At 42.5% G+C, this 144,179-nt stretch overlaps 2 protein-coding genes and 1 pseudogene across 8 annotated transcripts in view; 2 read left to right on the top strand and 1 right to left on the bottom strand.

Annotated features, from left to right (window-relative positions):
* The first annotated feature begins 24,289 nt into the window (after window positions 1-24,289).
* Window positions 24,290-134,718, top strand: LOC110523834 (liprin-beta-2). 7 transcript variants are annotated; one of them, XM_036978445.1, is made up of 32 exons: window positions 24,290-24,493; window positions 53,215-53,316; window positions 60,609-60,832; window positions 78,223-78,309; window positions 80,613-80,726; window positions 96,424-96,564; window positions 105,259-105,456; window positions 106,370-106,462; window positions 108,465-108,593; window positions 114,500-114,611; window positions 114,922-114,957; window positions 116,138-116,199; window positions 116,282-116,357; window positions 116,554-116,660; window positions 116,826-116,893; window positions 117,158-117,241; window positions 117,583-117,643; window positions 120,451-120,489; window positions 120,874-121,012; window positions 122,111-122,246; window positions 122,421-122,549; window positions 122,716-122,866; window positions 123,443-123,554; window positions 123,673-123,761; window positions 124,146-124,268; window positions 124,359-124,484; window positions 126,939-127,127; window positions 127,654-127,851; window positions 130,794-130,859; window positions 133,095-133,154; window positions 133,332-133,404; window positions 133,582-134,718. In XM_036978445.1, exons 2-31 carry the CDS (start codon window positions 53,253-53,255, stop codon window positions 133,353-133,355), a joined length of 3,237 nt encoding a protein of 1,078 aa, XP_036834340.1. In that variant the 5' UTR covers window positions 24,290-24,493; window positions 53,215-53,252; the 3' UTR covers window positions 133,356-133,404; window positions 133,582-134,718. The 7 variants fall into 7 exon arrangements, 1 of the variants encoding a protein (XP_036834340.1); XR_002473493.2 differs by lacking the exon at window positions 114,922-114,957 and adding an exon at window positions 129,968-130,085 and having other exon boundaries at window positions 24,291-24,493; window positions 131,342-133,154; window positions 133,332-134,718; XR_005051864.1 differs by lacking the exons at window positions 108,465-108,593; window positions 114,922-114,957 and adding an exon at window positions 129,968-130,085 and having other exon boundaries at window positions 24,292-24,493; window positions 131,342-133,154; window positions 133,332-134,718.
* LOC118964648 lies at window positions 133,530-134,718 on the top strand (annotated as a pseudogene).
* A 5,139-nt stretch (window positions 134,719-139,857) lies between these two features.
* The window catches only part of LOC110523825 (NADH-cytochrome b5 reductase 2), a 5,018-nt gene continuing 696 nt past the window's right edge, over window positions 139,858-144,179 (bottom strand). The window contains exons 3-9 of the mRNA XM_021602882.2: window positions 143,972-144,044; window positions 143,679-143,785; window positions 143,353-143,482; window positions 143,105-143,188; window positions 142,820-142,905; window positions 142,477-142,576; window positions 139,858-140,549 (exon numbers count right to left, since the gene is read on the bottom strand). Of these exons, the coding sequence (XP_021458557.1) occupies window positions 140,377-140,549; window positions 142,477-142,576; window positions 142,820-142,905; window positions 143,105-143,188; window positions 143,353-143,482; window positions 143,679-143,785; window positions 143,972-144,044 (753 nt within the window). The 3' untranslated portion in view covers window positions 139,858-140,376. The remainder of the gene's footprint in view (window positions 140,550-142,476; window positions 142,577-142,819; window positions 142,906-143,104; window positions 143,189-143,352; window positions 143,483-143,678; window positions 143,786-143,971; window positions 144,045-144,179) is intronic.

Genomic DNA, 144,179 nt, shown 5'->3' with positions numbered 1-144,179 from the left:
ATTTTTTTGGTAACCTTCCCCAGATCTGAGCCTTGACACAATCCTGGATTGGAGCTCCTCCTTCGACCGCATGGCTTGGATTTTGCTCTGACATGCACGGTAAACTGTGGGACCTTATATAGACAGGTGTATGCCTTTCCAAATAATTTCCAATCAATTGAATTGACCACAGGTGGACTCCAATCAAGTTGCAGAAACATCTCAAGGATGACCAATAGAAAGAAGAGTCATAGCAAAGGGTCTGAATACTTCTGTATTTCTGTTTTTTATTTTTAATGCATGTGCAAAAACCTGTTTTGGCTTTGTCATTATGGGGTATTGTGTGTAGATTAATGAGGAACAAATCTGGTTTAATCTACTTTAGAATAAGGCGTAACAAAGTGTGGAAAAAGTCATAAGGTCTGACTATTTTCCGAATGCAATGTATTTACACCTGTTGTGACATATATTGTGTTATTTTATGACTGGTTATGACACCTACAGTACATAAGTGTCAAAGCCCACATTTATTCAAATTCGTTTTTTCCCAGCCAAGAAGTTTCCTTTTGTTTGAAAGTTTTTTTCTGAAATCCTTGGTTGTTCTTTACAGTTATGTTTGTTTCATCTAATTTTAAATAACTTGTAGAAAATACAATTTGACACTGCCAAGAAGAATTATGACCATCCTGTGTCACTTTACTTGGACTAAGAAAACACACTTTATGACACTGTCAAGAAGCATCATGACCTTTATAATCATATAAGCCAAATAGACCTATTAAGTGTATGCCCTTATGTCAGTCATCAGTCAAAAAGAGGGTGTCAAATCTGCTCCTGCATTCATCCCAGTCTTCAGCAACAACCAAGCGTTGGGGTAGGAGCTAAAAAAAAAACGCTGAAGACGTCTATATCGGTCCGCTAATACAGGACTAGTAAAGGCCCAGTGTTCTTTTAATTAATATATTTTTTTATGATTTTTCAGGGGGTGCAGCACCCTCAGCACCCCTACTTCCACAGCAATGTACAGTATAAGCCCAGACATTTCTATATGCAATCTCATGTGAAAGCAGCTTTGATGGTTGCCACTAAAAAGAGGAGGATCCCAGCTGCTGCTATATTTACTTCTCAGCTGCTAATATTAAGCAAATGCTCCGCCAAAAAAACTGAGAAATTAAGCAACATGTTTGAAAATCTAACTAAGGGAAAGCGGCCTCTGTTCGCTATTCGAGTGCATACGGAGGACATGTATTTTTCCCCTGCCCCTGTTCCTGCCCATTTGATAATGGACCATTCACAAATTTGACATAATAGTAAAAACTAAATCAGGTTGAGTATGATCACTTGATGAGAGAAGAGTGTGTGCAGCCTGAGGTAACTTTTTCAAATAGTCAATAGCCTATAGTCGCATCATGCAGCCCATATATTTTTGGATTTCTTAGACATTCTAAGGTTTGTATCATTCACAACAACATTTGCCAAATAACTCTAAATCTAGCGCATAGGGCCAGTTTCAAATGATCCCTTTTAGGCTCAACATAGCCACACCATGTGCGCACTTGTCCTTTCTATTTTATTCAGCTAAGTTCAATTATATTCTTCTTACTATAAAATGATATAATATAAAATATTGGCACAGGACTATTAAGCATATATTGTCTGCTAAATGAAGAAGCCTACAACCTACGGCATGGTTCATAGCCAGATAACATACAGTAGGCTGACTCATATTTGGTTATTCTGAAATACATTTTCTTTATATCATAATGTTTCTGAAACCTGCTTGTAAAAAAAACATGATTTATTGCGATGGTGTATATTAAATGGATTTAGACTTTTTAAAATGTAGGGGCCTAGATGTTTCAAAGGCATGCATCAGCGGCTTGTATGCCGTGGAGGTCTGGAGATGTTCATTTGTGGTAAATTACCGTGAGACCAGCAGTTATTTGCAAGACATTAACAGGCACAATGGGGTCAGCCGGTTCAGGTGTACATACAGTACAGTATGTAGAGAATGTAGAGTACATGTAGAGTACAGGGTGGCAGGTAGCCTAGTGGTTAGAGTGTTGGACTAGCAACCGAAAGGTTATAAGATCAAATCCCTGAGCTGACAAAATAAAATTCTGTCATTCTGCCCCTGAGGCTTCATTGAAAATAAACATTTGTTCTTAACTAGTTAAATAAATTAAAGAAAACAGGTAGACTACAGATTTTAGGACTGCAGAAACATATCAGATAACACTGCATCAAATTAACTAACCATGTTTTTTCAGAGATCTAATTGGGTTGCCATGTTCTATTGTAGATTGTGTATACAGACAAATGGGAGAATATAGGCTGCATATGCAGGTATATTTCTTTAGGCACAAGCACTGTCCATGACAGAAACTATTCACACCCCTCTTGTTGATGGAGAGAAAATTCTATAGTTTTAAAACGTATTTCCTGCAATATACAGGACATAGACATACACACACACACTCACTATCCACGCTGTTACATGTCCGTCTCTCCCACTCAAAGTTTGTCTAACAAAGTACTGAGCAAAGGGGCATCTCTCCATAGGGAATTTGGGATAATGTCCTTTAAAGTTCCAGAAAATGTCAGCATTTTCTATTTCGATCCACACTGATGGGAGATAGTGGTGGAAGCGTGAAAAACAAAGATGTGAGGGAATTATGGAAATGGAAGAGGGTTGTGCTGGTTCAGAGGACTTAGTGGGGAATTGCTAGTGCCTTCACTTGGTAGCGGAAGGACACCTTGCTCGCTCGCCTTCACTGTTGCAGCCAATTTCACAACACTTGAGGGCTGAGTAAAAGTACAGATACCTGAATAGAAAATTACTCAAGTAAAAGTCACTCAGTAAAATACTACTTGAGTAAAAGTCTAAAAGTATTTGGTTTTAAATATACTTCAGTATCAAAAGTACAATTCCTTATATTAAGCCAACCATTTTCTTGTTTTTATAATGTACAGACATCCAGGAGCACACTCTAACACCCAGACATTATTTACAAACGGAGCACGTGTGTTTAGTGAGTCCGACAGATCATAGGCAGTAGGAATGACCAGGCATGTTCTCTTGATAAGTATGTGAATGTCCTGCTAAGAATTCAAAATGTAACAGTAAGAATAAAAAATAGTGTTAATATAACTCCCATCGAGTTGAATTCAACACTGTTTCAGATAACACTATGTAGACTGGGACCAAATGTTAAAGTTACTCTACAGGTTGTGTCACATTTTCAGAGTTCATTTGACTCAATGGTGTTCAAATTCACACATAAATGTGTCAAAAGATTTAATACTGGTTTAGTTACACACTTTTCCGAGTCTAGTATACTCAAAGTTGTGTTAAAATACACTTGTTTCTTTCCTCTATTGTTATCCAGAAAGCTCCACTGCACAGTAGTGCTACCCAATTACTTAACTTGGTGTATGTGAATAAACACAATTACACATGAGAAAAGTCCTGACTCTCTGAGGTTGTTAAAGATCCCATGGCAGTTATTGTAAGAGTAGGGGTGTTAACCCTGGTGTCCTGGCTAAATTCCCAATCTGGCCCTCAAACCATCACGGTCACCTAATAATCCCCAGTTTACAATTGGCTCATCCCCCTCCTCTCCTCTGTAACTATTCCCCAGGTCGTTACAGCAAATGAGAATGTGTTCTCAGTCAACTTACCTGGTAAAATAATGGATTTAAAAATAAAAAATGGAACCATTTACACATCAATGTGAACATAACAAGTGACATGCTCACCAGTGAAAGCAATATCGGACAACAATTAGAGATGTCATTCAATCCATACGACATTTGTATATCAAATGGTAATGATGATAATGCAGGTTGTAGACATGAAAGAAAACAAAACCATGTTTTGACTTGGTTACTTTGTACGCACGGAAATGTTCTTGAAAAGCATGAGTAATTAAAGGCACAGTGAGCAGCAACACTTTGCCATTTATTATCAAAACAGAATTAATTTTACCACAGATAACCAGGAGTGGGCGGTAAACAAAGCCATGGTATTTAATCCAGTGCACTTTCACAACCTGAGTGCTAATGGACACTTGCATTGCCATAACAATCATATAACCATCCTTTACCATATTCAAGACACCATTTTCCCAGGACCAATGTCTAATTAACTAAAAAGTGTGGAGGATTGCCAATTGTACACCACATAGTTTGTGTTTTTTTGCCAAAGTTTTGGTAAGATTTTGTAAAGATTTTGAAAACAATTATGTGTACTTTCATACCGCATACACCAACTATGCATTACAGGTCAAATGTTGATGCAGCAGGGATATTGGCTTAGAGAATGGTGCTTTAGTTTTTTTTTTATCTGGGGAAACAACTGTTTAAATAGTTTGTGGTGCTCACAAACAAATGATTTAAATAAACATAGGAGAAAATATTATATTAAGTATTTGAAGTAATAAAAGGAGTAGGCCTCAGTGCTGGTCAGTAGAAGTTACCAAGTCCTCCAAAATAAGAGCAATGTTTCTCAGCAGGCACCATGACTGAATTGCATTATTAAGTTCCAAATCATTTGATACTTCTGATAAATTCACAGCCACTGGTTTATTGTTTCTTTCCATGAATCCATAATCAAAACTTTGTATTCTTAAATCTAATTCTGATGATGTTACATGTTTTTCTTTCAGATAAAGACATAACTTCAACTCGCACTCGGCCACACCCTCGATGTCACAGGTTACTAGGAGTGGTGGGTAGGAGTCAGGCGCAGAGAGCAGAGGGTTCGGTGATTTGTAGCATTTATTCTCCGGCACAAAAAGGTCACGCCAAATACAGGGTACATAACACTGACCAGCCCAAACACAGGACAAACGGTCTGGAGAAAACGAGAATACATCCACAACCGACAGAGAACAAAATTAATCCCGCACAAACCTAAGCGGCCTAACGGGCTTAAATAGACCAAAAATCAAGAAACACAAATAGGAACAGGTGCAACTAAGAAGACTAAACTAACAGAAAAGGAAAAAGGGATCGGTGGCGGCTAGTAGTCGTGACACTCGAACACATCATGCACATCAACTGAGCATTTCTCAGTTGAGTATTTTTCACAAGAGTTTAATAAACACGAATGCTTCACACCAAAAATGTAAGGAAGAGATGGATTCCTATTCATTTCCTGACGGTGAGTGTGCATTTCTTTAGTTCGCAACACTATCTTGGGACAATCTTCAGAGAATTCTGTCTGGAAAGTCATATTTTTCTGCAAGACAGAACCTACAGCAATACCTTGCTCTGAAAGACTCCACCAGGTCAAACAGACTATGTAGGCCCAGATTATCGCCACTGGACCACACTGCCACGAATACTGTATAAAGGAACCGCAATGCCATCACTCGCTAACACTTTAAAGTCTTGAACAATAGGAGCAAGGCTTGCACTAAATCCATACCGTTTAGGAGAGAAGTCCCTTAAAATAAAATATTACTTGGAACCCAGAGGGTTTGAAAACTCAAAATCATCATAGAACAATGGAATCTGTACGGCGTGCCTTTCTGTTGAGATAAATATACACAAATATCACAGTCTTGTGTCACTGATATCGCATTTTTGCAACATCTCTGAAACATGAAACATGGCTTTTGAATATTGACTGAAAGGTAGACAATATTGGAACATACATGCATTTGTCTTGAACTACAATCTGTCCATTTGTTCCAGTCTTTTTGTTTCGTCTTGTGTCAAATCTTGAGCCAGTTCAACTGGTTCTACAGTTTCCCACTTCTCTGTGAAAAATGTGGACCTCTTTGTATTCAGAATTTAGCACAGTCGCTGACTCACTCTCTATATTTTCAGTCGACACTTCTCCAACACCACTACCCTTAAGCGTTAAAGGTGCTTTGAGGGTTTGAAAAATCAACATCACCGACTGAACCAAATGAACTGAATATGTGGCAATTATTTACATTTAAAAAGCAGAAAAGCTACCAAAGGAATGTGAACATCCCCCTTGACCACATTTTAGATGAATAGTTTTCTCTGGAAAGAGTCCATGAATTACTTTACTTTAAGGTGCTTGACAAGGGTGTTTGAACTTTTATGCTCAGTCTTGCATTGAAAACACTTCATCATTTCACCTCAGCCAGATCTACACCAATGAAACATTCTTGCTCTCAACTCAGCAACTTGGGGAGTCTCCTTTGTTTCCCCCATGTCAATGTTATAGATGGTTGTTTGCACAAAAATGAAGGAGTTACTCAGACAATAACTTATTAACGTACCAAAGACGAAGTGAGCTTTAAAGAGTTCCTCAAAGGCTCCCACTGAGGCCGTTGCCTTTGCATGGAACCGCATGCTTGTCGATCACAACGAAGTTGGAGTGAATGCTGCTGTTTGTGGATCACAAGGCAAGAAGGTAGGGCTGACTGCTGTGGGTGACACTATCCAGATGCTGCTGCACACTGGTTCCAACTTAAAACAAGAGATATTGGTAGGAGCATTTAGTGACTAACTTCTGACAAACTTTATAGGAACATCAGCTCACTTCACACTATGCATAGGGGCTTGAGGTAGGGACAGATGTATTAAACTTGAGCCATTTCTGGTGTCTGGTGTATACATTTCAGACAATTTTTCAACACACCTTATGAAATTTGATAAGCTGATCTACTGCTTGACATGCAGACATCTTTCCTGGCTTCCTCCATCCTTGCACAGTTGGTGGTAGCTGGTGTAGCAGCAGCAAGATAGCAGCCATGTGATTAGTAAATCAATGTCAAGTTGACATTTGCATTCAATACTGGTTGTGTTGGATTCGGGGTAAACTTTGAACATTGATATACTAGAGATATGATAGATCAGAAGCATAGTATGTAAAGGTGTGAAAGAGACTGGTTTTTACATCAGAAGTTAATGGTTCTCGGGAGAAAGACAGATGGCTTTGGAATGCGTTGGGTGGATGGGAGGAAGTCACAGGATTGCTATAGGGGAAGCGATGAGACATCTGTGGATTAGGTGAAGGAGGGGTTGAGGTCAGGTCAGATCCCCTGAAGGAAGAAATTATGGTTCATTACCCTCTTCCTGTCAAACCATAAGATGTAAGGATTGGAGATAAGGAGGAGTGCCTAAAGTGGAGTATATACATTTGTGGTGGGGGAAACGTTTTTGTCGGAATACAGCTGTGTCGACCCTTTGGGAAGAATTAAACTTGGTTAAGCTTCTCTAGTATCCGTGAGTTCTTTACTCTGAAAAATAAGAACGTAACAGTTGTCACAAACTTACAGTTGAAGTCGTAGGTTTACATACACCTCAGTCAGTTTCACAATTCCTGACATTTAATCCTAGTCAAATTTAATCTGTTAGGATCACCACTTTATTTTAAGAATTTGAAATGTCAGAAAAATAGTAGAGAGAATGATTTATTTCAGCTTTTATTTCTTTCATCACATTCCCAGTGGGTCAGAACTTTACATACACACAATTAGTATTTGGTAGCATTGCCTTTAAATTGTTTAACTTGGGTCAAATGTGTCAGGTAGCCTTCCACAAGCGTCCCACAATAATCTGGGTGAATTTTGGCCCATTCCTCCTGACAGAGCTGGTGTAACTGAGTCAGGTTTGTAGGCCTCCTTGCTCGCACATGCTTTTTCAGTTCAGCCCACTAATCTTCTATGGGATTGAGGTCAGGGCTTTGTGATGGCCACTCCAATACCTTGACTTTGTTGTCCTTAAGCCATTTTGCCACAACTTTGGAACTATGCTTGGGGTCATTGTTCATTTGGAAGACCCATTTACGACCAAGCAATATATCCACATAATTTTTCTTCCTCATGATGCCATCCATTTTGTGAAGTGCACCAGTCCCTCCTGCAGCAAAGCACCCCCACAACATGATGCTGCCACCCCCACAACATGATGCAGGCAACCCCCGTGATTCACGGTTGGGATGGTGTTCTTCGGCTTACAAGCCTCCCCATTTTTCCTCCAAACATAACAACGGCCATTATGGCCAAACAGTTCCATTTTTGTTTCATCAGACCAGAGGGCATTTCTCCAAAAAGTATGATCTTTGTCCCCAAGTGCAGTTGCAAACCGTAGTCTGGCTTTTTTATGGCGGTTTTGGAGAAGTGGCTTCTTCCTTGCTGAGCAGCCTTTCAGGTTATGTCGATATACGACTCGTTTTACTGAGGATATAGATACTTTTGTACCTGTTTCCTCCAGAATATTCTCAATGTCCTTTGCTGTTGTTCTTGGATTGATTTGCACTTTCCGCACCACAGTACATTCATCTCTAGGAGACAGAACGCATATCCTTCCTGAGTGGTATGACGGCTGCGTGGTCCCATGGTGTTTATACTTGCGTACTATTTTTTGTACAGATGAACGTGGTACCTTCAGGCGTTTGGAAATTGCTCCCAAGGATGAACCAGACTTGTGGAGGTCCTGGCTGATTTCTTTTGATTTTCCCATGATGCCAAGCAAAGAGGCACTGAGTTTGAAGGTAGGCCTTGAAATAGATCCACAGGTACACCTCCAATTAACTCAAATGATGTCAATGACCCACTGGAATTGTGATACAATAAGTGAAATAATCTGTCTGTAAACAATTGCTTGTGTCATTGTCACACCCTGACCTTAGAGCTTTTTATGTCTCTATTTTGGTTTGGTCAGGGTGTGATTTGGGTGGGCATTATATGTTGTTTTTTCTATGTTTTTGTATTTCTTTGTTTTGGCCGGGTATGGTTCTCAATCAGGGACAGCTGTCTATCGTTGTCTCTGATTGGGAACCATACTTAGGTAGCTTTTTCCCACATGACTCCAACCTTAGTGTATGTAAACTTCCGACTTCAACTGTATATGTTCTCATCCTATTCCTTAACTAGATTGTATGTATTAGGTTTTGCTGTGGAATTTGTTAAATATTAGGTTTTGTTGTGGAATTGTTAGATATTACCTGTTAGATACTGCTGCACTGTCAGATCTAGAAGCATTTCCCTACACTTGGGTGTTGTTAGGCCCGAGACAAAGTTGAGTGCTGGCAAACCGTGGCAACAAATCATCCAAACACCAGCTTCGAGGGCATTATCACTTTTATACAATGGGTTATCAACATATTCCTATAATGATTTACATATTTTCATTAACTTCATTTTTATGAATTTATTCATCCTATTTCATCCTTCACCAAGATATAGTCCCGACACAAATCTAGGATTGCTACCCAAGCCGGCTGGTCATTCATTTTATCGGTTGGGTTGCCAAAGATGCGATCCAGTTGTTCAGGCTTTTTGTTCTGTATCTGTCTACGCGACTCAGTCGTTCCATCTAAATGTTCCATGGCCATACTTGCTGGCAACGTTCTCATCCCTTGCTTGTTAGTTAGCCAACTCCGGCTAACCCACAGTCACATCAAAAAGTGCATCCAGATTAACAGCAAAGTAGCTGCATTTGCATTTGTTTAAGCTGTTTTCTTGTGACATTTATTTGTATGCATCCATAGCAATGAGCTAATGTGGCGCGATTTCGCCTGGCATAGAAAATGTGCTCTCTCGTCAGGACACTGTTGTTCAGAGGAGCTAGCCAACAACACAGCTAACACAATCACTTCAAACTGAAGCTGTAAAGACTGCAAATGTACACTTTGCATTTATTTGTTTAAATTCATAAAAATATTGAAAGGTGATTCATGATTTTGATTGGATGAGAAACGCAGCCTGCCTGTCTGTCTCGTCACCACTCATGACACGTTCATTACTATGGGGCAGCTGAGGATCAAATTTGAATATTGAAACAATGTTGCAAGTGCCATAGAGACAGACTGCAAGGTTTATACAAATCTCCGCTGTTGAAAACAAAATGTTAGTCTAAAGCACCTTATACCACCCACCACTGCGACCTGTATGCTCTAGTCGGCTGGCCCTTGCTACATATTCGTTGCCAGACCCACTGGCTCCAGGTCATCTACAAGTCCATGCTAGGTAAAGCTCCGCCTTATCTCAGTTCACTGGTCACGATGGCAACACCCACCCGTAACACGCGCTCCAGCAGGTGTATCTCACTGATCATCCCTAAAGCCAACACCTCATTTGGCCGCCTTTCGTTCCAGTTCTCTGCTGCCTGTGACTGGAACGAATTGCAAAAATCGCTGAAGTTGGAGACTTTTATCTCCCTCACCAACTTCAAACATCTGCTATCTGAGCAGCTAACCGATCGCTGCAGCTGTACATAGTCTATCGGTAAATAGCCCACCCATTTTTACCTACCTCATCCCCATACTGTTTTTATTTATTTACTTTTCTGCTCTTTTGCACACCAATATCTCTACCTGTACATGACCATCTGATCATTTATCACTCCAGTGTTAATCTGCAAAATTGTAATTATTCGCCTACCTCCTCATGCCTTTTGCACACAATGTATATAGACTCTCCTTTTTTTTCTACTGTGTTATTGACTTGTTAATTGTTTACTCCATGTGTAACTCTGTGTTGTCTGTTCACACTGCTATGCTTTATCTTGGCCAGGTCGCAGTTGCAAATGAGAACTTGTTCTCAACTAGCCTACCTGGTTAAATAAAGGTGAAATAAAAAATAAAGAAAAAGAAAAAGATAATGTCTCAATGCTTTTTATAGTGGAGATCAAGTTTACAAATTGCCTGGCTGGGCTGATGAGACATTGGATTGTGCAGTCAGATGGAACAGGGTAAATAAGCATTTATGTCATAGATTTAGCCAGTGGTAAATTATGGAATAGACACCGTCTGGAACACGGTTTTAACCAATCAGCATTCAGGATTAGACCCACCAGTTGTATAATACCTCATAAAACAAGTTCTATGCAATTCACCTTTTGAGGGGTTGTTTACCATATCACACACAGACAAACAGATGATACTGTTCCTCATTCACAACAGACAGACAGGCACAAGGGCAAACACACATTCAAACAGATGCAACCTGATCTCCACTCCAGACATAAAGTGCTTCCGCCTTACATGAAGGTTAATGTAGAAACCCATGTCTAGTTATTACTATTCAAGTTAAAACCCACATCTCACCAATTGCATTATACAACAGCATACATAATTGATCATTAGGATTTGAAATGCAATTATGCCTTTTGCATTCATAATGCACACTGTATCTATCACTACATTAACTGTTAAGTGGGACTGATCAGCGGTGCGATCTGGATGAATTATCTGGATGAAGAGTTTGCTAACAGTTGTAGCCTATATCAAATTCTCAATAGCAAACTATTAAAGTAGCAAAACAAACTGGCAATGATACATATCGTATTACAGGAAGTGGTGATTGCTGAAAGTGCACAAACTCTATTAATCTACCAAAATCACATGGATTTACTGCACTGGATACAGCTAGAATGCATGTCCTCAGGAGGAAATGTAAACATCAGTCTTCTTCGGATAATGTGGCACCACCTGCTGGTAGGAGCAAGGTCACTATGCTGGAATCACTGAAATCAACCCTACTGGAAGAGGTCTAGCTACAGTGCCTTGCGAAAGTATTCGGCCCCCTTGAACTTTGCGACCTTTTGCCACATTTCAGGCTTCAAACATAAAGATATAAAACTGTATTTTTTGTGAAGAATCAACAACAAGTGGTACACAATCATGAAGTGGAACGACATTTATTGGATATTTCAAACTTTTTTAACAAATCAAAAACTGAAAAATTGGTCATGCAAAATTATTCAGCCCCTTTACTTTCAGTGCAGCAAACTCTCTCCAGAAGTTCAGTGAGGATCTCTGAATGATCCAATGTTGACCTAAATGACTAATGATGGATGATAAATACAATCCACATGTGTGTAATCAAGTCTCCGTATAAATGCACCTGCACTGTGATAGTCTCAGAGGTCCGTTAAAAGAGCAGAGAGCATCATGAAGAACAAGGAACACACCAGGCAGGTCCGAGATACTGTTGTGAAGAAGTTTAAAGCCGGATTTGGATACAAAAAGATTTCCCAAGCTTTAAACATCCCAAGGAGCACTGTGCAAGCGATAATATTGAAATGGAAGGAGTATCAGACCACTGCAAATCTACCAAGACCTGGCCGTCCCTCTAAACTTTCAGCTCATACAAGGAGAAGACTGATCAGAGATGCAGCCAAGAGGCCCATGATCACTCTGGATGAACTGCAGAGATCTACAGCTGAGGTGGGAGACTCTGTCCATAGGACAACAATCAGTTGTATATTGCACAAATCTGGCCTTTATGGAAGAGTGGCAAGAAGAAAGCCATTTCTTAAAGATATCCATAAAAAGTGTCGTTTAAAGTTTGCCACAAGCCACCTGGGAGACACACCAAACATGTGGAAGAAGGTGCTCTGGTCAGATGAAACCAAAATTGAACTTTTTGGCAACAATGCAAAACGTTATGTTTGGCGTAAAAGCAACACAGCTGAATACACCATACCCAATGTCAAACATGGTGGTGGCAGCATCATGGTTTGGGCCTGCTTTTCTTCAGCATGGACAGGGAAGATGGTTAAAATTGATGGGAAGATGGATGGAGTCAAATACAGGACCATTCTGGAAGAAAACCTGATGGAGTCTGCAAAAGTCCTGAGACTGGGACGGAGATTTGTCTTCCAACAAGACAATGATCCAAAACATAAAGCAAAATCTACAATGGAATGGTTCAAAAATGAACATATCTAGGTGTTAGAATGGCCAAGTCAAAGTCCAGACCTGAATCCAATTGAGAATCTGTGGAAAGAACTGAAAACTGCTGTTCACAAATGCTCTCCATCCAACCTCACTGAGCTCGAGCTGTTTTGCAAGGAGGAATGGGAAAAAAATTCAGTCTCTCGATGTGCAAAACTGATAGAGACATACCCCAAGCGACTTACAGCTGTAATCGCAGCAAAAGGTGGCGCTACAAAGTATTAACTTAAGGGGGCTGAATAATTTTGCACGCCCAATTTTTCAGTTTTTGATTTGTTAAAAAAGTTTGAAATATCCAATAAATGTCGTTCCACTTCATGATTGTGTCCCACTTGTTGTTGATTCTTCACAAAAAAAATACAGTTTTATATCTTTATGTTTGAAGCCTGAAATGTGGCAAAAGGTCGCAAAGTTCAAGGGGGCCGAATACTTTCGAAAGGCACTGTATATTGATAGATGTGTGAATTGGACCATATTGCTGTCCTGCCTGAGCAGTAATAAGTACTTTTGGGTGCCAGGGAAAATGTGTGGGAATAAAAAATCCATATTTTCTTTGGGAATCCAGTAGAGTAAAAGTAAAAGTTGTCCCAAAATATAAATAATAAAGTAAAGTACAGATACCCCAAAAGACTGGTTTCAGTCGTACTTCATAAACACTACATAAATGTGTCACAAATCATCTAGAACTATGTCATGCTCCGTAAAGGGTTGATAAATGTTGCATAACTGTGTGACATAACCACCAAGATCAAATATGGCATAAACCTGTGCTTTATAAAGAGTGGCATGAGCACCGCTTAATAAAGGCTTTATAAATCATATTAAATTGAGGCTTCACAAAGTATTTACAACCTTGTCATGCATCTAGGCAGAGCATTGCAACGTCAGGATAGTGGGTTCCATTGCCGGGACTACCCATACGTAGAAATGGATGCACGTAAGTCGCTTTGGATGAAAGCGTCTGCTAAATTGTATATATTGTATTATATCAAATCAAAATCAAATCAAATTTATTTATATAGCCCTTCGTACATCAGCTGATATCTCAAAGTGCTGTACATAAACCCAGCCTAAATCCCCAAACAGCAAGCAATGCAGGTGTAGAAGCATATTATATTATATTACTCTAAAACATTTCTAGGATGGCCCAACCTCTTTCCCTCTTGGGTGCATAGCCCAAAAAAATAATCCCCAAAATGCTGTGCTGCAGGATGACACACATAAGAAATAAAAAATCTAAAACCTGGCAAAAAGGAACCAGATAAAATCATTTAGAGTGTTCACAACAAATCACAACGATTTTTGAGTGTAATTTAATTCTGTGTGAATGCCCTGAACTGTTGTTTGGATAGCGATGTTTATGTAGCGCAACAAGTGCATATGTGACGAGTTCGCAGATCAAATGCCCTCTTGTGGTGCCAGCGGACAGCGGGAAACCAGTAAGTTAACCTTCATTTATTGTAATTTAAATTATATTTGTAGTAGTTAAGTGAGGAGTTATATCACAGAGCTACCTAAATCGTTATTTCAAATACGTTTGGTGACTTCACAGCACTAACTAGCTAGCAAATTAAATGGAGCTAGCTAGCAGGCTCAGCTAAATAATAATCCCCCTAGATACAGCCATGTTTCATAGTCACGTCATGAGATTTGTAAACAAAAGAGGAATAGAATAATATGAATAGAATTCCTCATCTCCCCATTTAGAGTATTTCTGGCACAGCACAGAAATTCCCTTTTCCAGATGGTGTAAAATGGCATTTTCTAACTGACCAGCTAACTTTCTTTGTTGTTATCTTTAAGGTTGGAACCAACGTGCAGTACCATCTGCAGGCAGAGAGGCAAGAATCATTCGTCTGTCAGCTCAAGGACAAACTACACTATTCACAGGCCTGTGTAATGTTCAATGTAATTCATTGCATTGCTGGACTTTTTGAAACTTAATGTATTTGTATTGTATTAAACATGTCAAAATAAAAGGAAATGTAGGGTTTAAACATGTCTATAATGTTAATTTGTTTTTGCTGTTAGTGATAATTCCCTAAGTGTTAATACATGTGTTTACATCCTTACGCCTTTATGTATGTGTTATGAAAGGTGTCTGACTTTATAGTAAGTACAGCGTCATACAGTGCATTCGGAAAGAATTCAGACCATTTGACTTTTTCCACATTTTGTTACATTACAGACTTTTTCTAAAATGGATTAAATTGTTTGTTTTTCCCTCATCAACCTACACGCAATACCCCATGATGACAATGCAAAAACAGGTTTTTAAATATTTTAGAACATTTCTTACGAATACAAAACTGATTTATCACACTTACATAAGTATTCAGACCCTTTACTCAGTACTTTGTTGAAGCACCTGTGGCAGCAGTTACAGCCTCAAGTCTTCTTGGGTACGACGCTACAAGCTTGGCACACCTGTATTTGGGGAGTTTCTCCCATTCTTGCACTTGGGAGCCCTTTGATAGGCAGCACGTGACATGTTATTATATATGATAGCTAGTAACCTCTTCACCAGGCTAATTGTGCATGGGCAGAAGTGTAGGTGAAAGGGATTAGGAAGACACGAGCCCTTAATGTAACCCAATATATTTTGGATGAGTTTCTGATGTAACTATGCTTGTCTCACTAATAACCACCAGATGACACTGTTGTCAAGAACTTCAGCAGATTGAGCCTGCTGCTGGCTTTTCACTCCGCCCCCTCCATAGCCCCCAGTGCAGTACACTGTGATAAGACTGTACATGGCATACATATTGACTTGTACAATGATAACTTTTCTACCTGTCTCAGCTAAAGTCTGGTGGAAAATAATCAGTAGAGTCTCTACTTACCAAATATTGTTAGTTGTGGAGGGGTCTGTGTTGTACAAACCCAGCAGGACTTTGTTCTTTGTTCTCCACCCCCTCCAAAGCAATACATTGTAATAGAACATACGTGGGCAACATACTGGCTTGTAGAGAGAAAACTGTTCTACTTCTCAGCTAAAGTGGGATGGTAAATACTCAGCAGGGTCTCTACTAACCAAATATGTTTAGTTTTGAAGGGACACTGTGTTATAGACATATGCATTTAGTCCTGTGTGTTATATTCATTCCAAAACAATAAATGCATGTACTGTTGTGTTGAATATCAGTTGTAAAGACCAAACACACCAAACAAAACACGAATAGCTGAACCAAGTCATATTTCAGAAAGAGGCACTTAAGAATGCCTTTAAGAACAACTTTCAACGATCAAACTTTAAGGTAATCTATGCTTTAAAGACATTACTAATGAAGGTAGAAAGGCCAGAAAAGAGCTGGTTACCCAAGAGCTTGAATCCATCCTGCATATTCAACAGTATAACATACACTTCTTTGAATGATCTATTATTTACCCATTTGTGAAGTCGTACACACTACATGGCAAGCTCTGGTATATCGACTGCGCTCAGGTATCAAAATCAAGTGCGGGCTTTACCTTAGAGAAGGTACAAGAATTAATGAAGCAAGCTGTGTTCTATCTGTTATCATACAAAAAGAAGCACACTACATTTTCTTCAAGAAATACAAAAGTCATCTGTGCTCTGACAAAATGCACAAAGAATGACTCGTCTGTGTCTAAACTTCTAATTCCAAAGACAACCAAAACTCTTCCATCTCCAGTTACTAAAGATGCTTATAAAGTATTAAGCAATGACAACAAGGGGTTCAATTAGCAAATAATTGACGTGTACAATTGTCTTTTGAAGTCACATCTGAAAGAATTACGGAGTCTGTTTTGTGACAGCAAAGAGGTTTTGTCAAATGTGCCTGGAACGGTGCACAATTGGTGACGTTTTGAGCTTGTCATTGTGCCTGTGAACTTAAAGTCACATTGGACAGTTGTAGCCACATATAAGCAACATACAGTGCCTTGCGAAAGTATTCGGCCCCCTTGAACTTTGCGACCTTTTGCCTCATTTCAGGCTTCAAACATAAAGATATAAAACTGTATTTTTTTGTGAAGAATCAACAACAAGTGGGACACAATTATGAAGTGTAACGACATTTATTGGATATTTCAAACTTTTTTAACAAATCAAAAACTGAAAAATTGGGCGTGCAAAATTATTCCGCCCCTTTACTTTCAGTGCAGCAAACTCTCTCCAGAAGTTCAGTGAGGATCTCTGAATGATCCAATGTTGACCTAAATGACTAATGATGATAAATACAATCCACCTGTGTGTAATCATGTCTCCGTATAAATGCACCTGCACTGTGATAGTCTCAGAGGTCCGTTAAAAGCGCAGAGAGCATCATGAAGAACAAGGAACACACCATGCAGGTCCGAGATACTGTTGTGAAGAAGTTTAAAGCCGGATTTGGATACAAAAAGATTTCCCAAGCTTTAAACATCCCAAGGAGCACTGTGCAAGCGATAATATTGAAATGGAAGGAGTATCAGACCACTGCAAATCTACCAAGACCTGGCCGTCCCTCTAAACTTTCAGCTCATACAAGGAGAAGACTGATCAGAGATGCAGCCAAGAGGCCCATGATCACTCTGGATGAACTGCAGAGATCTACAGCTGAGGTGGGAGACTCTGTCCATAGGACAACAATCAGTCGTATATTGCACAATTCTGGCCTTTATGGAAGAGTGGCAAGAAGAAAGCCATTTCTTAAAGATATCCATAAAAAGTGTTGTTTAAAATTTGCCACAAGCCACCTGGGAGACACACCAAACATGTGGAAGAAGGTGCTCTGGTCAGATGAAACCAAAATTGAAATTTTGGCAACAATGCAAAACGTTATGTTTGGCGTAAAAGCAACACAGCTGAACACACCATCCCCACTGTCAAACATGGTGGTGGCAGCATCATGGTTTGGGCCTGCTTTTCTTCAGCAGGGACAGGGAAGATGGTTAAAATTGATGGGAAGATGGATGGAGCCAAATACAGGACCATTCTGGAAGAAAACCTGATGGTGTCTGCAAAAGACCTGAGACTGGGACGGAGATTTGTCTTCCAACAAGACAATGATCCAGAACATAAAGAAAAATCTACAATGGAATGGTTTAAAAATACCCCAAGCGACTTACAGCTGTAATCGCAGCAAAAGGTGGCTCTACAAAGTATTAACTTAAGGGGGCTGAATAATTTTGCACGCCCAATTTTTCAGTTTTTGATTTGTTAAAAAAGTTTGAAATATCCAATAAATGTCGTTCCACTTCATGATTGTGTCCCACTTGTTGTTGATTCTTCACAAAAAAATACAGTTTTATATCTTTATGTTTGAAGCCTGAAATGTGGCAAAAGGTCGCAAAGTTCAAAGGGGCCGAATACTTTCGCAAGGCACTGTATATACTGAACAAAACTATAAAAGTAACATGCAACAATTTCAAAGATTTTACTGAGTTACAGTTCATATAAGGAAATAAACTCATTAGGCCCTAATCTATGGATTTCACACAGCCTGGGCATGGCAGGGGCGCAGACATGGGTGGGCCTAGGAGTGCATAGAGGCCCACCCACTGGGAAGCCAGGCCCACCCACAGGGAAGCATGGCCCAGCCAACCGGAATGGGTTTTTCCCCACAAAAGGGCTTTATTACAGACGTAAATACCCCCCCCCCTCTTCAGATTATTCTGCAGGTGAAGAAGCCAGATGTGGAAGTCCTGGCTGGCATGGTTACACGTGGTCTGCGGTTGTAAAGGCTGGTTGGATGTATGGCCAAATTCTCTAAAATGACATTGGAGGCGACTTATGGTAGAGGAAAGAACATTCAAGTCTCTGGCAACAGCCCTATTGGACATTTCTACAGACAGAATGTCAATTGCACGCTCCCTCAAAACTTGAGACATTTGTGGCATTGTGTTGTGTGACAAAACTGTACATTTTAGAGTGGCCTTTCATTGTCCAAAGCACAAGGTGCACCTATTTAATGACCATGCTGTTCAATCAATTGAAACAATGTTACAAATGTCGTAGAGACAGACATGCTTGATGCTTGATGAAAACCAGTCAATGTTCTGCTCCCCAAGGAAGTAGACCTCTCTGTTCACATCACATACACTAGAGAGATTGTAGAGAGAACTTTTCTACCTGTCTACTAACCAAATATGGTTTGTTTTGGAGGGGAACTATGTTGCATTGCCTGCTGCTGGCTTTTCACTCCGCCCCCTCTATAATGCCCAATGCAATACACTGTAATAGACTGTACATGGGATACATGTTAATTTGTAGAGAGAAAAATGTTCTACCTGTCTCCGCTAAAGGGGGGTGAAAAATACTCAGTAGGTTCTCTGCTAACCAAATATGTGTAGTTCTGGTGGGGGACTGTGTCGTACATATCCATTAACAAAGCTTTAAATGACCTGGAACTATCCACAACCCTGAAATCAATACACACTCAACAACAACAAAAAATAAATACAAAAGCTTTTTTATCAAAATGAAATCTAATTTATTTTCAAGATAAATGTAAGGAATATTAACCAGGCTATTAGGACACAATATAATCACACTTTCTGAACAGCAACAGAGGAAATTATTTTGATGTTGTTGGACTATATGTGCTTCTTACCTACAAAGGTTTGCAGTAAAAGGCCCAGTAAAAGTCCATTACCTAAAAAGTATTATAACAGAGACAAGATTATTTGCAAGCTATATTGGCATGATTATTGATCAAGGTCAGCAAAGGCACTTTTTGTAGAGTTTAAGATGTATTACAAGAGACAACGAGGCTACAAGGCTAGCAGTACACAGTGTAATCAAGCTTTCAGAACAACAATGGAGAACATTATTTACAAGTTATAGGCTTTTTAAGTTATGTGTTGCTTTTCCATCAAGGTTAGCAGTATACTGTAAAGTCATGTTAACCAAGTTTTCAAAACCAATAACAGTGACAAGATTAAAAAGTAATACATAATAGAGACACATGTTGATTATCAATCAAAGGCACTTTCTGTAGAGTTTAAAATCTATTATAAACTGGGTGGTTGAGCCCTGAATGCTGATTGGCTGGCAGACCGTATACCATGAGTATGACAAAACATTTATTTTTACTGATTTAATTTTGTTGGTAACCAGTTTATAATAGAAATAAGGCACCTCGGGGGTTTGTGCTATATGGCTAATATACCACGGCCAAGGGCTGTTCTAATGCATGATGCAACGCAGAGTGCCTGGACACAGCCCTTAGCCGTGGTATATTGGCTATACAGCACAACCCCCTGATATACCACACCTCCTCTGGCCTTATTGCTTAATTATACAACTGGTGGGTCTAATCCTGAATGCTGTTTGGTTAAAACCACATTCCATCCGGTGTCTAATCTACAAGTTACCACAGGCTAAATCTATTACGTTAAAATTCCTATTTACTCTGTTCCATCTGACTGCGCAATCCACTGTGTTATCGGTCCAGCCAGGCAATTTATGAACTTGATATCCGCTATAAAAAGCATCTAGACATTATCTGACATTTCTTTTGGGCTAACGTTTCATTTTCAAAAGCGGAGATTTGCTGTCCGCTTAAGAGGAAGCTCCTCACTGTAACCATTTCCTGTAATCTGGTTCAGGTTATTAATCAACCTACCAGAGTGCTTAAAAACACTACAGGAACAAGATGATCCTCATATATTTATGACATTTTTACTAATACTTTGTTCTACAGCTGTATCCATGCCCATAGGATGCTGTGATCACAATATAGTGGCTCTATCCAGGAAAGTCAAAGTTCCAAAATCTGGGCCTGAAATAGTGTATAAGAGATCATACAAAAGATTTTGCTGTGACTCTTCTGTGGATGATGTTAAAAAAATATTTGTTTGTCTGATGTGATTAATAAGGATCATCCAGACACTGCACTTGATGACTAACGGCTTTCCTCCTGGGAAGGAGAGGCGGACCAAAATGCAGTGTGGTTATAGTTCATGTTTTTTTAATACGAAAACTCAACATGAACATAATACAAAACAATAAACGTGGCAAAACCGAAACAGCCCTATCTGGTGCAACAAACTCAAAGACAGCGACAATGACTAACACCTGCCTCTGATTGAGATCCATACCAGGCCCAAACACAGAAACAGACAATCTAGACATCCATTGAACTAGACATCCATAGAATGCCCACTCAGATCACACCCTGACCAAACAAAACATACAAAGCAAACTATGTTCAGGGTGTGACAGTACCCCCCCCCCCCCAAGGTGCGGACTCCGGCCGCAAAACCTGAACTTATTGGGGAGGGTCTGGGTGGGCATCTGTCCGCGGTGGCGGCTCTGGTGCTGGACGTGGCCCCCACTTCACCATAGTCTTAGTCCGCCTCATTGTCCGCTTCCGTGGCCTCCTAACCACGGCGACCCTTCTAAATGACCCCACTGGACAGAGGGGCAGCTCGGGACAGAGGGGAAGCTCGGAACAGAGGGGCAGCTCGGGGCAGAGGGGCAGCTCGGGGCAGCTCCGTACTGGCTGACGATTCTGGCGGATCGTGGCAGACTGACGGCTCTGGCGGATCCTGGCAGACTGACGGCTCTGGCGGATCCTGGCAGACTGGCGGCTCTGGCGGATCCTGGCAGACTCCGGCTGGTCCTGGCAGACTCCGGCGGGTCCTGGCAGACTCCGGCGGGTCCTGGCAGACTCCGGCGGGTCCTGGGAGACTCCGGCGGGTCCTGGGAGACTCCGGCGGATCATGGGAGACTCCGGCGGATTATGGAAGACTCCGGCGGATCATGGGAGACTCCGGCGGATCATGGGAGGCAGATCCTGGCAGACGGGAGACTCTGGCGGCTCTGGACAGACGGGCAGCTCAGGCCATGCTGGGCAGACGGACAGCTCCGGCAACGCTGGAGAGGGGGAAGGCTCTGGCAGCGCCAGACAGAGGAGCTCTGGCGCCTCTGGACTGAGGGGCTCTGGCACCTCTGGACTGAGGGGCGGAAGCTCTGGCAGCGCCGGACAGGCGGGAGACTCCGGCAGCGCTCGACTGGCGGGAGACTCCGGCAGCGCTGGACAGGTGGGAGCACCTGTAGGGATGAAACGAAGAGACAGCCTGGTGCCACCGGAGGGCTGGTGCATGGAGGTGGTACTGGATAGACCGGACCGTGCAGGCGCACTGGAGCTCTTGAGCACCGAGCCTGCCCAACCTTACCTGGTTGAATGCTCCCGGTCGCCCTGCCAGTGCGGCGAGGTGGAATAGCCCGCACTGGGCTATGCAGGCGAACCGGGGACACCATGCGTAAGGCTGGTGCCATGTATACCGGCCCAAGGAGACGCACTGGAGACCAGATGGGTAGAGCCGGCTTCATGGCACCTGGCTCGATGCCCACTCTAGCCCGGCCGATACGAGGAGCTGGTATGTACCGCACCGGGCTATGCACCCGCACTGGGGAAACCGTTCGCTCCATAGCATAACACGGTGCCTGCCCGGTCTCTCTCGCCCCCCGGTAAGCACAGGAAGTTGGCGCAGGTCTCCTACCTGGCTTCGCCATACTCCCTGTGTGCCCCCCCCGAGAAATGTTTGGGGCTGGCTGACTCTCGGGCTTCCATCCACGCCGCCGTGCTGCCTCCTCATACCAGCGCCTCTCCGCCTTCGCTGCCTCCAGCTCTTCTTTGGGGCGCCAATAATCTCCTGGCTTTGCCCAGGGTTTCTCCCAAGTCCATTTCTCCAAATATTTCTGCCTCACTTGCTGTTGCTGCTGCTGCTGTTGCTGCTTTTCACCACGCCGCTTGGTCCTGTTGTGGTGGGTGATTCTGTAACGGCTTTCCTCCTGGGAAGGAGAGGCGGACCAAAATGCAGAGGGTTTATAGTTCATGTTTTTTAATAGGAAAACTCAACATGAGCATAATACAAAACCATAAACGTGGCAAAACCGAAACAGCCCTATCTGGTGCAACAAAGACAAAGACAGGAAACAACCACCCACAAAACCCAACACAAAACAGGCTACCTAAATATGATTCCCAATCAGAGACAATGACTAACAACTGCCTCTGATAGGGAACCATATCAGGCCCAAACACAGAAACAGACAAACTAGACATCCAACATAGAATGCCCACTCAGATCACACCCTGACCAAACAAAACACAGAAACATACAAAGCAAACTATGCTCAGGGTGTGACAATGACTTTATGAAATTGCTTCTTCCAAATATTTATAAACATGTACCTTTTGAGAAACGGACTGTTAAGGCTCCTTGGATTGATGAGGAATTTGAAAACTGTATGGTTGAAAGAGATGGGGCAAAAGGAGGGGCTAATAAGTCTGGCTGCACATCTGACTGGCTGAAATACTGAAAATTGAGAAAGTATGTGACTCAACTCAACAAAAAGAAGAAGAAACTGTATTATGAAACCACTTTAAATGGAGTACTTTGAACAGATTTGTTTTCGTTTTTTTTTACCTTTATTTAACTAGGCAAGTCATCAGTTAAGAACAAATTCTTATTTTCAATGACAGACCTTGTCAGGTCAGGGATTTGAACTTGCAACCTTCCGGTTACTAGTCCAACACTCTAACCACTAGGCTACCCTGCCGCCAGAGTCTCACATCTGCCCAATTAAAGGCAGAAAGACAAATTCAACTCCATCTTTCATTGAATCAGATGGCTTATTCATCACAAAACCATTTCATGTTGCCAATTATTTTTATAATTTTAGATTTTTATGATTACTTAATTGGCAAAGTAATAGGCCAACAACAAACAGTGAGCCATCGTATTCATGCATATTAAAAACAAATAATGATAGAAAAGCATTGTAAGTGTGAATTTTGTCAAGTTAGTGTCGTAGAGGTGGAAAAATGATTGTTATCGATCAATAAGGACAAACCTCCTCGCATTGACAACTTAAATGGAAAGCTACTGAGGATGGTAGCTGACTCTCTGTCAATGAGTATCCCATATACAGTGTGTTGCACTGCAGTGAATGGAGTGGGTGGAGTAAGGAATCACCAGTATTCTGTATTAAGCCCATAGCCAGCACAAGAGACCCATTTAAGTTTTGCGTTTTGCAGGCTCTTGAGTAATTCCAAACACATATTTGTATTTTTTCAAATATAGTCTACCTACGCCATAGCTTTCAACATACCAGTACTTGTGTAAAACTTTCAAAATAATCGCTGGTATAAATAATAAAATATATAAAAAATAAAATAGGTCAAATTATCGATATATTTTTTCAAAGATGGTTGCAATACTGGAAAAACTGTTTTACCGCACTAGAGTGCAAAAATAAACGATATTCACAAAGCTTAGCATGTCTTTGCAGTGGGACTCTTATTTTATTTTAATTATCCGCGATTGTGCTACCTATTCTGCTACTAGGAGAACGGAAATCCTGAAGTCACAGCTCTTCTCGCAGGCTCTTTGTACGTGGGAGCGTTGCGAACCGATGGTCTTGATTCTTTACCTGGTTACATGCACATTGGACAACACCGCAGCTTTTCGGCATTATTTGTTATTTCTGTATAACAAAAAATCTGCAACGAGGTTGGCTCTTACAATTGGTTGCAATATGAAGGAATGTTAATTTCCCCCCAATTTTCCTGTGTGGTCAATGGGATTTCCTTATTATTACATGATAATCGAGTCGGAGTAAACGGTAGGCTAGAGCACGTGGACTGTGTAGTTTGATGGGATGGCACGCCCCTAGAATACCATGACAGATGATTGGTGGAGCGTCTTTACGATGAACGCAGCAATGACACCCGGAGCGCACAGTCCGGCAAGGCGCGGAGCATCCCATCGGAAAAGATACCACTGTCCGTGTCAAGGACATTTTTAATCCAAAGTGGTCAAAATAGTATTTTCAAAGGGTGCAGGGGAATAATTCGCGTTGGAGAGCAAGTCTCCGAAGTCCAGCATATAGTAAGTAATGCCAGAGACGCACTTGTTTTCATATCGTTTACATGTTCTATCCCATTCGCAGGTAGTCATAAACAGAAGTAGATCGATGCAAAGTCTACATATTGCCTAATGTACTTCGACTTTGCCAATAAACCATATTTTGCCAGTCATATACAGATTTTGTTCAGTATATGTTCAATATACCGATTTACATACCTGTAGATGTCCACCTGTGGATGAGCACTGTGTCACACAGACTACAGAATAAAACCTGTCTGAACATGACACGTACTATAGCTTTCACCACTGTTTCTCAGCATTCCATAGGCTACTGTAGCATCGTATAGCACTTTGCATGTACTGTAGCGTTATTCAAATAAATACGTCGTTTTTTTCCCCTCACTTTGTTTAAAATGGTAATCTGCTGTTGCTACATATATTTTTGGACTTGTAAATGATATGTACCCAATGATTATTTAAGAATATAACTTATAAATGCCCCATGAGCTTAGTTCAACTGCCGTACCCCATCAGAACCCAAAATATAAGCTTGTTTTACTCCAATGTTTGTAAACAAAGTAAACGTAACAAGCACTATATAGCTTCAAAACATGCTTGAAATGATAATGTTGATATCATGGATGGTCAGTCCTTGCGTCCATAGGTCTGTCTATGCATTTGAGCGTGGTTACATGTCTTCAACCCCATTGCTCAGCGTTTTACCAAAAACAGAAGCAGGGAGCACACTTTGTTATTGTTTCAACCAGTGATTTCCACTTTAAGTTGCAGTTGCTTTTTGATGTTTAAAGGTGTAAGAATTATGAGGAGCAAATACATTTGATCCACACAAAAGCAATTCCCCATGTACATTGGTTTGAGTGGTATGGCTTCTGTTGATGAAATGCAATTTTGTTGTTTTCCTTATGCTATAGAAGCCTATGTTGCGTTAAATGATATTGCAGCCCCACTCACCAGAGTTTAATTGCAGACTATCCATTATGGAATACATGACAAGCAGCTAAATATCTCTTGCTGTGAATGATATGGTCATTTCTGAATATCATGGCTGCAGTACACCCAGCTGTCTGTGCTTGTCATCAAACAACAAAGATGATTCATAGACCAGAAAATGCTTGAGTGTCTTGAATATGGACAAAGAGTTGGAGGGGACTTGCACTCAGGACACAATGTATTCTGTTGCCATGCTCATCTGAAGTGGCACAGGTGGCATAAATTTGACTAGAATTCACCTAAACACCAGTGGTTCTTTGGCCTCCTAAATAATTCACAATGCTGTTGGTATCACAGAGATTGCCTGTTACATTCTGTTGAAGATACCCTTGATTGATCAAGAACTAATTTGATGCATGGTGAAACCATGGTCTGTCTCGGATTTTGTATTATCAATTTGGAATTAAATTTCAAATGAGGAAAAACTCATTCTTCCAACATACGAACAGCATGCAAAAGAGAGTTTGCACGTGCAGTATAAGCTCATGTCCTGCACTAAGTCATAGAATGAGGAAGATGATACCTAAGGGCAATTCCATGGTAAACGGAGTGACACTGAGACACACAAAAAATGTATGTCAAACAAAAACCAATGATTGCAAAGTTAAATGAATGATACAACTCTATGCACAAGACTTATTTTAATCATTTCCACTGAAAACTTCTTCTTTTTTTTAAAACACGTTTGCTTGAAGAACAGTGCAGATGCAAAGTTTAGTAACAAAATTATGTTTTGTGCTGTTTGTGCCATCATTCTCTTACCAAACTTTGCATCTGCACTGTTCTTCAAATAAATGTGTTTTTCATTCAGTTACTGTGGAATTGCCCATAACCATAGCAGCAGATCAGGGCATTATATTCTGATGATCAAAGAGTGTGGTTAATACCAATGGGAGTAGTCCTCCTCCAACCTTAGGTTTGGATAATTATTATGTCAACTCACACAGCTATGGCTCTGTCAGTCATCTACAGGAGGTAATCTTTAGTCAGATATTGGATGTCGGAGAGAGGAGAGCGCTTACTACTCCCAGGAGGACTTAACAAATCCGAGGGAATAACGTTTCTTTACTTCTTTCGTGTTGATTTAGCACCACATAATTAAGTTATTATATATTATTTTCATACTTCTAGCAGAGAAAAGCTGTTATTATTGCTGCTCTGTTTATGTCTCCTTTAAAGGTTCAACGTAGCCTTTTTCTAACAAGTCGATATCAAATTATTTCTGGGTAACAATTAAGTACCTCACTGTGATTGTTTTCAATTAAAGAAACAAAAATAGGTTCTTAGCAAAGGGACATTTCTCAGGCATGAATTTTGGACTGTCTGGGAGTGGTCTGAGTGGGGAGGGGAAAACTAAACGTTAGCCGTTATTGGCAGAGAGGTTTGGAAGTATTTTTTATTCTTATTGAATATTTAAAACATACACTATACTTGCAGTGAAGCCACTCAACAACTACATCACATTAGTCATCTAACAGACTCCCATCCGGAGCGACACACAGAAGGAACCAGGGTCAACGCCCTGCTCAAGGGCACGTCGACAGATCTCCCGCAAGGTAAAAAAAAAAAACGGGGACGAAAACCAGCGATCCATCATCCACCGGCCCAAACTCCCAACCGCCAGGCCACTAGCCCTCCAAAGTCTTGAATCTTGCGTTGTTTTATATATCAACTCATACACCCTGTTCCAAAACTATTTTGCAATCTGTATGGCACAGCTGTCAACATCCTGGTCCTCAAATGAAACTGATATACTTAATTTACTTGTATACCTATTTATGCTTTTTGTATTCCTTTGATCCTTTATATTGGGCAGACAGACCAGTTCCCTACTTCCTCCCGCTTCCACCTGCCTCCTCCATGTTTGGGGTAATGGTTTAATCAATTGGTTGCAATCTTGGATTGAGCAGACCTTCCCGTACAATTCAGATAACTTCATGAAAGACATCTCTACCATTCCAATTTACAATATAATTTAAAAACAAAATACAATTTTCAAACATCTTTCCCTTAAATACAGGTCTTTTATCAACCAGTACATTTGAGTTCAGCCGTAATATTTGTTGTGATATTTGTTCTATCTTTTCAGGGGGGTGAAATTGAAATTGTAGCTAGCTCCGCAATGCTTGTTTGAAAAAGGGAGATACTTTGAATTTATCGCAAATGAGACATGGCAATCTGCACAAAGGCAAAATGGCAATTTTTAAACAATGGATGAGCTTTTCTTAGTCATCTACTTGAGAATCATCTAGGGTTCAAGTAAAACTTTTGAATAAGTGAAGCTTTTACAGAGGTTTAGTACATTTAATAATCTCAATCCACCCAATACATATTCATTATATAGATAGGCATGATTTATCTTGTCTGGTTTAGCTTCCCAGATTAAGTGAAATATGTTTTGCTTATATGATTTGAAAAACGAATCATCAGGAGTAGGCAGTAAGTGAGTGAGTAAACTGAGATATGACTAAGGAGTTAATCAGGGCAATTTTTTTCCATAAATAGACAGGTATTTACCTCTCCAAGGTTGCAGGATCTTGGCTATTTTGTAAGTCACTTTGTTATTGGTCTATTAAATAATTTACCACGTGGTGATGTCACCATGGAAGGCCACAACTCAATCCCACTAAAACAGGCTAAAATTTCACTGTATTATTTCAACCTAATAGTATGGTAATACATTGACTGCACCGGGCCTTTAAGGAATGTTCTACCAGAGTTCACTCAGTGAATAATACTCATGGACAGACCCCTGGGTTGGCTATGGATGGTGCTGGACACCTCTGTTTTGAGGTGGTGAAGATAACTAAGATAAAGACAAGCCTGTGATGGGGATCCGCGGTGTTATTACATATAAAAAAAACTAACTTATATCATTTAAAACTCATATATCTGGAAAAAGTCAAGACAACACGTTGGTGATCCCACAGCTCCAGGGTGTAAATTTCCCTCGGTAATGAGTGTGTTGGGCGGCAGGCTGCGGGGTTGTGCGCCGAGGATCATGTGCTCAGACAAAATGGATAAAGCACATTATTTGTCCTCAGCTCTGCTTTGTCCCGCTCCCCAGCCCATAGGAAACAGTATGCGATTGTATGCCTTTGAGATGACATTCCATCCCAGGACTCAGGCCGAATGCAACAGATATTGCGATTGTTTAGCAACTTCCCCCACAGGATGACTGGATTTATTTTTTGTATTTTTTTTAAATAAGCAGGATTTTATGTTTGCATGGTATTTGGACTGCTATCCATGCTTTGTTGAAATGACTCATTTTGTAAATAAAATACATTTTTACCTAAGTTATTGATCATGGGTTCCACCAGTGACATTCTTCAACCTGTGTGCTACCCCTTTAACTGTAATGAGAATTTAGGAGACATTGGTGAGCCACCTCCACCAGGCCATGAACTCTTTCCCTGCTTGACAAAAGGTTTATAGCTCCATGGGTCATTTCCATGTAAGAGGATGACAAGCAACCCATCCACATCAATCTGGCAACGATTTCTACGATTTCCAGAATGCCAACATTGATTGGTTAGATTTGTTAGAGATGATCCAATCGCTGATTAGAAGGCAGATTAGGACGGAATGTATATACCGATCGATAGAGCAGAGAGTTTCAATTGGTGTTGCATACTCTTATAGGGTAATTTCCATCTAAAAGGACCCATCAGCACCAACATGTGAAGCTCATAGGGGCATGTCAAATCTGGTTTCAAATGAAAGTTAAAGAGTCTATATTTTGGAGAAATTAAGGCATATATACATTTATAACCTTTTTCTATACTGAATATAAGGAATAAGCAAATTATTTGATTCCTGGTCAAAGATATGGAGATGGCGTCTTAGAAAACATCTACCAGAAAAAGTCTTAAAAGGAATAAAAAATTCATCAAAACACAATTTTGTTGGACTAAAGACCCCTGCCAACTAATATCAATACTTATTATTATTATTATTATTATTATTATTATTATTTGCCTTGTGTAAGTTTAAGAAACATTGCCCTGTGCCTTTAAATTCCATTACCAAAAACCCACATACAGTGCATTCGCGAAGTATTCAGACCCCCTGATTTTTTCCACATTTTGTTAAGTTACAGCCTTATTCTAAAAAGTACTATTTTTTTTTTTTTTCTGATCAATCTACACAAGTACCCCATAATGAAAAGCAAAAACAGGTTTTTAGATTTTTTTTTGCAAATGTATAAAAAAAAACGTATATTACATTTACATAAGTATTCAGACCCTTTACTCAGTACTTTGTTGAAGCACCTTTGGCAGCTATTACGGCCTTGAGTCTTCTTGGGTATGATGCTACAAGCTTTGCACACCTGTAGTTGGGGAGTTTCTCCCATTCTTGTCTGCAGATGCTCTCAAGCTCTGTCAGTTTGGATGGGGAGCGTCACCGATGTTCGATCGGGTTCAAGTCCGGGCTCTGTTTGGGCCACTCAAGGACATTCAGGGACTTGTCCCGAAACCACTCCTGTGTTGTCTTGGTTGTGTGCTTAGGGTTGTTGTCCTGTTGGAAGGTGAACCTTCGCCACATTCTGAGGTCCTGAGCGCTTTGGAGCAGGTTTTCATCAAGGGATCTCGGTGTACTTTGCTCCGTTCATCTTTGCCTCGATCCTGACTAGTCTCCCAGTCCCTGCCGCTGAAAAACATCCCCACAGCATGATGCTGCCACCACCATGCTTCAACGTAGGGATGGTGCCAGGTTTTCTCCAGATGTGACACTTGCCATTCAGACAAAAGAGTTCAATCTTGGTTAAATCAGACTAGAGAATCTTGTTTCTCATGGTCTGATAGGCCTTTAGGTGCCTTTTGGCAAACTCCAAGCAGGCTGTCATGTGCCTTTTACTGAGGAGTGGCTTCCATATGGCCACTTTACCATAAAGGCCTGATTAGTGGAGTGCTGCAGAGATGGTTGTCTTTCCTGGAAGGTTCTCCCATCTCCACAGAGGAACTCTGGAGCTCTGTCAGAGTAACTTCCCAGACCACGACCCTATGGACAATTCCTTCGACCTCATGGCTTGGTTTTTGCTCATGCACTGTCAACATGCACTGTCAACTGTGGGACCTTATACTGTAAACAGGTGTGTGCCTTTCGAAATCATGTCCAATCAATTGCATTTACCACAGGTGGACTCCAATGAAGTTGTAAAAACGTCTCAAGGTTGATCAATGGAAACAGGATGCGGAAACAGGATGCCCTTGAGCTCAATTTCAAGTCTCATAGCAAATGTTCTGAATGCTTATGTAAATAAAGAATTTCTATTTTTATGTTTTATACATTTGTTAACATCGCTAAAATCCTGTTTTCGCTTCGTCATTATGGGCTATTGTGTGTAGATTGATGAGGGAAAAAATGTAATACAATCCATTTTAGAGTACGGCTCTAATGTAACAAAATTTGGAAAAAGTTAAGGGGTCTGAATGCTTTCCGAATGCACTGTATCTTTAAGATATTTTCACATTTCTCTCCCTCATGAGGAGGGAGAATAATGAAAGTTCACAGAAGGAACATGTAAAAAAGATCTATTTTGTTTCTGAGTTATTAAGTGATTAAAACTCAAAATTCTGTTACGTAATTGGTAACAGAATTTCAGAAAAATCTGTAACGGAATTACTGCAATTGACTTCTATGTGAAATCATAGTAGTCACAAACCACATTTGGGTCACCTGCTATTGTCCTCCCTTCCACTGGCATTTAGTTACGTTCAACCCATAACTGTTTAATTTCTATTTCTGTTCTGTGGTGGTCAAAGTAAGTGTGAAAAAAGTCTGGACAACCCCTCCCTCCCTCCCTCTCTCCTCTCTCTCCAGTTAATGTCACCTCTCCCGGCTCTTACTGACACCTCCCAATGAGCACCTTCTCTTTCCATTTACTGTAACCAGCATCCTAACCCATTGAGCACCGACCGGCACAGGATGTTCAGGGATGTTGAAAAGTAGTTGAAATTTGGTCAGTCCGCCCTGTCCTTGATTTCACTGTCCACAGATGCCGTTTTTGGTCCACTCCGGACCAGCCTTGATTTGTCCCAACAGAGATTTCCATGACATCTTTCAAAAGTGTAGAGAGCACAGTACAGTACAGTAGAGCACAGTAGAGTATAGTACAGTAACGTAAAAAAAGGTTGAGCAGAGTATAGTTCAGTGCAGTACATTCCTGTACTTTAATGTACAGTAGAGTAGAGTAGAGTTCAGCACAGTACACAGTAGAGCACACTAGGGTTGTACACTACAATGTACTGTATTATACTGTACTGAACTGTACTCTACTGTACTGTATTGTACTGAACTATGCTTTACTGTATTGTGCTGCACTATACTGTACTGTACTGTTCTGAACTCTACTGTCCTGTGCTGTACTGTACTGTACTCTACTGAGCTCTACTGTGCTGTACTGTGATGTCCAAACTTGTGAAACAAGTTTCAGATTGATTGTTTCAGATTTGGTCTGGTCCGGACCAACCATATTATTCTACAGTACACACTTGTGTGTGTCGAACAATACCCACATATGCAGAGGATATTGCATATTTCCACCTTTGTTTACTATTTAGGATACATCACCATGTAGAGAATTACCTTCATATCCACAACCATGCATTTCTGTGTAGTACAGATCAGGGACCCATGATGATATTCCGTTACAACAATTCTGTTACTGAGTGGTAATCCACGTCACTTACTGTAGTTCAATCACCCATTTTTTTTTTTCTCACGATGTCATGTCATAGCTGACACCCCACTCTTTCTGCAGACATCGTTGAATCTTATTTAAGAGTTTTTAGAAAACGTGGTAACATTAAAAAAAATGAAGGGAGACTTTACCGAAATTCTGTTATCAACCTTTGCTTCTGCACAGTTCTTCCAGTAAATGTGTTTTTGTGAAATGTTATCTGTAAATAGTTCAAATTAGTCATTGTGCATAGAGTTGTATGGTTTGTTGAACTTTGATTTCAGTGTTGTTTCTTTTGGCATACATTTTTAAGTAGAAAATCTGAGTCCGTTACCGTAGAATTGCTCCATGGTAAACAGGCAGCCCAGAGTCAGCCAGAAGCCAAATGGAGAGGTTGAAGTGAGCATTGTTTTAATCTGACAGAGTTATATGACCATCGCCTGTCAAGGCCAATCAAGCCAAAGTCTTCAGCAGAGCAGGGAAGAGTTGAGTGGGGAGTTATTGGGGGAGGGAAAGGCCGTGGGACAGTTTGATGTTTTTTTTCATGCAGGTTGGTTGTTTTCCAGTTACAATTTGAGTTCCTGAGCTAATCAGGTATCCCAGTGTTCTCCAGGAATATTATCCCTAAAGCAATCACTGCTCCACTCCCAGCCCAGATCTTAGTGAAGCATGGGGTTCTGCCTGACGGATGAGCTCTAACAAAATGTGGATTTGAAAACACTGCACTAAGTTCTGTGTTTGACTTGGCCCATTTATCTATATCAAGAATTTAGAGTCTCTCACACTATCTGATTTTTTCTCAGAGATTAAAGGATGCCACTAAACTGTAGCTACATTATTTTTACAGCCTGAACCATTGTGACACTACCATGTTGTAATATGTAAACCTACAGAACCTGATTATAGGATTGGTTGATTTCTAAAGAACAAAGTATGATGGATTTGGAGAGCCAACTGAGAAAAGAGAGAGGAAGGTCATGTTTTGACCTGTGATGTGAGTCTAGCTAGACTTTCCAGAGTTGAGTTGCCTCCTAGCCTTTTGTCTGATGTTTTTGGCACACTAGATTGCACCTGCTTGTGGGTGACATTTCTCCTCTCCTTCAACCTGCACTTCCCCGCATCACAGCTGCCAGGTGAGCAGAACTATGAGTGGTCCAGTGAGCTGGCAAAAAGTCAACCCGGTCCAGGTCCTCACCCAACTCCAGAGCCCCAGTCAGGAAGGATCAGTGAGGATGAGTAATAACAGCCTGCAGCTACTGTTATGGCTTCATACTTGTCTTTCATGATATACTTTTGTTTTGTGTTTGATTTCCCCATCCATACAGTTTGCATGCCATGCTCATGCAGTATGAATTTGAAAGCAAAGTATCTCACTCCAACAATGGCCCCACGTTGGATGTGCTGATTTCTTCTGAGCCCATGTTGCTCGCTGGTTATGACCCACTTTGCATAGTGTGTAATGTTATCCTGTCTTTTGAACTGGGTTTGTCCTGGTTGAGCTGACTCGTAGGTTAAGATCTTGAATCCATGTAACTTTACTCTGTTCTGTGCAACAGGAGTCATGTACTGTTTTTTTATCCGTTGTTTTAACAGGTAAGTTGCCTGAGAACACGTTCTCATTAGCAGCAACGACCTGGGGAATTGTTACAGGGGAGAGTGATGAATGAGCCAATTGTAAACTGGTGATTATTAGGTGAACGTGATGGTTTGAGGGCCAGATTGGGAATTTAGCCAGGACACCGGGGTTAACACCTCTACTCTTACGATAAATGCCATGGGATCTTTAATGACCTCAGAGAGTCAGGACACCTGTTTAACGTCCCATCCGAAAGACAGCACCCTACACAAGGCAGTGTCCCCAATCACTGCCCTGGGGCATTGGGATATTTTTTTAGACCAGAGGAAAGAATGCCTCCTACTGGCCCTCCAACACCACTTCCAGCAGCATATGGTCTCCCATCCAGGAACTGACCAGGACCAACCCTGCTTAGCTTCAGAAGCAAGCTAGCAGTGGAATGCAGGGTGGTATACTGCTGGCAAACTGTATATTGGAGTCTTGTCTATCAGCCATTTTGAATGAGCTGCTGTCAATTTTTTTGTTGTTGTTCCAATAAAGGTGCGATGCTATGTGTTGGGCCCTCTGCCAGCACTGCAACAATGACGCCTTGTCTATTATGCAAGAGATCACACAGGTGCTCAGTGCCACAGACACGAGTCGATTCCCACTACTGATTTGTTGACTACCTCTCAAGCGCCCAGCTGAAATGGAAGGCTGTTTAAACTAAAGGCCTGCAGGCAGCTAGACCCCTCCGACGAGTCATCTTGTCAACTACACATGAACACATGTAAGTGGCAGAATGAGGCCCTGATAGGATGTTGGAGCTGTCAGCGGGCCTCTGGCTTTGGTGCTTATACACTGCTCAAAAAAATAAAGGGAACACTAAAATAACACATCCTAGATCTGAATGAATTAAATATTTTAATTAAATACTTTTTTCTTTACATAGTTGAATGTGCTGACAACAAAATCACACAAACATTATCAATGGAAATCAAATTTGTCAACCCATGGAGGTCTGGATTTGGAGTCACACTCAAAATTAAAGTGGAAAACCACACTACAGGCTGATCCAACTTTGATGTAATGTCCTTAAAACAAGTCAAAATGAGGCTCAGTAGTGTGTGTGGCCTCCACGTGCCTGTATGACCTCCCTACAATGCCTGGGCATGCTCCTGATGAGGTGGCGGATGGTCTTCTGAGGGATCTCCTCCAAGACCTAGACTAAAGCATCCGCCAACTCCTGGACAGTCTGTGGTGCAACGGAGCGAGACATGATGTCCCAGATGTGCTCAATTGGATTCAGGTCTGGGAAACGGGCGGACCAGTCCATAGCATCAATGCCTTCCTCTTGCAGGAACTGCTGACACACTCCAGCCACACTCCAGGTCTAGCATTGTCTTGCATTAGGAGGAACCCAGGGCCAACCGCACCAGCATATGGTCTCACAAGGGGTCTGAGGATCTCATCTCGCTACCTAATGGCAGTCAGGCTACCTCTGGCGAGCACATGGAGGGCTGTGCGGCCCCCCAAAGAAATGCCACCCCACACCATGACTGACCCACCGCCAAACCGGTCATGCTGGAGGATGTTGCAGGCAGCAGAACGTTCTCCACGGCGTCTCCAGTCTTTCACATGTGCTCAGTGTGAACCTGCTTTCATCTGTGAAGTACACAGGGCGCCAGTGGCGAATTTGCCAATCTTGATGTTCTCTGGCAAATGCGAAACGTCCTGCACGGTGTTGGGCTGTAAGCACAACCCCCACCTGTGGATGTCGGGCCCTCATACCACCCTCATGGAGTCTGTTTCTGACCGTTTGAGCAGACACATGCACATTTATGGCCTGCTGGAGGTCATTTTGCAGGGCTCTGGCAGTGCTCCTCCTGCCCCTCCTGGCACAAAGGCGGAGGTAGCGGTCCTGCTGCTGGGTTGTTGCCCTCCTACGGCCTCCTCCACGTCCCCTGATGTACTGGCCTGTCTCCTGGTAGCGCCTCCATGCTCTGGACACTACTCTGACAGACGCAGCAAACCTTCTTGGCACAGCTCGCATTGATGTTCCATCCTGGATGAGCTGCACTATCTAAGCCACTTGTGTGGGTTGTAGACTCCGTCTCATGCTACCACTAGAGTGAAAGCACCGCCAGCATTCAAAAGTGACCAAAACATCAGCCAGGAAGCATAGGAACTGAGAAGTGGTCTGTAGTCACCACCTGCAGAACCACTCCTTTATTGGGGGTGTCTTGCTAATTGCCTATACTTTCCACCTGTTGTCTATCCCATTTGCACAACAGCATGTGAAATTTATTGTCAATCAGTGTTGCTTCCTAAGTGGACAGTTTGATTTCACAGAAGTGTGATTGACTTAGAGTTACATTGTGTTGTTTAAGTGTTCCCTTTATTTTTTTGAGCAGTGTATATTAAGCTGTGTTGGCAGAAGGTTGGCGAGAGAGATTTGAAACGCAAAGTTTTAAACGAATGATAAATATTTTCTGTTTGAAAATAAAGAATGTTTATTATTTTTTTTATGGTGTCGACTTTTTCCGCAGGCAATCCGGCGTCATGTAATTGGTTCGAAAATGACTTGACAGAGAGGACACAGTTTTTTCTGATGGAGTTAATTCAGGTTTCCTTGATATTACGAAAGGCGTCCAACAAGGAACGATTTTAGGTCCTGTACTTTTTGCTGTCTTTATAAACAATGTTCATCTATCTGCAAAAATTGTAACATACACCTGTATGCAGATGACACTGTTATGTGTACTATTGCCCCCACAGTTGACCAGGCTTTTTCGGAGCTTCAATCTGCCTTCATTGCTTTGCAGAAAGCCTTTGGTGAACTGAAATTGGTACTTAATCCAGGTATAACCAAGTATGCGCCTAAGTTCGGGTATGTTCAAAAACCTTCTTTCTGTTGTTTCTTTCAACATTTGAAGCATAGGATGTTAATTTACTGTACATCCCACCCACCCTTTTGCTAGTTTAATCCCTCCAGTCATTTTTAGACCCAAGCTCCCTACCTTTTTGCATGTTGTACAGCCCAACCAATAATTCTCATTATAAGCAAGTCAAAGAAGTGGTAGATCTGTTCTATGTGCGCTATTTCTATGCTTCTTGTTCTTAAGTTTTGTTTTTGTGTATTTTACTTTTTTTTGTACAGCAGCTTCAAACAGCTTAAAATACAATATTTTTGGTTATGGAAAATATATTTCACAGCAGTTTAGATGGTACAATGATTCTCTACACTATACTTGTTTGTTTTGTCTCATAAACTGAATGTAGGTAATCTATTAGAACAGGAAGAACCAGGACAATGGCGGAGCGATTTCTGCATAGTGCATCTTTAAATAAAAAATGTAAAACTATTGTAGTATGCAAACCATGTGATTAAAATGTTTTCCTACTTTCCTGAGCTAGTAAAACCTGATACATGTAAAAACCTGGTCCACTCATACTCTCCCGGGTTCCACATGTGTGGTACCAATGAGGTAGTGTTTATGGCTGCAGAGTTTTCTTGACTTTATTTTATAGTGTTGGAGGTAGCTTTATCTGCCACTGAAAAGAGCAATGCAGTTGTGAGGTGGCTGAGATCTCATGTTTGCTTGACATGCTCTGTCATGATTGTGCTTGATTGCTGATGAGTATGACAGGGCCACGTAACATCCACTGCCAGGACGATTACACTCGGGCCGCCTGATGTTGACATTTCAGCGAGCTAACGAAGCTTCATCAGCGAGGGGAGAGGTGGAGGGGCTAAATATAAGGCTGACTAAGTCAAGAAAACCCAAGGTTACAGCAGGGTTTCCCACGTTTTGAAAACATATCAGTTAACCGAGAGCTTAGTTATTATGTTGGTTAGTTATTAGTTAATGAATGTTTCGATCCTCACCTATAGGGAGAGCTTCTGTAGGCTGCTGTTAGAGATTTGATCATTGAATAGTCATGCCTCGTGATTTGTAATACATTTGCTGAGGATGGATGCTTCTGTTGACAGGCAAAGCAAGAGTACCACATAGCAGTCTTTTCTGCCTTCTTAAGAGTTGTGATGTGTGAATTGGAGGCATTGCCAAATATGTGAGGACTTTTCTTTTTCCATGTAATTGACTGTAAACTAATATTGTAGATTAGATATTTACACATTTTAAAGGGTGAAGATGACCTACTTTTCTGTGAGCATGATTTAGCATGTGAAGAAATGTTGGTAAAAGTCAGACCAGGGAAAATCCTCAAACAGACAGGTGTAACGGGCTCGTACTCAAAAGAAATGTCGCATAAAGCTTACTTCATTTTTACAAATTATTTTCACTGCATCAGGGATAGCGTACACAAACGTTTCGGCTTTAAAGCCTTCTTCATTGTGTAGGTACAATTAGATTTGAATTCAAAACAGCAATTGTAAAGAACAACGGATATGCAAAATCTGATATGGACAGTGTTTTTGTATAACAGTCTAAATGTGGCTTATAGGAAGGAGGTGAAATCTAATTCTTCGTTTAAACCGTGTGGAGATACAGAATTAAATGTATATATCCACGTGGCTTTTCTGTGGAGTAATTTATTGTCGTAATCACCTCCTCTACGTGGTGGAGGATCTTTTTCAATCCCGATGCGACACAATTCATTCATTTAATTATTTTGTTCTATAAAGTGTCTCGCAACTGGCGAGGTGATGTCGTCCAATAGTGGATGTCCACTATCTTGACGTCCAATAGTGGATGTATGTTCTCCAAGGCGTTCTTTTAATGCTTGGGATGTTTTTCCAATATAAATCTTTTTTCAAGAACACTGTAACATATATAATGAATCCATCAAATTGGGCAGTGTGGTCATCTTCTGTTCATCTGTCACGAATCTCGCCGAAGATGGTGCCTCTTCCTGTTCGGGCGGCGGTCGTCGTCGCCGGCCTATTAGCTGCCATCGATTCCCTTTCCGTTTGTTTCTGTTTATTGGGTTTAATTGGGTACACCTGTTTTGAGTTAGTGTTTGTTTGTAGGCTATTTAAGGGCACTAGGCCCGCTGGGTATTTGTGCGGGCTTGTTCTCTGTTATTTTGGTGTTGGTGTTTAAGTGTATTCTCATTATTTTCCGGACAGTTTTAGTCCTGTGTATTTTGGACGGGTGGTTTCTTACGCCCTAGTGTTGGCATGTCCATGTCTCCGCTGTCGTTGTAATAAATAGATTCACGTACGATATTACCTGCTCTCTGCGTTTGACTCCTCCACCGCACCATTTGTAGAAGTCGTAACATCATCTCTTCTGCCTTTGTGGTCTAAATTCTTCCTGCTTCTTCCTGTTTCCCGCTCAGCTCGCTTATATTTGTGTTTGTGACAGCCAGGCCTCCAAGGTTTTCTCTCTTTCTCTCTCCAAACAGGCCAGAGTCAATGAGGGAAAACAGTAAAAAATCAATACTCAACTGACTTCACAAAAGTGCAGGTTGCTCAGACATTTCTGCTCACATTTCCCACCAGACTAATTGTTCAAACAGAAAAACCACTTCTTAGGCCCAGCCATTAATGTCATAAGATCTGACCGTTCCTCCTACAGATAAAGATGCCATGTCTTTATTCCTGTGGTAACTAGTGATAAAGACAAGGGGCTGGCGTGAAGCCAGCGCAATTGTCAAGTGCACGCTTGTTTGCAACTTCGACCTGTTAAAGCCGACGCTCTTTACTTGTTTTATAAGAGCTCACTTGTGCTGAGGTGGGATGGTTGGCAATATCTGAGGTGTGTCCTTAAAAATGTGCGCCAAAGTGCCAATTTCAGGCAGAGCTGGCGGGGATATTTAAGACCAACTAAAAGCTGGTTTTAGAGGTAACACGGTTGGTTATGGCATGGATTTTGACAACGGAAGCGCAGCCTATCCAGCCGTGACGTACAGTGCCAAATGCACATGGAATGAGAGATGTGCATTTTGTGTCTACATCGTATTTGGAAACGTAAAAAAAAGTGTAACAAATTCAATTTCATTTGATTGATTTAAAACCAAGCATAGCAATACCTCCTCTCAATGAAGGCAGTTTTTTTGTTTTGTCCTGTCCACTGCATTCGCCAAGTAGTCAAATCTATCATAAAGGATTTGGTTCATGAGACCGCTTTGAAATAAATCCTAAATCCTAATCCTAAATTGGGAGCATCCCCTTTTTATCTATGTAGGTAGGCTATTGTACATTATTTTAACCAGCTCCAGTTATTATTTTGGGTGTGCATAAAAACCCTACCATGTAGGTTGTGTGCCCATCATGGAACGAGAGATGAGATGGTCTGGTGACACTTGTATTTAGAAACATTTCAGTTATTTTCCTGTAGCAAGTTCTTGTTTTCCAGTTTCGTTTGATTAAAAACAAGCCCTTATACAGTGCCTTCAGAAAGTATTCATACCCATTGACTTATTCCACATGTTGTTGTGTTACAGACTGATTTCAAAAAGGATTAAATATATAATTGTTTCTCACGCATCTCCACAAAATACCCCATAATGAAAAAGTTAAAATGTTTTTAGACATTTTTGCACATTTATTGAAGATTAAATACAGAAATATCTCATTTACATAAGTAGTTCCACCCTTGAGTCAATACATTGTAGAAACACCTTTTTTTGCCCATTATTCTATTCAAAATTATTCAAGCTCTGTGAAGTTGATTGTTGATCATTGCTAGACAGCCACTACACTGACCAAAAATATAAAGGCAACATGTAAAGTGTTGGTCTCATGTTTATTGAGCTGAAATTAAAGATCCCAGAAATATTCCATAAGCGCAAAAAGTTTGTTTCTCTCAAATTGTGTGCAGAAATGTGTTTATATCCCTGTTAGTGAGCATATATCCTTTGCCAAAATAATCCATCTGACAGGTGTGGCATGTCAAGAAGCTGATTAAACAGCATGATTATTACACAGGTGCACCTTGTGCTGGGGACAATAAAAGGCCACTCTGAAATGTGCAGTTTTGTCACACAACACAATGCCACAGATGTCTCACGTTTTGAGGGAGCGTGCAATTGGCATGCTGACTCTTGCCAGATAATTGAATGTTAACTCCTCTACCATAAGCTGCCTACAACGTTGTTTTAGAGAATTTGGCAATACGTCCAACTTGCCTCACAACCACAGACAACGTGTATGGCGTTTTGTGGGAGAGCGGTTTTCTATTGTCAACATTGTGAACAGTGCCACATGGTGGCGGTGGGATTATGGTATGGGCAGGCATAAGCTACAGACAACGAACACAATCACATTTTATTGATGGCAAATTGAATGCACAGAGATACCGTGATGAGATCCTGAGGTCCACTGTTGTGCAATTAATCTGCCTCCATCCTCATGTTTCAGCAAGATAATGCACAGCCTGTTGTTGCAAGGATCTGTACACAATTCCTGGAAGCTGAACATTTTCCAGTTCTTCCATGGCCTGCATACTCACCAGACATGTCACCCATTGAGCACGTTTGGGATGCAGTGGATCAACGTGTACGACAGCATGTTCCAGTTCCTGCCAAAATCCGTCAACTTCGCACAGCCATTGAAGAAGAGTGGGACAACATTCCACAGGCCACAATAAACAGCCTGATCAACTCTATGTGAAGGAGATGTGTCACGCTGCATGAGGCAAATGATGGTCACACCAGATACTGACTGGTTTTCTGATCCACGCCACTACCATATTTTTAAAGGTACAGTGAGAAAAAAGTATTTAGTCAGCCACCAATTGGTGGCTGACTAAATACATTTTTGCCCGACTGTATCTGTGACCAACATATGCATATCTGTATTCCCAGTCATGTGAAATCCATAGATTAGGGCCCAATGAATTTATTTCAATTGACTGTAAATGAACTGTAACTCTCTCTCTGTAAAATTTTGAAATTGTTTCATTTTACGTTTATATTTTTGTTCAGTATACTGTATAACTAGACCACTCGGGAACATTCAATGTTGTCTTGGTAAGAAACGCCAGTGTAGATTTGGCCTTGTGTTTTAGGTTGTTGTCCTGCTGAAAGGTGAATTCGACTGAACCAGGTTTTCCTCTAGGATTTTGCCTGTGCTTATAGCTGTATTCCATTTCTTTTTATCCCAAAAAACTCCCTAGTCCTTGCAGATAAAAAATAAGGTTAATGGGGGGGCAGTATCACTTTAGTGCCTTGTGAACAGGACTCTAAACACACTCACAAGGCTACAGTATTTCTTGGCCAGCGTGAAGGACCGCCTCAGGACAACACTTTAATTACAACAGCAAACCGTACCAGGCAGGGGACAGAGAGAGGGCCACGAGGATCTGACCAGCATTAAACCCGGGTTTCTTTTTTCAAACTGGGGGCTCAAATATGCTGCTTTTTATAGTGCTTCGATAGGACTGGAGGGAAAGTAAACAGAAAATAATCTGGCAATTTTTTGTTTGTTTGTATTAGGCAGAGTCATGGAAAATGCAAAGAACTATTTAGAGGTTCAGCCCTTCTCCCTTGTAGGAATGTTGATTTTTGCCCCTTAGAGGAAAGTTTTCAACCTTTTTAACCATGTCCCGTACAGTGCTTATCAGAGTTCTCCAAATGGATGATGTGCAGAAACCAGATACAGATTTGGATGTCTGTAATGTACTTAGGACACTGTTCGGCATGTGATGTTTTCTGATGTCACTACTCATTTTGCAGATAGCAGCAGAAGCACTCAGCTGCTTGGTGACTCTCCAAACTGTGGGTGGCTCAGAAATGCACTTATGCAAGTCACTGACCGAGCAGCAGGACAAAATAAACATAGGAGAAACAGCGGTTTGGGGCTGTACGGACTGTGCACAGGTGCAATGGATTTGTATATTTGTTCGTCCAGGCCAACAACCTCTTAAGATATATTTTAGGAAGTTATAGTGTTACAATTCACACATTTTTTAAAACAGCGGCAAGAGATGATAAAATCTTTATATCATATTCTTGATAAGTGGTTTTCGTTTAGCCCAGATGTAATCATTTTCAACAGCATACAACCGATATGATTGTATTAGGCTACAGATGTAACTTGACCTCAGAGAAGTTAAAAGGGTTGTGTATGGTAGGGTAATGTATGTTTATCCAAACCAGATCTGATTCAGAGTTTGTTTAGGGGGATGATGTGCTTCAGGATAGGGGAGGTTTGTCGTTTTAACCTTCAGAGGTTTTTAGGCACACCATAAAAATGCGCCAGCAGCTCAGTTTGGCTCAGCACCGAACCTCAAGGTTATGCAGCATTTGATGTGTTATTTGGAGTAGTTGAAAGTCCTTTATACCTTCCCCAGACAGCTAAACATTGTTCTGAACCTGCTCTTTTCTGCATTTTGAAATTTAGCCACTGCGGAAATGTTTGATTTTTTTTACATAAATGTGCTTTGATGGCACTGGGCTGGATCTCACTCTTTAGCGAGTCAATGGCTTATCCAGTGAGCAGCATGTGCAGGTGTTTGAATGGAGAATACACCTCGTGGCAGAGAAAGGTGCTCGCCCATGGAACAATATTATGAGAAACTGCAAGACTGAACTGTCCGAAACTGCTGGCTAATGTTATCCTCTTCAAACAGTCTCAGCGTGCTCCTCTTCTCTGTGGGAAGAATGCCTGTGATAGCCGACTGATGAGAATGGGGCAAAATAGAAGGCTTTGGGTCTAGGTGCTGTCAGGTTTTTTGATAGGTCTTATTGCTGTGTTATACACTCAGTGGCCAGTTTATTAGTTACACCATGCAGTTCACGAAAAGGGTTCGATCCTACAGATGAATCAAATCAAATCAAATTTTATTTGTCACATACACATGGTTAGCAGATGTTAATGCGAGTGTAGCGAAATGCTTGTGCTTCTAGTTTCGACAATGCAGTAATAACCAACAAGTAATCTAGCGAACAATTCCAAAACTACTACCTTAGACACAAGTGTAAGGGGATAAAGAATATGTACATAAAGATATATGAATGAGTGATGGTACAGAGCAGCATAGGCAAGATACAGTAGATGGTATTGAGTGCAGTATATATATATATATGAGATGAGTATGTAAACAAAGTGGCATAGTTAAAGTGGCTAGTGATCCATGTATTACATAAAGATGCAGTAGATGATATAGAGTACAGTATATATACGTATACATATGAGATTAATAATGTAGGGTATGTAAACATTATATTAGGTAGGATTGTTTAAAGTGGCTAGTGATATATTTTACATCATTTCCCATCAATTCCCATTATTAAAGTGGCTGGGGTTGAGTCAGTGTGTTGGCAGCAGCCACTCAATGTTAGTGGTGGCTGTTTAACAGTCTGATGGCCTTGAGATAGAAGCTGTTTTTCAGTCTCTCGGTCCGAGCTTTGATGCACCTGTACTGACCTCGCCTTCTGGATGATAGCGGGGTGAACAGGCAGTGGCTCGGGTGGTTGTTGTCCTTGATGATCTTTATGGCCTTCCTGTGACATCGGGTGGTGTAGGTGTCCTGGAGGGCAGGTAGTTTTCCCCCGGTGATGCGTTATGCCGACCTCACTACCCTCTGGAGAGCCTTACGGTTGTGGGCGGAGCAGTTGCCGTACCAGGCGGTGATACAGCCCGACAGGATGCGTTTGATTGTGCATCTGTAGAAGTTTGTGAGTGCTTTTGGTGACAAGCTGAATTTCTTCAGCCTCCTGAGGTTGAAGAGGCGCTGCTGCGCCTTCTTCACGATGCTGTCTGTGTGGGTGGACCAATTCAGTTTGTCTGTGATGTGTACGCCAAGGAACTTAAAACTTACTACCCTCTCCACTACTGTTCCATCGATGTGGATAGGGGGGTGTTCCTTCTGCTGTTTCCTGAAGTCCACAATCATCTCCTTAGTTTTGTTGACGTTGAGTGTGAGGTTATTTTCCTGACACCACACTCCGAGGGCCCTCACCTCCTCCCTGTAGGCCGTCTCGTCGTTGTTGGTAATCAAGCCTACCACTGTTGTGTCGTCCGCAAACTTGATGATTGAGTTGGAGGCATGCATGGCCACGCAGTCGTGGGTGAACAGGGAGTACAGGAGAGGGCTCAGAACGCACCCTTGTGGGGCCCCAGTGTTGAGGATCAGCGGGGTGGAAATGTTGTTGCCTACCCTCACCACCTGGGGGCGGCCCGTCAGGAAGTCCAATACCCAGTTGCACAGGGCGGGGTCGAGACCCAGGGTCTCGAGCTTGATGACGAGCTTGGAGGGTACTATGGTGTTGAATGCCGAGCTGTAGTCGATGAACAGCATTCTCACATAGGTATTCCTCTTGTCCAGATGGGTTAGGGCAGTGTGCAGTGTGGTTGAGATTGCATCGTCTGTGGACCTATTTGGGCGGTAAGCAAATTGGAGTGGGTCTAGGGTGTCAGGTAGGGTGGAAATGATATGGTCCTTGACTAGTCTCTCAAAGCACTTCATGATGACGGAAGTGAGTGCTACGGGGCGGTAGTTGTTTAGCTCAGTTACCTTAGCTTTCTTGGGAACAGGAACAATGGTGGCCCTCTTGAAGCATGTGGGAACAACAGACTGGGATAGGGATTGATTGAATATGTCCGTAAACACACCAGCCAGCTGGTCTGCGCATGCTCTGAGGGCGCGGCTGGGGATGCCGTCTGGGCCTGCAGCCTTGCGAGGGTTGACACGTTTAAATGTTTTCCTCACGTTGGCTGCAGTGAAGGAGAGTCCGCATGTTTTAGTTGCAGGCCATGTCAGTGGCACTGTATTGTCCTCAAAGCGGGCAAAAAAAGTTATTTAGTCTGCCTGGGAGCAAGACATCCTGGTCCGTGACGGGGCTGGTTTTCTTTTTGTAATCCGTGATTGACTGTAGACCCTGCCACATACCTCGTGTCTAAGCCGTTGAATTGAGATTCTACTTTGTCTCTATACTGACGCTTAGCTTGTTTGATTGCCTTGCGGAGGGAATAGTTACACTGTTTGTATTCGGTCATGTTTCCGGTCACCCTGCCCTGATTAAAAGCAGTGGTTCAGTTTCACGCGAATGCTGCCATCAATCCACGGTTTCTGGTTTGGGAATGTTTTAATCGTTGCTATGGGAACGACATCTTCAACGCACGTTCTAATGAACTCGCTCACCGAATCAGCGTATTCGTCAATGTTGTTGTCTGACGCAATACGAAACATATCCCAGTCCACGTGATCGAAGCAGTCTTGGAGTGTGGAATCAGATTGGTCGGACCAGCATTGAACAGACCTCAGCGCGGGAGCTTCTTGTTTTAGTTTCTGTCTGTAGGCAGGGATCAACAAAATGGAGTCGTGGTCAGCTTTTCCGAAAGGAGGGCGGGGCAGGGCCTTATATGCGTTGCGGAAGTTAGAATAGCAGTGATCCAAGGTTTTTCCAGCCCTGGTTGCGCAATCGATATGCTGATAAAATTTAGGGAGTCTTGTTTTCAGATTAGCCTTGTTAAAATCCCCAGCTACAATGAATGCAGCCTCCGGATAAATGGATTCCAGTTTGCAAAGAGTCAAATAAAGTTTGTTCAGAGCCATCGATGTGTCTGCTTGGGGGGGAATATATACGGCAGTGATTATAATCGAAGAGAATTCCCTTGGTAGATAATGCGTTCGACATTTGATTGTGAGGAATTCTAAATCAGGTGAACAGAAGGACTTGAGTACCTGTATGTTGTTATGATCACACCACGTCACGTTAACCATGAAGCATACACCCCCGCCCCTCTTCTTACCAGAAAGATGTTTGTTTGTCTGCGCGATGCGTGGAGAAACCAGCTGGCTGCACCGACTCCGATAGCGTCTCTCCAGTGAGCCATGTTTCCGTGAAGCAAAGAACGTTAGTCTCTGATGTCCCTCTGGAATGCTACCCTTGCTCGGATTTCATCAACCTTGTTGTCAAGAGACTGGACATTGGCGAGAAGAATGCTAGGGAGTGGTGCACGATGTGCCCGTCTCCGGAGTCTGACCAGAAGACTTCTCCGTTTCCCCCTTTTACGAAGTCTAAAAAACTTTTACGAAGTTTTTTTGGGTCGCCGGCTGGGATCCATTCCGTTGTCCTGGGTGAAAGGCAGAACACAGGATCCGCTTCGCGAAAGTCATATTCTTGGTCGTACTGATGGTGAGTTGACGCTGCTCTTATGTTCAGTAGTTCTTCTCGACTGTATGTAATGAAACCTAAGATGACCTGGGGTACCGATGTAAGAAATAACACGTAAAAAAACAAAAAACTGCATAGTTTCCTAGGAACGCGAAGCGAGGCGGCCATCTCTGTCGGCGCCGGGATTTCAAGGGAGTCATGTGGCCGTGGCTTGCTATATAAAGCAGGGAGACAGGCATCGAGGCATTCCGTTACTGTTCGATTGAATGTTAGAATGGGCGAAACGAGTGACCTACTGAATGTTTGTCGGTGCCAGGTGAGCTGGTTGCAGTATCTTAGAAATGGCCGTTCTCCTGAGCTTTTCACGCACGACAGTGTCTAGGGTTTACCGAGAATGGTGTGAAAAACAAATAACCTCCAGTCAGCAGCAGTCCTGTTGGCGAAAACAGCTCATTGATGAGAGGTCAAAGGAGAATGGCAAGAATCGTGCAAAATAACAGGCGGGTCACAAATAGGCAAATAATTGAAAAGTACAACAGCGATGTCACAGATGGGCTATTGCAGCAGACGACCACACCGGGTTTCACTCCTATCAGCTAAAATCAAGAAGAAGCGTGGGCATGCAATCACCAACACTGGACAATTGAGGAGTGGAAAAATATTGCATGGTCTGACGAATCCCAGTTCCTGTTGAGTCATGCTAATGGCAGAGTCAGGTTTTGAAATAAGCAGCATGAGTCCATGGCCCCATCCTGCCAGATGTCAATGGTACCGGCTGGTGGTGGTGGTGTTATGTTGTGGGGAATGTTTTCCTGGCACATGTTAGGTCCCTTGATACCAGTTGAGCAACATTTCCATGCCCCGAATAATTCAGGCTGTTCTGGAGGCAAAGGGCGCTCCGACCTGGTACTAGATAGGTGTACCTAAAATACTGGGATGTATATTAGTGTATATTAGTAATATGAGTGTGTATATTAGTCATATTTGTTTTTGGTAAGTACAACATCAATGCTTTTCACAGCAAGAAATAATTTAAAAATCTGTCAGAAAATGTCATTCTTATAAATAACTGGTGTCATGACAGGGCGTATTAGGAGGAAACAGATTGTTGTCAAACTTGTTTTGCTGGCAGTTTCTACATAAAATATGAGTAGACTAATGTTGAGAAATAAGTAGTAGATAGTTTTACTATGATTATGAATACCAGGGAATTGTAGGTTTATTATTACAGATGGCATATAATGGGCTCTATGTTAAAGACTTAACGCAATGGTAAATCTTAGCGCTGGTGGTAGCGTTATAGGTTTGGGGGTGTGTCAGAAATATTTTTGCTATTTTCACAACCGGAATTATTGTCGCAGTAGCTGGTGGTGGCGCGAAGGGGCTGGGTTTAACAGTACATTTATTCGGTTCTGTCCACACTGAACCCAAATTAATATATAAACATTTTATATTTACAAAATAAAAACACTAGACCTATAGACTATGCCTGCACTGTGTTACAGTGCCTTGCGAAAGTATTCGGCCTCCTTGAACTTTGCGACCTTTTGCCACATTTCAGGCTTCAAACATAAAGATATAAAACTTTATTTTTTTGTGAAGAATCAACAACAAGTGGGACACAATCATGAAGTGGAACGACATTTATTGGATATTTTAAACTTTTTTAACAAATCAAAAACTGAAAAATTGGGCGTGCAAAATTACTCAGCCCCCTTAAGTTAATACTTTGTAGCACCACCTTTTGCTGCGATTACAGCTGTAAGTCGCTTGGGGTATGTCTCTATCAGTTTTGCACATCGAGAGACTGAATTTTTTTCCCATTCCTCCTTGCAAAACAGCTTGAGCTCAGTGAGGTTGGATGGAGAGCAATTGTGAACAGCAGTTTTCAGTTCTTTCCACAGATTCTCGATTGGATTCAGGTCTGGACTTTGAACCATCTTCCCTGTCCTTGCTGAAGAAAAGCAGGCCCAAACCATGATGCTGCCACCACCATGTTTGACAGTGTGGATGTTGTGTTCAGGGTGATGAGCTGTGTTGCTTTTACGCCAAACATAACGTTTTGCATTGTTGCCAAAAAAGTTCAATTTTGGTTTCATCTGACCAGAGCACCTTCTTCCACATGTTTGGTGTGTCTCCCAGGTGGCTTGTGGCAAACTTTAAACGGCACTTTTTATGGATATCTTTAAGAAATGGCTTTCTTCTTGCCACTCTTCCATAAAGGCCAGATTTGTGCAATATACGACTGATTGTTGTCCTATGGACAGAGTCTCCCACCTCAGCTGTAGATCTCTGCAGTTCATCCAGAGTGATCATGGGCCTCTTGGCTGCATCTCTGATCAGTCTTCTCCTTGTATGAGCTGAAAGTTTAGAGGGACGGCCAGGTCTTGGTAGATTTGCAGTGGTCTGATACTCCTGCCATTTCAATATTATCGCTTGCACAGTGCTCCTTGGGATGTTTAAAGCTTGGGAAATCTTTTTGTATCCAAATCCGGCTTTAAACTTCTTCACAACAGTATCTCGGACCTGCCTGGTGTGTTCCTTGTTCTTCATGATGCTCTCTGCGCTTTTAACGGACCTCTGAGACTATCACAGTGCAGGTGCATTTATACGGAGACTTGATTACACACAGGTGGATTGTATTTATCATCATTAGTCATTTAGGTCAACATTGGATCATTCAGAGATCCTCCCTGAACTTCTGGAGAGAGTTTGCTGCACTGAAAGTAAAGGGGCTGAATAATTTTGCAATTGTATTATTTTTTTTCGGGACCCGCGGACCCTATTGACCCCGTGTCTGCTGCCCACTGTGCCAGTTGATTATAGGGGTAGTAGACTGTATTATTCTCTCTGGCCTGTCCATTAGAGGTTTGCAGTACAAGGGAGTCCTGAGGTCCTCATGGCCTTTAACTGCAGGCTTTAATTGGGTTTGTATAATCAGGCCAGTTATTAGAATACTACTGTCTGCTGCCCACTGTGCTGCTGTTACACAGAGGAGCTGTCACTACAGAGGCTCTGAATAAATGGAGCCATCACCCTCAGCCGTGTCCAGCTAAATCTGAACAGCCACATAATTAACACTGTTGACGCCTGGCTCCTTTCAACACGCTGCCTGCTTCTCCCTGCCTGCCTGTCAGACGTCTACAGTTGCCTTTTGTCTCAGTGGCCTATGCCTGTGTTTCACCAACGTCTCACAGTCAATGGTCACATCTATAATTTTTCCAGAGAAGATTACTTGAGTAATAATAGATATGTTTCCATTCTGTCATATGATAGTATGGAGATAGTTTGGGGGAATTAAATACTTAAAGCCCTGTTCAAGATATTTCTATTGACTTTGATAATTGGAACTCATCATAGGTTGATGTGTGAGACAGATGTATTTCTTGGCACAACAATCAAATGATCAGTCACGCTTTACTCTGATCCTTTTTGAACTGTATTGAAGACAAACCTGGTACTTTTCAGCAGTGGATGCAAGGGTGGTGGGGGGGGGGGGGGTAACAGAGTTAGTGCAATGACATGCCAGCTGTTCCCATAGACTTCCAGTCATTGAGCCAACGGCTATCCATTTAAAAGTGTGTCTCGGTAGAAATATACAGTTGAAGTCGGAAGTTTACATACACTTACATTGGAGTCATTAAAACTTGTTTTTCAACCACTCCACAAATTTCTTGTTATCAAACTATAGTATTGGCAAGTCAGTTAGGACATCTACTTTGTGCATGACACAAGTAATACCAACATGTTTCAAGCAGACCACCATAGTCCCTGTGCCCAAGAACACAAAGGCAACCTGCCTAAATAACTACAGACCCTTAGCGCACCCATCCGTAGCCAAGAAGTGCTTTGAAAGGCTGGTAATGGCTCACATCAACACCATTATCTCAGAAACCCTAGACCCACTTTAATTTGCATACCGCCAAAACAGATCCACAGATGATGCAATCTCTATTGCACTCCACACTGCCCTTTCCCACCTGGACTAAAGGAACACTTATGTGAGAATGCTATTAATTGACTACAGCTCAGCGTTCAACACCATAGTACCCTCAAAGCTCATCACTAAGCTAAGGATCCTGAGACTAAACACCTCCCTCTGCAACTGGATCCTGGACTTCCTGATGGGCCACCCCCAGGTGGTGAGGGTAGGTAGTAACACACCTGCCACGCTGATCCTGAACACTGGAGCTCCCCAGGGGTGCGTGCTCAGTCCCCTCCTGTACTCCCTGTTAACCCACGACTGCATGGCCAGGCACGACTCCAACACCATCATTAAGTTTGCATATGACACAACAATGGCAGGCCTGATCACCGACAATGACGAGGCAGCCTATAGGGAGGAGGTCAGAGACCTGGCCGGGTGGTGCCAGAATAACAACCTATCCCTCAACGTAACCAAGACTAAGGAGATGATTGTGGACTACAGGTAAAGGAGGACCGAGCACGCCCCCATTCTCATTGACGGGGCTGTAGTGGAGCAGGTTGAAAGCTTCAAGTTCCTTGGTGTCAACATCAACAACAAACTAGAATGGTCCAAACACACCAAGACAGTCGTGAATAGGGCACGGCAAAGCCTATTCCCCCTCAGGAAACTAAAAAGATTTGGCATGGGTCCTGAGATCCTCAAAAGTTCTACAGCTGCAACATCGAGAGCATCCTGCCTGACTGGTTGCATCACTGCCTGGTACGGCAATTGATCGGCCTCTGATCACAAAGCACTACAGAGGGTAGTGTGTACAGCCCAGCACGTCACTGGGGCTAAGCTGCCTGCCATCCAGGACCTCTACACCAGGCGGTGTTGGAGAAATTGTCAAAGACCCCAGCCACCCCAGTCATAGACTGTTCTCTCTACTACCGCATGGCAAGAGGTACCGGAGTGCCACGTCTAGGACAAAAAGGCTACTCCACAGTTTTTACACCCAAGCCATAAGACTCCTGAACAGGTAATCAAATGGCTACCCAGACTATTTGCATTGTGTGCCCCCCCCAACCACTCTTTTACGCTGCTGCTACTCTCTGTTTATCATATATGCATAGTCACTTTAACTATACATTCATGTACATACTACCTCAATTGGGCCGACCAACCAGTGGTCCCGCATATTGGCTAACCGGGCTATCTGCGTTGTGTCCCGCCACCCACCAACCCCTCTTTTGCACTACTGCTACTCTCTGTTCATCATATATGCGTAGTCACTTTAACCTATCTACATTTACATACTACCTCAATCAGCCTGACTAACCAGTGTCTGTATGTAGCCTCGCTACTTTTATAGCCTCGCTACTGTATAAAGCCTGTCTTTTTACTGTTGTTTATTTATTTTCCTACCTATTGTTCACCTAATACCTTTTTTGCACTATTGGTTAGAGTCTGTAAGTAAGCATTTCACTGTAAGATCTACACCTCAACATCACATTCTTAAAATAAAGTGGTGATCCTAACTGACCTAAGACAGGGATTTTTTACTAGGATTAAATGTCAGGAATTGTGAAAAACTGAGTTTAAAATGTGTTTGTAAACCTCCGACTTCAACAGTAAATATATATATATAAAAATCAGAAAAATCTGATTGCTTGCAGCAGTGGCAACAATTTAGCTGCTAAATTAGTATAGAGGAAGCATTGCCCCAAGCCCACAAACCATCAACTCTGTCAACAGCTGAAAGAACGAAGACATTCACAGTGTGTTTAAATCCTGTAACCTTGGGGGTTACTCAGGGGACGTGCTGTTCTCTCTGTTTAAGAGGGTAGATGCTGACGGCTGTAAAGCAGAATGACAGAGGGAGGAGACCCTGCTGGGTAGCTCGGAGGCCTCATTAGAACAGGGGTTCTGTGCTATACAGTCATCATAGGGGTGGGGGGAACCAGCCTCTAAGCCATGCCCTGTCTTACTGACGGTGATGATCCAGGGAAAATACCAGTACTCACTATACCAGGCCAAGCCAATCACACTGAAATGTATGCCTAGGAAGAAGACAGACAATATCTGAAAACATTTCAATGGAGAATATATCACAGCAGTACAATTGGTCCTCAGTACTCCGTTTAGGTATGTATATGTGGGTAATCGTACCATATGACATTTCTTAAAACTGCAATATGTCACTTTTTGGGCGACCCAACCAAATTCATTTATTAATATGAGTTATAGATCTGTCTTTGTCATTGAAAGCAAGTCTAAGAAGCGGTAGATCGGTTCTATGTGTGCTGTTAAGTTTTGTTTTTGCGTCTTTTACTTTCAGTTTTGTACACCAGCTTCAAACAGCTGAAAATACAATATTTTTGGTTATGGAAAATATATTTCACAGCGCATCTTTAATCTTTTTGTTTTTTTAAACCTTTTTTTCTATGTTATTTACTGTTCAATGTGTACAAAGCTAACAAAGCTAGCATATATTAGATTTGAACTCTTCTAGAATTCTTAATTCTTAGAATTTAACAATGGTCTTCCTTTCCTAGGACATCAAGCATAGAGGCCGATGCAGTAGTCTGTCGCCATGGCCTCAGATGCAAGTCACATGTTGGAGGCGGCCTTGGAGCAAATGGATGACATCATTGCAGGTAAAAGTGATTGAACTCATTATCATATTCCAGTATTTTGTCACTTTAATCTTTCCCTAATACATATAATCCACTTGTCACATTTCTTATTATGCTCTTTGGATTCACCATTGAAAAAAATTAAGCAAAGCTGAGAGATACATTTGGAATACAAAAACAAACAGGATCAACTCGTTAATTTCTTTTGAAAATAGCTCATTACAGCATTGTACCTTCTTTGTACACAGTTACTGCCCAGCCAGCACATTTGGTTTCTTGGAAGTTGTGGAAACGTATGTTTTTAGTTGCTTATTTGTTCTGGTAATGAAGCCATTAGTTTACTGACTGGTAAAACAGAATGCTTTTTTTAAACATTCTGAACATTCTGAAAATTTTGCCTGTTCTGGGAATGTTAGTTTTTAGGTTGCCGGCAGGTTCTGAGAATGTTTTGCTTTGGTTCCCTGAAACTTGTATAACATTCTGAGAACGGAAATTATAGTTTAAGATATTATATAACGTTCGGAGAACATTCTCTAAATGTTGTGTATGTCTTAAACAAAATGTAAAGGTTTTTGAGGTTTCACTGAATGTTTCAAGAGGACTTTAAATAACACTTCTAATAATCCTAGCTTAATTTAGGTTAACTGTTTTGAACTCCAAGCACAGATGGGACACATGTAAATTAATTTGCTTAGGCATTAACCATGCAAACACAAATGTTTTCTTGTGGCACAGCAACAGTGAGATTCAGATGTACAGTCAGGTTCATAAGTATTTGGACAGTGACACAATTTGCGTAATTTTGTCTCTGTACGCCACCACAATGGATTTGAAAGGAAACAATCAAGATGTGCTTTAAGTGCAGACTTTCATCTTTAATTTAAGAATTTTGTCAAAATTATTGTATGAACCTTATAGGAATTACAACCATTTAGCCCGCCAATTTTAGAGGCTCAAAAGTAATTGGACAAACAATCATGAATTAAATTGTGAGTTTTAATACTTCGTTGCAAATCCTTTGCAGTCAATGACTGCCTAAAGTCTGGAACCCATAGACGTTACCAGATGCTGTGTTTCTTCCCTTGTGATGCTCTGCCCGGCCTTTACTGCAGGGGTCTTCAGTTCCTGCCTGTTCTTGGGGCGTTTTACCTTCAGTTTTGCCTTCAGCAAGTGAAATGCATGCTCAATTGGATTCAGGTCAGGTGATTGACTTGGCCATTGCGGCACATTCCACTTCTTTGCCTTAAAAAAGTATTGGGTGGCTTTCGCAGTATGCTTCGTGCCCTTCTCCATCTACACTGTGAAGCGCCATCCAATGGGTTTTGAAGCATTTGGCTGAATCTGAGCAGATATAGCCCTAAACACTTCAGCATTCATCCTGCTGCTTTTGTCAGCAGTCATGTCATCAATAAATACAAGGGAACAAGTTCCATTGGCAGCCATACATGCCCACGCCATAACACTACTTCCACAGATGAGGTTGTATGCTTCGGATCATGAGCAGTTCCTTCTCTTCCCATCATTCTGGTACAAGTTGATCTTTGTCTCATCTGTCCATAGGATGTTGTTCCAGAACTGTACAGGCTTTTTCAGATGTTGTTTGGCTAACTCTAATCTGGTCTTCCTGTTTTTGAGGCTTACCGATGTTTTACATCTTGTGGTAAACTGTCAGTATTTACTCTGGTGAAGTCTTCTCTTGACTGTTGACTTTGACACAGATACACCTGCCTCCTGGAGGGTGTTCTTGATCTGGCCAACTGTTGTGAAGGGGTTTTTCTTCACCAATGAAAGAATTCTTCTGTCATCCACCACAGTTGTTATCCGTGGTCTTCCTGGCCTTTTGGTGTTCCTGAGCTCACCAGTGCGTTCTTTCTTTTTAAGAATGTACCAAATAGTTGATTTGACCACACTTGATGTTTTCTCTCTGATGGGTTTGCTTTGATTTTTCAGCCTAATGATGGCTTGCTTCAATAGCAGTGACAGCTCTTTGGACTTCATAGAGGGTTAACAGCAACAGATTCCAAATGCAAATGCTACACTTGAAATCCACTCTAGACGTTTTATCTGCTTACTTGTAAATTAACTAATGAGGGAATAACACACTGGCCATGGAACAGCTGAGCAGCCAATTGTCCAATTACTTTTGGTCCCTTAAAAAGGGGGGGACCACATATAAAACGTGCTGTAATTCCTATACCTTTCACCCAATTTGGATGTTAATACCCTCAAATTGAAGCTGAAAGTGTGCACTTCAGCTCATATTCATGACTTAATTTCACCTTCAATATGCTGTGGTAGACAGCTAAAATATTAATAACTTGGTCAATGTCCAAATATTTATGGACCTGACAGTATGATCTTCTCTTCTTTATCCATGCAATTAGTACACTGCGCCACTCATATGCCATGTTTTTATAACTCATACAACGATATTCATTTTATATATTCAACAGACCCCATTACAAAGGAAACAAGCACTCATTAAGATCAGGTGTGGCCAATGAGTGGGTGTGGTCATGATGGCTATAACACTTAACAAGATAGAGTATAACATTTTGTTGACGCTGAGAACGGAATGTACTAAACTGAACAAAAATACAACACAACATGTAAAGCGTTGGTCCCATGTTTCATGAGCTGAAATAATACGTACATACGTAAAAAAGCCTTTTGTGCACAAATTTGTTTACATCCCTGTTAATGAAGATTTCTCCTTTGCCAAGATAGCCCATCCACCTGACAGGTGTGGCATATCAAGAAGCATATTCAACAGCATGATCCTTACACGTGTGCACCTTGTGCTGGGGACAATAAAAGGCCACTCTAAAATGTGCAGTTTTATCACACACCAAAATGCCACAGATGTCTCCATTTTTTAGGGAACGTGCAATTGGCATTCTGACTGCAGGACTGTCCACCAGAGCTGTTGCCAGAGAATTTACTGTTAATGCCACTATCATAAGCTGCCTCCAACGTTGTTTTTGAGAATTTGGAAGTACGTCTAACAGGCCTCACAACAGCAGAGAACCACGTGTAACCAAGCCAGCCCAGGACCTCCACATCCGGCTTCTTCACCTGTGGGATCGTCTGAGAGGGCAGAGTGGGGCTGCTGAGGATTATTTCTGTCTGTAATAAAGCCCTTTTGTGGAGAAAAACTCATTCTGATTGGCTGGGCCTGGCTCCCCAGTGGGTGGGGCCGGCTTCCAAGTGGGTTGGCCTTTCTTAACATGCTCTGAATGTTCTGAGAACATTACTTTAAATATAACCATGAGTAAACCTGCAGAAAACGTTATGTTGAAGTACTGAAATTCCCACAGAATAATGTAAACGTTCTCTGAACTATTTGAAAACCTTCTCAATGTTAAACCAGTTGGAGACCAGTTGGAAACCAGTTTTTTTTGACATGGTACATACTGTGATACTATAATAGTAATATAACAATACATGCCATTTAGTAGGTGCTTTTGTCCAAAGCGACTCACAGTCATGCGTGCATACATTTTCGTATAGGTGGTCCCAGTGGGAATCAAATCTACAATTGTGTAGTTCAAGCGCCGTGCTCTACCAACTGAGCCAGAGAGGACCATGATGTGTTTATATAATCTTTGACGCCATAACTCATGTTTAGAGACATGGAGGACAGGGCCTGTCTACTCATGCTGAAGATGCCCAGCAGGCAGTGATGGCCTGAATGACATATAAAAACAGTATTCATAGTGTGGATGGAAATCTCCAGCTAATGCATTTCATTCCAACACGCTGAAAACACAGAGGCAGCTCTCTAGCTACTAGCTGGCACTGCCACAATGTAAGATGTTTAACCTAACTCTAACTGTAACCACACTGCTGCCCTAACCTTCAATTAAGACCAAAAGACACATTTTTGTTTTCATGAATTTTTACTTTGCAGCTAGCCAATCTAGTGCAAATCGCTCAGCTCTGTCTCCTGGACAAGATCCATCCCAGTAAACGTCAACCTGCCAAATACAGTTGATGTTGCAAAGATGAAGATGGATGAAAGAGATAGCATTCAAATGAAGAACCCACACTGGCTTACAGTATGTCAGACCTTAATGTTATTTCAGAGGGCTTTGTTGGAGATCCTCCAGGATAAGGAAGGAGCATGATTGGATGTTTAGCTTGTTTACAGTGGAAATCAGATAAGTCTGTTCTGCTATGATGTGCTCCCAAGATATGAGTGTGTTTTAATGGCGTCGTCCTTTTTCTTGCGTGTACAGTATGAATCCTGTTTAAAGGGTCTATGCAGTAACAGTTTGTGTGTGTGTGTGGGTGGGTGGGTGTGTGCAGTGTTTTCTGTAAGTACATGGAAGCAGCCAGATATAAAAAGTAGCCAGCCATGGAATTCTGGGTTGGGGGGTTCCGGAACTAGCTCTGTTTTGGTGGCTTCTGGTACATTCTATTGCCTTGCTTCCAACTGAAATAAACAGCTAAATTATTGAATACCTTAATGACTTTACCTCCCAAATTGGTAAGATGAGTTGTGGTATTGAGTAGAAAGACATGATTACTGAAAATATATGAATTGTATGAATTCAGTGTGTTGTTAGTTGTTTTGGATATTGTCTAGGCTTCTCTCAGCCCCATGACAAAATGTGTAGTATTGCAGGGAACGAATGTTGTCTCTGTGACCCCCCCCCCCCACATGCTAACTTTGCTGCTGCTGCTGGAAAAATCAGAGGGGAAACATTCACACGGGGATGTGTAAATTCACTCACAGGAGACGATTAAGAAGCATCGTGCTCTCCCTCCTCCGTGAAAATTAATTTGACTGCAGCCAACCACAGCGTACAAAAATAACGCAGGTAGGCCTACCGAGAGGCGGGACAGACAGCAGATTGGCAAACCAGCTGTTTCCCTGTCATCATTTTCTTTGTGACTGTCCTATCAATAAATCGCTAAAAGATGCATATCATTCGTTCTAACGGGAGAAGTATATGTAGACTTTTCTGACTAGCGAATGTAAACTTTGAAATGAAAATAAGTCTGGTTGATATATGAAGTAGAAAAAGTAGCCGGCTTACAATGAGTCTGTTATCGGCTATTTAGCCGAGTGCCAAGCTTTTTGGAAAGCCACTGCGTGTGTACCCATGCGTGCAAGCATGTTTGTGTGTGTGTGCGCGTGTGCGCGGCTGTTAAATTAGGGACAATACTTTGTAGGGAGTGTGACTCGGGGTCACATTCCCTGCAGCAAGCTCAGCTATTGCCAACATGATTTAACTAATAGAGGATAAATGTTTAATGCAGTCAGTCAACAAATTAGAGTGTGGGGGGTGGAGATCAACATGCCAGTTTGTTGCCGAAAGGATCAGCAAGACAACTTGTTACAATCAGACTGTGGAGAGAGAAAGGCATGCAACACTGACAACCACGGGATTCATCATGGAGTCACGTACTGTGTGTTGGGGAATATCACAGCAGTGTGTGTTATTGTGTAAATCTAAATACATCTGGTCTAATATTTGAATATCATGCCACTGGTCCTCCCTTTCCTCTCAATCCACCATGACAAGAAATCAGGTTCAACAGTCAAGTGAATATGCTTGACTGACCAAGTTGTCAAGGTGAAAACAATATGTTCACAAACTAAGCATTGCTATTACCACAGTAAGATATGGTCAGTTAGAAGTCAAGTGTATTACTTTACTATGCAGCCTTGGTGTGTCACGAACTACAAATAGAATTTAATCCAAATGTAATTACTGCGAGGAATCCCAATCATCATATTTTGAAATACTGGTCTGATTACATTTGAGTATTAGAACATACTTAGGAAATACTTTTCGTTTTCAGTACACGTGGGAAACGTCTCTGAAAGGCACTTGACATTAAGGTATACTATTCAGGTTATGAGTTGCTGCAGTGGTGGTGGGCTTGAAAATATGCCACCTACTGGTTATTTCCGGGACATCTGAATGAGATGAGCGACACAGTCATATAATCATCTTGAGTTGAATAATTTGTTTCTTTATGTTTTTTCACTTATTGTCAATCGATACTAGGATAATATGAATTAGTTATTTGATTAGTATTTGGAAACCTCAACCAACTTCAAACTATGCTCAGACAAACAGAAGAACGTACTCAACTACTGTTTAACTGGGCTGGCTTGTTAACTTGTTTAAGGCGTTTTATTGCACCAACTCTTTTGTAACAGGCTTGTGATCTGAATAAAGCTGAGTATACTAGATATGAGATGAACAGAAAACAGGGCTATTTGGCTGTAGATACCCGTAGTTATGATGTCTGTAAAGAGATGCAGTTGAGCATGAGTATATAATCTCTTATTTGTATCCCCACTGACCCTCAGGCAGGCACAGGCATATTTACGGAAAATCTAGGGTTTTCTTTTCTACATCGTCCTCAAATGTCAAGCCAACCAAAGCATGCACTCAATGTACCATGGTTTTGCTGCATGTTTTTCCATCAGCGAAAGTACGGCTGTTTGTATACATAGATATGGACAAGTCCCAGATCTGTTTGTGCTACATGTTATGACATTGACCATAGGAGTGGGCAAGCCAACACAAACAGATCTGGGATCAGGTTAGTACTGCCAAGACCACCAGATAAAAAAAATAAAACAAGTTTTTTAATTTGTTACTTTACTTCACTTTTCTGCTAACATAACAATAGGAAGAAACATCATTATGATGTCATGATACGTCAGCCAGTTGAGTGTGAAGGCATTTGGGGGACAGAAACATGGGACAACTCTATCTACAGGCCCATGTGACCTCATGGCCAACCCGAGTATCATAGGAGTGGTGAGGCCATTTTCATATTGTTTTAGATACCCACAGACCTCTAGGGCACATAGGCATTCCCTGGTCTTAACCAAGCTATAGTACTTCACCGTGGCCTTATCAATGTAAATGTAAAATGTCCTCTGTCCTGACCTGTCCTGTACGTCACATCATCTCTAGTTCCATAATGGCAAAACAAAGGAAATGTATTTGCATGTTCTGCCTCGATCTGATGTTAGTGTAAAGTAGGCTAATAGGGAAAAAGGAAGCGTATTGGAGCATTAAGATGTCATGATAATACACTGCTGCTCTGATCCTCTCTCCGTAATCTGGGATTAGCTACCAAACGTAAAATCTCTTCTTTCAGGCTCCGCACTGTACACTTGTTGCTCTTACCTCGGGCTCTCAGACCCTGTTCCTGGAGTGCTACCCTCCTGTAGGTTGGACGTGTAGAAGGGAGCTGAGTGGGTCTGATACTGCGATATGTATATGCGCTGATAGTACATATCTTGTCCACTACAATGACTCTTTGTCCTTTGTCCCTGGCAGGCTCCAAGGCTGCAGCCGAGTACACCAACGGCCTGTTTGAGCTGGGCTCCCCGGGCAGCGCGGGACCTCTGCAGGTGCTGCAGCTGGTTGAGGACCTGAGGCTGGCCCTGGAGCTGCAGCCCAGAGAGGAGGAGAGGGACACCCTGAGGGCCCAGGTCCCCAGCAGCACCGCTCACATGCTCATGGACTGGCTTGACATGGACAGGTACTCAGAAAGGGTCTCGGTGAGTAGCAGGAAGCACACCTGGGTCTACGGAAATGCTGTATTTTTCCATTACTTCTGCCAACGATGTCAATTAACCATTACTTATGCCAACCATCTCAAGTAGTTGTTACTTATGCCAACCATATAAAACAACCATTACCTTCACCAACCATCTTTAGCAACCATCGTCATCTTCCTTTGTCTAACAACATATATTTATGTATAGGCTATAAACAGATAATATAGATGAGCATCATTCATTATTTGCTCAGAATGTTATCACAGTTGTTTACAGGCCATCTTGGGTCAGTAGGATGAATAATATTATGTGGAACATTTCAACTTCTTATTTACTTCCAATTGAGGCAGGTTCTCAATTTTCATTTTTTTCTCTCTCTCTTTGTATCACATTGAAGGAGAGAGGGTTGGTTCATTGCAGCAGCAGCTGCTGTGTATGAGTTTTAGACAGACCTACAACTATTCCTGGGTGCTGTTAGATCTTAGCATGGCTGTGTCTGGGACTAAGGCTGGCCATGTTTAAAAGACTCAACGTGTTCCTCAGAGACTCCTAATAGGGCTGAACTCAACTTCCTGCCTTGTCCCCTCTTTCTGCATTACTCACAACCTCTCCACTCTCCCTCTTTCTAATCACCCCTCTTCTTTTCCTCCTACTCTCCACACTCACTTTTTCCCCTCTCTCTACTCACTCCACGTCCCCTCTGTTAGCTCTGTATGTTCTCTGTCTGGTCACCTCAAGCACAGCTGAAGCACTCTGGGGTGTTAGGGGGTAAGTCAATCAATTCTTCATGTGTTCACTGTTCAGCTGGAGCAGCACATCGAGCTCTTAGTCTATAGATTTATTTGGGAATGTCACGCATGTTTCTTAGTTTTTTGTTTTTATTGTTGGCTGTGAATATCATGACCAGGTCTACGAGGGTATGCAGGCACTTTACATATTTGGATCATATTTAGGAAATGACAAGCACATGATGATACTGCTACTGTGAGCCAGGGCTTTGTTCATTGTGGCCGAATGTTGACGTGAATGTTTGACGTTGTTATGGAATACAATGTCTTGTCATTGGCCGAGGCTGCAGTAAACAACCTGTTGCCGGGGCTAAGGGGCCAATGAAAGGCTCTTTTTCCCCCTCTCTCGGAGTCGGAGAGGCTAATGCTTTTTCTATTCAGCAGGGGTCTTACACGCTATACAGTCTCTCTACTGAGACCCCCATCTCTACTGGCCCAGAGCACGATTAAACACACACACTCCTCCATTAAACTAAACACACTGCTCTCTGAGGAACTGATTCCCTCCACAGAGGAAATAGGATCAAGCTCCCTCTGTATGTTATTGGCAGGAAGAAGAGAGACCCTGTGATGCTCGCTATCGCTGACCTGAAGCTATTGTCTGTCGATCGGAGAATGTCAGACAGTAAGACAGGGGTCAAGTCTGGCGCAGAAGAAGCACGAGATTGAAGATTTTGCCTTAAAGGGAAAGTTGTTGCCTTGACTTATACAAGGAGGGATTGTTTGAAAGAGAGATGGGGGGGGGGGGAAAGAGTTATCCTGGTGATTGTCCGACTCAGCAGTCAACATAGCCAGGTGCAGGACAGAGTGCACAGTCAGCCCCTTCAAGCCCTGAAAGCAGTGAGTGTAGCTCTGTAGCAATGGAGTCACTGGAGCACTCCGCTTCCTTGTTGCAGTTCCATAGCAGGGCTGGGAATATGATCAGAGCACATGCACTCAAGATGGATTACCAAATCTGTTTTCTTGTTGAGCCTGACGACGTTTGCATGATTTGCATCCCTCATGATATGTATGCATTCTTGTGCTCCTGGGTGGCGCAGAGGTCAAAAGAACTGCACCGCAGTGCTGAGGCACCATTACAGCCTAGGGTTCGATTCCAAGATTTGTCACATCTGGTCGTGACAGAGAGTTCCATAGGACAGTGCACAATTGGCCGTCTGGGGTACGAGAGGGTTAGGCCGGTGGGGCTTTCCTTGGCTCATCGTGCTCCAGTGACTCCTTGCATCTGGGCTGGGAGCCTGCAAGCTGACTCCGATCGTTAGTCGAACAGTGTTTCCTCTGACACATTGGTGCGGCTGACATCTGGGTTAAGCGAGCAGTGTGATAAGAAGTAGGCGCCCAGGCGGGTCATGTTTTGGGGGACGCATGACTCGACCTTTGCCTCTCCCAAGCCAATTCAGTAGTTGTAGAGATTAGCCATACCACCCTGAACACGCCAGTTCAAAGTCAGGCCTGGTTAGTACTGGGACGATAGACCGCCTGGGAATACCAGGTGCCATAAGTTCCAAAAAATATAAAAAATGACAAAAATATATATATGCATTCTTGGCTGTCGTTGAGCCATACCTGTGGTTCAGGAGAGGACATATCATGTGGGTCGTTCCACAAAATGAGTGCCTTTTGAGTCCCTTTGATATTTAAAAGGCCCAGTGCAATCAAAAACATGATTTTTCTATATATAGTTTTTTATATATAATTCCAAAATATGAGGTTGAAATAATACTGTGAAATTGTGAAAATTATGATAATGCTCTTTTAATGTGAAACTTGAAACTTCAGAAATGGAGTTTTGGCCTGCCTGGTGACATCGCTAGGTGGTAAATTAGTGAATAGACCAATAAGAAAGACAGTTCCAAACCTCTGCCAATAACAGCTAGTTTTCTGTTTTCCTCACTCAGACTACTCCCAGACAGTCCTAGCATAGCAAAGCTTGAGAAATTCCTCTTGCTAAGAAGCTTTTTCTGTTTCTTTTTTTTACCATTTTGATTGAAAACAATCATGTTAAATTGTTACACAGAATGATTTGACATTGAGATAAAAAAAAAAACTGCTGCAAGTAGAAACTGGGCACAAATATTGAATTGTATAAGCATATTATAATAAATTAAAGGCCTTTTAATATAGACCACATAGAAACTACTACTCTGGTGGTAAAGTGGTGCCATCAACTCAGTATTGAGAGAAATAAATGATATACTCACAGGAAGGTGTGACTCTCCTCTCTGTAACTAGAACAACAGTAGTTTCTTTGATAACTGTATTTGTCCCGCAATTACATTTTGAGCAACGGTAATTTGGTCGTGCTTATTAGAATGCACCACTCCTCCATGCGCACAGTAGGGAGAGAGAGTGGCTCGCTCACACAGCAGCCGACAGTGAAACAGGGACAGGCAGATACTTTCATATGGTACATTTTTGGTCAATTGCACAATGCAGTTTGAATAAATCATAAATACAAATTGCACTGCCAAGTCAAAGGGTCGCAAATGCGAGTGTTTTGGTCACAGTTTTGAGCCCTGTTGTAAAAGCCCTAGTTATTGTGTTGCTTTGACAGTCATTTCTGAAGATAAGTATTTATTTCCTGTGATTAGTGATTCATTTTTAAGGTTAAAAAAACTAACGATCATCAGGTTGCTAATGGTCTGGTACTCAGGGCTCTATCGTCCCTCTAACCACTCTGACATCAATGCAAAATGCAATAGAAAATCACATCAAACACTTATCCATCAGAATAGCATGGTCCTTTAAAAACTCACCTCACGTTGATGATCAATTTGAAGAATTGATTGTGCAGTTATACAAAACGTAGCCTACTGCACATTACCCATAGCAGAAAAACATAAAACAAAACTGATTTAAGATGTCTTCGGTGCATAATTGGTCTAGCCGATACTCCAAAATTAAACACATTTTAGTAATCGCCTTTGAGTGTGGACTGTATTATTATGCATACTGGGTGGACTGGTTACCTTATGCAAAATGTCTATCCATGATTCTGGAAGAGAGCCCTAGGCGATGCTGATGGTTCATTGATTGTGCAGGCCTGCTTACAGGTAGCCTATAATTATAGTGAATTTGTATTGCATTCTGAATAGCCTAGTAATAGGGATTTTTAAAAATATTTTCATAATTAATTGGGTGGCACATTAACTTTAGCTACACAGAATTTCTCACCACCATGCATTTCCATCTCCTCCTCTCTCCCCTTTATTCCTTTCTCGAGCAGGCAGAAGGGCTGTCAACTGTTTAGTGAAATGTATTTTGTTGCGAAAACATATTACTAACGAATTAAGCACGGGGTAGCTCCAGGTTTAGGGTTGGAGAGCCCATGGTATACAGAGTTTGGGTGGAATATCACCTGTCGCACAGCGAGAGCAATCTCCTCAAATAGTGGTTGATGCATGGAGTGAAATAAGTGTTCTTATATTTATTTCGCAGCTGCTCATATTAAGCACAGCTCAGCTATAAAATCGAAGTAGCCTGTCAGGCATCATTGAAAAATGGACCGGCCTCCATTCGCTATTTGAGTGCATACAGATTACATGTATTTTTCCCCTGCCCCTGTTCCTGCCCATTGATAATGGGCCATTCTAAATCCAAGCTAATTTGACATATTAGTAAAGATTCAAATGAGAATAGTCTGATGGGTGAAGATATGATCACTTGATGAGAGAACAGCTGTGCAGCCTGAGGCTGCTTGAGTGTGAAAAACTGTTGAGTGTGAAAAACCCAGCAGCATTGCAGTTCTTGACACACTCAAACCAGTGCACCTGGCATCTACTACCATACCCCGTTCAAAGGCACTTAAATCTTTTGTCTTGCCCATTTACCCTCTGAATGGCCCACATACACAAGCCATGTCTCAATTGTCTCAAGTCTTAAAAATCCTTCTTTAACCTGTCTCCTCCCCTTCATCCTCACTTATTGAAGTGTATTTAACATGCAACATCAATAAGGGATCATAACTTTCACCTGGATTCACCTGATCAGTCTATGTCATGGAAAGAGCAGGTGTTCCTAATGAATGGTACACTCTGTGTATATTTCCACATTATGAGGTTGGAATAATACTGTTAAATTATGATAATGCCCTTTTAGTGTAAGAACTGTCTGAAAAGACAGACTGACATTTTTGCCTGTTTTGGTGGGATGGAGTTTTGGCCTGCCTGGTGATATCAGCAAGGGGTACATTTGTTAATGAACCAATGAGAACGAGAGTTCAAATAATCTCTGTCAATAACACCAAGTTTCAGTTTTCCCCTCCCCACTCAGATCAGGAGGGACTGGTGCACTTCACAAAATAGATGGCTTCATGAGGAGGAAAATTATGTGGATATATTGAAGCAACATCTCAAGACATCAGTCAGGAAGTTAAAGCTTGGTCGGAAAATGGGTCTTCCAAATGGACAATGACCCCAAGCATACTTCCATAGTTGTGGCAAAATGGCTAAGGGCAATAAAGTCAAGGTATTGGAGTGGCCATCACAAAGCCCTGACCTCAATCCTATAGATATTATGGGCAGAACTGAAAAAGCACGTGCAAGCAAGGAGGCCTTCAAACCCGACTCAGTTACACCAGCTCTGTCAGGAGGAATGGGCCACAATTCACCCAACTTATTGTGGGAAGCTTGTGGAAGGCTACCCGATATGTTTGACCCAAGTTAAACAATTTAAAGGCAATGCTACCAAATACTAATTGAATGTATGTAAACTGCTGACCCACTGGGAATGTGACGAAAGAAATACAAGCAGAAATAAATAATTCTCTCCACTAGTATTCTGACATTTTCACATTTTTTAAATAAAGTGGTGATCCTAACTGACCTAAGGCAGGGAATTTTTACTAGGATTAAATGTCATGAATTGTCAAAAACTGAGTTTAAATATATTTGGCTAATGTGTATGTAAACTTCTGACAACTGTGCATACATACAGTAGAAACAACATCAATATATTCAGAAAATAAGGAACTTACTTTGATAGGAACGCACACATGTCCAATGTTATTATTTGTAAGGAAAACAAAAAGGAAGGCAATGTAAGTGGCAGCCAGAAAATGTTCTAATTCGTGCCAGACTGCGCGACTGTCTGCAGACTTGATCTGCGCAAACATTAGTGAAGTGCATGGGCTCTCCTCGGAGAGAGAAGTTTGTCCGGCTCAGTAAAGCCTCAAACATAAATTGTCCGCAATGCTGAAATGGGCAACTTCTATGTGAATTAATGAGGAGGCAGAACACACCTTAATTCAAACAGTTGTTAGAAAATGCAACTTGTTAAATAATTTGACATTTACAAATTGAAACAGCTTATAGATAATTAGCAGGAAGCGCGTGTTAACTGTACTGTTGCGTTATAATCACATTTTGGAGCAGAGTGCATTCTGACATCACGTACATAAAATAACTCAATCTGGCGCGACCGTTAAAATATTTGGAACTCACACATGAAAAGGTTAACAGAGGGTCTAGCACGATTTTTCCTATTTGTCTGCCTCTTTAGTCCAGGGTGCATTGTATGGTGCCGTTGCCAGAGATATTATAGAAAGGAGGTAGGAATCTTACAAATGCAGGAACGTATAACACCCTACCCAGCAGACTGTCGACCAATCGTGTTCACGATTCCAAAGCAATACGATATTACAGATAGCTAGTTAATTATCTCACATATCGGAAAAGGAGTGTAATGTTGTACTTCTTGTTGACAAAATTTGTGCTAACGTTGGATTTTTGAGCTAGCTCCGAATAGACTCCCATTCTCTCCTTGAAAGAGAGCACTCCAAGTCCCAGAATCGCCCAGAATGCACCACGTGACCCAATAACGTAGCATGGGCAACGTTTCCCATCTCCTCCAAAGTATATCTGCCATTGTAAATGTTAGGCACGTCGATCTGCTGGTGGAGCATGGTGAGATTGTAGACTCCTAAATTGATAGCGCAGTTTGTTTAGGCGATTTTACAACTAACTAAATCAAATCAAATGTATTTATATAGCCCTTCGTACATCAGCTGATATCTCAAAGTGCTGTACAGAAACCCAGCCTAAAACCCCAAACAGCAAGCAATGCAGGTGTAGAAGCACGGTGGCTAGGAAAAACTCCCTAGAAAGGCCAAAACCTAGGAAGAAACCTAGAGAGGAACCAGGCTATAAGGGGTTGCCAGTCCTCTTCTGGCTGTGCCGGGTGGAGATTATAACAGAACATGGCCAAGATGTTCAAACTACAACTAAGACAAAACAAATTATACCACAAAAAGTATTATTTTGTATCACATCCGACCGTGATTGGGAGTTCCATAGGGCGGCGGACAATTGGCCCAGCGTTTCTCTCCCTCTAAACACAGAAATAAATGTTTTGGCCTTTACAAATATTATTTTGGCCTTTATTCAGATTACAATCGCTCACTTTTTAAAAATGAAATAACCTCCAAAATATTGTTATATACAGTGGGGCAAAAAAGTATTTAGTCAGCCACCAATTGTGCAAGTTCTCCCACTTAAAAATATGAGAGAGGCCTGTAATTTTCATCATAGGTACACTTAAACTGTGACAGACAAAAGGAGAGAAAAAAATCCAGAAAATCTCATTGTAGGATTTTTAATGAATTTATTGGCAAATTATGGTGGAATATAAGTATTTGGTCACCTACAAACAAGCAAGATTTCTGGCTTTCACAGACCTGTAACTTCTTCTTTAAGAGGCTCCTCTGTCCACCACTTGTTAACTGTATCAATGGCACCTGTTTGAACTTGTTATCAGTATAAAAGACACCTGTCCACAACCTCAAACAGTCACACTCCAAACTCCACTATGGCCAAGACCAAAGAGCTGTCAAAGGACACCAGAAAAAAATTTGTAGACCTGCACCAGGCTGGGAAGACTGAATCTGCAATAGGTAAGCAGCTTGGTTTGAAGAAATGAACTGTGGGAGCAATTATTAGGAAATGGAAGACATACAAGACCACTGATAATCTCCCTCGATCTGGGGCTCCACGCAAGATCTCACCCCGTGGGGTCAAAATGATCACAAGAACGGTGAGCAAAAATCCCAGAACCACACGGGGAGACCTAGTGAATGACCTGCAGAGAGCTGGAACCAAAGTAACAAAGCCTACCATCAGTAACACACTATGCCGCCAGGGACTCAAATCCTGCAGTGCCAGACGTGTCCCCCTGCTTAAGCCAGTACATGTCCAGGCCCGTCTGAAGTTTGCTAGAGAGCATTTGAATGATCCAGAAGAAGATTGGGAGAATGTCATATGGTCAGATGAAACCAAAATATAACTTTTTGGTAAAAACTCAACTCGTCGTGTTTGGAGGACAAAGAATACTGAGTTACTGTGAAGCATGGGGGTGGAAACATCATGCTTTGGGGCTGTTTTTCTGCAAAGGGACCAGTATGACTGATCCGTGTAAAGGAAAGAATGAATGGGGCCATGTATTGTGAGATTTTGAGTGAAAACCTCCTTCCATCAGCAAGGGCAATAAAGATGAAACGTGGCTGGGTCTTTCAGCATGACAATGATCCCAAACACACCGCCCGGGCAACGAAGGAGTGGCTTCGTAAGAAGCATTTCAAGGTCCTGGAGTGGCCTAGCCAGTCTCCAGATCTCAACCCCATAGAAAATCTTTGGTGAGAGTTGAAAGTCCGTGATGCCCAGCAACAGCCCCAAAACATCACTGCTCTAGAGGAGATCTGCATGGAGGAATGGGCCAAAATTCCAGCAACAGTGTGTGAAAACCTTGTGAAGACTTACCATCAATTACCTCATATTTTGATAATTGACACTTTTTTTGGTCACATGTGTGTTATTTCATAGTTTTGATGTCTTCACTATTATTTGACAGTAGAATATAGAATATAGTAAACAATATATAGTAAACATTTTGAAAAACCCTTGAATGAGTAGGTGTGTCCCAACTTTTGACTGGTACTGTACTTTGATAGTAACACACACATGTCCAAAGTAATTATTAGTAAGGAAAACAACAATTAAGGCAATGCAAATGCCAGCTGGAAAATGCACCAGGGGGAAAACGTTTGGGCAGGTTTGGTTCTGACTGGAGATGCGCAAATGTCTCGATTCTTAAACTGGGGAAACACTGGGAGAGTGCTTGGACTTTCATCGAAGAGAGTAGTTTGTCCAGCTCATCTAGTTGATCCTCACCTCTTATTAGCCTAGCATGCCTAGCCTGACAAGCAAAACTGGTGCTCCAACAAATTAGGCCTAATTAGACAAAAAAAATTGAGTCGTTTGAACAAGATAATTAGGGATGTGCATGTTTCCATTTCAAGACGATTCATTACGTACAGTATCTAGATACATGGGCTCTGACACAATACAGGTGCGATACGTTTTAGTTTGAAAAGTTTGCAATGTAGCCTATGAGTTTTGACCCCCCACTTTGGTTCTGAAATCACCATCACCCACTGATTAACTTGTCATTTTTGCAGATGATGTGTTTGAGCTTGTAATATATCAATATTTATCGTTTACAAATGAGATATGACATAGCCAATGAATACATAGCACAACTTTGGATTTCACCCCCATCTCAAAGTCAAATGGTTTTGACCGTTTAGAAGTTTTTACGGAGTGATCTCCTCCTCTCCCTACGGACATGCAGTTTACCTCGCAAAAGTGATCCCTGTCCTCGTTAAGACATTATCAACTTTACCTTGTGTATCTAAAAATTACCATATACTGTACACTGATTGTTTAAAGCAAAACTACCAAAACTATTGCTGATGCGGAACCATGAACAATCAAAATAAAATCTATTGAAAGCCCCGTTCAGCAGCTATAGCTGAGTTCTGTCAATGGTAGCTTAATTTTATTCTGGTAAAACACCATTTTCAACAGCGCATAGATAACTAATCTAGCAAATGACATATGTTGTCACTCAACTAATAAAGCCTAATATTACGCAAGCCATTTTAGAATTTGAATGCTAACGGTGCCAGATGTGCAAGATCAGGAACAGGCTGCCTACCTTTCGTTGCTCAGCGCACAAAGCTGAGTACAGTGCGCAAAGCTGGGCGCAATGTGCAGTTTGACTAGGCTACTGATATTGCCTGGGGTTGTTCGGCATGCAAACTTACTTGTAGATCGATGACTGTCAACACAGTTATTTGCAGTTCAATGAAGCAGAGGACGCATCAGTTGTCACAAAAGATTAGGTATTTTCGGAAAGTAGAAATAATGTAATATGAGCAAAACATTTTTGTGAACTGGCGATTCGTAACGTTTGAATAGATTTTTTGGACCTGCTACAATTGGATTGGTTTGGGGTCCATGGCCCAATGCACTTGTATCTTAAACATTTGAATTGGGGACCGATGCGTATCAGTGAATCGTTACATCTGTCCCGCCCTGACCTGAGATATCTCTGTTTTTGTAATTCTATGTTGGCCTGATATGGTTCCCAATCAGAGACATCTGTTTATCGTTGTCTCTGATTGGGGATCATATTTAGGTAGCCATTTCCCTTTGGTGTTTGTGGGATTGTGTCTATGTGTACTCGTCAGCACTCGCAGCACTCGTTTGTATAGCTTCACGGTTCGGTTTGTTATTTTGTTAGTTCGTTCAGTGTTCATTCTTTAAATAAATAAGAAGGTACGCATACCACGCTGCGCCTTGGTCTCCTTCATACGACGAACGTGACAACATCCCTAATAATGAGCTGTTCAAAAGACTTAGTATCCTGTTCGAATGTGTTAGTATCTCGTTTGAACGACTAAGTAAAAGTAAAAAGAAATTCTAGTATAAATGTTTTCTTTTTTACTAAGTCGCTCAAATGAGACACTAAGTCATTCGAAAAAGATCATTCCAACAGTCTACTTTCTTTTTTTTTTTGCCTTGGGCTTTAGGGCTTCCATAGACAGACTATTAAAATAAGATTAAATAAAAAGTTACACTATTCAAAAAGCACCTACATAGTGGAATGACCCATGTGCAAATGTCTCTGATGCCCCATCCATCCCTGTGACTAAGGGAGAAAAGAGAGGAGAGAAGGAGTGATCTGGACAATGGTAACAAAACTGTAGGGTGTTAAGACATAGGATCACAAAATACATTAAAGGCTACGTGCATCACAATCACACTGTGCTCTAAGTCTAATTCACTTTTTTACTTACTTTACTCAGTCAAGCTCTGCAATGAGCACCATCTGTCTGACACCGAGTTTACAAACAGTCTGAGTCTGAGCCTCACTGGCTGTAACCCATGATTAATTACACTCTGCGAAGAAGAGACAAGTTGCAGCATTCCCTACATACATGTCACCCCTCCCACCCCCTGTGTTTTTCTGTCTCTGACTGTGCTCTTTGAAGTGTGTACATGAATACTGTCAGAGGCAGCCAAATGGTTCAGTGAGGAGGGGGATGAGTTTGTTTTAGAGAAAGATCCCATACACAGGAAATGGGGGGTCCAGATAATGATTTCCAGTCGGACCTAAGGCTAATGGTAGGAGGGCTGTTGCTTCATTGCTTAGTCTAAAGAGATAAGGAGAGAGAAGAGAGAGAGGGGTGTGTATGTGTCTTTAATGGTGCTCCCTCTCATCTTAAGCCACAGTCTTGTTCAGTTCAGGCTTGCGTTGTGACTTTAAGTTAATAAGAGGAGAGAAAAAGGGAGGGAGTGACCGTTTAGGAGAGACCATCGAGGAAAGAGTGAGCAAGAGAGGAAAAGAGAGAAGGGGCGATACCGTTGAGGAGAGCAAGGGAATAAGAGAGCGAGAGGAAAATAGAGAGAAGAGAGTTGAGAGTTGGCATGGTCTGTGTCTCGGCTGACAGAGCCTGTTGCTCTCTTTGGGCTGCCTGGGTCCTCAGTCTCAGTCACAGCAGATGTTGAGGTGACTGGCTGCTGCAGCAGACGTCTCTCTCTTTCTCTCTCTATTTCTATTTCTCTCTCGCTCTCTCTCGGCGGAAAGATTTGGACGGTTGTCTCACCACGTCAAGGAGGGGAGTGAGGAGGGGAGCTGTGAGGCTGCAGTCTGGGTAATAAATCCTATCACAACGCAGCGGAGCACCGAGCAGCACATAGAGGGCCAGCTAGAGCCTCTCCTCTCCAGGCTGCAGCTCTCTAGAGCACCACAGCACTAGTCACTCCATTGCCAGGATAAGCAACTCAAGAACCCAAAATAATCTCAGGCAGCAATGGGCCGACAACATGGAAAGTGATATTGACTTTTATAAGCATTTCACTTGGCTTAAAAAGGTGAGTGCATGTGCCTCAAATGTTGGCTGTTTTTCTCCGACTTGAGGTATGTTTCTTGAGAAGGTTTTCTCAGTGCCTAGGTTTTTGCAAACTGTAAGAATGAACTGCACAAACATGAGAACGGACCATATCCCCATGAGATTGGTATTCCTATGAGGTGTTGCTGTCCGGTCTGGTAATAGTTTTTCCTGATGCATTTCTACTAGTTTGAATGTGAGTCTAGTTGCGTATCCTGGTGAGCTTATGTGTCATGTTCGCTGGAAACGTGTTATCAGATGAGAGGCATTACAGCACAAACCAGCTGATGTGTGTTTTGCAAACAGAGCCTTGGCGCTGTTGTTCCTCTGTCTCCGCGATGCTATCTTGTGATTATGTGATATCACAGCACTCTGCTGTGTAATCAAAAATGCCATGAAATTGCCATTGACGAAGACTTGAGAAGGTGGGTTTTGTAAGGTGGGTTTTCCCCAAGTAGACATACCAGGGTTTGAAATTAAATATAATGGTAGGACATGTTTTCGCAGGCTTGGCGTGACAGTCAACAGGAGAGTTAATTTAGTGGCTTGTACAAGACAGGTCAGGGTTGTTGTGAGTTATTAGGTAGTGGAATAGTGACTAGGAGTTGTGCCAAGAATGCAGAGCACGTCAAGAGGTGGAACCACTTGACCGCAGCCTAAGTGGGCATCATGCAGCCAAAATAAACCACTCATAACATTATTTTATAGAAAGAAAGGAGTAGTACCTACAAATCAAATCAAATTGTGTTTGTCACATACACATAGTTAGCAGATGTTAATGCGAGTGTAGAGAAATGCTTGTGCTTCTAGTTTCAACAATGCAACAAGTAATCTAACCTAACAATTTCACAACAGTTACCTAATACACACAAGTGTAAAGGGATGAAGAATATGTACATAAAGATATATGAATGAGTGATGGTACCGAACGGCATAGGCAAGATGCAGTAGATGGTATCGAGTACAGTATATATATATATGAGATGAGTTATGTAGGGTATGTAAACATATTAAGTGGCATTGTTAAAGTGGCTAGTGATACATGTAATACATAAAGATGGCAAGATGCAGTAGGTGGTATAGAGTACAGTATATACATATGAGATGAGTAATGTAGGGTATGTAAACATTATATTATGTGGCATTGTTTAAAGTGACTAGTGATACATTTTTTACATGTATGGCAGCAGCCACTGCTGTTTAACAAACTTATGGCCTTGAGATAGAAGCTGTTTTTCAGTCTCTCTGTCCCTGCTTTGATGCACCTGTACTGACCTTGCCTTCTGGATGATAGCGGGGTGAACAGGCAGTGGCTTGGGTGGTTGTTGTCCTTGATGATCTTTATGGCCTTCCTGTGACATCGGGTGGTGTAGGTGTCCTGGAGGGCAGGTAGTTTGCCCCCGGTGATGCGTTGTGCAGACCTCACTACCCTCTGGAGAGCCTTACGGTTGTGGGCGGAGCAGTTGCCGTACCAGGCGGTGATACAGCCCAACAGGATGCTCTCGATTGTCCATCTGTAAAAGTTTGTGAGTGCTTTTAGTGACAAGCCAAATTTCTTCAGCCTCCTGAGGTTGAAGAGGCGCTGCTGCACCTTCTTCACGATGCTGTCTGTGTGGGTGGACCAATTCAGTTTGTCTGTGATGTGTACGCCGAGGAACTTAAAACTTACTACCCTCTCCACTACTGTCCCGTCGATGTGGATAGGGGGGTGCTCCCTCTGCTGTTTCCTGAAGTCCACAATCATCTCCTTTGTTTTGTTGACGTTGAGTGTGAGGTTATTTTCCTGACACCACACTCTGAGAGCCCTCACCTCCTCCCTGTAGGCCGTCTCGTCGTTGTTGGTAATCAAGCCTACCACTGTAGTGTCGTCTGCAAACTTGATGATTGAGTTGGAGGCGTGCATGGCCACGCAGTTGTGGGTGAACAGGGAGTACAGGAGAGGGCTCAGAACGCACCCTTGTGGGGCCCCAGTGTTGAGGATCAGCGGGGTGGAGATGTTGTTTCCACCCTCACCACCTGGGGGCGGCCCGTCAGGACGTCCAGTACCCAGTTGCACAGGGCGGGGTCGAGACCCAGGGTCTCGAGCATGATGACGAGTTTGGAGGGTACTATGGTGTTAAATGCTGAGCTGTAGTCGATGAACAGTATTCTCACATAGGTATTCCTCTTGTCCAGATGGGTTAGGGCCGTGTGCAGTGTGGTTGCGATTGCGGTGTCTGTGGACCTATTGGGGCAGTAAGCAAATTGGAGTGGGTCTAGGGTGTCAGGTCGGGTGGAGGTGATATGGTCCTTGACTAGTCTCTCAAAGCACTTCATGATGACGGAAGTGAGTGCTACGGGGCGGTAGTTGTTTAGCTCAGTTACCTTAGCTTTCTTGGGAACAGGAACAATGGTGGCTCTCTTGAAGCATGTGGGAACATCAGACTGGGATAAGGATTGATTGAATATGTCCGTAAACACACCAGCCAGCTGGTCCGCACATGCTCTGAGGATGCGACTGGGGATGCCGTCTGGGCCTGCAGCCTTGCGAGGGTTAACACGTTTAAATGTTTTACTCACATCGGCTGCAGTGAAGGAGAGTCCGCAGGTTTTGGTAGCGGGCTGTGTCAGTGGCACTGTATTGTCCCCAAAGCGAGCAAAGAAGTTGTTTAGTCTGTCTGGGAGCAAGACATCCTGGTCCGCGACGGGGCTGGTTTTCTTTTTGTAATCCGTGATAGACTGTAGACCCAGTAACTGTGCTGACTGTCCACCGTAAAATTCAACTGCAACAGAAACATTTGTTAAGGCCATTAAAAGCAGGCGGTGCCCCTCTTGCTAACTGCACTGTACACAGTCGTCATGCATTCTCAGACAGTGGGATAATATTTTGCTCACTTTGGATTTGTCCTTCACTCTCTCCGCCTACAATATGTCTTCAAGAGGTATCAAACAGCCATGTAGCTCATGGCATAAGAGAGGGGTTAAGGGAAATTCCGTTGTGGCTTGGCCTAGCCTGAGAAAGATGCCTCTATTAGTTTCCATAGCAAATGTTTTGAGCTCTCTCTCTGTACAATGTACTACAGCTCTAGGTGCTCTGTTTAAAGAGAGCTGGGTTATATTCATCAGTGCACATTGTAGTAAAAGGCTTTCCAACAAAAAGCAAAAATGAGTGTTTCTTATTGGACAAGTTCAAGTAGTCCCTCCCTGTTTCAGTTTATTTTATTTTGTTTGGTGCCTACCCACTGGGCACACACTGGTTGAACCAACGTGGAATAGACATTGAATTGACACCTGTGCCCAGTGGGTATTGTACACAACCCTGTTCTCTGTAACATGCGTCACATCCCCTAAGAGGAGAGGAAGTGGTCATTTGTCTGTGTGGCAGAGAACGGGCTGGCTCTCCTCTGCTTTGGCTTGGGTTTACAGCCAGTATCATGACTAATCACTGCTAAAGAACTCCATATGGACTTTGTCAGGATTCAGGAAGTGATGTAACCAAGCCCTTTGATCTCGTGGACATCTAGCAGCACAGCAGGAACCTGGGAATAGCTTTTGCTTTGGTGCATTGTTTTATGTAACCATGTTCAACATCAATCATGGGGTACCTGGCAAAGTAAGTATTAAGTTAAGCGGTAAAGAAATATTAAGTATTAAGAAGCATTAAGTTAAGCACACTCACATACACACACCTCTCCTCTCAAACAAATTCAATCAATCAATCATATTTATTTTATAAAGCCCTTTTTAACACCCAAAGAGCAAGCAATGCAGATGTAGAAGAACAGTGGCTAGGAAAAACTCCATAGAAAGACAGGAACCTAGGAAGAAACCTAGAGAGGAATCAGGCTTCAAGGGGTGGCCAGTCCTCTTCTGGCTGTGCTGGGTGGATATTATAAGAGTACGGCCATTTAGGCCAGGTTGTTCTTCAAGACGTTCACAGATGACCAGCAGGCTCAAATAATAACCACAGTGGTTATAGAGGGTGCAACACCCACTAGCTCCCGAGTGGTGCAGTGGTCTAAGGCACTGCAGCTCAGCGCTGGAGGCGTCAATACAGACCCTGGTTCGATTCCAGGCTGTATCACAACCGGACGTAATTGGGAGTCCCATAGGGCGGCGCCCAATGTCGTCTGGGTTAGGGTTTGGCCGGGGTAGGCCGTCATTGTAAATAAGAATTTGTTCTTAACTGTCTACATTTGAGTCTCAGAGAGGTCATATGATAATGGATAGTATGTTGGTATGGAAATGCTGTACCTCCTAGAAAGTGAGTTGTGAAACTGCCTTCTGAGTGGACTGCCCTTTTGGATGACCTCAGAGAAACTGCTCCATATATGTGTGCTGTCAGTGCGATCTGAAGCAGTGGCCCCTAGACCAGCTATTTAAGACAGGATTATCTGAAGCCGTGCAGTGAGACAAAACCCAGCTCAGCGCTGCACACAAGTCACAGCATGTTACTTTTCCCCGCTGTGACAGACCTTATGACAGGTCCCCAAGATGATCACATGGTGCTGTGGGTTTTCAGAGAGAGAGAGAGAGAAAGAGAGAGAAGCTCAGCTCGCAGGCTTAAGTCAAGAGCATGATGTTAAGACATCCCTGGAGAAGTTCTCAGGGACTGAGGAAGACAAGTGTTAAGCCCTAGTATGAAGTCAAGGGTCTTTGCACCGATGTAGTGGTTGGTTGAGAAAGTGTCCTAATGCGCCACGTCAGCTGACTGAGGCCAGTGAGAAAGGAAAAACTGTATTCCTCTGTAGAGGGGGATCTCACTGGTCTTTAAGGTCTGAGGTTTCACGCAACAAACTATATCTAATTAGTATAAATTAGGTGTATTCTTTTATGTAAATCAGTGAAAACACTTGTTTCTGATGTTAGGGGTCAAAGAGTGTGTTTTTTGTATGTTAATGCCACATGGTCACATTTCACATTGTTGTGATGTTAAACGTGTTAAGGATTTTTAGCCGAGCTTAAATTTGGGTGTCAACACAGGTTTACTGGTTCCTTTTCTTCAACCAGCTAGCTCATATCAGAAACTGTGTTTGAAATGGAGCAGTCCTCCAGCATGCTGTTGGCCAGGCCTTTGGCTGCAGCCTTCAATACTGTATCTGACACTGAATGCAGATTAGACAACAGTGCAGTAGAAACAGTGTGTACCCATACCGGGAGTCGAACCTGGGACGCCTGAGTGAAAACCAGGAATCCTAACCGCTAGACCATGGGAAGATGTTGCTAAACACAATACTTGTCATATTTCTGCTTCTTTATTGGGTCAGTGCGGATGAATCATTGAATGGTTGATACTAAATTGTTTAGCCTATTCAGTGACCGTCTTCAACCTTTCTCATCCTCTCCTTCCCCCTCTCCACCTCTCTGACTCCTCTTTGCCATGTGTGTTGTTGCAGGTTAACCTCTGCTCCCCGGTGAACAATGAGAGCTATCAGGAGCGGCTGGTTCGCTTAGAGGGGGACAAAGAGTCTCTGGTGCTCCAGGTAAGGTGCTCCTGTCATCTGTCGCCCCACCATCATCCTTGCAGGATTATAGTTTAGCTTTTAGAGAGAGATAGAGTGAAGGAGGAGCACTGAGAGAAACAGAGAGACAGAGACAGGCCCTGACAGTAAATCTCAGTAAGACAAAAATAATGCTGTTCCAACTAAGGTCCAGTTTCCAGGACCACAAATATGAATTCCATCTAGACACCGTTGCCCTAGAGCACACAAAAAACTATACCTACCTCGGCTTAAACATCAGCACCACAGGTAACTTTCACAAAGCTGCGATCGATCTGAGAGACAAGGCAAGAAGGGCCTTCTACACCATCAAAAATAACATAAAATGCGACATCCCAATTAGGATCTGCCTAAAAATACTTGTTATAGAACCCATTGCCCTTTATGGTTGGAAGGTCTGGGGTCCACTCACCAACCAAGAATTCACAAAATGGGACAAACATGAAATTGAGACTCTGCATGCAGAATTCTGCAAAAACATCCTCCTTGAACAACATAAAACACCAAATAATGCATGCATATCAGAATTCGGCCAATACCCGCTAATGATCAAAATCCAGAAAAGAGACGTTAAATTCTACAACCTCGTAAAAGGAAGCGATTTCCAAACCTTCAATGACAAAGCCAACAGCTACAGATAGATTAACCTAGAGAACAGTCCCCTAAGCAAGCTGTTCCTGGGGCTCTGTTCACAAACACAACCAAACCCCACAGAGCCCCAGGAGAGCAACAGGAACATAATTAGACCCAACCAAATCATGAGAAAACAAAAATATAATTATTTGACACATTGAAAAGAATTAACAACAAAAAAACAGAGCAAGCTGGATGCTATTTGGCCCCAAACAGAGAGTACACAGTGACAGAATACCTGACCACTGTGACTGACCCAAAATGAAGGAACGCTTTGACTGTGTACAGACCCAGTGAGCATAGCCTTGCTATTGCATAGGCAGACCTGGTTCTCCTTGCATAGGCAGACCTGGTTCTTCTTGCATAGGCAGACCTGGTTCTCACACTGCCCACTAAAGGAGGTGGAAGCTGGGCTGCACTTCCTAACCTCCTGCCAAATGTATGTCCATATCAGAGACACAGTGAAGAACAAAAAACGATTTAAATACAATCCATATCCATTTAAATCCATTTATGTTTATTTATTTTCCCTTTTGTACTTTAACTATTTGCACGTTGTTATAACGCTGTACATAGACATACTATGATTTTTGAAAGGTCTCTATTCCTTTGAAACTTTTGTGAGAGTAATGTTTACAGTACATTTTTTATTGTTTATTTCACTTTTGTTTATTATCTATTTCACTTGCTATGGCAATGTATACATATGTTTTCCATGCCAATAAAGCCCTTTGAATTTTATTTAATTTAATTGAGAGAGCCCTTCCTCAGGGGTCACGTCAGGTGAGTGTAAAGGCATTAGGGGGACAGAGACATGTGACACCTCTGTCCACAGGCCCAAGTGATCTCACGGCTCTGCTGTTCAATTGAGAGAGGAAGGGCAGTATATCACAGAGATGTTAGAATGTCCAGGGCAGGCTAGGGGGGCTGGGGGCTTGTTGTGTGTAGCAGAGAAGCTCAGTCAAACAGAACGCCCCTAGTACATTTCGTGTCTGGATAATGCCTCTCGTATTTGGTTGTACTGTAAACATCAGGCTCAAGTGATTTGTCAGGACGCTCCATGCTTTTTTACATCTGTGTAATTGGTAGTTTATACATCTGTAATCTAGTCTACACATTGCATATTTATATTTCCCTCTTCCTCCTCGGCCTCTGTCATGTCTTATCTAGCTCAACGTGTGCTGCTTAAAACTAGCTTTATCTCAGCCTTGTGCCACAGTAGCCCTTTCTTTCGCACATGCCAGCACATTCCTCAAGCCCCTCTGACAAACGCTGCTGATTGGCCAACGGGCTTGTGCCTGTTGACTGAAAACATTATTGGGTGGAGCAGGTAAAAGAGAGGTGCTTGCTTTCCCTTTCACCTGCTTCATTGTGAGCTGGCCAGAGTTGTGGGCTCAGTTTACTCAGCTCCGTGTTTGTGGTTCAGTGAACCATGGCAAGCGTAGGTTACCTTCTATGATATTTCACAATGGCTGTTGACATAGAGTTCCAATCCGGCTGAGGAATGAAGTGAAACTACCTGTGGGTTGTCAGAGGAATTAGCAGCATTAGCATACGGATCACTCCAGTCCTGACCAGGAGAGAGGAGGTATTTGTCAACGTGAGTGACTGAGTAAGGTGTCCTGTGTGTGGGTTGGCTTTGTGTGCTATAGGTGAGCGTGCTCACAGACCAAGTGGAGGCCCAGGGAGAGAAGATCCGAGACCTGGAGAGCTCTCTGGAGGAGCACTACCACAAGCTCAACTCCACTGAGGAAATGCTAAAGCAGGTAAGAGACATACTACATTATCACTACTCTATCACTGCTCGGCTTAGAGAGCTAACTGCTGTTGTTTACCTCAACTGGTTTCCTACATACACATAGTCTTGTTTTAGTCCTAGATTAATTGACTATATTTTGTGAATGTGTGATTAGAGCAAGGTTAAAGATTACAAGGTTGCTCAGTAACAAATAGAACGAACAGCCTGTTCTTTTTCTGTTCCTTTAGCGTGAAGTAAGTGTGTGGTAAATTAGTAAGAGGAAATGTGGTTTTCATTCATAACCATCCTACTAACATAAAATACTGTTGCTTGTGAGTGACCAGGGCCTAAGGGGTGGCAAAGCCAGGAATGGACTCCCCAGATAGAATTTGTGCCCCCACCAAATGGTATATGAATTACCCTGCCAGGTTTTGCCAATATTGCACTGCCAGTAGAGCTGACTGGGACAGAGGCTATTTGCCGTGTTAACTCTTTATCTGAGGAGGGGTGAGGGGGGGATGTAATATTTTCTACCTAAAATCCAAAAATGCATTCTGATTGGGCACCTAGTCATGCAAAATCATAAGGTACCACCTTCGTTAAATTGTTAACCTCTTGAAGCTAGGGGGCACTATTTTTATGTTTGGAAAAATAACGTTCCCAAAGTTAACAGCCTATTTCTCATGACCAGATGCTAGAATATGCATATAATTGACATATTAGGATACAAAATACTCTAAAGTTTCCAAAACTGTAAAAATATTGTCTGTGAGTATAACAGAACTGATATTGCAGGCGAAAGGCTGAGGAAAATCCAATCAGGAAGTGCCTCTTATTTTGAAACCTCTGTGTTCATATGCTTGGGATATCAACCAGATTCCTTTTTGCTGTGGCTTCCCTAAGGTGTCAACAGTCTTTAGACATAGTTTCAGGCTTTTATTTTGAAAAATTAGCGTGAAGGATCACATTGTGTAAGTGGAGAGGTGGGGGCTCTCAGAGTGAGTTTGTGCGCAATTGAGTAAAGCGGCCATTGTTCCTCCCACTGTTATGGAAAAAGCTACACACTCGGTTGATATATAATCAAATATATATTTTAAAAACTACCTGAGGAATGATTATAAAAAAACGTTTGACATGTTTCTGTGGACATTATGAAGACTATTTGGAATATCCGTCTGCGTTGTCGTGACCGCTCTTTCGTGTGGATTTCTGAACATAACGCGACAAACAAACGTTGGTATTTTGGGTATAAAAATAATCTTTATGGAACAAAATGGAACAACCCACTTTTATTATTTTGTATATTTTGTTTTTTTGAGATTTGTGAGCACTTATTAACCTCTAGTGACGAGCAATCCCGTATCCGGGAGCGTAATCGTAGCCTCAAGCGCATTACCATAACGCAACGTTTCCTATTCATGAAAATCGCAAATGAAATGAAATAAATATATTCAAACACAAGCTTAGCCTTTTGTTAACCTCTCTGATCCCCCAAACCCGGATCCGGTATCGTGACTACAGCCTCAAGCTCATTACCATAACGCAACGTTAACTATTCATGAAAATCGCAAATGAAATTAAATAAATATGCCATCTCTCAAGCTTAGCCTTTTGTAAACAACACTGTCATCTCAGATTTTCAAAATATGCTTCTCAACCATAGGAAAACAATAATTTGTGTAAAAGTAGCTAGCTAGCGTAGCATTTAGCGTTAGCATTAGCGTTAGCATCCAGCACGCAATATTTCAACAAAAACATAAAAGCCTTCAAATAAAATAATTTACCTTTGAAGAACTTCTGATGTTTTCAATGAGGATACTCTCAGTTAGATAGCAGATGCTCAGTTTTTCCAAAAAGATTCTTTGTGTATTAGAAATAGCTCCGTTTTATACATCACATTTGGCTACCAAAAAAACCCGAAAATTCAGTCCTCAAAACGCGAACTTTTTTCCAAATTAACTCTATAATATCGACTGAAAACATGGCAAACGTTGTTTAGAATCAATCCTCAAGGTGTTTTTCACATATCTCTTCAATAATATATCGTTCATGGAAGCATGGTTTCTCCCCTCAATCAAATGGAAAAGTACATGCAGCTGGCAATTGCGCACCGAATTCCACGCAGGACACCAGGCGGACACTTGGAAAATGTAGTCTCTTATGGTCAATCTTCCAATGATATGCCTACAAATACGTCACAATGCTGCTAACACCTTTGGGGAACGACAGAATGTGTAGGCTCATTCCTTGCGCAATCACAGCCATATAAGGAGACAATGGAAAACAGAGCTTCAGAAATTCTGCTCATTTCCTGGTTGACGCATCATCTTGGTTTCGCCTGTAGAATGAGTTCTGGGGGACTTACAGACAATATCTTTGCAGATTCTGAAACTTCAGAGTGTTTTCTTTCAAAAACTGTCAAGAATATGCATAGTCGAGCATCTTTTCGTGACAAAATATTGCGCTTAAAACGGGAACGTTTTTTATCCAAAAATGAAATAGCGCCCCTAGAGATCAAAGAGGTTAACAACACTGTCATCTCAGATTTTTGAAATATGCGTTACAGCCAACGCTAGACAAGCATTTGTGTAAGTTTAGCATGGCATAATGCTATGCTAGGCTGTGCTGGCAGCAGGCAACATTTTCACAAAAATAAGAAAAGCAACCAAATTAAATCATTTACCTTGGAAGAACTTCAGATTCTTTCACTCAGGAGACTCCCAGTTAGATAGCAAATGTTACTTTTTTCCAAAAAGGATATTTCTGTAGGCTGAGAAATCGACCGAAAATACTTAAACTATAACGCCGAACTTTTTTCAAAATTTGCTCCATAATACCGACAGAAACACGGCAAACGTTTTTTAGGATCCATCCTCAAGGTGTTTTTAACATATGTATTCGATAATATATCCGTGGAGGCAGTTGGTTTCTCATAAGAAACGATTGGAAAAATGGCTACCTCAGTATTTTACGCAAGGTTTTCTCCCGGAGACACCATGCGTCCACTCGCCCTATATGGTCTCTTACAGCCATTCTCCAATGGAAATGCCTAAAAAGACGTCACAATGCTGCAGACACCTTGGGGAAAACGTGGAAAACGTAAGCTGACTCCTAGCTCCTTCACAGCCATATAAGGAGTCATTGGCATGAGGCGGTTAAAAAAATGCGGCACTTCCTGATTGGATTTTTATCTAGGTTTCGCCTGTAACATCAGTTCTGTGACACAGACAATATCTTTGCAGTTTTGGAAACGTCAGAGTGTTTTCTTTCCAAAGCTGTCAATTATATGTATAGTCGAGCATCTTTTCGTGACAAAATATCTTGTTTAAAACGGGAACGTTTTTCATCCAAAAATTTAAATAGCGCCCCCTATATCCAAGAAGTTAAACGACTCCATTGACACCAAGTTCGTTCTCCTGCGCCTGACTTCGCTGCCACCAGCACGCACCCATTAGAGAATCACCGAACCGAACTATGGAGTCAGCAGGAGAAGGTACCCCGGCCAGTGAGGTGGAGGAGCACGTCAAGGAGCATGCAGTTATGCTTCACCATCTTGGCGCCGCCATGGATCGCGTTGTCCAGACAATGGACCGCTGGGAGAGACAGGGAGATCTTTCAGCACCTCCATAAGCACAACCGGGGTCTCTCGTGAGCGCCCCTTTCCCATCTGAATCCAGTGGGATCCGTCTCTCCTTGCCCCAGGAGTACGACGGGAGGGCTGCGAACTGCCAGGGGTTCTTATTGCAATTAGACCCGTATCTGGCCACCGTCCACCCGGCTCCATCGGGCCGTGAGAGGGTGTCCGCCCTTGTCTCATGCCTCACCCGGAGAGCCCTGGAGTGGGTCAACGCCGTGTGGAGGGAGATGCGGCGTTGGACCAGTTTGAGGAGTTCACCCGCCATTTCCGGGAAGACTTCGAACACCCGCCCGAGGATAGAGAGGCGGGTGAGCACCTCTACCATCTGAGGCAGGAGACGAGGAGCGCCCAGGAGTTTGCCCTGGAGTTCAGGACCCTGGCTGCCGGCGCGGGATGGAACAACAGGGCCCTGATCGACCATTAGCGTTGCAGTCTGCGCGAGGACATCCGTCAGGAGCCGGCCTGCAGAGACACCACCCTCACGTTTGACCAGCAGGTGGACCTGTCCATCCGGCTGGACAACCTGCTGGCTACTCGCGGATGTTCAGATCGGGGTCTGGTGGTTCCATCCTCCCGCTTCCCCTCTCTGATACCCATGGAGCTGGGAGGGGCGATGCGCAGGGAGACCGGAGGGGGTTCCCGCTCGTGCACCATCTGTGGCCGCAGAGGTCACACTGCCGGTCGGTCCCGGGTTGGTTCCTCTGGGAATCGAGGCAGCAGGCAGGGCGCTCTGGCGTCACCCCAGGTGAGACGGCGCCATTCTCACCCAGAGCCCTATATGCACATATGTTTGTGTCTGTCACGTTCCCTGAGTTTTCCCCGCATTCCCAGCATAAGGCGCTCGTCGATTCAGGCGCGTCTGGGAATTTTATTTCTAGAGCTTTAGCCTGTAGTTTAGGGATCCCCATCATTTCCATGGATGTGCCCTTCCCCGTTCACACCTTAGATAGTCGACCATTAGGGTCAGGGTTGATTAGGGAGGTCACCGCACCTTTGGGCATAGTGACGCAGGGGGGTCATACGGAGAGAATTAGTCTCTGCCTTCTTGACTCTCCTGCGTTTCCCAGGTGTTGGGCCTACCCTGGTTAGCTTGTCATAACTCCACTGTTTCTTGGCCACAGAGGGCTCTCACGGGGTGGTCGCGAGAGTGCTCAGGTAGGTGTTTAGGGGTTTCCGTTGGTGCTACTACGGTGGAGAGTCCAGACCAGGTCTCCACCGTGCGCATTCCCCCTGAATATGCCGATTTGTCTCTCGCCTTCTCCAAAAAGAAGGCGACTCAATTACCACCTCATCAACGGGGCGATTGTGCGATAGATCTCCTGGTAGACGCTGCACTTCCCAGGAGTCACGTGTATCCCCTCTCACAGGCGGAGACGGAGGCTAGGGAAACATATGTCTCCGAATCCCTGCGAAGGTCCTCCACTTCACCCGCCTCCTCAAGTTTCTTTTTTTGTGAAGGAGGGAGGTCTGTGCCCGTGTATTGACTATCGGGGTCTGAATCAGATCACTGTGAGGTATAGTTACCCGCTACCGCTCATAGCCACAGCGTCAGAGTCAATGCACGGGGTGCGCTTCTTTACCAAATTAGATCTCAGGAGCGCTTACAACCTGGTGCGTATCTGAGAGGGAGACGAGTGGAAGACGGCTTTCAGTACCACCTCTTGGCACTATGAGTACCTCATAATGCCGTACGGGTTGATGAATGCGCCGTCAATCTTCCAAGCCTTTGTAGACAAGATTTTCAGGGACCTGCACGGGCATGGTGTAGTGGTGTATATTGATGACATTTTGATATACTCCGCTACATGCACTGAGCATGTGTCCCTGGTGCGCAGAGTGCTTGGTCGCCTGTTGGAGCATGACCTGTACGTCAAGGCTGAGAAATGCCAGTTCTTCCAACAGTCCGTCTCCTTCCTAGGGTATCGCATTTCCACTACAGGGGTGGAGAATGAGAGTGACCGCATTGCAGCCGTGCGTAATTGGCGGACTCCCACCACGGTAAAGGAGGTGCAGCGGTTCTCAGGGTTTGCCAACTACTACCGGAGGTTTATCCAGGGTTTTGGTCAGGTAGTGGCTCCCATAACCACACTGCTGAAGGGGGTTCCAGTGCGCTCGCAGTGATCAGCTGAGGTGGACAGGGCTTTTAGTCACCTGAGGGCTCTGTTTACCTCGGCTCCCGTGTTGGCCCATCGGGATCCCTCTTTGGCGATCATAGTGGAGGTGGACGCGTCCGAAGCTGGGATAGGAGCTGTGCTCTCTCAGCACTCGGTTACGCCACCAAAGCTCCGCCCCTGTGCCTTCTTCTCAAAGAAGCTTAGCCCGGGGGAGCGAAACTATGATGTGAGGGACTGGGAGCTGTTGGCTGTCATCAAGGTCTTGAAGGTGTGGAGACATTGGCTTGAGGTGGCTAGACACCCTTTTCTCATCTGGACTGACCACCGCAATCTGGTTTTGGATCGTTTTTCAAAGTCCTGTCGTCTCTTCTCTTTGCCCGGTCTCCATACGGCCCTACAGACTGCGGAGGCCCTGTTTAAACACGTCTTCCGGCACTACGGGGTGCCTGAGGATATAGTGTCTGATCAGGGTCCCCAGTTCACGTCGAGGGTCTGGAAGGTGTTCATGGAACGTCTGGGGGTCTCAGTCAGCCTTACCTCAGGTTTGCACCCCGAGAGTAACGGGCAGGTAGAGAAAGTTAACCAGGATGTGGGTAGGTTTCTGAGGTCTTATTGCCAGGCCAGGCCGGGGGAGTGGGCAGCGTTCGTGCCCTGGGCAGAGATTGCCCAGAACTCGCTCCGCCACTCCTCCACTAATCTCTCTCCCTTCCAGTGTGTATTGGGGTATCAGCCGGTTCTGGCTCCTTGGCATCAGAGTCAGACCGAGGCTCCTGTGGTGGACGATTGGTTCCGGTGCGAAGAGGAAACATGGGCCACCCATGTCCACCTTCAGCAAGCTGTGCTGCGCCAGAAAGTTGGTGCAGACCACCGTCACCGCAGTGAGGCCCCGGTGTTCGCACCGGGGGACCGGGTCTGGCTCTCAACCCGAAACCTGCCCCTTCGCCTGCCCTGTCGGAAGCTGGGTCCGTGGTTTGTGGGGTCATGTCACGACTTCCGCCGAAGTCGGTCCCTCTCCTTGTTTGGGCGGTGTTCGGCGGTCGACGTCACCGACCTTCTAGCCATCACTGATCCATTTTTCATTTTCCATTGGTTTTGTGTTGTCTTCCTTCACACCTGGTTCCAATCATATCGATTACATGTTGTGTATTTAACCCTCTGTTTCCCCTCTTGTCGGTGATTGTTTGATTGTTTGATTGTATGTTATGTGCAAGATATGTTCTGGTGTGCGACGGGTTTTGTACCCACTTTTATTATTTTGTATATTTTGGTTTTCTGAGTTTTGTGAGTACTTATTAAACGACTCCGTTTATACCAAGTTCGTTCTCCTGCGCCTGACTTTCCTGCCACCAGCACGCACCCATTACAGTAGCTTTGGTAAGTATTTTTTTTAGCAGCGCACTGAATAATTGTAGCTAGTTGGCTAAGCTTTGATCAGCATGGCTATCCGAAACTGTCTGGGCACTGTTAAGAGCAAAATAATTGAGGACCACCATGTCGAAAGCCATGCCAAGCTCAACAAACAGCCTGCAGGACCGACCACCGAGGTTGAGGAGCCTAGCAGCAAATGTAATACTCGCCCATCCCCCACACCACCTGCTGACCAACAAGATCGAGATGAGCCCGGGCCAAGCGCCAGCAGCACGAGGGTAACATCACAACAAGCACCTGCACCTCCGTTACCCCAGCCACTAGACCTGACGACCTGTTGAATCTAACCAAAACTGAACTAGTGGAATCAGAGTTTATTTTGACTCGCACATTCTTGCGAAGTGAAATCGCAACCACAGCCAGCAACAACAAACGGACCCCACTCAGGGTTCTTCAAAGCTACAGCGGGCCTTCGTCAGCAATGACGATTGTGCTGTTGGCACTGAAACGCGATTAACATTTTGGAGGCATCTACAGCAATGTGCGAAATTCCTTCTTCACCCTGAAGAACGTATTCAGTGAACACAGCATGTTACGGCAACGAAAAGCCCAGCTTGTCCAGCTGGCATTTGAGAGGGGACCTGACAAGTACATTTTGCCAGGAAGGAGAATGGAATCAGGAACTTCTCTTGAGGTTCAACACTGCATCGGGAGGCTGCTGCAACTCGTCTAAATTGTAAGTTACAACCTTGATGGCCCTCGCCGCCGTGCCAGAATGATTTATTCATTGGTTTTCCCTCATGTAAGCCTACTGGTTGTTTGGCAAATGTTTGTATAGTATAGTTTAGGCTTTTGCTTTTACATCAATGCATATTTTAGATGTATCTGTGATTCCTAATGTCATTGTTTGCTTTTGCACAAAGTTTGTCACTCAGAAGATGGAGGGAAACAAAGTTCACTTCCTTTCGGTCTTACAAGGTGACTTCCTATGGCTTACTGACTCCATTGTGTTATAAGAGCAGAGATTTTTATGGGAGTGGGCTCTACTAAAAACAGACAGCATAGTCTTTCTGAATTTAAAACAGCACAAAAAATGTGACTCTAAAAATGTCCGCTCTAAGTGCACTGTATAGTTTAGGTGCACCCATATTAAAATAGATTTACAGTTGAAGTCGGAGGTTTACATACACTTAGTATGGAGTCATTAAAACTAGTGGAAAATTCCCGAAAATGATGTTGTGGCTTTAGAAGCTTCTGATAGGCTAATTGACATAATTTGAGTCAATTGGAGATGTACCTGTAGATGTATTTCAAGGCCTACCTTCAAACTCAGTGCCTCTTTGCTTGACATCATAGTAAAATCAAAAGAAATCAGCCAAGACCTCAGAAAAAAATTGTAGACCTCCACAAGTCTGGCTCATGCTTGGGAGCAATTTCCAAACGCCTGAATGTACCACGTTCATCTGTACAAGCAATAGTACACAAGTATAAACACCATGGGACCATGCAGCCGTCATATCGCTCAGGAAGGAGACGTGTTCTGTCTCCTAGTGATGAACGTACTTTGGTGTGAAAAGTGCAAATCAATCCCAGAACAACAGCAAAGGACCTTGTGAAGATGCTGGAGGAAACAGGTACAAAATTATCTATTTTCACAGTAAAACGAGAGCTATATTGGCTTAACCTGACAGGCTGCTCAGTAAGGAAGAAACCACTGCCCTAAAACCGCCATAAAAAAGCCAGACTACGGTTTGCAACTGCACATGGGGACAAAGATTGTACTTTTTGGAGAAATGTCCTCTGGTCTGATGAATCAAAAATAGAACTGTTTGGCCATAATGACCATCTTTATGTTTAGAGGAAAAGGGGGAGTTATGCAAGCCGAAGAACACCATCCCAACCGTGAAGCACGGGGGGTGGTAGCTACAGTTTTGCTGCAGGAGGGACTGGTGCACTTCACAAAATGGATGGCATCATGAGGCAGGAAAATTATGTGACTATATTGAAGCAACATCTCAAGACATCATCAGGAAGTTAAAGCTTGGTCGTAAATGGGTCTTCCAAATGGACAATGACCCCAAGCATACTTCCAAAGTTGTGGCATTATGGCTTAACCTCTAGCGTCGAGCAAACCCGTATCCGGGGGCGTAATCATAGCCTCAAGCTCATTACCATAACGCAACATTAATTATTCATGAAAATCGCAAATGAAATGAAAGAAATATATTCACTCACAAGCTTAGCCCTTTTTTAACAACACTGTCATCTCAGATTTTCAAAATATGCTTTTCAACCATAGCTACACAAGCATTTGTGTAAGCGTATTGATAGCCTAGCATAGCATTAAGCCTAGCATTCAGCAGGCAACATTTTCACAAAAACAAGAAAAGCATTCAAATAAAATCATTTACCCTTGAAGAACTTCGGATGTTTTCAATGACGAGACTCTCAGTTAGATAGCAAATGTTCATTTTTTCCAAAAAGATTACTTGTGTAGGAGAAATCGCTCCGTTTTGTTCCTCACGTTTGGATAAGAAAAAGATCCGAAAATGCAGTCTCTACAACGCCAAACTTTTTACCAAATTAACTCCATAATATCGACAGAAACATGGCAAACGTTGTTTAGAATCAATCCTCAAGGTGTTTTTCACATATCTATTCGATGATAAATCATTCGTGGCAGTTGTGTTTCTCCTCGGAAGCAAACGGAAAAATACACGCAGCTGGAGATTATGCAATAATTGCGATGGAGGACACCAAGCGAGCACCTGGTAGATGTAGTGTAAAATGGTCAATCTTTCAATGATATGCCTACAAATACGTCACAATGCTGTCGACACTATGGGGAAACGACGGAAAGTGTAAGCTCATTCGTGACCCATTCACAGCCATATAAGGAGACATTGGAACACAGCGCCTTCAAAATCTGGGGCACTTCCTGTTTGAAATTTCATCTTGGTTTCGCCTGTAGCATCAGTTCTGTGGCACTCACAGACAATATCTTTGCAGTTTTGGAAACGTCAGAGTGTTTTCTTTCCAAAGCTGTCAATTATATGCATAGTCTAGCATCTTTTCGTGACAAAATATCGCGCTTAAAACGGGAACGTTTTTTTACCCAATAATGAAATACCGCCGTCAGAGTTCCAAGAAGTTAAGGACAACAAAGTCAAGGTATTGGAGTGGCCATCACAAAGCCCTGACCTCAATCCTATAGAAAATGTGTGGGCAGAACTGAAGAAGCATGTGCTAGCAAGGAGGCCTACAAACCTGACTCAGTTACACCAGCTCTGTCAGGAGAAATGGGCCAAAATTCACCCAACTTATTGTGGGAAGCTTGTGGAAGGCTACCCGAAACGTTTGACCCAAGTTAAACAATTGAAAGGCAATTTTACCAAATACTAATTGTATAAGCTTCTGACCCACTGAGAATGTGATGATAGAAAAAAAAAGCTGAAATAAATCACTCTCTCTAATATTATTCTGACATTTGACATTCTTAAAATAAAGTGGTGATCGTAACTGACCTAAGACAGGGAATTTTTACTTTGATTAAATGTCAGGAATTGTGAAAAACTGAGTTTAAATATATTTGGCTAAGGTGTATGTAAACTTTCGATTTCAACTCTAGCTGTGTGTACCAGGACACCGTGCCAAACAGCCTTTGGATCATCAAAAGTGGATAGGTCTTGTTGCTGCCTTATGTGCCAGTAGGATGTAAGTAAGCCATGTTTGTTGTGGCGGTAGGGAGGGGGACAGGGTGAGAGTTGTCCAGTTTGTGCTCTTACCATCAGAGACAGGGGTGAGGGGTTATGAGTGGAGAGGAGCCATTGAGCAGTGTCTGCTGATGCCTCTTATTAGGCTGTGTGTGCATGCCAAACATTGGCACACACAGCTACCCAATTTAGGAATCAAAAAGCCCTCTGTTTGGGCTTTTCAACTGCTCCTTTGTCTACTCTGTGATTTTGTCTCATCCAGCCGGTTTGCTCCCCATAAATGGCAATGGTAAAAAGTGCATTTGTTGTTTTTCAGTTTAATTGACCTCAAATTCCGAGCAGATTTTTTTATTTTTTTGTACATAAGCACAGGTCTAGGGGAAAACCTTTTTTTCCCCCTCAGGTTGTCATGCAGAATATACAATAAATGTTTATTTCTGTTTAGAGACCACAGCCACTGGTGTCTACTGTCTACAGTGCTCTGTGGTGTGGCTGGTATCTCTTAGCAGGTCCCTTGTGTTTGACCTTTATCGATAACCAGACACTGTCTATCTTCACATTGTTTGGCTCCATTGAAGTTTTTAATGAGATCTGTTTAAACAATGTGTGTGGTGTGATTAGGAGAGGTCAATGGCAAGGTTGATCTTTGTCACTGCTGTTCTGAGCCTGGAATGGAGATAGCTCTTTTCTGAGTGTCAAGAGAATGCTTCTCAGTATCTGCTGCCAGTTCCAGCAAAAGCTAATGGGTGAGTGTGTTGGGCAGATTATTTTGTCAATCGACTCATCAGACCTATACTCACTCAGAGCGAGTGTGCAAAGCTGTTATCAAGGCAAAGGGTGGCTACTTTGAAGAATCTCAACTATAACATATATTTTGTTTTGTTTAACACTTCTTTGGTTACTACAGGATTCCACTTGTTATTTCATAGTTTAGATGTCTTCACTATTATTCTACATAGTAAAGAAATAGTACAAATAAAGAAAATGAGAATCGTGTGTCCAAACTTTTGACTGGTACTGTGTGTAAATGTGGTATTTCAGCTTTTACATTTTTTATAAGTTAGAAAAGAAAAATAAAAAAATATGATTTTGCTTTGTCATTGTGTATCGATTGATTTAATCAATTTTAGAATAAGGCTGTAACCTAACAAAATGTGGAGAAAGTCAAGGGGTTTGAATACTTTCCGACAGCACTGTATTAAAGCAAAAAATGCCAGAGAACCCAGGAGTTATCGTAAGACAACTCCCGACAAGGGCCAGGATACAGCCCTTGGAGGGAGTTGTCACACGATAATTCCGGGATTGGGTTTGAGAGCATTATTGCTTTTCTAAAACAGTTGCCAACATATTTCTAAAAATATGAATGCATTTCTTTCGTAAAACATTATTTTAACTAGGGATGCACAATATCGAACATATCGGAATCGGCCGATATTAGCTAAAAATGGCAACATCGGTATCGGCCCGATGTCTAGTTTAATGCCGATGTGCAAAACCGATGTCAAAGCTGACGTGCATACCTATTTAACGTAGGTACATGACGTAATGACGCCAAGTCAAATTTGGGGAAATTAAGTGTATAGGCTTTTTTTCCAAGGGAGATGAAGTTGAGTTTCCTGCCTGGGCTGCGTGAGAGTGGAATTATGACATAACCATGCCATTGTATTTTGTGAGAGTTGTTGTCCCACAATCCCGCATAAACAACTCCCGCATATCAACCACTTAGCATCCAGGGTCCAAACAACCCATTTTATAATGCAATGTGTTCTATTTAATTCTGTGATTCCAACAACCAGAATGTCATCGTGACATCCTCATTCTGAGAAAGGAATTATTCAAAGCAACCATGACAACAAACACACACACACACTAAAGGCTGGTTAGCTACCTTGTTATCTGGCTAGCCGCTGACAATGTCTTAACTTTAGAAATATTTTATTCATTATTACAGGAAAATAAATTCACAAGATTCATTATTAACAAGTTAATGGCGAGCTAATTTTAGAATGTTCACTCTCATCGCTGTCTCAGTCAGTTAACCATGACAATGGATGCAGTGACAGGGTCAAAGTTGATCTTTTTTCATCAATCTGTGACAAGGAAACCGACAGTCCCAGTGACGGTCTAAAGACATTGTAATTATCTACAGACATGTCGATAGACAAAGTATTAACCAGCCTAGCCTACCCCTTTCCTGCAGTCAAATAACGAAGAGGCCTCATGGATGGAATTAATCAACATTATTATTGTTTGTTTTTTACGCCGAAAGTCCTGTCAAATGGTTTTTAGATGTTTCAGTCTTCTGTGATGTATATAAAGTGTATTGTTGGGATGCAAACAATTTTTTTTAACACATTTCAACTCTATATCTGAGATGGTACAGGTGTCTTCTTTTTTAAGCCCATAACTAAGTGTGTGAGGTGTATACTTTTGTTTCAAAGTAGATTTGTTTAAGACTACCAAGAAACACTCTGCGTGACCCTGTTTTAGCCCACTGCAGTAAAAGGCTAAGAAGGAATATTTGCTATTAGAGGGCCAGTCCAGTCCAGGATTGCAGGTTTGATAGCTTGACCTACCACACATCCCCCTTCCTTCTCCCTGTGTCCTACTTGACCAAGCAGGTGAGGGTACAGTTGCAGAGAGTCAGTGGCATCTTAGCCGGTCTAGTGGTTCCAGATCTCTTTTGGCTGTTTAGCCAACTATGGGTGTTGTCTGCCAAACATACTGTATGTCTTAGGAGTTGGTTATACGGCACCAACAGATCTGCGACCAGGCTAGTGGCACCTTGGGTCTGCTGAGAGGTCTGACAGACTGACACACCTCTGGCTCTGGTCCCTGGCCCAGGGAAAAGAAGAGGTCCTGTTTCAGAGGGACAAAGAGGGGCTTGGCCCCGGACTCTGATCACTGTCTCGGAATATCATCATTGGTCTGATCACTGTGTCTGACTCTGAACGCCTGAGTGGCATGTTGACCTAGTCAGGCTAGTCAGCCACAACACTCAGAATGAGAGCCCATAGCAGTTCAACACAGTCCAATCAAGCCTAGATAAACGGATAGTTGGATATCAGAACGCCACAGCCTGCAGAGCTAGTTAGGAAGGGCTGATAATCCTGCATGTGTTTCACTTCTTAGTTAGTTCAAAGGAAGGATTTCATCAGGCTTAGCCAGCTAGCTACAGTGTCAGCTGTTGGGCTTTTACAGAAAAGACCTTCAAATTGCTTCTAAATGCTCTGCTGATCCCACTCGAAGTAATACCGGTGTTGGGTTGCAAATGTCACAGGGTGCCACAACTTATTTATCCGATTTTATTTTCAATGTATTTCCCTTGAGCTGTGGTGATTACAGGGGTTTACATACAGTCCGTCTACACAGACTGTATAGGGTTCTTCGGCTGTCCCCATAGGAGAACCCTTTGAATAACACTTTTTGGTTCCAGCTAGAACCCTTTTGGGTTCCAAGTAGAACCCTTTCTACACAGGGTTCTACATAGAACCCAAAATGATTCTACCTGGAACCCAACAGGGAACCTGGAATGAGAAAAGGTTATTTTATGGGGACAGCTGATAAATGAATGAAAAAGGACAGCTGATAAATGAATGAAAAAGGACAGCTGATAAATGAATGAAAAAGGACAGCTGAAAAATGAATGAAAAGGGACAGCTGATAAATGAATGAAAAGGGACAGCTGATAAATGAATGAATGAAAAGGGACAGCTGATAAATGAATGAAAAGGGACAGCTGATAAATGAAAATGGCGCCGGAAGAAATGGCAGCAGTTTTACGGGTGCCCAACCAATTGTGCTGCTACTGTTATTTTTCACTGTCTTTTTACTGTTGTTTTTGTTTCTTTACTTACTTATTGTTCACCTAATACCTTTTTTGCACTATTGGTTAGAGCCTGTAAGTAAGCATTTCACTGTAAGGTCTACCTACACCTGTTGTATTCGGCGCACGTGACAAATATACTTCGATTTGAAGAACCTTTTTGGAACCCTTTTTTCTAAGAGTGTATGTGTCTGCCTGGTGGTAGGGAGTTGTTATTTTTCATGTGATGTTACCAAGTGTCTTGTAGTAAAGGTGCGCTATCTCTGAACAATTTATCTACAAAAGGGTATTGGTCGGGGTATTTAGGATAGCTTATTGCAGATCATGCATTTAGGCCAAGGCCTATGTATTGCTGTCTTGGTAAGGGACACCTAATTCAAAAGTATGATGGCAAGTTATTTTAAGGAGAGAGTAGTATTCTCTGGAACAGGAACCGAAATCAGCCTCCAGTGACGAGGGGTGTTGGGAAATCCATAGGGCGTAAGGGAAGTGTGTTTACTGTGTGTGAAACCTAGAGTCAAAGCTCACCCACCCACCCGCTCTATACACACACACACACACACACACACTGCTCCTGTCCCAGGTCTTTTGAACATTTTAGAGTCTGTCTCTTGACTTAGTGTTCTGTTTCTTTCTCTCTCTTTCTCTCTCTCTCTCTCTCTCTCTCTCTCTCTCTCTCTCTCTCTCTCTCTCTCTCTCTCTCTCTCTCTCTCTCTCTCTCTCTCTCTCTCTCTCTCTCTCTCTCTCTCTCTCTTTCTCTTTCTCTTTCTCTTTCTCTCTCTCTCTCTCTCTCTCTCTCTCTCTCTCTCTCTCTTTCTCTCTCTCTCTGTATTTCTCTCTCACATGTCTGAGTCAGACAGAGGAAGTAAAAATAGAGCCACATTGCATTGTGTATATATAGCAGGGCCCGGGCTCCCAGGCTGAACTGTTGGTTTGGGGGAGCTTTATGCCCAGTGGAGCGGCACACTGACTTTATACTTCACTCTGGTCGCACTGCTCAGTGGATAGAGTTGTGTGTGTAGGGGAGTGTTAATGTGTGTGTCTCTGCGGCTGTGTGTGCGGTACAGGAGCTACTGAGCCGGACCTCATTGGAGACCCAGAAACTGGATCTGATGGATGAGGTTTCCTACCTGAAACTGAAGCTGGTCGACATGGACGAGGAACAGAACCACAACGACAGCAGCGAGGACCAGCAGAACAAAGCTGAGGTACGGTACTGTAGTACAGGCTGGGAGGAGGGGAGAGGATGGGTGTGTAAGAACACACAGACTCTGGGCTGGTTTACCATAACACTTGACTTAAACTCAGCCTGTTCTGAAAATGAATGGCACTGTTTTCTCCACTCAGGGCTTTGTATGGTGGCACCATTTACCCTCAGCTGTTAGTAAGATTCCCACAAAGCCCTATGAAGTAAGCCAACTTTGTGTATTTGCTAGTTAGAGTAGGATGGAATGCCAAGTGAAAAACATCATTCCATTACTATGGAGTTTGGTCTCAGTGACGTCTCTCTGTGCCTTTACCACTCTAGCCCCAAAGTGTAGCAACAAACGGTAACACTTTACTTGACACCCAGCATCATAACAGCTGACATAACTTGTCATAATTATGGTAATAACACTGTCATGACCCTATATTTGCACCTGTAGTGACATACACCACATGACCAAAAGTATGTGGAGACCTGCTGGTCGAACATCTCATTTCAAAATCATGGGCATTATTATGGAGTTGGTCCCCCCTTTGCTGCTATAACGAACTTAACGAACTTGACTATTCGTCCATCGGATTGCCAGATGGTGAAGAGTGATTAATCACTCCAGAGAACGTATTTCCACTGCTCTAGAGTCCAATGGTGGCGAGCTTTACACCACTCCAGCCGACGCTTGGCATTGCACATTGTGATCATAGGCTTGTGTTCGGCTGCTCGGCCATGGAAACCCATTTCATAATCCTCCCGACGAACAGTTCTTGTACTGACGTTGGTTCAAGAGGCAGTTGGAACTTGGTAGCGAGTGTTGCAACCGAGGACAGACAATGTTTATGCGCTTCAGCACTCTGCGGTCACGTTCTGTGAGCTTGTGTGGCCTATCACTTCACGGCAAAGCCGTTGTTACTCCTAGACGTTTCCACTTCACCACAACAGCACTTACAGTTGACTGGGGCAGCTCTAGCAGGGCAGATATTTGACGAACTGACTTGTTGGCTAGGTGGCATCCTATGCCGATGCCGCGTTGAAAGTCACTGAGCTCTTCAGTAAGGCCATTCTACTGCCAATGTTTGTCTATGGAGATTGCATGGCGGTGTGCTTGATTTTATACACACATACTTTTGTATATATAGTGTATATTACATTATTTTATGGCTAGTTATGACACCTACATAAGAGTGTCAAAACCTACATTTATTCAATGTATTTTTTCCCTGCCAAGAAGTTCCCTTTCGTTTGAAAGTTTGTTTCTTAGGTCCTTTGTTGATGTAATGAATTCTTTACAGTCATGTTTTTTAATCATCATAGTTTCAACAACTTCCCGAAAATACACTTTATAACACTGTCATGAAGCATTATGACCATCCTGTGTCACTTTACTTGGACTAAGAAAATGCACTTTATGACACTATCAAGAAGCATTATGACCTTTATAATCATATAATCCAGATAGGCCTATCACGTACATGCCCATATGTCAGTCATTAGTCAAAAAGAGGGTGTATTGTCCTGCTCCTGAAATCTGCTCCTGCATTTGTCCCAGTCATCAGCAACAGAGCATTGGGGTAGTAGGTGCATGTCTGACATTAATTTGTGTGCAATTACAATGATAATTTAATATTATACATTTTTAAAAATTATGACATATGAACATAAAGATGTAAACTTTTCATGTGGCGTTGGCTGTGTCTGTGTGGGAATCATCAGAGCCTCAGCCCTGTCACAACCCCAGTCTGTCTGTGTGGGAATCAGCAGAGCCTCAGCCCTGTCACAACCCCAGTCTGTCTGTGTGGGAATCATCAGAGCCTCAGCCCTGTCACAACCCCCAGTCTGTCTGTGTGGGAATCAGCAGAGCCTCAGCCCTGTCACAACCCCAGTCTGTCTGTGTGGGTATCATCAGAGCCTCAGCCCAATCACATCCCCCAGTCTGTCTGTATCATAGAGAATCTGACCTTGTGTTAAATAAACATGATTTAGTGTTGTGGACGAACGCTGAGGTCCAGGGCACCCAAACGCCCTCGCTGCCCCAAAAGGCAATATAGAGACTGATAAACAGGGACGGAAATTGGCTGAGACGCGAAAACACGACGGGGCCTAAACGAGATCTTCTGACAGACAAGCGGGCAGATGAGAAATGGCACGGAACAGAAACGCCGGCTGTATTCAAGAAATTCTGATGAGCAATCATCAACTGAGCATAACGCTAAAGACATATGCATAGCAGATTGAATACGTTAGTGACATCTGTGGGAAGTCAAATCTCGGTTGTATTTCTAATGAAGTATTGCAATAATCGAGAGCAATCTGACTGTGACATTATGCAGAGATGTCTTGGGGACAGAGTAAGTTATACTGACTGAGGGGGAACATGTAATGTACACAGCCTGTCGGGTCACGCCTCTCTGCCCCCGTCCCATAAATCAATGATATCCGGGCAGAGCTGGACTCAACGCAGGTTGTGTTGCCGTGGTAACATGAAACCAGTCTGCATTTGTTTAATCCACAAACACTTGTCCCTGGAAGTGACAGCTGCTGGGCCCCATGCACTAATGGGGAATGGCAGAAATTCACTTGGAACATTCCACAAGTGCAAACACTTTCACCGCCGAGACCTCCCCTCGACCACCAAGCTCAGAGCGTGCAGCTATATATAGAGGGGGAGCGTGTGTCTTATCAGCCGTACTGTAAGTGTAATATCATCTGGCACTATCATATGAAACTTCCTCTGTCCACAGGCCTGGCATTTCTGTCAGTGTATCCAAGATTAGGACATTAAACACCGTCCCTCCCTACTATTCAGGATATGGAGTTGCGCACTACTACTCAGCACGTTAGTGCAGTGGTATTTCAACTTTTTCAGCGGGGACCCCATTTCTGGGACAATCCTTCTTTTTACCTGTCTCCTCCCGTTCATCTACACCCGGGGTGTCAAACTTAATCAGCGTACGGGCCACATTAAAAAAACAAATGGCCCAAACTGGCCATTGTTTTATTTGAAAAAATATGGCCCTTTATGATGTCCACTTACTAGATGTGCAGAAAATGAACGTAGAGATACTTGGGTGCAAAGGAGCAAAAAAATAAATAGCAGTATGGGGATCAGGTAGTTGGGTGGGATATTTACAGATGGGCTATGTACAGGTGCAATGATCGGTAAGCTGCTCTGACAGCTGATGCTTAAAGTTAGTGAGGGAGATATAAGTCTCCAACTTCAGTGATTTTTGCAATTCGTTCCAGTCATTGGCAGCAGAGAACTGGAAAGAAAGGTGGCCAAAGGAGGAGTTGGCTTTGGGGGTGACCAGTGAAATATACCTGCTGGAGCACGTGCTACCTAGACTTATAGATGACCTGGAGCCAGTGTGTTTGGCGATGACTATGAAGTGAGGGCCAGCCAATGAGAGCATACAGGTCGCAGTGGTGGGTAGTGTATGGGGCTTTGGTGACAAAACGGATGGCACTGTGATAGACTACATCCAATTTGCTGAGTAGAGTGTTGGAGGCTATTTTGTAAATGACATCGCCGAAGTCAAGGATCGGTAGGATAGTCAGTTTTACAAGGATATGTTTGGCAGCATGTGTGAAGGATGCTTTGTTGCGAAATAGGAAGCTGATTCTAGATTTAATTTTGTATTGAAGATGCTTAATTTGAGTCTGGAAGGAGAGTTTACAGTCTAACCAGACACATAGGTATATGTAGTTGTCCACATATTCTAAGTCAGAACCGTCCAGAGTAGTGATGCTAGACGGGCGGGCGCGGGCAGCGATCGGTTGAAGAGCATGCATTTAGTTTTACTTGCATTTAAGAGCAGTTGGAGGCCGCAGAAGGAGAGTTGTATGGCATTGAAGCTCGTCTGGAGGTTAGTTAACACAGTGTCCAAAGAAGGGCCAGAAGTATACAGAGTGGTGTCGTCTGCATAGAGGTGGATCAGAGAAACCCCAGCAGCAAGAGCGAAATCATTGATGTATACAGAGAAAAGAGTCGGCCCGAGAATTGAACCCTGTGGCTCCCCCATAGAGACTTCCAGAGGTCCGGACAACAGGCCCTCCGATTTGACACACTGAACTCTATCTGAGAAGTAGTTGGTGAACCAGGCGAGAAAGTCATTTGAGAAACCAAGGCTGTTGAGTCTGCCGTTAAGAACGTGGTGATTGACTGAATCGAAAGCCTTGGCCAGGTGGATGAATACGGCTGCACAGTATTGTCTTTTATTGATGGGGGTTATGATATCGTTTAGGACCCTGAGCATGGCTGAGGTGCACCCATGACCAGCTTGGAAACCAGATTGCATAGCGGAGAAGGTTCGGTGGGATTCGAAATGGTCAATGATCTGTTTGTTAACTTTGCTTCTGAAGACTTTAGAAAGGCAAGGTAGGATAGATATGTCTGTAACAGTTTGAGTCCAGAATGTCTCCCTCTAAGAGGAGGGGGATGACTGCAACAGCTTTCCAATCTTTAGGGATCGCATACGGTACGATAGAGAGGTTGAACAAGCTAGTAATAGGGGTTGCAACAATTGCGGCGGATAATTTTAGAAAGAGAGGGTCCAGATTGTCTAGCCCAGCTGATTTGTAGGGGTCCAGATTTTGCAGCTCTTATAGAACATCAGCTATCTGGATTTGGGTGAAGGAGAAATGGGAGAGACTTGGGCAAGTTGCTGTGGGGGGTGCAGAGCTGTTGACCGGGGTAGGGGTAGCCAGGTGGAAAGCATGGCCAGATGTAGAAAAATGCTAATTGAAAATCTTCATTATCGTGGATTTATCAGTGGTGACAGTGTTTCCTAGTCTCAGTGCAGTGGGCAACTGGGAGGAGGTGCTCTTATTCTCCATGGACTTTACAGTGTCTCAGAACTTTTTGGAGTTTGTTGATACAGGATGCACATTTCTGTTTGAAAAGATAGCCTTTGCTTTCCTAACTGCCTGTGTATATTGGTTCCTAACTTCCCTGAAAAGTTGCATATCGCGGGGGCTATTCGATGTTAATGCAGTACGCCACAGGATGTTTTTGTGCTGGTCAAGGGCAGTCAGGTCTGGAGTGAACCAAGGGCTATATCTGTTCTTAGTTCTACATTTTTTGAATGGGGCATGCTTATTTAAGATGGTGAGGAAAGCACTTTTAAAGAATAACCAGGCATCCTCTAATGACGGAAAGAGGTCACTATCCTTCCAGGATACCCGGGCCAGGTCAGTTAGAAAGGCGTGCTCGCTGAAGTGTTTTAGGGAGCGTTTGACAGTGATGAGGGGTCGTCGTTTGACCGCGGACCCATTACGGACACAGGCAATGAGGCAGTGATAGCTGAGATCCTGGTTGAAGACAGCAGAGGTGTATTTAGAGGACAGGTTGGTCAGGATCTATGAGGGTGCCCGTGTTTATGGATTTAGGGTTGTACCTGGTAGGTTCCATAATAATTTGTGTGAGATTGAGGGCATCTAGTTTAGATTGTTGGATGGCCGGGGTGTTAAGCATATCCCAGTTTAGGTCACCTAACAGTACAGACTCTGAAGATAAATGGAGGACAATTAATTCACATATGGTGTCCAGGGCACAGCTGGGGGCTGAGGGGGTCTATAACAAGCGGCAACAGTGAGAGACTTATTTCTGGAAAGGTAGATTTTTAAAAGTAGAAGCTCGAACTGTTTGGGCACAGACCTGGACAGCATGACAGAACTCTTCAGTAGATTGCAACTCCACCCCATTTGGCAGTTCTATCTTGGCGGAAAATGTTGTAGTTGGGGATGGACATTTCTGAATTTTTGGTGGCCTTCCTAAGCCAGGATTCAGACATGGCTAGGACATCAGGGTTGGCGTAGTGTGCTAAAGCAGTGAATAAAACAAACTTAGGGAGGAGGCTTCTGATGTTAATATGCATGAAACCAAGGCTTTTACGGTTAGAGAAGTCAACAAATGATAGCGCCTGGGGAATAGGAGTGGAACTGGGGGCTACAGAGCCTGGGTTAACCTCTACATCACCAGAGGAACAGAGGAGGAGTAGGATAAGGGTACGGCTAAAGGCTATAAGAACTGGTTGTCTAGTGCGTTGGGGACAGAGAATAAAAGGAGCAGATTTCTGGGCGTGGTAGAATAGACTCAAGGCATAATATACGGACAAGGATATGGCAGGATGTGAGTACAGTGGAGGTAAACCTAGCCGTTGAGTGACGATGAGAGAGGTTGCGTCTCTGGCGGCAGAAGTTAAGCCAGGTGAGGTCTCCGCATGTATGTAGGGTGGGACGAAAGAACATTTTGAGCGGGACTGAAGGCTCTACAGTGAAATAAAACAGTAAAAACTAGCCAAGACAGCAGTAGACAAGGCATATTGACATTAGAGAGAGGCATAAAGCAGGGTCATGCTGTGACCCTAATCAAAAAGTACTTAATAACTCCAAATAGCAAAATCGTAGCTGTAGGTTATTTTAACATTTTAACTTAAAACATTTTGTATGGATCACCAGTGCAGTTGAATGCAGCATTGCTGTATGGTGCACTCAGAATGTCTTGTAGTTGAGTAGCCAGGCTACTGCTCAAATGTTGCTGTAATAGGTCTACATGTTTCTCCTTTGCATGGTGTTTTGTTGCAGGTTTTGCTTTTTGGTTATTGATTGTCAAGCTTTAAAAACTGAAGCCAGACTGCAACCCTTTAGGAGCCAAGCTAATTTCCATCCCCTGTGAGCTGTAAACAGCTTGTGTTTATGTTTATGTCCAATGGCAGATGAGCACCGATACGTTTTATCTATAATTTCTCTTCATTATTTTTCTTCAAATGACAAGGATCAAAAACCATTTGCCATTAGATTGTCGACTTCATTCATGATGATGACTGCTAGCTTGCTAGATAAGAATGTTAATGTATGATGTTGACATGATCAGTCCAATCAAAGCGACTGTAGATATAACGTGGTTTGACATCATTTTATCTGTCGCCAATGACCTTGAGCCTTCTTGGGTGGGCACTTCTGATGTAACTCTATGGCAGCACCAAAGGGGCTTGAATTTTTTAGCTCTACCTTAGATTTGGCAGTGACATAGTGTCCCCATGAGTGACAGAACACTGAGACAATCATGGCGCAACTAGAGAACATTACCAACATCTACGCTCCGTATTTTTCACTGGCTGCCCCACCACGACAGAAAGCACTGAGCTAGGCTGAAACACCTACATTTTGGAGCTGCCTAACTCAAGAAAGCAAAGAGACCAAGTTTGTATGAAGCTTTATTAACTCAATGATTTGTAGATTATTTTTTACATTGTTTGCAAACTGATATGTGACACGTATTAATGTCAAAATAACATGCAAAACAGGCAACCCCCCCCCCCAAAAAAATAACACTTAAACAAGGAGGCAAACAATGACATGCTACATTTAAATAAATTATGTATCATTGTATGTAGCCTATATTGAGGTATTATCTTCAGTGTCACTATGACAATGAACGTACCCTGAAAGAGTTGAATGTGTTACCACTTTATTAATAAGCATACTGTGTGCACTAGGATGTGTTGATCAGTTGATTGACAGGTGTACTGTAAAATGATAAACGTTCCTCTAGTGTGGATGCTCACCAACGTGGGTGCGAGTCCAGACTTGCGATAAACAGTTACTGCAAAACTGCAATCTGTAGGTGTTTGTTCACGTCCATCTAAGTCAACATTTCTAATTGGCTGATGAAGAATTTGTTGCAGGATATAATCACTGGCACCTGGTGAAGTTAGCATCGGGCTAACTTCCTGTTATCTGATAGGACCATCTGCAATTTAGCGTTCTGTCACATGTAAGTAAATCAACAATTTCTGTTGGCTGAGAAGCATTTTGAGCTGGATAAACTGTTTAAGTTTAAATCTGTGCTTAAGTTCGCAAGTATGCCCCCAAGGTAACTATCCACACATAGACATGGGCAGCAATCTTTCTCCGGAGCAATGGGGGCTGGAATTAGGTACAGCAGGAGACATTGCTTGCAAACTGATATGTGACACGTATTAATGTCAAAATAACATGCAAAACAGGCAACCCCCCCCCACACTGCTCTGGGAGGAGCGGTGTGTGTTGTTTGGCGTGCCCCACTTGGCAGTGCTTGATATGACTTTTAGTGCAGAGCATGGCGGGCGATATGGAAGCGGGCCAAAACGAATTGACAAACCAAATCATTGCGCGGGCCGGATAGAAATGTGTCATATTTTTACATTTTGGCAACCCCACTGCAGTTCCCCCGTGACCCAACTAGGAGTCGTGACCCCCACTTTGAATACCACTGTGTTTGTGAGACATCCCGTTTCACATGCCCTTAGGTTTAATCATAGTTGGCCAAACTGCTAAGAATTTAGTTAGGAATCAACTTTCTGTCCTAAATCTTTGGTGCTTTCCAATTCCCATGGGAAGTAAAGCAAACGTTTGCCCTTGAGTCAGACAAACCGTTCCTCCCATTTGCACTTTGAGAACTTGGAAAGTAGGTCAGGAACTTTTGTTATGCTGTCTGGCAGTTATGCTGTGACAGTTTAACCGTGTCAAATATGATCTGCATTGAAGCTCAGAGGTCCCTTTACCTTCATCCTAGTATTAACCACTTCTGTTACGTGTCACATATTTAAAAAAATAAAAACAACATAGAAACATTTAACTCACAACGGTGCATATTATTTTGAAACGTTTTTATTATTATTTCTCCGTTTTCTGTTTTGTATTTTTTTCCCCCCTCTCACAGTCTGTGGTAAATCTGATTAGCGAGCTCCAGGAGCAGATGTGTAGGTTTCAGGAGGAGATCCATACCCGTATCATGGAGAAACGGGCCATGGAGGCCCAGGGGGAGAGTGGTGCCCGCAAGGCATACGACCAATGCCCCGACGTGGGCTTGGGTGGCTCTGACGTGGAGGAGTTTTGCTGTCGCTGTGGAGGACAGAATGTAGGCAGACTCTCTGAACCAAATGGACGCACTCCCCCGTCTCTCTTAACCCCCGTCCTCCTCACCCTTCTGGAATCCTCTACAGGCTTTAACACTACCCGCTTTTCTTACAGTGTCCGACGTCTCTACCTCTACTACTACAGTGTGTGGGAATCCTGTGGTTTTCATGTGTGCTGTTTGCTTCCATGTCCAGGTGTTATCTCAATCTGCGTTACTCATTGTAAGTGGTGTGGTGTGTTTGCATATCCGTGGGTCACCTTATTAATGCAGCCAAGGTTTGCTGGTCACTTTCTCCAAGTACTAGGCTTGGTTAATGGCTTACGCTACTAACTACCCTGTCTCTAAACATGAGATTCATTGTTAACATGTTTTTTAATGACTTTATGACATTTTCAAAGAAACATTATATTCTTGTTGCCAGTTTCTTGTTGCCAGTTGCCAGTTTAAAAAGACAACTTTTTAAAATGTGCATAATTGATGCTATAACAAACTGGAAACCAGACTATCTAACTGACAGGTAATGGCCATAAACATTGGTCCTTTTAAATAGTCTGAGCCATCCATACTGAGTACAGTATAGGGGACTGACTGACTGGTCACACATTAAAAGGGTCACCTGCTGTGTTTCCTGGGAAGTGGAGGTTTAGCTTTTTGTCTTAACTGCACGGTGTTTTCGGCTGTCAAGGGAACAAACTACTTGGGATTTGGAAAACCTTCCTTTCTACTTTTTGGTGTAACATGTTCATTTATAAACTGAGGGAACAATGTCTAGATCCTAACACTGGTTTTTGACTGTGGAAAAATTGTCGTTTTCGTGTGGAAGGCACAGTGATGTTTTTAGTTTGGAGATTTTACATCAAAGGGACAGTCATTTTCAACTAAAACATTACAATATGTTCTGTGTTATTCACAGGGCTTCCTGCAAGAACTCCGGTTTCTCAAGAGTAAAGTGGATGAGCTGGAGGGGGAGAAATCGCAGTATGAGAAAAAACTAAAGGCCACAAAGGTAAAAAAATCATTTCTGTCACTTTTTTTCTTTATAGTTCACTAATTATCTGTCAGTTTAGTTTATTCACATGGCACTTTGTGACACCCACTTTAGTTATTTAGTTATTTTTGCTTATTAATATTCCAATTTCATTTGAACACGTACAGTCGGAAAGTATTCAGACCCCTTGACTTTTCCCACATTTTGTTACGTTACAGCCTTATTCTAAAATGGATGATTTCCCTCATCAATCTACACACAATACCTCATAATGACAATGTGAAAAGAGTGTTTTATAAATTGTTGCTAATTTATAAAAAAAAAATATAAACAGAAATACCTTATTCAGACCCTTTGCTTTGACACTTGACATTTAGCTCTTGTGAATCCTGTTTCCATTGATCATCCTTGAGATGTTTCTACAACTTGATTGGAGTCCACCTGTCGTAAATTCAATTGATTTGACATGATTTGGAATTGCACACACCTTTCTATATAACGTCCCACATTTGACAGTGCATGTCTGAGAAAAGAACCAAGCCATGAGGTCGAAAGAAATGTCCGTAGAGCTCCGAGACAGGATTGTGTCGAGGCACAGATCTGGGGAAAGGTACTGAAAAATGTCTGCAGCATTGAAGGTCCCCAAGAACACAGTGACCTCCATCATTTTTAAATGGCAGAAGTGGGAGGTGACCAAGAACCTGATGTTCACTCTGACAAAGCTCCAGAGTTCCTCTGTGGAGATGGGAGAACCTTCCAGAAGGCCAACCATCTCTGCAGCACTCCACCAATCAGGCCTTTATGGTAGAGTGGCCATATGGAAGCCACTCCTCAGTAAAAGGCACATGACAGCCTGCTTGGAGTTTGCCAAAAGGCACCTAAAGACTCTCAGACCATGAGAAACACGATTGAACTCTTTGGCCTGAATGCCAAGTGTCACGCCTGGAGGAAATCTGGAACCATCCCTACGGTGAAGCAGCATGGTGGTGGCAGCATCATGCTGTGGGGATGTTTTTCAGCGGCTGGAACTGGGAGACTAGTCAGGATTGAGGCAAAGATGAATGGAGAAAAGTACAGAGAGATCCTTGATGAAAACTCCAAACGCTCAGGACCTCAGACTGGGGTGAAGGTTCAACTTCCCCAGGACAACGGCCCTAAGCACACAGCCAAGATGACGCAGAAGTGGCTTCGGGACAAGTCTCTGAATGTTCTTGAGTTGCCCAGCCAGAGCCCAGACTTGAACCAAATCGAACATCTCTGGAGAGACCTGAAAAGAGCTGTGCAGCAACGCTCCCCATCCAACCTGACAGAGCTTGAGAGGATCTTCAGAGAAGAATGGGAGAAACTGTATATCCCCAAATGTTTTTTATTTTTTTATTTGACCTTTATTTAACTAGGCAAGTCAGTTAAGAAAAAAATATTATTTTCAATGATGGCCTAGGAACAGTGGGTTAACTGCCTTGTTCAGGGGCAGAACAACATATTTTAACCTTGTCAGCTCAGGGATTCAATCTTGCAACCTTTCAATTACTAGTCCAATACTCTAACCACTAGGCTACCTGCCAAATACAGGTGTGCCAAGCTTGTAGTGTCATACCCAAGAAGATACGAGGCTGTAATCACTGCCAAAGGTGCTTCAACAAAGTACTGAAGGTGCTTCAACAAAGTACTGAAGGTGCTTCAACAAAGTACTGAGTAAAGTGTCTGAATACTTATGCAAATGTGATATTTCAGTCTTTTCTATTTAGTAAATGTGCAAAAATGTATAAAAAACTGTTTTTGCTTTGTCATTATGGGGTAATGTGTGTAGATTGATGAAAAACAAAACCATTTATTCCATTTTAGAATAAGGCTGTAATGTAAGAAAATATGGAAAAAGTAAAGGTGTCTGGATACTTTCCGAATGCAATGTAATTTCTTCTTTATTTACTTTGATGATCTTGGCAACCCCGATTTTGGAGATAAACTGTTCCTATCTTCAAGCTTACTGTCCACCCCTTCTGGCTTTCTCTCTCTCTAGCTGTCTATCTCTTACTCTCTCCATGTGTGTTACCAGTCGCTCTTGTCCAAGCTCTCTAGCCTGAAGCTCACTGTAGAGCACACGCAGGTAGAGAAGCAGCACTGGGAGGAGCAATGGCGGACCGCTCAGGTGCATCTTCTTCTTCCTCACCCCTAAACCGCCTCTCGTGCTGACTCCTCCTTCTCCTCCCCCTCTGCTCTTGTTGTGCTCCACCTCCTCCTTCGTCTGCACCTGTCCCTCTTCCTCCTCCTCCTCTTCCTCTCCTCTTGTTAACCCCCATGGTTGTGGAATCTCATTCACCCAATCCCATACAGGTTCAGGTGGTTCTACTGAGATCCTCTGGGTAGAGTTTACTAGGAGTATTGTCACCTGTATGACTATTAAATCTACGGAATCCATATGACGAACACCTCTGACGTACCCGTTTTAAGTCACTTTAGATTAGAGCTCAGATGTTATTTTCTTATACATTTAGTTAAATAATGTGGAATGATATATGACAGAAATGACAGAAATGACAGAAATTCAAAAAATAACAAATTAAGATAAATGTATGAAAGAGAAAGTGAAAAACAAACTTTTGATATTGAGTCGGTCCGACAGCTCACTATTACTCCCCCGTCCTCCCTTACCAAGCACTAATAATACAGAAAACTCGGCATGCTCCAATGGCATTCTGTTATTCAATGTACGTGTTTTGCAAGAGCGAGCGGAAGGGGGATAGAGGGGGCGATACGTACATATCGGGCTGCAGACAGTTTGTCCATGTGCACAGGATATATCTACACTGTGCTCATCCAGCAGAGACGAGTCAAGTTTGTGTGTGTGGTTGTGAACGGTAGACAGAAGTTCACTCTAGGACTCCTGTTTAGTTCACTGACCTCCTAAAGGTGTCTCTGTAGTTATTGACTAGTGACTACTTCCACACAGGCTCCCGTCAGTTCGGACTGGCAGATAATCATCATGCTCCCCTCCAGGCTGCCACTCAGGCTGCCCTATAGGCTATATTGGCTTAGTGAGATTCCCTGTTTAATGTGCATGTGGTCTATTGGGTTTGTACTGCAGTGGTGAAGTGTACTGTTGTGTTTTCATCCGGCCTCATTTTCCAGTTTTATGTCTTCTACTGTACCTAGTTCCAGCCCACATTGCTCCAACCTGTGTTACCGGAGAAGGTTTGCTGCCCATGTCTATGTGTGGATAGTTACCTTGGGGGCATACTTGTGAACATGAGCAAAGATTTAAACTTAAACAGTTAATCCGACTCAAAATGCTTATCAGCCAACAAAAATTGTCGATTTACTTAAACGTGACAGAACGCTAAATTGTAGCTGGTCCCATCAGATAACATGAAGTTAGCCCGATGCTAACTTCACCAGGTGGCAGTGACTATATCCTGCAACAAATTCTTCATCAGCCAATTACAAATGTTGACTTAGATGGATGTGAACAAACACCTACAGATTGCAGTTTTGCAGTAACTGTTATTTTAAGACGTTTATTGCGAGTCTGGACTCGAACCCATGTTGGTGAGCATCCACACTAGAGGAACGTTTATCATTTTACAGTGCACCTGTCAATCAACTGATCAACGCATCCTAGTGCACACTGTGGGCCTATTAATAAAATGGTAAAACATTCAGCGCTATTGTGCATGGTAACAGCTGGAAAAGAGAGGCAAGCAATGTGTAGCCGAAGTAAGAAGTTAAATATTAGCTTGATATTAGGCCATTCGTTAGCTAAATATTAGGGCTATAAATATTTACCTGTCAAAGTGCAAGGAAAAAAAGTTTACAGATTATGAAATGGCAGATCTGCATGTTGCTCTGCGATCCCCAGGCACGAGGAGGTATTGATCAGGCCTATTGATTGGCTTTTTCTTGGGACTCCATAAGATTTAAGAGGAATAGCCGAGGCAGCAGGGATGCCAGGTGCATGAATTCGCAACAAAACAATGAAGTCAGAGATGTGTAACCTAAGTTAGAAGCGTATGCGCATTAGCCCATAATTCATTAGCTCAATTAGCTCATTAACTCTTTCATTAGCTCTTAGCTTCATTAGCTCTTTCTGAAAACACTATAAGTGTAGCCTACACATCTATTACATAGACGAGTAGGCTACACTTATAGTGTCTTCAGAAAGTATACACACACCTAGACTTTTTCCACATTTGTTCTGTTCCAGCCTGAATTATTAATGGATTAAATTGAGATGTTTTTTTACCACTGACCTACACCCAGTACCCAAAAATGTCAAAGTGGAATGATGTTTTTTTTTTTTACTAATTAATAAAAAATGAAACACTGAAATGGCTTGAGTCAATAATCCTTCAACCCCTTTGTTATGGCAAGCGGAAATAGGTTCAAGAGTAAACATTTGCTTTACAAGTCCCATAATAAGTTGCATGGACTCACTCTGTGTGCAATGATAGTGTTTAACATGATTTTTGAATGACTACCGCGGCTCTGTACCCCACACAAACAATTATCTGTAAGGTCCCTCAGTCAAGCAGTGATTTTCAAATTCAGATTCAACCACAAAGACCAGGGAGGTTTTCCAATGCCTTGCAAAAAATGGCACCTATTGGTAGATGGGTAAAAAAAAGCAGACATTGAATATCTCTTTTGCATGATGAAATAATTCACTACATTTTGGATGGTGTATCAATACACCCAGTCACTACAAAGATACAGGTGTCCTTCCTAACTCAGTTGCCAGAGATGAAGGCAACCGCTCAGGGATTTCACCGTGAGTGTGATAGGAGAACACTGAGGATTGATCAACAAACATTGTAGTTACTCCACAATACTAACCCAATTGACAGAGTGAAAAGAATGAAGCCTGTACAAATATTCCAAAACATTCACCCTGTTTGCAAAAAGGCACTAAAGTAATACTGCAAAAAAATGTGGCAAAGCAATTCACTTTTTGTTCTGAAGTGTTATTTTTGGGGCAAATCCAATACAACACATTACTGAGTAACACTCTCCATATTTTCGTGCATAGTGGTGGCTGCATCATCTTATGGGTATGCTTGTCATCATTAAGAAGTGTCGTTTTTCAGGATAAAAAATAAACTGAATGGAGCTAAGCACAAGCAAAAATCCTAGAGGAAAAGCTGGTCCAGTCTGCTTTCCACCAGACACTGGAAGATAAGTCTCTGGGCTTACCGCCTTAGTGGAACATGTCACCAATTAGTGATAGCAGTGAAGGTAAATTACAGCTATTTGACAAGACCACATCTTCAACTTTTTAAAAAATTATGTACGAATATAAACGTACTTGTTGCATAATCCTCCTACATCTTTATTGCTGTGAAAGCACACGAATGAGTGTGAACCTGTAAAAGGTATAGGTATATACATAAAACAAACACGCCAAAAACCATGGGGAAAACAGAGAGTTAAATAATGAACAAGTAATTGGGGAATTGAAACCAGGTGTGTAAAACAAAGACAAAACAAATAGAAAATTAAAAGTGGATCGGTGATGGCTAGAAGGCCGGTGACGTCGACCGCTGAATGTCGCCCGAACAAGGAGAGGGACCGACTTTGGCAGAAGCCGTGACAGAAACGATAGGAAGAAATGTGGGATTTTGTCATATATGCGAAAACAGTAACAGTTTGTCTCACGTTAGGACATTTTGTTACAGACCAATGGAACAAAAGTAAACCTTCGATTTGTAGGTTTTAAATATCCCTCTAGTGGCCAGCACTGACCTATTTTAAGAAATGCCATTGGTTGGTGGATATAAAGTCTAAGATCTTAGGCTGATGAAGAATTTGTTCCAGGATATAATCACTGCCACCTGGTGAAGTTAGCATCGGGCTAACATGTGCCATGTTATCTGATGGGACCAGCTACAATTTACTGTTCTGTCATGTGCAAATCAGTCCCCAATTTTAATTGGCTAATACCCATTTTGAAACTGTTTACATTAAAATGGTTGATCGCAAATATGGCCACATTGTGTTTAAAGTGCTTTGTTCGACTAGAATAGATTCTTTGAAACACAGAGCTTTTTATTGACTTGAATTGATCAGTATTTGTTTGTTCTCCCTACCCCACTAAGGACTTAAAGCGATGCTCCAAATAGTTTGTATAATTTCAGCGTGGTGCTCACGAGCCAAAACGGGTCCCCGTTTTTGTTGTTCTACGTCATCCAATTTGTATGATACAGTATGTTACGAATCCAATTTGCACAATATGTTACGAATTTGAATGTGTTTAAGATTGTGGACTGTGTCTTTTATCAGGAATTATGCACCACACCTAGGGCTGTTGCGGTGACCGTATTACCACCACACCGTCGGTCACGAGTCATGAAGGCAGTCAAATTCCACATGACTGTTTAGTCACGTAATTAGGCTTCTCCAAGCTCTGATGCTGCTGCTGATCATAAGTAGCCTACCAAACTTGCTAACTGCCCGGTACTCAGCACTCTATTGTCCCTTTACGCAATCTGGCATCAATGCAAATGTAATCGAAAATCGAATCAAATACTTCATGAGAGCCCATGAGCTCATGTTGCGCAACATTTCTATAGGCTATGCAATTGCGCGAGAAAACAGAGTGATGGCCTCTACTAAAAAGAGGAGGTTCCAATCTTATTTCTATAGGCTAGGCCTGCTATACTTATTTCTAAACTTTCCTAATATTAAGCAGATTGCTTATATTTACAACAGGAGTATTACCTACCTGGCTGGCATGAACTAAAGTGGCCAAATAACTTCTTAAAATTAAGCACATTAATATGGGATATATTGCATCCCACAACTGTCCCAGACTATGTTTGGAATATTTATTTATTGCACAGAATAGAATAGGTCGACCTTTGTACTATGGCGGATAGTAGATTGACATAGGCTAGTGCTTTTGCTGTTCGTTAGGCCTACTCATCTTGTTGGCTGACGAAAAGTAAATGTGGACAGTTCAGTTGCGTCCCCGATGTGTCTCTCTTCACTTGTAGCATATGAGAAAGACCCGATCACGTGATGGAGAGCCATGTGAGTGAGAGGTGATTTGGAACGCGCAGCACTCAGGACGAAGGGCACAATGGCCACTGGCCGGCTGCAAAAGGCATGTTTTTTTAAGGTGCATTACTACCACACAAAGGGAATGCTGCTGTAAAATTTTAGGCATTATCAAGTGCTTGTCAAATTGTGAATGAGTGACTGATGTAGTGTGTACAGAACAAAGCAGAGCTCATGACTTTCAAGCAACTTAAAAAAAAAATCATCATTAGAGTCTCATCATGCAGGCTTACAATGTATTAAAAATCAAATCATATAGGCCAACGTTTGAAGAACAACTAAAGTTACATTAATAACTCTAAATGAAGCATATAGGAGTACCTATTTCTTTGTTAACCGCTCAACACAGAATACTCCCACAAATCGCACTCCCACAAATCGCACTCCCACAAATCATTTGGAGAAAATATCCAGTGTATTTTATTCAGCTGTGTTCAATTGCATTCTTCCTACTATAAAATAATATAAAATAATGCCACGGAATTCCAAGCAAATCTTCTGCTGAATGAACTAGTGTAGCCCACAGTCATTGGCATAGCCAGATCAGGACCTAACATAAGGACAACTCAGAGGATGCTATTCTGTTCTCCTGAAATAGACTACATTCTCTTCATATCATGTTTCTTTAGACCTGTCTAAAATAAATAATGGATTTATTGTGAAGGTGTAGGCTATATTACATGGATTTATTAGACTTTTTCAAATGTAGATGTTCCAAAGGTCTGCTTCAGTAGCTTGTGTGGAAGCCAGGAGAGGCTATGTGTCTTTATGTTAATTAACTGTCAATTACCATGAGACTGACAGTTGTTTTCTTGACATTCACCTGCTGACAAAGTTTTGTGACTGCCACAGCCCTATCCACACCCCTCTCATGCTTTTCCTCCTTGAGGAAGACATAATTGTCTTGCCACCTTGTACCTATATCTGTATGAGATCTAATGTCATAATGTGGCTGTCAACATGCAGTATTAACTTGTATCACTCCATTGACCGTGACCCTCTCAGGCGGAGATAGCAGACCTACAGCAGATGCTGGCTTCCAAAGACTCTGCGATTGAGGGCCTACAGAGCCAGCTGGTCTCCAGAGGCCCAATGACCAATGAGAACCCAGAGAGAGGTAACTTTACCTGTCAAACATACATAATCAGTAATACCAGGGACTGGCTATTTTAACACATACTGTCATTAATTCAGGTGTCCCACCTCAAACTTAATACCATCCACTAATGTTTATTCTACTGTCAGGGCAGGGGGAGACTTTGAACATTGACATTTGATAATAGGAACTAATGATACATATTTAGAGGTTGAATTATACCAGCTGGTCGTCTGCATGTGGTGCCTCATTCAGATAATACAATACCTATCAAATGCCCTCTCTCTGCCCCCTCCACTGTTGTCTCTTTACTCTATGCTGCCCCCTGCAGTAGAGGAGGTGTATAGGAGACAGCTGACAGACAAATGTAAGTCTCTAGTCTCTAAGCTCCTGCAGTTGTGGCCCTGGTACAATGCTGCTCCGCCGTCACTGCCTCTCTACTGTGCTGTCTAACCCACGCTGGCATGCTGTCATGTCTGTCATACCCATTCCATCAGCCCCGGCAGCTGCAGATGGGAGAAGGGGTGAGGGGGGAAGAAGGGGCAGGGAGGGGGGAAGCTCTGACACATCCTCACACCCACGCCCATGAGAACATTGGAGATGAAATGGCCTAATAGAGAAGCATGTCTGTTCTACGAAATATATTACCCAATATTTTATTTTCTCTGTTACGCTGTGTGCACTGAGCTAACATACATGATTGTTGCTGACACTCAAAAAGCCTACTGTAGCTGCTGGCAAAGTAATTCAAAGCCTATACTTTATCAATCAGGATGTAACTTTCCAGTGCCACTATTTTTGCCGTGTAATGTTATTATTAAAACAAAATCAGACCACCCCATAGTAGAATAGTTGACCTATTTAACTAGTCGGCTTGTTGTACTGTGTTCTATGCAAGATAAATGTTCCTCTGAAGGCACATTCAAGTTGCGAGAGCATAGGGAGAGAAACGTACTCTGACAAGCAGTCATTTCAGAACAATTCTTAATACAATCGTGGGAAAAAATACTTTTGAAAGCAGTATTGGCCTTTGTTATAAAAAAAAGAGGGGGATACCAGCTTTCCATTGCTACCACGTTTATTTCTCTACTCCTAAAATTGTGTGCGGCATAAATAAATAAAAATGATATATACATGGTCCAATATGTAAAAATTATTTTAACGTCATTTTTACCAATATGTTATTGGGCTCATTTCTGGAGTTGGAAAATATATTGTAGATGGTGTCAGCATCCTCATTTTTTAAAAATGTATTTTGGAGTAGAATGTCCTTTTCCGGGGAGTACCCCGGACCCCCTAACAAATGGGACTGGTCAAACTCGCAGTTTAATACATGTACAAAATGATCCTCTTTCCCTAAAAGCATGATGGTCTTTACTGCTTTACATAAAAGGTTAACTTGGCCCCGCAGACAATCGATCTGAGATCAACTTCAGTTTCACTCATGGGATTTGTTTTTGCTTTATCCCAGGGAGTTATGAACAGTTGATATTTAAACATAATTACTCTCATGAGTCACAAAAATACATTTTCTTTTCTGTGTTCAGACCAAGAATTGCAAAGGTTGAAAATGGGGATGGAGTCTTTGGTAGCAACTAATTATGAGAAAGTAAGTAAATGTGTCATATTCTAATTTCTTGATGTTGTACAGAGTGAAGGTGTGTTATTAAAGTCTTTTCTATTTGTGTCAGGACCGTCACATAGAGGAGCTGACTGTTCTCCTGGGCCAGTACAGGAAGATGAAGGAGGTGATGGCCCTCACTCAAGGTAATATACTCACTGCCTAGAAACACTCCCTCCCAGAGATTATACACATTCACTGCTTTTATACACACTTACTCAAAGGTGATGCACGCTGCTTTCATATACTCAAGCTGAGAGCTTGACATTTTTCAAATAAATAATTACAAGAATGTTGAAGAGGCATTGAATAAATTCTGAATGTGTGTGTGTGTGTATTTAGGGTCCAGTGAGAAGCTCCTGGTTGGGAGCAGTGAGGAGGAACTGAGTGGGAGTCTGAAGATGAGGGCTCTCACCCATAAAGCTCATTCAGACATCATCCGGTCAGCGGTAAGAGAGCTCTGTCTGCTCCTCCCCTGTGGACCACACAACACAGTACAATGACAACCTTGCATTTCTCAAGTACTCGCCCACTCATCATATTTTCATTGAATAGTACTAACACTCTGACTAGTAATACACTCCGTGCCTCTGCTCTCATATCGCCCTACCCAGATGTCTTCTAGAGGCTCCTCTCCCCTGTTAGTGTCTCCCTCGTCCTTCCAGAAAGAGCTGGACTCCAGGTAAATAAACAAGCCAGCTGACAACCACTGATTGCACACACATGGAGGAAGAAGTCCCCAACGGGCTTGTATTGTTGTTGTTGTTGAAATTAGATGTCCTTGGGAGAGGTTGACCGAACGTGAATAAAAGGCACTTGTGCCCCTGTACACCCAAACACTTGCAAGCACACTCGCTCTCACAAACACACACACACACACCCCTTGTGCCCCAGCCGTGCTCCCTCAGGTTTACCGTGTTATATTGGACCTGTCCCTGTGTCCCAGCTGCCGCAGTATCCAGACCTCCCTGGAGACGTCGATGGTGATGGTCTCCCAGAGTGATGCTGGTTGCTTCTACAGCGGAGAATGGCAAGTAGAGCTGAGGCTGTGTGGGTGTGACAGCCAGGCCCACTCGTTGTTTTGGTTGTCTTTAATTAAGGGCCCACTAAAGTGGCTGTGAGTGACCCTGTCACTGTGATGTCCCCGCCTGGCACAAACAGCCCCCACAGCCCCCCTCTCCTGTAGAGCCCAGCCTGTCACATCACATTACCTACAATCCCCTCCGAGAGGTAGGGCATCCCAAAGACCACAGGCCGCTGCCAACCACTGCCAACTCAGAAATCTACTGCGGAGAGGCCAGCCCTTAACCCAACTTGAAATACTATAGTGTTGTATTGCTAGTTTGGTTTCAATGTTGTTTTTCTCAATAGGTCCCAACCACGGATGCTTTCAAGTAGCCTGGAGGAGTTACAAAGTGGATCGTTACCAAAGGTTTCATGATTTTGACTTGACTTGTTTTGTCATTTTTTGTTCATTATTTAAATGACAGGTACATTATTTAAATGTATTACTTTATTAAACATGAACCCGTAGGCTGCCACTCAAAAGAAAACCAAAAGTAAGAAATGCATAACAGTTTAAGTAATAATATATTCAGTATAAACATATAAACAGGAGAAGAAAAAAACGAAAAGAAGTGGGATCCCCCCGTGTATATGCTTATTTATATACAGTACCAGTCAAAATTTCACACACCTACTCATTCAAGGTTGTTTTTGTTTTTAATTTTTTTCTAGATTGTAGAATAATAGTGAAGACATCAAACCTATGAAATAACACACATGGAATCATGTAGTAACCAAAAAAGTGTTAAACAAATCAAAATAGATGTAATATTTTAGATTCTTCAAAGTAGCCACCCTTTGCCTTGATGACAGCTTTGAACACTGCCGTCAGAAAGTATTAATACCCCTTGACGTATTCCACATTTTGTTGTGTTCCAGCCTGAATTCAAAATGCATGAAATAGATTTATTTTGTTAACCCTCTACACACAATACCCCATAATGTTACCCCATAATTCTAACATGTTTTTAGAAGTTTTGGCAAATGGATTGAAAATGAAATACATAAATATCTAATTTACATAAGAATTCACACCCCTGAGTCAATACATGTTAGAATCACCTTTGGCAGCGATTACAGCTGTGAGTCTTTCTGGGTAAGTCTCTAAAAGCTTTATACACCTGGATTGTACAATATTTGCACATCTTTCTTTTTTAATTTCTTCAACTAGGCCTCTCAGGAACATTCAATGTCGTCTTGGGAAGCAACTCCAGTGTATATTTGTTTTAGGTTATTGTCCTGCTGAAAGGTGAATTTGTCTCCCTGTGTCAAAAGTTTATTTGTGCCGAATACAACAGGTGTAGACCTTACAGTGAAATGCGTACTTACAGGCTCTAACCAATAGTGCAAAAAAGGTATTAGGTGAACAATAGGTAGATACAGAAATAAAACAACAGTAAAAAGACAGGCTATATACAGTAGCGAGGCTATAAAAGTAGCGAGGCTACATACAGACACCGGTTAGTCAGGCTAATTGAGGTAATGTGTACATGAATGTATAGTTAAAGTGACTATGTATATATGATAAACAGTAGCAGCAGTGTAAAAAGAGGGATTTGGGGGGGGGCACACAATGCAAATAGTCCAGGTAGCCATTTGATTACCTGTTCAGGAGTCTTATGGCTTGGGGGTAAAAACTGTTGAGAAGCCTTTTTTGTCCTAGACTTGGCACTCTGTTACCGCTTGCCATTCGGTAGTAGAGAGAACAGTCTATGACTGGGGTGACTGGGGTCTTTGTCAATTTTTAGGGCCTTCCTCTGACACCGCTTAGTGTAGAGGTCCTGGATGGCAGGCACCTTAGCCCCAGGGATGTTCTGGGCTGTACGCACTACCCTCTGTAGTGCCTTTCGGTCAGAGGCCGAGCAATTGCCGTACCAGGTAGTGATGCAACCAGTCCTGATGCTCTCGATGTTGCAGCTGTCTGTTGGAAAGCAGAATGAACCAGGTTGTCCTCTAGGATTTTTCCTGTGCTGTTCCAGTTAAAGGATTGTTCAGATTCAATTAGATCAGGGGACCATCCTTTTTAAATGGCTAGCTCGGAATATGAGCTTTCCAAAAGTAGATTTTTCTGTATTTTGATTTAACTTTACGATTACAATATATCCATCTTAGACATGCAGCATGTGCTTCATTTGTAATTAACCCAACACATTAGAAACGTTATGGGTGCTCTAACAAAAATACATAACCATTTAGCTTCTGATGACTGTTATCCTAACAAAAACAGCTGAACACATACACTACCGTTCAAAAGTTTGGGGTCACTTAGAAATGTCATTGTTTTTTAAAGAAAACAATTTTTAAAGAAAAAAGAAAAAGAAAATTTTTAAAGAAAAAAGCAAACTGGCCCTAACCAGAATAGGAAGAGGAGTGGGAGGCCTCGGTGCACAACTGAGCAAGAGGACAAGTACATTAGAGTGTCTAGTTTGAGCTTCATTAAATAGTACCCGCAAAACTCCAGTCTCAACATCAACAGTGAAGAGGCGACTCCTGGATGCTGGCCTTCTAGGCCTTCTGTTCTGTGAAGGGAGTAGTACACAGCATTGTACGAGATCTTCAGTTTCTTGGCAATTTCGCGCATGGAATACCCTTAATTTCTCAGAACAAGAATAAACTGACGAGTTTCAGAAGAAAGTACTTTGTTTCTGGCCATTTTGAGCCTGTAATCGAACCCACAAATTCTGATGCTGCAAATACTCAACTAGTCTAAAGAAGGCCAGTTGTATTGCTTCTTTAATCAGGACAACAGTTTTCAGCTGTGCTAACATAATTGCAAAAAGGTTTTCTAATGATCAATTAGCCTTTTAAAATGATAAACTTGGAATAGCTAACACAACGTTTCATTGGAACACAGGAGTGATGGTTGCTGATAATGGGCCTATGTACGCCTATGTAGATATTCCATAAAAAATCCACCGTTTCACGCTACAATTGTCATTTACAACATTAACAATGTCCACACTGTATTTCTGATCAATTTGACGTTATTTGAATGGGCAAAAAAATGTGCTTTTCTTTCCAAAACAAGGACGTTTCTAAGTGACTCCAAACTTTTGAACGGTACTGTGCTTGTATTCTAAGACTGTTGTTGTTGAGTTGATGATGCCGATACATTACTATACTAACAGTGTGTGTGTGTTCTCTTCGTTACATGCACGCTCCCCCCTCCTGTAGCATGTCGTGGTGGGTCAACCAGTTGAACCGGTTTCAGAGGTATTTTCTACTTGCATGATCTCACCACCACTAACCCTTAATCTCTCACAAGCTAACTTTGTCCTATCTGACCGGAACAGAGCCAAAGGTTCAGCCGAAACTGTCAAATGTAGTAGCGATCATACTCTAGGTGCCCCTAAGGCTTTTAAAATTGGCCTTTTGTCTGTTGTCTCCTGAAAACTTGTGACTCCAGTGGCAGTCCTATCGAATTAATAATGATATGGTCATGAAAGGACAAAATATAAATCTGATTCTCAAATTCTGTTCTGTAATTTAGCAGCATTTCAACTGAAATCGAATGTCAACAGATGCCATTTAATTCCATTTGGATAGACTTGGGACTTGCCTGTAACCATGCCCCCCCCCCGCCCCCTCTCCCCACAGAATCCGCACATCGAAATGAACAAATATCAGACCCTACCAGGGAAGCTGTCTCGACCTGACATGAACGGGGATCGAGACCAGCATTCTACGCCAGACCAGCTGTCCCCTGACGATAGCGAGGACAGTGAGTTTCACCTAAGTAAGTCACATCTTAAAACACTGCTGCTTGTCTTTTTTATCAAACAGCCTTCTGGAATGTTTCAAACAACAGATAACAACAAAGCCTTCCCGTGGATGTATATTATACATTTAATAAATACACTTCTATAGTTTGTTTCAAAAACTGCACTGTTCCACTCTTCTCTCACAGGGTGGTTGGTTTGCATGGGGTGGCTATCCTCAATTCTCACTCACTCTGTACTAATCTTCCACTTGCTGTTGTACCGTTTCTGCTGTTCTCTCTTTTTTTTTTTTGCTCTGCGTGGCTTTCTGCTTGTATCATGGCTGAAGACCGCTGCAGGAGTGCCAGTGCTCCAGCATTAGGTACCGTACTACTACTCACAGACAGAAGCCCCGTGTCAAAGCACCAGGCCCCTGTTTTCACTATGGATTAAAGTTGTGACTTAAAAGTTGATAACTCTAGCCTGTGTTGGAAGGAGTAAGACCCACAGTGAGTCAGAGAGAGGCATCTCCGATTATGCCTGGCTCTTTTTTCTCGCATGTGTGACTGGTGTTGCAGTGCACAAAGTGCCCATTGACCTCAAAAGCAGGGCTCCTTCGGCGTGGTCACGTGAGGCGAGGGTTGTGTGCAACAGAGGTAGACCACGGTTGATCTGGCTTAACCATACACTGTAAACAAATATAGATGCAACTTGACATCCCATTCGCGCTCAGACCATCATTTCATTTCAGTGTATTAAACATGTTTATTAGATAAGCGAAAAACGAATTTGTCTTCAAAGATTTTAATTGGCATCCATTAAGACAACATTTACATTTTGTGTGTAATTTTGCTGAAAATGCTGGAGCGCACTAACAATGTTAATGCTTTCCTGTTTCACCTTTCGCTTGGCTAACCTTTGGCACAGCAGGATCTTGTGGAAAGCATGATCTGTTTGATAAGGGTGGGTCCTGCATGGATAATACCTCAACTTTAGACCCTAAAGAATTGAAGGAATACAGTGTCCTTGAAGCGTTGCACGACTTACTTGAATTAATAGAACAATGACTTAAAATGAGGAAGACAGTTTTAAATAGATTCCAGTACTTACTAAAACGCCATATGCTGCTCTCACAGGAAAGTCGGAGAGACTGGATGAGTCCACACTGTCAGACTTGTCTCCCCTGTCGTCTGGAGTGGACTCAGGACAGCAGTCCCCTGTCTCTCCAGAGAACAAGAAGAACCACCGGGGGATCAAGAAGCTCTGGGGAAAGTGAGTACCTGTACAGCTGACACACACACACGAAGGGCACACTGCTGAAGATCTTTCTAGAGATATTTATTCAGAGACTGTTGGTATAAATGCAAAACGATCTGATATTTGTCATCCTGGGTAGAGGTGGTGGCCTAGCAAAGGTACTGATGTGTTCTATCTCCTCTACCCTAGGATAAGGAAGACACAGTCTGGCAGCCTGCAGGGAGAGGACCTTGAGCCTGGAGAGTTTAAGAGGGGGGGACTGAGAGCCACCGCCGGCCCTCGCCTGGCCCGGGCCGGAGAGACATTGACCTCTGTGCGGTATGGGATGGACACTATCATAAAATACATTAAATATAGTGTATTATCGTAAATGTGCATGTGACCAAGAATATACCAAAAAAGCCAATGTATTAATTAGTTGAGCAGGAATTCCCAAAATATTCCAGTCTTGATGATCCAATCAATTGTCTGTCCTCTCCTGCAGGGATCTGAAGACGCCCTTCTCCAAGTGGACTCCGGAGCAGGTGTGTTGCTGGCTGGAAGAGTATGGGCTGGGCCAGTATGTGATTCTGGCCCGACACTGGGCCGACAGCGGGCAAACTCTCCTCTCTGCCTCACCACAGGATTTAGAGAAGGTACACACTGTACAGTCACACAAATTACTCTGCTAACTTATTTTGGTTCCCAGAACGCTGTTGGAAAGTTATTTGTCAAATAAGGCAAGGACATCCTTCCGGGAACGTTCTGTGTTAGCTGGGTGTTCCTCTAACAACACACTGTATAATCTCCATCAGTATGGCTGTCAAAGCAATGTTTAGCTCGTCCCCTCCAATCATTCTACCTGTCTAGTCATTGCAACATTCTCATCACCATTTAGTTCTACCTGTCTAGTTCTCAAGACGTCATTTCGTTCCGTCTTTCACATCATGTTGCTCAACCTTTGTTGTTGTTTTGAGCTAGTTTGGAGCTATGTTTCAGCTATGTTTTTTTGTTGTTGCATTTGACAGGTTCCTGTACCAAACGTCATATCAATATATATGTAGGCTGTTCTCAAACTAGCAGGGCAAACTAATTTGTTTGAATCTTGATCACAATTGTGAAATAGCATGCCAAGTGACTCCAAATCCAGTTACTTAAACTGGGATTTGCAGCACTCACTTTGGAGTAAATAGTGTGCTCATAACCTGGATTCATTTGAATCTTGATATCAGGAGATGGGGATTAAGAATCCACTGCACAGAAAGAAGCTGCAGTTGGCCCTGAAGTCGTTCAGCACCAAACTGACAGAGAAATCCTCTGAACTGGACCACATCTGGGTCACACGTATGTAGGACACAGTAGAGGCCATCAACATATTCACTCAACATTCAGCAAACTTGGTGATATATATTCTGTGTAATCAATCCAGTATAAGTGGTTGTTATGTGGTTTATCCTCAAAGGTTGGCTTGATGACATTGGTTTACCTCAGTACAAGGATCAGTTTCACCAGGGAAGGGTAGACGGCAGAATGCTTCAGTACTTGACAGTGGTAAGTACATCCATCGGTTTTCATCGTCGTCTTTGCCTCACTGTTGTGTCTCAGCCACTGTATGTAATTCATAAGGCTTTCAGATCTCCCTCGAAAAAGAGGGATCTCAAGGGACTTCCTACACTCAGAAAAAAGGGTTCCAAAAGGGATCTTCAGCTGTCCCCATAAGAGAACCCTTTTTGGTTCCAGGTAGAACTAATTTTGGGTTCCATGTAGAACCCTCTGGAGAAAATGTTGAACATGGAACCCAATCGGGTTCTACCTGGAACCTTAAAGGGTTCTTCAAAAGGTTCTCCTATGGAGCACCTTTTTCCTAGGAGTATAGTTAAATCCAGTACAAAAAAAGAAAAAACATGCACAACATATTTGATTCACTTCCTTCAGAACAACCTCTTGTTCCTGAAAGTGACCAGTCAGCTCCATCACCTCAGTGTGAAGTGTGCTATCCACGTCCTCCACGTCAACAAGTTCAACCCCAACTGCCTGAAGAGAAGGCCTGGAGATGAGGTGAGACACGTGCATGTGCACGTTTGTGGGAGTTTTTCCATTTACACACGTATGTAGTTGTGTTTGCTAAGACGTGTTATTACCTACTAGAACAAGACGTCTCCCTCGGAGGTGGTTCAGTGGTCTAACCACAGGGTGATGGAGTGGCTTCGCTCGGTGGACTTGGCGGAGTACGCTCCCAACCTGAGGGGCAGCGGGGTGCACGGGGGCCTTATCGTAAGTACAAGGGCCCAATGATTGAATCAGCCCCTTCTTATACCTTTCTACTGCATTTCAGCTCAGGCCGTTATAGTGACAAATATGTCCATAATGGGACATGTATAGTTACATACAATTCCTAAGAGACTATCCCTAAAGAAACTTCAATCATTTCCACTAATTGGTCTTTTGACCAATCACATCAGATATCTTTTTAAGAGCTGATCTGATTGTTCAAAATAACAATTAGTGAAAATAAAAATCAGGGTCTGCCTGTGTAGACGCTGCCTATTTTTCCAATTAATTCCATCCCAACTTTCTGTGTAATCACCTGTATGTAGGCAGGTTAGCATTTTTCCTCATAAATCTTGTTCTGGAGGCAGCATTGCAGTGGTCACTACCTGGCACAGCCATAAAGTTATAAAATCTGATTTTAAACCTAAACATATCCATAACCCTAACCTTAACCACACTGCTAACCCTAATACCTAACCCTAACCTTATGGCTGCAATATGTAACATTTTGGGCAACCTGACCAAATTCAGATAGAAATGTGAGTTATAGAACTGTCATTCTCATCGATAGCAAGTCTAAGAAGCGGTAGATCCATTCTATATCCTCTATTTCTATGCTTCCTGTGCTTAAGCCATAATACAGGTGTCAAACTCATTCCACTGAGGGCCGAGTGTCTGCGGGTTTTCGCTCCTCCCTGGTCCTTGATTGATGAATTAAGGTCACTAATTAGTAAGGAACTCCACACACCTGGTTGTCTCTGACTTAATTGAAAGGAAAAACTTAGCCCCTCCGTGGAATGAGTATGACACCCCTGCTCTACACTATACAGTGCATTCGGAAAGTATTCAGGCCCCTTTAATCCTTCTAAAATTGATTAAATAAATAAAACACCTCATCAATCAACACACAATACCCCATAATGACAAAGTTGTTAGAAATATTTGCAAATGTATGAAAAATAAAAAACAGAAATAACTTAAGTAAATAAGTATTCAGACCCTTTGCTATGAGACTCGAAATTGAGCTCAGGTGCATCCTGTTTCCATTGATCATCCTTGAGATGTTTCTACATCTTGATTGGATTCCACCTGTGGTCAATTGAAATGATTGGACATGATGTGGAAAGGCACACACCTGTCTATATAAGGTCCCACAGTGCATGTCCGAGCAAAAACCAAGCCGTGAGGTCGAAGGAATTGTCCATAGAGCTCCGAGACAGGATTGTGTCAAGGCGCAATCTACAGCATTGAAGGTCCCCAAGAACACAGTGGCCTCTATCATTCTTAAATTGAAGAATTTTTGAACAACTAAGACTCTTACAAGAGCTGGCCGCCCGGCCAAACTGAGCAATCGGGGGAGAAGGACCTTGGTCAGGTAGGTGACCAAGAACCCGATGGTCACTCTGACAGAGCTCTGGAGTTCCTCTGTTGAGGTGGGAGAACCATCCAGAAGGACAACAATCTCTGCAGCATTCCACCAATCGGGCCTTTATGGTAGAGTGGCCAGACGGAAACCTCTCATCAGTAAAAGCCACAGGACAGCCCACTTGAAGTTTGCCAAAAAGGCACCTAAAGACTCACAGACCATGAGAAACAAGATTCTCAGGTCTGAGGAAACCAAGATTGAACTCTTTGGCCTGAATGCCAAGCGTCACATCTGGAGGAAACCTGGCACCATCCCTACGGTAAAGCATGGAGGTGGCAGCATCATGCTGTGGGGATGTTTTTCAGCAGCAGGGACTGGGAGACTAGTCAAGATCAAGGGAAAGATGAATGGAGCAAAGTACAGAGAGATCCTTGATGAAAACCTGTTCCAGAGCGCTCAGGACCTCAGACTGGGGCGAAGGTTCACTTTCCAACAGGACAACGACCCTGAGCACACAGCCAAGACAATGCAGGAGTGGCTTCGGGACAAGTCTCTGAATGTCGTTGAGTGGCCCAGCCAGAGCCCAGACTTGAATCTGATCAAACATCTCTGGAGAGACCTGAAAATAGCTGTGCAGCAACACTCCGCATCCAATCTGACAGAGCTTGAGAGGATCTGCAGAGAAGAATTGGAGAAACTCTCCAAATACAGGTGTGCCAAGTTTGACCTTCTCCCCAAGAATACTCGAGGCTGTAATCGCTGCCAAAGGTGCTTCAAAAAAGTACTGAGTAAAGGGTCTGAATACTTGTGTAAAAATAGGTCTTTGTCATTATGGGGTATTGTGTGTATATTGATAAGGAGAAAAAAAACGATTTAATCAATTTTAGAATAAGGCTGTAACCTAACAAAATGCGGAAAAAGTCAAGGTGTCTGAAAACTTTCCGAAGGCTCTGTACTTGCTTGTTTTGTCACATAAACTGACATTAGGCAAACTATTAACATCGCTCAGTTCTGCTTCCAGGGCATGATTCATGACAATAAATGTCAACCACCCTGTATCTTCCTCTGAATCTTCTCTAATGACCCCCCAGATTCTGGAGCCTCGTTTTAACTCAGACACCCTGGCCATGCTGCTGAACATCCCCCCTCAGAAGACCCTGCTGCGACGCCACCTGGCCACCAACTTCAACATGCTGGTGGGCTCCCAGGCTCAGCAGGAGAAGAGGGAGTTCATGGAGTCGTCTGGCTACACTCCCCTCAGCACCACAGCCAAAGTCAGGGTAAGAGATGACAGTACTGTAGTAACGCCAAGGGCTGAACCACCACCCTGTTAGGAGCCCTCGTTTTTGTTGTTTCTCTCTCCCTCCCTCCATCTCCTTTTCTTACTCTCTCATCCTCCTCTCTCACTGTCTCCTCTTTCTATCTTCCTCTCCCTATCCCCCTCCCTTTCCCCCATCTCTTTCAAGAGACAGGCACCTTAATCCTTAGTGTGACCCCTCAGACCTGGCTAAGCTCTAAGACCAGGGCTGCTCCAAGCAGCTTTTCGGGCAGCAAGCTTTTGTAGCGCCACGTATCTCTAACACCCACCATTTTGTTAAGGCTAGTAGAAAATGTGCGGAGGCAAAATGTAGCGATAGCATAATGTACTTAGTCAGCACAATTAGCCTTATAGGAACCATTTTTAAACAGCACTGTCCATTTGTACGCTGTTTAGAAATATTTTCACTGATTATGGTTAAAGGGACAGAATAGAAATTATACACAGCTTTCTCTCAGTCTGTTCATAAAGCATGTCCTCCCATTCAGCCAAAGAAGTTGGGCTTCTCAAACTTCGGCCACCTGAGGAAGAAGAGATGTGACGACTCGACTGACTACATCTGCCCCCTGGAGGCGGCCCAGGCCCAGGCTCAGCTCCAGGCGGTGGTGAACGGGGCCCACCGGCCCTACTCCGGCTTTAGGGGCCTCAGCCCAATCCTGGACAGAGACCCAGACAGACGAGAGCAGGTGGGGCTATACAGCTGATGATGTCACACTACTGTATCTACCTACCCATCACTACTCAGCTTGCAGCCAATAACCCCAACTCTTCCTGCCATGCCCATCCAACGCTACCCAAAACCCACTCCAGCACACCCACCTCCACACCCCTTACGTGCCATCATCTAACACCCAACAACCAAACCTAGCCTGGGGCATGAGCTGCTTCAGGATACTTAGGCTGTTTTTACACAGGAAGCCCAATTCTGATCTTTCTTCCACTAATCGGTCTTTTGACCAATCACAACAGATATTTTTCAGAGCTGGGTTTATTGGTCAAAATACCTATTAGTGAAAAGCCCTCCTATGTTCTCTGTGGATCTACAAGCCTAGTGTTCAGCTGTGATATATCAGCCAGAGGTGTCATGTACCATTATTTTAGAGGTGGCACGAAGTATGTAAAGATGTACGGGTGGTGTCCCCCTGGTAGTTGAAGAATTTTGCAATTTTCAAACACCTGAAACAGCTTTTTCCTGGCATCTAGAGCCATAATCATTATGCCTAATTCAATGTTAAAAGAAAAAAACAGTTTTTCTGAATCGGTTATCTAAACATACCTCTTTACCTGTTCAATTGTAATTTGAATGAGGGTGTCATTCTGACTGTTGTAAATCCCACATCTCAATATACAGCACGTGGGATCATAACACACATCATCAATACAGGAACATATCATGGCATCCTAATTACAACACAAATATCATGATATTATCATAAGGTGCCAGATTACATTTAAACCAAGTCTTTTTCTGCATATCTAAGCATACCTCATGAGCTGTCAGTATCCTCCTGACTGGCACTTCTTTTTTGTAAAAAAAATGAAATGTGCTTCTGTGCATAAATCTGGGTAAAAGACTGAAGACATTTGAGTCTTATTCAGTACATTTAGTAATTGCCAGCAGGCATGGCATCTAAGATAGTTGGACAAGCTACTCTAACTTGATTGACAGCCCGAAATGGCTTGATTGCTTGTTATGAGGTTGGGAGACCGGGAACCAACTTCATAAAATTGTAAGTTGGCTAGTAATACAGGGAAACAAAACATTTTAGTTTTATTTATTCATTATTAAGAAGGAATCAACTGGCTACATAGCTTGATTAAATTCATTTACAAACCTACTTCCTGCCAGTCCATCACCAACATCTAAAATCAAAATCAAACGCTGTGTGTGTCCTAGCATATCTTTGCTCTCCAGGGTGCACCTTGGAAGTAACCACTTACTTGGGGGGGGGGGGGGGGTACTCTTTGCCTGGACCAGTCAGTGTGCCCCCTCTGCAAAATACTGCTTAGAGATATTTTTATAAATAATTACGATAAAATGTGTGCTTAAAATTGAAGTTTAGTAAATCATTTTACATGTGCCCTTGTGCCCCATATGAGCATGACGCTTCTGATATTATCACATCAGCCCTTTAATGCACTAAGATTATACCACTGACGTAAACAACATTGTGCATCATTTTATTGATCCTTTTAACACACATATTTGAGATTCACCTAATGGTATTGATCCATTGTTTAAAAAATGTTTTTCTAACCAGTAGAAAGCAATGTTGCTTGTTTGTCAGACAGTTGTGGAATGAACTTGTGCAATATTTGCATATGGAGGTATATATTTATGTTGGTAAATTGAAAGAAGTACAATGGAAAGTACAATGAGATTGTGTAGCTGTGTACATTTTGACGGAATCTAGATTGTGAGTATCATGCACTGTTCTTTACAAATGTGACTGTTATAATATTTTTATAGTTAAAGATTACGCTTCAATCAAGGAAGCCCTCTTGTTGTCATTAATTGTAAATAGTACTATCCAAATCCGTCAATAAAAATCATAAGTGTGATAAAGGAGTGGAATTCTTCCTGATAACCTATTTAATACATGCAATCTTTGTACAAAGCGTGCTTCTCGTATTAGAGGAGAAAGTTGTCTTGTCTCGGTTTTATGTTGAAATCATCTCTGCCCATTAACAATATTTACAGTTTTAAGAACTTGAATCAAAGATACACTGTAAGGAATTGCGTTGCACGGTACAGGGACATCAGAATGCATCAGTAATTAACCAGTATCGTTCACTAACTAGCCCTCATCAATGCTTCTGATCATCATGATTGGCCCATTGTATGCAAGATGGAGGAGTGCATGTTGGAACAGGACTATCCCATCATGCACCTTGGGGGGAGGGGCTCAACCATCCGCAGGTACATCTTTATCATAAATCCATAATGACCATGTTCCAGGCTGACTTCACTGCAGACACCTGCCATAAATCATTGGTTTATGCAATGCAACGACTGCAATGTAGTCGGCCTGGAACGTAACCTATGACTTGAACAGTGGTGCTTGCTCAGCACTTACAGTAGATCCTTCTACCCTCCCATCCCATCATGCATGGAAGTAACAGTGTAACTGCCAAAATAAAGGAAACACCAACATAAAGTGTCTTAATATGGCATCGGACCACCACGAGCCAGAACAGCACCTTGTCACCTTCTTCCATGAGAAATTCCATAATTTGGTGTTTTGTTGATGGTGGTGGAAAATGGTGTCTCAGGCGCCGCACCAGAATCTCCCATAAGTGTTCAATTGGGTTGACTGAGACGGCCATGGCATATGGCTCACATTGTTTTCATGCTCATCAAACCATTTAGTGACCACTCGTGCCCTATGGATTGGGGCATTGTCATCCTATGGGGGCATAGCTATAGTAGACAATACTTTTAATACATTATCCTAAGCATGATGGATTGTTAATTGCTTAATAAACTCAGGAACCACAGCTGTGTGGAAGCACCTGCTTTCAATATACTTTGTATCCATTATTTTGGCAGTTACCTGTATGTCATTGATGTCCTAGCCTGTCAGTAGTACAGTAGCCCCAGAACTAGGTGTTGTGTTTGACTTTGCAGATGGCGGTGACAGAGGGGACCGTACTGCAGATAGAAGCTCTTTCTGAGGGAATAAACCAACTCACAGTAAGTATTTCCTGAATCCGTCTCATTCAACAAGCTTTTTGACAGTACTGTAAATAATTAATAAACTAACCAGTTAACAAAGTATTTTCTGTTACGCTGTTAACACTGGTGTAGGATGCACCCCCGCAGCGCCCACAAGCTCTGGGATCCTCCTGGAGGTATTGCAAATACTTCTCCCTGCCCCGTGGTAGAATTTCAGGAAGTTAGCTGCCCCTCCCCCCCAAGGGGTGCCTTGCTCAGACTTTGCAGGTGGGGCCTCGCAAAACTGCGCTACGCCACTGGCTGTTATGTTTTGTATTTCTCCTCAATGCTACAGTGCTATGTTGTTCTTGTATTTCCTGACAGTGGAGGTTTCAACTGAATAAACCGGTTTCGACAAGTAGATTTTAAAGTTAGGGACATTACTCTAAAGCCTTTAACTGACAAACATTGCAGAATAATGCTTCCTGCTAACCCCAGCCCCTGGCCCTTCTTGCTTTCAGTATTTGCTAAGCCGAGACGAAGTTCTGAAGGAGATGAGACGGGCTCAAACAGCACTAGTCTGAGAGGACGCTACGCTGGCCACACTAATTAACGCAGCCAATCAACCAAGGGAAACCTCTATCTGCCTCATACCTCAACCTAACCTCAATGCAGGAGGCTTTACCAGCAATCTCAACTGGCTATACCCCTTACCTCATCATAATACAGGACTATAATGTATACTACTTCTGTATTAGTGACACGAACACAATGACCGGTGAAGGAATTCTGTTTTACATGTGTCATTGGTGTGTAGCGCTTCCCCAAACTAGAGTAAATAGCATGTGTTTTGTATTTTTGGTGAAAGGTATAGGCCTACAACATGCCACTTGAGCTTTTAGGACATGCTTTTTCCCCTATGCAAATTAGCCTGTAAGATTGCACACACTGTATTATTTTGTACTATTTGACAACTTTTTTGTATGTTTTTTTTTTAGATTAGGGTCGTTCCACTAAATTAGTCCCTTTTGGGTAGTTTAATTTGGTTTAAAAAATATACATAAAATATATATATATATATATATATATATTTAACCTAATTTTAACTTTCTGTCATGAAGAGCACATGTTCAACTTAATAAAAAAACATGTTTCCCCATCTCAAGAGGTTAAATGAAAAACAAAAGATAATAGCAAGTGCCTATTGAGTGGCAAGTAAAGTAACCAGGTTTATTGTAACAGGGTTGACGATTTCATCTTAAGTCAGCCATGAATCCTCTTGTGAGAGGGTGAATGGAGGCTTGTTTTGTGCAACAGGGAGGGTCAAATGAATGCAAGCTTAAAAAAAAGGAAATTGTTAAAAAAAATTCTAGCCTGTCTATCAGTGGGTGACAGGGTTGACGTGTCATGCTCAACCTACAAGAGTAGAATCAGCTCTCCTGCTTTTACACTATGATTTGACTATAAGATGTTCAATGTTTCTCCTTTTTATGTTCCAAAAGGAATAGTTTCACCATATTACAACGAGAGTTCAGTTCATGTAACAGGGTTGACCTTAAAATGAGGGACATTTTTTATTTTATTTTTTTTACCTTAAAATAAATCACAAATCTCATGAATTTCAATAATAATATTCAGAAATGACTTTGACAAAGCAACAAAATAACTAGGGCTTTCAATGAAGGTGAAAACTTGGATAAATGTTGGGGTTAAGTGGGTTAAAATCACAGGAGGTACATGTCAAAATACAGAATTTTGGCACTTTAGCAAGTCTTTAGGCATATTTAAAACCAGATGCATTGAATTATCAATGTGGTCTATATCATTTAATTTAAGAGTCTTTTAAAATTCCATATTTATGCACAATTTCTTCTTCAAATATCAAAAGGATGCAAAGGGGACTCATTTCGTGGAACAACCCATTACCTGGACACATCCATGATGCAAACAAGGCACTAAGACATACTGCAAACAAAACACACCAACACTTAATACAGCTAATTTGTATATGACCAATAAGAAACAGTTTTTTCTATGTTTCAACACATAATTTGCATATAATTGAATAGGCAGATGTAGTCCTTTAAGTAAGTCCCTTTAACAGTCACCAGAATGGAGGATCGCTTCTGTAACAGAATAAATACTAAGGGAAGCCTGCTCCCTGGGAGTTAGGTAGCCCAGTGAAGTGTCCATGCCCAGGTATAACCTGTACAGTGTGAGGATCCTATTGCAGGTTAATCTGCATCAACCCAGCACATCACAATATCTCACTAGGGTTTCAGAGAGGAGAGGGGGGCTGGAGCTGTTCCAAACATCAAAGGCAGACCCATACTGGTGAGTTAATTGACTTATTTTTATCATTTTTTTTCACCATTCTAGAGCAAACATAGTATAACTAAAGTATTTTTCCTTCAATCCAAGTTATTACAGAAGTATAACCTATGTCACTTTTTTTCATCTAAGTTATAATTTCTACAACAATAAACTATACTGTTGTTATCATATGTTCAGGTCATAAGGGAAACCACCCTCTGACCTAATCCTGTAGACATGGGGAAGATAGAGAGCAAACAACCAGCCCAAGGTAATCTCAACCTGGTGGGAGAAACCACCAGCCTCGACCATGACCAATTCCCAACACTTCAATTTCTCAACCCTGTGGGGGAGGAGAGAGAGCAAGCCACTAGCCCCAGACATACCCAGTGAATCCTTAACAAGCCCAACGATTTTGTCCCTCTATCCAAATACTGTGTGGGGATAGCTGCCGCCAGGACCCAGGAGTACCTCCTGTTTCCCTCGACCCAGAGGACATGTTCCAGCCCCACAGCCCTCAACGAGATCTTCCTAATAACATATATTACCCAGAGCAGCCACCTCCACATGACCGACTCCTCCAACTGCACCACAATGACAAAGCAGCAGCGCATTTTTCTGGGTGCTGACTGGGCGTGGGCTGTGCTGGAGAGGCCCCCCAAGAACCCCTGCATCTAGATTGCCGTGCAGATCCTGCACCTGACAGAGGGGGGAGGGACGGCAGAGGACTTCCCCCCCGGAGGTATATACTGAATACATGCAAGATGGCCAAGACGGAGTCTGCTAATAGGAACAAGGCAGAGAGGATGGTGTATTTTTGCACCTCCATCGGTAATGACTGCTACTCCCTCTTTCTCCTATTTGGCCGCAAGGGCGACTCTGGCAACATCTATGGGGTGCTGAGCAACAAATGTCACAATGCTATAGGAAGAATAAGAACAACCGGGCACTCATTGAGAATTTCTTTAAAAGGGTCCAGGTTCTTACGCCCACAGGAACGCTTACAGGCTTTCGTCACCAAGAGAGACGGTGACCCTTTAACTCTGCTCATCAAGTTTACCTGACCAGTATGATCGATAACCGTGCAACCATTTGTTACATTTCTTTGTGTCTATTGTAGTGTTTCAAATGGGGGGGAAGGACTGTTGTGCTTGGTGGGTTTATGCTTGCCTGGGACTCGGGGACCCAGTGTGCTGAAATTGGCCTGTGTCCATGTCTCGTGTAAACTACTGACCCATGACTGCTGACAGCTGCTCACACCCTTGTGTATAGTATTTATTTTAATGGGCTTAACACTTCACTGGCATCGCACCAGTGTGGAAATTCGCTTATCACTACCAAATGACATTAAAACCTTTCTACAGCATACAATACAGAAAATATGATTGGCCATAAAATATTTTTGTATTTTCTATGATGGATTTAATGACTGATCACATTGCGGTATCTTCGCCCATAACATGATTCTAAGTCAATGACTGTTCATTTGATTAAGGTGGATTATTTTTTGTTAAAACTAGTGAAACAAAAATGGAGGAGAAAAAAAAAAGAGGATGGAGTTGGAAATAAAATGTGTATTTCTGGATGTCTTGAGTTATCTTGTCTAGAAAAGGAATATGTATGTTGAGTAGAGGTCGACCGATTATGATTTTTCAATGCCGATTATTAAATGACCAAAAAAAACTGATGCCGATTAATCGGCCGATGTTTATATATATATATATATATATATTTGTAATAAATGATAATTACAACAATACTGAATGAACAATGAACACTTTTATTTTAACTTAATATAATACATACATAAAATCCATTTAGTCTCAAATAAATAATGAAACATGTTCAATTTGGTTTAAATAATGCAAAAACATTGTGTTGGATAAGAAAGTAAAAGTGCAATATGTGCCATGTAAAAAAGCTCATGTTTAAGTTCCTTGCTCAGAACATGAGAACATATGAAAGCTGTTGGTTCCTTTTAAAATGAGTCTTCAATATTCCCAGTTAAGTTTTAGGTTGTAGTTATTATAGGAATTATAGGACTATTTCTCTCTATACCATTTGTATTTCATATACCTTTGACTATTGGATGTTCTTATAGGCACTTTCGTATTGCCAGTCTAATCTCGGGAGTTGATAGCCTTGAAGTCATAAACAGAGCTGTGCATCCCAGCATTGCTAAGAGCTGCTGTTTGAATGAATGCTTACGAGCCTGCTGCTGCCTACCACCGCTCAGTCAGACTACTCTATCAAATATCAAATCATATACTTAATTATAATATTATAATAAACATGCAGAAATACGAGCCTTTGGTCATTAATATGGTAAAATCCGGAAACTATAATTTTGAAAACAAAACGTTTATTCTTTCAGTGAAATACAGAACCGTTCCGTATTTTATCGAACGGGTGGCAACCCTAAGTCTAAATATTGCTGTTACATTGCACAACCTTCAATGTTATGCCATAATTATGTAAAATTCTGGCAAATTAATTACGGTCCTTGTTAGGAATAAATGGCCTTTCAACAGTTCGCAACGAGCCAGGCGGCCCAAACTGCTGCATATACCCTGACTCTGCTTGCACTGAACGCAAGAGAAGTGACACAATTTCCCTAGTTAATATTGCCTGCTAACATTAATTTCTTTGAACTACATATGCAGGTTTAAAAAAATATACTTGTATATTGATTTTAAGAAAGGCATTGATGTTTATGGTTAGGCACATAATTTTTTTCACGAATGCACTTTTGTTAAATCATCAAGTTGAAGTAGGCTGTGATTCAATGATAAATTAATAGGCACCGCATTGATGATATGCAATGCAGAACAAGCTATTTAACCTAGTAATATCATCAAACATGTGTAGTTAACTAGTGATGTGAAGATTGATAGTTTTTTATAAGATAAGTTTAATGCTAGCTAGCAACTTACATTGGCTCCTTGCAGCCACAAGGTCCTTCTGATGCTGCAGTCAAGTAACAGGTGGTCAAGCCTGCCACTCAGTCTCCTCATCGATTGCAATGTAATCGGCCATAATTGGCGTCCAAAAAGGCCGATTACCGATTTGATATGAAAACTTGAAATCGGCCCGAATTAGTCGGCCAAGCCGATTAATCGGTTGTCCTCTAATGTTGAGAATTATGCTCAAATGATTTGTGTTTCAATATACAGTCATCTCCCAATTAAATATATTATTTTATACTAATACAAATGCTCAGAGAAAGGGATTTGGTTTAACAACCCACCAAAAGTGTCTTGCTGACATCAAATGTTGGGTGTCTGAATTGTTATTCCAACTCAATGATAAGAAATCCAAGGTAGTTTTATTTGGCCCTAACCTTGCTAGAACCCAGATTTGTCCATCAATGTAAAACCTACGGACAGAAACCATTGTGTCTTCTTTGACTTTGACCCATTACAGAACTTTTTGTACATAGTCCCCACATTTTAGGGGACCAAAATTATCGGGACAAATTCTCTTATGTGTAAAAAAGTAGGCAATATTTTGTATTTGGTCCCCTATTCCTAGCACACAATGACTACGTCAAGCTTGTGACTACAAAGTTGTTGGATGCATTTGCAGTTTATGTTGGTTGTGTTTCAGATTGTTTTGTGCCCAATAGAAGTTAATGGTAAATAATGTATTGTCATTTTGGAGAACATGTTTCTAAACCCTTCTACATTAATGTGGATGCTACTGTACCATGATTACAGATAATCCTGAATGAATCTTGAATAATGATGAGTGAAAAAGTTAGAGGCACAAATATTATACCCCACAAAATGCTAACCTCCCCTGTTATTGTAATAGGGAGAGATTAGCATGTATTGGGGGGTATGATATTTGTGCGTCTGTAACTTTCGCACTCATGGTAGCATCCACATTAATGTAGACGTGTTCAGAAGCAATAGAGGACCAAATACTTTTTACTACTTTAATACACATATACTGTAAGTGAATTTGTCCCAATATGTTTGGTCCCCTAAAATGGGTGGACTATGTGCAAAAAGTGCTGTAATTTCTAAACGGTTAACCCGATATTGATGAAAATAACCTCAAATTAAAGCTAACATTCAGTACTTTTATTTAATTGTATTATTTTACGATGTGAAGCGCTGCGTTACTTGTATTGAAAAGCGCTACACAAATAAAGTTATTAATGTGGCTTACATAATTGTAAATTAAGGGATTTGTGTTTAAAAATGCAAATTTCCTATAGCCTCAAGTTAGTCATCTCCAAAATGATAGTGCCCTCAATCAATAAACTAAGGACCCTGGGACTAAACACCTCCCTCTACAACTGGATCCTGGACTTCCTGACCGGCTGTCCCCAGGTGGTAAGGGTAGGTAACAACACATCCGCCCTCAGGGATGCGTGCTCAGTCCCCTTATGTATTCCCTGTTCACTCATTACTGCACGGCCAAGTACGACTCCAACACCATCAATAAGTTTGCCGATGACACAACAGTGGTAGGCCTGATCACCGACAACGACGACACAGCCTATAGGGAGGAGGTCAGAGACCTGGCCGTGTGATGCAAAGGACAAAAACCTCTCCCTCAACGTGATCAAGACAAAGGAGATGATTGTGGACTACAGGAAAAAGAGGACCCGAGCACGCCCCCATTCTCATCAACGGGGTTGTATCGGAGCAGGTTGAGAGCTTCAAGTTCCTTGGTGTCCTGGCACCAACAAACGAACCAACAAACAAACAGGGTCCAAGCACACCAAGACAGTCGTGAAGAAAGTACGACAAAACCTATTCCCCCTCAGGAGACTGAAAAGATTTGGCATGGGTCCTCAGATCCTCAAAAGGTTCTACAGCTGCACCATCAAGAGCCTCCTGATTGGTTGCATTACTGCCTGGTTTGGCAACTGCTCGGCCTACGACCACAAGGCACTACAGAGGGTAGTGCGTACGGCCCAGTACATCACTAGAGCAAAGCTTCCTGCCATCCAGGACCTCTATACCAGGCGGTGTCAGAGGAAGGCCCTAAAAATGTTCAAAGACTCCAGCCACCCCAGTCAGACTGTTCTCTCTGTTACCGCAAGGCAATCAAGACCAGAGCACCAAGTAAGCATTTCACTGTAATGTCTACACATGTTGTATTCAGTGCATGTGATGAATACAATTTGATTTGATTTGCCACCCTTGATAAAAATGAGACACACTTTAAATATTGTACTACTTATTCTGACTTAGTTATTATTATTCTTTACAGCGCCACTACTCTTACACCGTTTAAGCTAGAAACACCATTCAAACTTTAAAACGTGCAGGCTGGTCTGGAACTTTTTGATACTTTTAGAACTTCATCCACTTTCATGGGATTTCTTCAACATTCTAAAGCTTCTATTGTGACATCACGACTTTCAACATTCCATTCACTGTGAATATAACAACTTTTGACAGAAACAAGCTACTTTGACTACTTTCCCAACTACTTAGACTAAAAGTTAGACAGTATGACATCTTGGCCTACTGCCCTGCTATTCAAGTCTGAAAGCCGAACAAAATTATCTGGTACTGATAAAACTTTACAACTGTTTAAGTAACCGCATCAACACCATTTTCTGTAACTTTATATAAACAACTGAAATTGACCGCTTTCCCAACAAGTCACCCAAAAAGTTATAGGGTATGACATCTTTGTCTACTTCTCCACTATTCAAATCTGGAATCAGAAAATAATTATCTGCTACCAATCAAAAGTTACAGCTGTGTTTTCAGAGTTTTGAGTGACAAAAAGTAGCTAGCTAACGCCAGCTAACAGCTCTCTCGTCTTGCCATTGATCAGCCCAAACGGAGCCGTTGCTATGGATACTCACAGACGCAGAGGAGCAGATGGGGCAGCACAGGCAAAAATAATGAGGAGGGTGAAGAGGGTGATTGAATTTAGAACAACAATATTGTAATAATGGTGGAGAGTTGTCAAGAAGGCAGCCGAGGCAACAGCGCATCATCTTCCTTCTCAGTATCGTGTACCGTGTATGCCTGTGTACTAAATAACTAAATTCGCTAGTTTGCATGTCTTTAAAGAGAAGGGCGGGCCGTACGTTGATCCTGCTGCTCTGATTGGATATAGTGAAGCTGTCTCCGTTCACTCGTTTCTTATTTCACCCGATTTCTTCTGATAGCATATTTCGGTGTAATCAGATAAAATAACTCAACAACAATAACTCTTGAACCATTCAAGATAGAGACAACAAACAAAGTTTTACAAGCCCGTTCTATGCTTGACAAGCAGTTCCCTTATTCCACCACTTGGTACTGTGTGTACACACTGCAGTAAGTAAATTTAAGCACACTCAAGAAAACGTTCATATTGATAAATCTCACCCTTTGTGTGGAAATGATCCCACACGTGGCTTACGCACGGATTTGTGCCTAAGTGTGATTGATAAATGAGGCCCAGGCGTTTACATTTGTTGGATGCGCAATAAAGTATTTTTTTCTGGCAACCCTTCCAAATAGCTTATTGGCATGGAACCATGTTCCAGTGGCTTTAATCTTCTTAAAGATGTTTGAACTTTTACTGTTGAAAAGCGAAGTACACACAAAAAAATATGTTTTGAGCAAAATTGTGTATTTTAGACACAACTGCAAACATCAAGGAGTAGGGCATCCAATTGAGTAGGGCATCCAAGGAGTAGGGCATCCATTTTTATACACTAATTGTCGTCTCACCCAGTCATTTCTAATGACCGGTCATTTTTGACCGGGAACACTACAGGTGTACAAACGATAAATAAAACACCCAAAATGTAATGAAAATCATAAAAATGTATTTTGTGTGTTCAGATGCCCTGTGTGGAAAAAGTAATGGAACCTTATGACAATCAGATGAAATGAACTACATTTTTCAGAGAGAACTTGTAAATCGGTCCAATTCAACCCGAACACAGCAGGAGGGTTAAAAATAGCACGTCAAAAAGCTTTAGAGACAATACTCATCTAGACAAATTGTTACTGGAACAGTCCAAACATTCCAAAACCCAACCAACCTTATTACAGTCTTTCTAACACAAAACAGTTCAAACTATTCTTTGAATGTTAAATATGCAAATATTACATTTTCTTTTATTAAAACCCCTAGAAAATATCAATTTGGTCTTGTAGTGTAGGCTTTTACATTATATTCTACACAGATAAGTCAATATAACCAATGGTCTCAAATGTCCTGGTGCAGTTTAATGTATATATGGGGTTCTATGCCTAGTTGAAGGGCCTGGGAGTTACTAGTATGTGAATGTGTTCTCTGTCTTGTAGCCCAGAGTGGAAAGGTTGGGGAGGCATGCATGCTGGATCATGGGGGGTGGGCCACACATGACAATAAGCACATCGTTGGATGCCGGGGGAAGGTGCTCTTTCATCATATTAGCGTTCACAAATCCTGAGCTGTACTTCCAGTCTGTAATCAGAGGAAAGGACACAAGCTGAATTCCAACGCTTTTAATCAACAGATAATGATCAGCTATGCAGGCCAATGAAATTATAACACCTTGTTAGCGAAGACATGTTCGCTTTCAAATACTTGTTTTGACGTATCACTATGGGTTGAGCCCCTTCCCCTTTATAATGTGCCACTCGCCCATCCTCTGGTTATTCTCGCCTCTCTTCCCTGCTAAGATCACTATGCTCCGGAGGCTCTCTTCAGCACAACATGATCCCGGTCTTCCAGCTTTACTATTTTCAGACTAACCTTTGTGGTTAACGCTGCCGAAAGTAGGACCTTAGCTCTCATCTTTTGTGTTGAACAAACCAACCGAAAGGAATGTTTTTGCTTCGTGTAAAATAAGCTCTTTTGCATTTTTCTACTCATGAAGTCTCCTATGGTAGCTAGAGTCACACGGCTAGCTACAGAAACTTGACTAGTTCTTGCTGAAAGGCTTAGCTAAGCTGGATAGCTCACAACAAGGCCAGCAAAACCACCAAACTAGCTTTTCTACCTGGAAAGGTAGAATTTCTAGCTCACGTCTCTCGTTCAGTTCAACCCACATTCCCTTGTGCCGTGTTGACTAGACTGACCATTCTGGTTTCACAGCTCGACGATTGAGAGAAACACTTTGTTTGTCGAAAGATCAAACCCGAGTCCTGCACGCACTGTAGGGAATTTCCTACTACTGACCTCAGCCTTCGAGCGAGGAGGCTACCCCAACCCACCTGGGCCGAGGTGATGGATACCCAGATGACCTCCACCAGCTGCTTCAAGATATAGCAGTGGGGGAAGGAGACGGGGACCTCGTTATCGACGAGGGAAATGACGATGGCATGGCTAATCTCCGCCCTCAGCAGAGCATCGTTGCCTGATGATACATTTGAGCTTATCGAATTCTGCAAACAGGCAGAGGCCAGGTTCCATATTTAGTGGCCCGCAAACGGAAGCTAGACAACTGGGGACAAGCCTTAGTCTAGGAGGCTAGGCACTTTGCTAACATGGACGTTAAGGACATGGAGGAGCTGGGCTTTGGCAAACCTCTGGTAGTCTTCCCAAGGAGAGTAGTGCCGGTCAGTTACGAGGCACTGGGATTGAGGTGGTTGGCCAGTGACGGCTCAACTACCAGACATTTGGTAAAACTAAGCTCCTCCATGTCCTTAATGGTCTACATGTCTGCGGCACATTCAGTACGGGCGTTGAACATAACGTCGCTACTGTTGGCTTACCAGGATGATTTGCTGCTAGAGATGGGCACGTGTCCAGCCTCCGGACAAAGAAAATGCAGATTCCCTTGATGCTCCTATCGAGCTGAAGGAACTGTTTGGGCCCGTTGTCACCGCCATGTGACAAAAGTGAGAACTTCGCAAGAAGGAAAGTGAAGCCTTCAACTTCTGCCTGCCCTGCAGACCTGGGTACCGTGGCAACCCATTCTACCCCTCCACGAGCCAAGGCTTCGTGGCAGGGAGAGGGCAACACACTGGCACCAGGGTTTTCCATGGTGCCAGTTGGATAACACGAAATTGGGGAGAAAATGGGGGTAAAAATTCTCTGCTTTCAAAAGCGCAAGGAAGACAGGCATGCTTGAGAATAACCAGAGGGGAGTACAACCTAATAAAGGGGGAGGTGCTCACTCAACCTGTCTGTCTCCGAAATACATTGTGTGATTGGTTATTTTCAGTAGTGATCCGCCTGGAAAAAATCCCATAGTGATACATCTCACTCGTATATCAGAGAACTGTTCTCACAGGGAACTGTGAGCTTCCTTCTTGTGGAACTAATTAACGAGTTCCAGGACAGACAATTAGCCGTAGCTTCATTTGCATACTGTACCATACGAGGGAGCTACAGCATGACAACCCCGTAGCTTTCTCTTTGTCATTATGGAACACTATGGTCTTACCCTGTGGAGGCTTGTCCAGAGTGTAGGACAGGTTGAGTTGGTCAGAGTGACTCTTCAGCACCTCCTCTAGTTCATCCCGCAGTAGGATATCCTTGTCAGTCTGGGGGAGAATCATCATTAGATTAAGGTTTACAGGTGTGACATATGTATGTCACTGGCGTATGTCATTGAGTTTTGTTAGACCATTCTAAAATGTGATACTGATCTTGGTTGTCTATCACAAGCTTTGTGCCCACTTCATTGATAATCCACCATGATGGTTCATAGTGTGTGGGATATGACTTAGGTTCTTCCTCAGATTTGGACAAGAATCCACACTTCCCTGTGCACTGGTGCGACTGACCTGGTTAGCAAATATGAGCGAGCACTTGGTGTTGTCTGCAGGGTCTCCTGTAATACTGCGAATCAGCTGCAGCATGGGGGTAATCCCTGAAAAAGCACCAGGACATTTATGCCAATTTATCATTTTCACGTCTGCTTCCCAGAACACATGAATTGTGCTGAAACAGTTACACAAATCTTGTTTTCATCAAGAAGAAAAAGACATCTCATTCCGAAAGATTTATGCTACCCACATATTTCTGTATAAATACATGACACGTACATTTTAAAGATATGAGGTCCATACCTGTTCCACCAGCGATCATTCCCACATGTTTAAACTTGCGGACCTTGGCCTCAGACTTCTTATCAGGTCGAATGGCAAATTTGCCTTAAAATTAGGAGAAATCTGTTTAAAATTAAGTAAATTGAGAAAGGGCTGGTGCATTGTAATACACTGCCCTCTGTTGGTCACAAAATTATAATGTCATGATGAAACACCATAGTATACATGACTAGAATGTCTCGATCACACGCACACACAGACACACACACCATTTCCTGTGTATACAAGGAGTCCATTGGGTCCTCTGAAATCTATTTTGTCCCCAATGCTCATGGCGTCCAGGTACTGGGACATCTTTCCTCCGTCAGGATAGTTAGGATGAGTGTTTTTGTAGTACACCTTGGAAAACATGGGCACAAGTTAAGATCAATGTCAAATGATGAATAGTCTTACAAGTCATTCAACGGATTGAAATGCAATTCTAACCATTCATACACATCCATCCATCTTTATGGTGTCAGATCCTTGCTGTTATATTGTAACAAGTCTGAACAAACTCAAATGATCTGTTGAATGGGCTGTTGAATAAGAGTACCTTGACCACCAGGTCCACAAAGCCCTGGTCCTCATCACTGGAGACAGGAGTGTAGGCCCGGATGACCAGGCTCCCATTCACCTTAGCTGACAGGTACACATGCTGTCCTGGATGGGCGGAAAGGGTACATGGGGTGAAAGGGGCAGGAGCGGGATAGTACTATCTTCTCAGTCAGCTCTTGTGGTATTTATATGTCCTGATATGCCCAGATAAGTAGGTCTCTGGCCTGATAGGATATTGGTGCTGTTGCACTGCCTGATCAATGAGGTGGGTGTGTAGTGTAGCCTCAGTACCTACTGGCAGTCCAAGGACATGTGTGGGAGAGGGAAGGCCAAAGCGAAAGCGCTTTGTATCATGGCTTATATCCTGCGCAGAAACAGCAAAATGGGAGTACTGTAACTTTTCAGCCATTCAAAAAGCTTTGTGGGTGGGAATATCCTGCATTTGAATATCATTGGCAGACAGCAGTTAATAGCAGCTTAAAGGTAAACTTGAACTATT

Source organism: Oncorhynchus mykiss, chromosome 1 (assembly GCF_013265735.2).
Source record: "Oncorhynchus mykiss isolate Arlee chromosome 1, USDA_OmykA_1.1, whole genome shotgun sequence".
Taxonomy (NCBI): Eukaryota; Metazoa; Chordata; class Actinopteri; order Salmoniformes; family Salmonidae; genus Oncorhynchus; species Oncorhynchus mykiss.
This window is presented reverse-complemented; position numbering and strand designations above follow the sequence as displayed.

Bases quoted from the DNA above. Each gene is read 5' to 3' on its own strand.
- LOC110523834 (XM_036978445.1), top strand. From the start codon at position 53,253: ATGGCCTCAGATGCAAGTCACATGTTGGAGGCGGCCTTGGAGCAAATG. The intron at 116,200-116,281 runs GTAAGTAAATGT...TATTTGTGTCAG, and splicing joins TAGCAACTAATTATGAGAAA to GACCGTCACATAGAGGAGCT. The intron at 121,013-122,110 runs GTAAGTCACATC...CTGCTCTCACAG, and splicing joins GGACAGTGAGTTTCACCTAA to GAAAGTCGGAGAGACTGGAT.